Source organism: Coregonus lavaretus (assembly GCF_964263955.1).
Source record: "Coregonus lavaretus genome assembly, chromosome: 15".
NCBI lineage: Eukaryota > Metazoa > Chordata > Actinopteri > Salmoniformes > Salmonidae > Coregonus > Coregonus lavaretus.
Genome location: NC_140002.1, coordinates 43,520,872 through 43,660,600, shown reverse-complemented (window position 1 = coordinate 43,660,600; position 139,729 = coordinate 43,520,872). Strand labels below are relative to the sequence as shown.

Genomic DNA, 139,729 nt, shown 5'->3' with positions numbered 1-139,729 from the left:
TGTTAGATCGGGTTCAATTCCGGGCTCTGGCTGGGCCACTCAAGGACATTCAGAGACTTGTCCCGAAGCCACTCCTGCGTTGTCTTGGCTGTGAGCTTAGGGTCGTTGTGCTGTTGGAAGGTGACCCTTTGCCCCAGTCTGAGGTCCTGAGCTCTCTGGAGCAGGTTTTCATCAAGGATCTCTCTGTACTTTGCTCCATTCATCTTTCCCTCAATCCTGACTAGGCTCCCAGTCCCTGCTGCTGAAAAACATCCCCACAGCATGATGCTGCCACCACCATGCTTCACTGTAGGGATGGTGGCAGGTTTCCTCCAGACATGAAGCTTGACATTCAGGCCAAAGAGTTCAATCTTGGTTTCATCAGACCAGAGAATCTTGTTTCTCATGGTCTGAGAGTCCTTTAAGTGCCTTTTGGCAAACTCCATGTGCCTTTTAATGAGGAGTGGCTTCCGTCTGGCCACTCTACCATAAAGGCCTGATTGGTGGAGTGCTGCAGAGATGTTTGTCCTTCTGGAAGGTTCTCCCATCTCCACAGATGAACTATGGAGCTCTGTCAGAGTGACCATCAGGTTCTTGGTCACCTCCCTGACCAAGGCTATTCTCTCCCGATTGCTCAGTTTGGCCAGGCGGCCAGCTCTAGGAAGAGTCTTGGTGGTTTTTGGGTACCCTTCCCCAGATCTGTGCCTCGACACAATCCTGTCACAGAGCTCTAAGGATAATTTCTTCGACCTCATGGCTTGGTTTTTGCTCTGACCTGCACTGTCAACTGTGGGACCTTATATAGACAGGTGTGTGCCTTTCCAAATCATGTCCAATCAATTGAATTTACCACAGGTGGACTCCAATGAAGTTGTAGAAACATCTCAAGCATTATCAATGGAAACAGGATGCACCTGAGCTCAATTTCGAATCTCGTAGCAAAGGGTATGAATACTTATCTAAAGAAGGTATTTCTGTTTTTTTATTTGTTATATATTTGCAAAAATGTCTAAAAACCTGTTTTCAATTTGTCATTATGGGTTATTGTGTGTAGATTGATGAGGGAAAACAATAATGTAATCCATTTAGAATAAGGCTGTAACATAACAAAATGTGGAAAAAGTAAAGGGGTCTGATTACTTTCCAAATGCACTGTGTATATACATACACACTACATGACCAAAAGTATGTGGACACACGCTCGTCGAACATCTCATTCCAAAATCATAGGCATTAATATGGAGTTGGTCCCCCCTTGCTGCTATAACAGCCTCCACTCACAAAATGCAGGTGTTTCAGTCTAGCTCAGTGCTTTCTGTGGTGGGGCAGCCAGCAGAAAATACGGAGCTTAGGGGTTTGTAATGTTCTCTAGTTGCGCTGTGATTGACTCAGTGTTCTGTCACTATGGGTAGAGCTTGAAAATGCAATCCCCTTGGGTGCTGCCATAGCGTTACATTAGAAGTGCCCATTCAAGAAGGCTCAAGGTCATTGGCCACAGATAAATTGACGTCAAATCACGTAATATCTACAGAAGCTTTGATCGGACTGATCATGTCAACATCATACTTTCAAAATCTTAGCTAGCAAGCTAGCAGTCATCATCATGAATCAAGTAGACTATCTACTAGCAAATCCTTTTAAATCCTTGTCATATGAAGATAAATAATGAAGAGAAATTATAGATAAAACGTATCGGTGCTCATCGGCCATTGAACATAAACATTACACAACAAGTGTGACTTCTGCCACGCTCAAAACAACTGGAAACTGGGAAATCTCAGACTTCAGTGAGTTCACGACAACTGGGAACTCTGAAAAAAACGAGCTCCGACCGGGAAAATAGGTTTTGAACAGTCATCCAACTCGGAATAGCAAGTCGGGAACTCTGGCCTCTTTCTAGAGCTCCGACCTGAAGATCACTGACGTCATCATGATTCAACCTAGTTTTTTTCAGAGTTCCCAGTTGTCTTGAAAGCACCATAAATCCAGAGAATGCCAGACATTGATGGCAAAGTTGATGACAAAAGTTGCCCACGAAGGACCGCCGCGCCACCTTCCTGTTCAAGTTCAAGGTGAGTCCAAAAATGGTATGCTGCTGCATAAATGATGTAATATGCCAGGGAGATATGTAAACTGTAGCTAAGAAAGTAATAGTAAGTGTATGTTGTGTAGTAAGCTGTTAGTAGCCCATGTGCCTCACCCTAATAATTTGGTCCCTTTTCCCCTCTTAATTTAACCTACTGTTCTGACTTGGTGGTGCACATGTAGCCTATAGCCTGTTTTAGAGAAATGTAATCATTGAATACATTTACATATTGTAAGAGCTTTCATTGTCTGCTTATATGCCCCCTTTATTTATCCTACGGTTCTGACTTGGTGAACAGGGAGAATACTGTAAGAACGGCCTATGTTCTGAACTCTGTCACTGTACAATTCAAAAGTGCTAAACAAATAGTTATATTGACTACGTCCGTCCTAGCTCGCTCATTAATGTCTTAATCAAAATTAAGGATTGCCTCTTATCCACTCATCGTCCCCTTATGCCATAGTTTGTACATCTCAATTGTCAGTAGAAACCCCATTTGTTTAAGCAAGTCAGCCATATTAGCTATGTTTTTTTAAAGGCAGTAAATGAGGCTGAATTAACTGTTTCGCTGCCAGACAAGGCTCCGCTGACAGCCAGGTGTAGCAGTGGTAAGGTGTTGGGACTGCTGTTGGGACAGCTTTATGTAGGCCTGTCACACCCTGACCTTTAAATGCCTGTTGCTGTGCGAAAGTGGGCATCCAATCAGGACGGGTTGTGCCAGCTTTACACTCCAGACCTCCAGTACGCCTCCAAGGTCCAGTATATCCTGCTCCGGTTCTACGCACTGTGTCACCAGTGCGCCTCCCCAGTCTGGTACGCCCCGTACCTGCTCCCCGCACCAAACCAGTGGTGCGTGTTCCCAGTCCGGTACGGCCCGTACCTGCTCCCCGCACCAAACCAGTGGTGCGTGTCTCCAGCCTGGTACGGCCCGTACCTGCTCCCCGCACCAAACCAGTGGTGTGTGTTGCCAGCCCGGTACGCCCCATACCTGCTCCCCGCACCAAACCAGTGGTACGTGTCTCCAGTCCGGCACGGCCCGTGCCTGCTCCTCACACCAAACTAGTGGTGCGTGTTCCCAGTCCGGCACAGCCCGTGCCTGCTCCTCGCACCAGACCAGTGGTGCGTGTTCCCAGTCCGGTACGGCCCGTGCCTGCTCCTCGCACCAAACCAGTGGTGCGTGTCTCCAGTCCGGCACGGCCCATGCCTGCTCCTCGCCTCGCACCAGACCAGTGGTGCGTGTCCCCAGCCCGGTACAGCTGGTGCCAGAGCAGTCCGCTCCACCGGTGCCTGGTCTAGCTCCGGTCAGCTGCTCCACTCCTGTGTCAGAGCAGTCTGCTCCACCGGTGCCCAGTCCAGCTCCGGTCAGCTGCTCCACTCCAGTGCCAGAGCAGTCCGCTCCACCGGTGCCCAGTCCAGCTCTGGTCAGCTGCTCCAGTCCAGAGCCAGAGCAGTCCGCTCCACCGGTGCCTAGTCTAGCCCCGGTCAGCTGCTCCAGTCCGGAGCCAGAGCAGTCCGCTCCACCGGGGTCCAGTTCAGCTCCGGTCAGCGGCTCCACTCCAGAACCAGACGTCAACCCCTCTCCAGGGTCGGGACCTCCCACACCAGGGTCCAGACAGGGCTTGGTGCATCGCGGGGGGATTACCGGTCCAGGCCCAGACGTCAGCCCCTCTCCAGGGTCGGGGCTTCCCACACCAGGGTCCAGACAGGGCTTGGTGCATCGTGGGAGGACTGAGAGGGGAAGCATCGCGCCGAGGTCCAGACTGGACCAGGGATGCAACAGGGAGGCAGTAAGGGAGAGGACGTCACGCCCGGAGCCGGAGCCGCCACCGAGGCTAGATGCCCACCCGGACCCTCCCCTGTTAAGTTAGGTTTTGTGGCCGGAGTCCACACCTTTGGGGGGGGGGGGGGTACTGTCACGCCCTGACCTTTAAATGCCTGTTGTTTCTCGTTGGTTTGGTCAGGGTGTGAATTTCTATGTGTATATCTATGTGGTGTATATCTATGTTGGCCGGGTGTGGTTCCCAATCAGAGGCAGCTGTCGATCGTTGTCTCTGATTGGGGATCATACTTAGGCAGCCATTTTGCCTACCTTAGTTGTGGGATCTTGACTCTTGTTTGGCTTGTTTGTGTATAGCCATTGTGAGCTTCACGTTAGGTTGCTTTTGAATAAACAAGTATGCATTCCACGCTGCACCTTGGTCCAATCCTGTACTCAACGAACGTGACAAGGCCCTAACAGTTTGTGGGCACCGTTTGTCACTGTTATAGTGCAATTAATCTATTGTTTTGTATTTTGTTGTGTGGTGGCTTTACTGGCATGCATAAAAATAAAATAAATGGGGAAATTGCCCCACCAAGATTTACATGCTAAAATCGCCACTGTATACAAGGCAGACTTAGTGTGTAAATCTTATGCGGATGTGAGAATGTCTAATTGCTGTTTAATTTCTCCTCCGGTACACCCAGGTACTGTATGTTTTTCCCCAAAACAAACCAAAGACTGGGTTGCTAAGAAAATGTACGAGCCAACAAAACAGAGCTTCCGGTTGGACCTATTAGAGCGTGTGCTGAAAAGACGGAAGGACAAGACAATGGTGTACAAGGAGCCGCACTCCCATGTACAACTACCATGACGACCACCCAAGAACATAGCCAGTGTTCCAAGACCAGACAAGGCTGAGATTGTAGCTGCACACCGGTCCCGATTCTGACTCCTACTCCTTACCACTGTAGCTCGAAAAAGACAAAATGAATGTTCCCACTCTGATGCTGAAACCGCACTGAGAGTTCTTGCTCCCTAATCACAGCCACCACACACATGGTAATCAAAACCAGTTTAGGCCAACCTACATTTACATTGACATTTTCGTCATTTAGCAGACGCTCTTATCCAGAGCGACTTACAAATTGGTGCATTCACCTTATGATAGCCAGTGGGACAACCACTTTACAATGTATCAATTGTTTTTATTTTATTTTATTATTATTTTTTTGGGGGGGGGGGGGGGGGGGGGGGTAGGGGGAGGATAGAAGGATTACTTTTATCCTATCCCAGGTATTCCTTAAAGAGGTGGGGTTTCAAGTGTCTCCGGAAGGTGGTGAGTGACTCCGCTGTCCTGGCGTCGTGAGGGAGCTTTTTCCACCATTGGGGTGCCAGAGCAGCGAACAGTTTTGACTGGGCTGAGCGGGAACTGTGCTTCCGCAGAGGTAGGGGGGCCAGCTTGCCAGAGGTGGATGAACGAAGTTGACGAAGTCATCCACAGAGAGGGAGGAGGTAGGGGGAGGAGGAGGAGGATTCAGCAGGAAGGAGGTGTCAAAAAGCTTCCTAGGGTTAGAGGCAGAGGGTTGAAATTTAGAGTGGTCGAAAGTGGCTTTAGCAGCAGAAACAAAGGAGGAAAATGTAGAGAGGAGGGAGTGAAAAGATGACAGGTCGGCAGGGAGCCTAGTTTTCCTCCATTTCCGCTCGGCTGCCCGGAGCCCTGTTCTGTGAGCTCGCAACGAGTCGTCATGCCACGGAGCAGGAGTGGAGGACCGAGCCGGCCGGGAGGATAGGGGACATAGAGAGTCAAAAGATGCAGAAAGGAAGGAGAGGAGGGTTGAGGAGGCAGAATCAGGAGATTGGAGGGAGAAGGATTGAGCAGAGGGAAGAGATGATAGGATGGAAGAGGAGAGAGTAGCGGGAGAGAGAGAGCAAAGGTCGCGACGGCGCATTACCATCTGAGTAGGGGCAGAGTGAGTAGTGTTGGAGGAGAGCAAGAGAGAAAAGGATACAAAGTAGTGGTTGGAGACTTGGAGGGGAGTTGCAGTGAGATTAGTAGAAGAACAGCATCTAGTAAAGATGAGGTCAAGCGTATTGCCTGCCTTGTGAGTAGGGGGAGGTCAAAAGAGGAGAGGAGTGGAAAGAAGGAGGCAGAGAGAAATGAGTCAAAGGTAGACGTAGGGAGGTTAAAGTCACCCAGAACTGTGAGGGGTGAGCCATCCTCAGGAAAGGAACTTATCAAGGCGTCAAGCTCATTGATGAACTGTCCAAGGGAACCTGGAGGGCGATAAATGATTAGGATGTTAAGCTTGAATGGGCTAGTGACTGTGACAGCATGGAATTCAAATGAGGAGATAGACAGATGGGTCAGGAGAGAAAGAGAGAATGTCCACTTGGGAGAGATGAGGATTCCTGTGCCACCGCCCCGCTGACCAGATGCTCTCGGGTATGCGAGAACACATGGTCAGACGAGGAGAGAGCAGTAGGAGTAGCAGTGTTTTTCTGTGGTAATCCATGTTTCCATCAGCGCCAAGAAGTCGAGGGACTGGAGGGTAGCATAGGCTGGGATGAACTCTGCCTTGTTGGCTGCAGAACGGCAGTTCCAGAGGCTGCCGGAGACCTGGAACTCCACGTGGGTCGTGCGTGCAGGTACCACCAGGTTAGAGAGGCAGCAGCCACACGGTGTGAGGCGTTTGTATGGCCTGTGCGGAGAGGAGAGAATAGGGATAGACAGACACATAGTTGACAGGCTACAGAAAAGGCTACACTAATGCAAAGGAGATCGGAATGAAATTAACTAAACATCTGGGGAAGTGAGGCCTCCCTCACTAGCCTTTCACTGAAACAATCAAATACAACTCTTCCAACTTCCACTTTAGAAATTATAATTGCTGTAATCTACAGTAGTTCAATGTTTCCAGGAATAGACTAACTTAGTTTATTCAGCTAGCTAACTTGGTACAGTATTCTTCTGTGAAAACCGCCCAGGGCACCGTATCCTATGACGCCATAGCTAACTAGCATGCTAGCATCCAATAACACACGGTTTAGCACCAATACTTGGTTACAACAAACTACCAATGGATCATTCATGTCCGTGTCTAGTTCCTTTCATAACGCAGAAGTAATTAAACGTTGGCTAGCTAGCACAAAGTCAGTCATGCTAGCTACACAAGTGGACTACACATCTCGAATGTTCAGAAAATGAAGCTTACGTTGCAAAATTCTCATTGACTAAAATGATACAGTACTGCTAGCTGGTAATGTTGGCTAGCTAGCAGTGGCTGCGGTGTTGACTGTTTGATAATGTAGCTGGCTAACTTGGATGTATTTTTCGATTTACAAAATAGTAGCAAACTACTCAAGTCAATGTGGCACACATCAAGTTTCAAGTTTTTAATGTCACGTGCACGAGTACAGTGAAATGCTTTTCTTGCAAGCTCTTATCCCAACGATGCAGTAATCAATATGAAAGAAGTACTATAAAATAAAGGTAGAACAAAAACACACAAGAAATATAAATAATAACACGAGAAAGTAGGTAAGCTATATACACAGGGTCATTTCCAGTACCATATTTACAATGTGCAGGGATACTGGAGTGATAGTGGTAGATATGTATAGGGGTAAGGTGTCTAGGCATCAGGATATATGATAAACAGAGTAGCAGCAGCGTACATGATGATTGTATGTGAGTGTGCTTGTTATATGTGTGTGAGCAAATGAGTGTGTGTTGGAGTGTCAGTGTGCGTGAGTGTTGCAGGTTGTTCACAGGAGACATGGTAATAAAATATTGCCTTTTGTCAAGATTGAAGCTGTCTTTTTCCATACATCACACACACAACTGTTTCTACTTTCTATGCAACAACAACTACCTCTTACTTTACTTAACTGCAATGTACCCACCCGACCTATTGTAAGCGTTATTACTATATATTTTACTGTTCAAATCAAGTCACTTTATCCTACCAACCACCATCTAGCTAGCCCATGCTACTGTACTACAATGATACTGTAGAGAATCCCCTCTGAGCCCTCTTTGACCCTGGGAGTAAGGGAGTGTTTGTAATCTCTGGAACTCTTCCAGAAGGCTCCCTAGTAACCTCCCTAACAATTCGGGTGTGAATTGCCCTCTACTGCAAGACAATAGTCAGGCTCTGGTTGGGGGGGGGGTGGTAAACTTCTTGATGCAGCCTGATAATCACAAACGTCTCCCTAACTCCCAGGGTCAGAGAGGGTTCAGAGGGGATTTTCTACAGACAATGTCAATACATGTTCTTCATTCCTCATTTGGAAATGGAAAAGTTTACAATGTATTCTTTTCCCCCAGAAAATTGTGATTATACTGTTTTTGGTCTTGTTATACAGTACCAGTCAAAAGTTTGGACACACCTACTCATTACAGGGTTTTTCTTAATTTGTACTATTTTCTACATTGTAGAATAATAGTGAATACATCAAAACTATGAAATAACACATATGGAATCATGTAGTAACCCAAAAAAGGGTTCAACAAATATAATTTTTATATTTGAGATTCTTCAAAGTAGCCACCCTTTGCCTTGATGACAGCTTTGCACACTCTTGGCATTCTCTCAACCAGCTTCATGAGGTAGTCACCTGGAATGCATTTCAATTAACAAGTGTGCCTTCTTAAAAGTTAATTTGTGGAATTTATTTCCCTCTTAATGTGTTTGAGCCAATCAGTTCTGTTGTGACAAGGTAGGGGTGGTATACAGAAGATAGCTATATTTGGTAAAAGACCAAGTCCATATTATGGCAAGAACAGCTCAAATAAGCAAAGCGAAATGACAGTCCATCATTACTTTAAGACATGAAGGTCAGTCAATCTGGAAAATGTCAAGAACTTTTAAAGTTTCTTCAAGTGCAGTCACAAAAACCATCACCACTATGATGAAACTGGCTCTCATGAGGACCGCCACAGGAAAAGAAAACCCAGAGTTACCTATGCTGCAGAGAATAAGTTCAACACTAAGTAGGCCTACTGGTAAACATATGGGTGACTAATTACATATTTGACACAGCCTATGAATACTGTAATGCTGGGAAGTCTATTTATCACACACAAACCACAGGTGTGATGAGATAACTCGATTCGGTGGAATACGACGATACGAGCGCTTATTTCAGAGAGCGCTCCGTAGCCTAGTTATGGTTCTGTGTAGCCTAGTTATGCTAATATATTTGAGACCAGCTTATTGCAGTTAATTTCGTCTTTGACTTAATAAGTAAAGTATATTTGAGTAGTAAACAGGGAAACAACGAGTCCCAGACAGTTCGCTATAGAACATACCAGAGTGGGCATCGTTTACATGGCTACCTACATTATTGGGATCAGTTGGTTACCACAAGTGTTTGGAATACTTTGAGCTCGTTGACAAAACAGACGATGGGACGCCTTTTCACACGAAAGTCCGCGATAGGTCTGTGTAAATTATGCGATTATATTTGAGATAGGTTTATTGCAGTGAATGTCGTCTATTAATTTACTCATATCCTCCTGAGAACCAAGGAAAATATTGTTTTTCCTAATCATATTTTTTGTGATTCAATAACTGTTTAGGGTTTAAAAAAGCATCCTACAATTTCCACATTTTAATTTTATTTTTTCACTGTAGTGGACAACAGGATCATTTGAGTACGAAAAGAGACACATTTGGTAGATACACATTTTTACAGAGTTCTTACAGATTACATAGTTTTTATGAACTAAGAATACATACATTTTGGGCTGTAGATTGATTATTATCCAAGAATACAGACATTTTGATTATACAATACACATTAATCATTCTTGAATCCTTTTCCTTACATTTCGCAAGGATAGCTTTACTATTAAAGCTTAACACTTTGTTATGTCCATATCCTTTGATTGGTCCCCTTGAATCCTTTCAGTGTTATTTGAACAATGAACATATAACTAATGTGTAACAGATTTATTTTGGATTTTTTCCTTCTGTCAAACTGAATCCAATCTAGCTTTTTCCTTCACTCTTCATTTTGTTCTTAGTATTTTCTTTGTTAGTGGTGAAAGTCCTGGAAGCAATTTCTCTTTTTTGTAATGCAGAGGAACATCTTGCATTTGGTACATCTCATGTACGTCTTGCTCTTGCAGCCCTTATTTCTGCATCTTTCTGCATGCTTGGTATCCATCATCTCAGGCATGTGCATGGCTCCTAGTCTGCGCACAGATGGCTCTGGTTGTGGGATCCTCATTTTAGATGGTGGCTCATACTCATCCTCACTCTCTTCACAGCTGTTTTCCAGTTCCGGACTCTCCAACAGCTCCTCAGCTAGGAGTAGTTTGAAGTCCAGGTACTGATGTGTGTTATTGGATGGTCTGTGCAGAGCTTTGCTGTCAGACTGGTATTGTATCCAGTAGTTGGTGATGGCAACATCAAAGAAGTGACTGATCACGCGCGATGTCCACTTTTTGGTCCTGCTTGACATACGATAGAAGCTAAGCATGCGATCACAAAGATCTACGCCACCCATGTTATCATTATACTGCTTAATTACTGCTGGTCTTTTAACCTGGACCAGGTGCTTTTCTTTCTGGGACCATCTGGTACAGATGTCTTCTGGGTCTTTCCCATGTACAGTGGATGCCATGAGCACTGGTTTGTTGTCGAACCATTTTGTGATGGCCAGCTCAGGACTCTTTCTGGCCACTGACACTGATGTTCCTCTCCCCTCTTTTTTCAACTGTTTGTCTACTGGCAGCTGGCACAGCTTTGGGACACGGTTCTTCATTATAGTTCCAGTTGCAGGAAGGCCCTTTGCCAGCAATGCATCCAATAGATCTATGGTTGTGAAGTACCTGTCAAAGAATATGTGGCTTCCTGTTGGAACAGATTCAACCATGCGTAGAACTGCTGCAGCTCCAACTCCTAACCTTTGGACTGTAAAGGTATTCTTCCCTTGGTAGACTTCAAAATCAAGCATCAGATCATTTGGGGATGCAAGGACAAAGACCTTTAGGCCAGTAGGGTTTGGCTTGCCGGGAACATATTGCCTGACTGGACAACGGCCTGTGAATGGGATGATTTGCTCATCAATGCAGACCCTTTCTGGCTTTGCAAGGCTGAGACAGCCTTGGCGCACACGATCGAGTATTGGCCTGACTTTCCAAATAATATCTGCCTTCTTTGTTTCCTCTGTTACAGCCAGGTCATTGACAATCTTGAGGGAATTTCTTATCCTGAAGAATCTATCCCTAGTCATTTTTGCTACTTATGACTGGCACTTTAGTTTTGTTGGCCCAAAACATTTTAATTCTGGGATAGCCAAGGCAGGCCATGTGGACTGAAATGCCCAAGAAGATCTTTATTTCTTGTGGCGTGGTGTTCATGCACACTCCTTTGATTTGCAGCTCTCTTTGATTTGTGTATGTTGCCAAATCTTCAAAGACCTTGTTGTCAATGTACTGTGAAAAGTATTCAATTGGACTCCAGTCTGCACGTGTTGTAGGGTCATCTTGACACACAGGAAGCATAAAATGTGCTTGTTCCATAAAATGTGCTTGTTCCTATGCCATCCATTTTGAAAGGAAAGATAGAGGCGGTTCCCGGCCTCCCAGCCAATCAAATGACATATCACTGAAAAGCCCAGGATGTCCTCTGTACAGTACATCAGGAATTAAGAGGCTTGCACAAAAGATTCCAAGAAGATGGATGAAACTCAAATGTCCACTACAGTGGACATAAGTCAATGGGCTGGGTCTCTTATAGTATTTCTAAGTAGAAGCCATATCAGCCAGGGAAACTAATTGTTCTCACTTTATGATATAACATTCAGATTTGTCTACCTGACTATGGGGCTGTTTACCTGAATTGTCACCCTTTATTGTGTATGTGCGTCCCTTTTGAAAGTTTAATAAAACCTTAATTAAGCCAATAAATCCATATTTTTATTGATGAAATATTCAACTGACTTTACAGTCATGTACCAATGAGATGAATTAGTTGCGTGGCTGTGGTGTGTTGCCATTCAGCCTCATCTAGCACTGGTATGGAATAACTGATAACAAAGTACCTCAGCCTTAGGAAATCATTGGGGAAAGAAGTCACACTTCCAGTTTGTACGAATCTTTATTTGATTTGCTGTAATACAGAGATACAGACAGTATACAAGCATACATTCAATCTAACAATGTCTTCATTGTGTTTCCATTGAAAATGAAAGCATAGTGTTCCTTTATTCACCATTGCAATAAGGAAAGGGCAATACCAGTATTTATGGCCAGCAGGCTCAGACAATATCCATAATGACTATAAAGAAAGTACTCGCACTTCAAGACCCTATGGACAGATGGATTTTCCTTAAGTCACATGGTAAGTAATGAAATACAAGTTTCTGGGTTGTGGGTAGTGGGTCAGTGACTTGAGGGGGAGAAATAACCAGTGGAGGCAGCAACAGGCTGGTAGAGGGGGGCAAGGTGGGATTGGGCCAGGCATGTCCAGGTGTCAGGCCAGGGTGTCCTCAGTCGCGGTCCAAGACCCTCAGAGAGAGAAAAGATGAGGGTTCATGAGAGCATGGCTAAGACCATAGTACACCACATCAATAGTGTTGCTGTGGACACTGGATAATCTGACTAACACACACCTGTTTGACCTCACTGTTACTTTTCGGAGTCAATTCTGGTATCATTTAATGGCCTGCATTTGTGTTAACTATGGCAGCCAGCGTCGTAAATAAAGAGATAATCAGCCTCTGTGTATTTTTATATTTCCCCTTAATGTATTTTTATGTTAGCCTTCTTTTCAAAGAAACATAAATTATTAAAATCTCTAGTTGAGTAAAATAAGTAGTTTTGCTCTGGTCACAAGATAATCCAGAAAATGCAGTAAACAGCGCCACACTAAGGCAGAAAACTGAATGTTCTACTCTCAGACAGGGCCATCTTCTCAAAGAAAACACAATTTAATTATATCTCTATTTGAGCAAAATAAGTACTTTTGTTGTGTTCACAAGAAAATCCGAATAATTCTGGTAAACAGCCCCACAGTCAGGCAGACAAATCTGAATGTTCTATCATAAAATGATAACAATTCGTTTCCCTGGCTGATATGGCTTCTACTTAGAAATACTATACGAGTAAATTAATAGATGACATTCACTGCAATAAACCTATCTCCAATATAATCGCATAATTTACACAGACCCACCGCGGACCTTCGTGTGAAAAGGCGTTCCATGGTCTGTTTTGTCAACGAGCTCAATGTATTCCAAACACTTAATTAACTGCAATACGCAGGGCTCAAATATATTAGCATAACTAGGCTACACAGAACCATTGCGGCCCCCTGTAAAAGTATTATTTTTTAAAAATCATATTAAAACGTGTCCAACATGCGTAGCTCTGCCCACTGGGGCGTGGCTTACGCGGAGCGTTCTCTGAAATAAGCGCTCATAACTCGATCAGCTGGAATACGACGATATCTGATCACACCGGTATTTACTTTATTGATAGCTGGCCATTAGGTCCCTCTGGCTGAGGTCTCTTCTTCCAGTTTATTTTTGGCAAATAGAAAAAAGTTTTTACAACTGCTGGGTTTATGAGATCTGGAAAATCATTTGCAGTGGTTACACAGAGTAGGTTGGGCGCACGGGTCAACGTTGTCTCGTCGCTGGACAATTCTATATCTTCCAAGGCTGGCATAAGCAGATCCCACTCCACACAGCAAAGTCACTGCCCACAGGTACACCACCAGTTCCCAGATGTCCTGGGTCAGTTCTCAGCTGCTGGTTGAATATCTGCCTGAGCCTCTGCCTGCTCCGTTTCTCTGTCATCCTCCATCTGTTGAATCTCCTCGTCTGTTTTCGGTTCAAATACATAAGGCTCGCCTTCAAATTCGAACATTTGCTCCTTGTATTCGTAGTCACACATGTTGGTAACGTAGTAGTTTTAAATAAACAATAATTAGCTAGCTTGGAAGATTAGAGACCGGCAGCTCTGTGTTTACAGTCGACACATTGTTGTGTAGTGGCTACTTTGCTTCTAAAACACGCCTCCCTAATTTACGCGTGCAGTAGCCACTGAGGTACAGACCGGCACAGTGGGCGCGTCATAATACCCATAAAACCTAGCGGTAAAACCCAGAAATGGTTTCAATCGTTTTTTCCCCATTCATTTTTGCATCTGGAATTTTATAACTACTTTATAAAAGGTCTGTGTTTCGCGTAGGCGTACCCCAGCGTGACGTTTTGATAGCCATGTAATTATGTCTCGGACAAGGTGAGTTCTCAATATATTCCCTCAATTTACTCTCAAATATTCGAAATGCTAATTAGCAACTTTGGTGTCTATTTCATACCTTATGGCATTTTTCAAGGAGGAACATAAGAGCATTGAAAGGGGAGAAGACCACTATAAGTCTGGTCATGTGGAGAAGTGCAGCTATATATATATATATATATATATATATATATATATATATATATATATATATATATATATATATATATATATATATATATACCAGTTTGGTCAGGGCCAGCATGAGGGATAAAGTTTATCCTGTGTCAGTGAGTGTAGCTATTAAGTTAAGTTTGAGAATCTTAGCAATACAATGTTTTCTACAGCTGTCAACATTCTACAAGGAAAGAGCCACTTAATCAATTATATAATCATTAAGCAGATTACCCTGGATACCAGACTTCGATGAGTGTTAACTCAGTTCTAGAATGTTATCATTGATGAGAATGAATCTAAAAATGTATTGACGTTCAATATTGACTTTGTTTAGATATCCAGCCTGTATTGTAGTTTCATGACCAGAGACAAATCTTCAAAAGGCACAGTATTTATTTATTCGGAGTGGTACATGCATTCACAGTCTTGATTTATAGAATATTTCCTACTTGATTTGTCAATTGATAAAATCCCAAGTTATCAATAATAAATTTATGGAAAAACTGCACTCATGAAAATTAGTTTATTCAATATTCTACAGCTGTAATGTCATTAATCAAATCAAAGTATGTATATAGCACATTTCTTACAACAAATGCATTTCAAGGTGTTCAGTCGTTGGATGGGGTGTTGTCTGTAAAGTGGGGCACAGATAACAGGGATCAAAATGGCTACAGGGATGGTTGTGCAGGAGTCAGGGCTTTGGGTCACAGGGTCTGGGATCCTGGGTGCCTCACCAGATGGTCTTGTGGGCACCACAGCAGTGGTGGAGGTCAAGTGTCCCTATGGTGCAAGGGACCTTATCATTGAAGAGGCAGTGAAGTCGAAGGATTTCTATATCAAGGAAGGGAGTGTCTTTCAGCCTCTGTGAATACCATCCTTACTGGCACCAGGTCCAAGGTCAACTCCACATCACTGAAAGGGCACCTGCTTCTTCATTGTGTGGACCACCAAAGCTTCCATCACCATCTCCATCCAGCGTTACGACCTCTGGCAGACTTATATTGCTCCTCCTGTCACTACCTATTTTCAGGGAAGCCAATGGTCCAAAAATATACACACACACACACACGCACACACACACACTAGGCTACCAGGATATGTTATATTACATACAGGTTTTGCTCAAAGCAGCCAACTAAATGTAGTTAACGTAAGTTCAATCACAAAGGCTGGTCTGAGTGCATCTCCTCCGTTTCATTCAGTAGTACAACAATTCACATTGCATTTGATCGTGGGCACATTGGGAATTTATTTTTGTGATATTTAAATGATGTCTTACCCCCTGAGTGAGAGAGCGAGTACATCACTTCCAGAAGATCTCCTTGCTGTGGGTGGCACTGTTTCTCGTGGGGTGAAGACCATCCTTATTGGCACAAGGTCCAAGGTCACTGGAAGGGACACTTGCTTCTTCATTGTGTGGACCACCAAAGCCTGCATCACCATCCCCATCTAGCTTGAAGACCTCTGGCAGACTCATATTGCTGGGCTAGAGGAGTTTTTCCAAGGACCACATGCTCCCAAAATTGGCACTGCAACAGAGAACATCTGTAAATAGTTTTTGCACAAATCAGTTTTTGTTCGTACCTTGAGGGTTTATTCCAATCAGTTTGTTTTGCGGGGCAATGGATCAGCATCCTGTCAATACCCGTTTTCATGGAAGCCATTGGTCCAAAAATATTCCACATGGTTCATACACACACTAGGCTCCCAGAATAGGTTATATTACGTACAAGTTGCTCAAAGCAGCCAACTAAAGTAATATAGTTAACTTTACCATGGGCACATTCGGAATTCAAATTATTTCATACCCCCTGTGTCTTACTTGCTGAAGGCTCCAGTCATCCATGCCTGTACCTAAGTTCAATCACAAAGGCTGTTCTGAGTGCATCTCCTCACAGTTTCATTCAGTAGTACAACACAATTCACATTGCATTTTATCATGGGCATAGTAGGAATTTATATATGTGATGTTTCAATTATTTCTTACCCCCTTCGTTGTGTGGTGCTTCCTTTTCTGGTAAATACAGGACCATGTCTCTTTCCCAACGGAAAATGGCAGCTGCAGACCCAAGTGTTGTCACTGTGTTTCCGGTCCGCCCGTCTTAAATACATTTATTTTATTTTAAATGTAATATCTAGCTAGGTTGATTACTAAAATGGTAACATATATATTTAAATACCGTAACCCACAGACTTGACTATAGTAATGGTGAAATAGACTGGGCTTTGGTCTATCTGCACATATCAAATCCTACTTTGTGGATGGGACATTTCTGCTGGGATGGAGGAATTATCTGGAATGCTCAACTAGATGATCAGGACAGTCTAGGGTACTATTTGGGGTGAAGTATTGCGATGAGCTATATGGCTGTACTTATGATTCTAATTCTCAAGAGGAAAGTTAAAACCCTCAGCCTTGAGGTCACTGAGGAGGACCAACAATGATAGGGGGATCGTCTGAAAGGGACTGACATGCAGGGATGTAACATAAGGATTTTGGGCACTGGCTAGCAGACCACAATTTCTACATTCAGGTCCTAAATCTGTGGCATGCGATGTTTGCTGTGTCAGGCTAGTTTTGTGGAAATTTGGCACATTATTTACTAGCCCAGTCTGAAAAGTACTAAACTCGGGCAAGCTTAATTTCTATCCCTGCTGACATGTACAACTGACTTCATAGGTCATTTGATTAGTCATTTACAACAGATGCATTCATGGAACAAACCTGTTCGTGTTTTGTAAGGGAAAACATTGAGCCCACAAGTCCTTTGTGAGCTTGCTAGCCAGCTAGGAATATTTAGCTAATGTTTAGCTACCTAGTTATGCTAGTCAGACTTTTCCCCAGACCCCACGGGTGGTGCAATGCTATGCTAACTAGTCCACGAGGGCAGGGATATTACCACTAATCGCTAACATTAGGCACATTCGCTAGCATGTCACCGGCTGTCAGGAAAGTCTGACTACAACTATCTGTGGTGCAACGTTAGTCACCTTGGTTGGCTACATTAGCTAACTAACTAGCCCACCAGGCAATATTTAGCTAGCTAGCTATACCCTTTCCCTGGTGGGATAACATCAGCTACAGTGAGGGGAAAAAAGTATTTGATCTCCTGCTGATTTTGTACGTTTGCCCACTGACAAAGAAATGATCAGTCTATAATTTTAATGGTAGGTTTATTTGAACAGTGAGAGACAGAATAACAACAAAAAAATCGAGAAAAACGCATGTCAAAAATGTTATAAATTAATTTGCATTTTAATGAGGGAAATAAGTATTTGACCCCCTCTCAATCAGAAAGATTTCTGGCTCCCAGGTGTCTTTTATACAGGTAACAAACTGAGATTAGGAGCACACTCTTAAAGGGAGTGCTCCTAATCTCAGTTTATTACCTGTATAAAAGACACCTGGCCACAGAAGCAATCAATCAATCAGATTCCAAACTCTCCACCATGGCCAAGACCAAAGAGCTCTCCAAGGATGTCAGGGACAAGATTGTAGACCTACACAAGGCTGGAATGGGCTACAAGACCATCGCCAAGCAGCTTGGTGAGAAGGTGACAACAGTTGGTGCGATTATTCGCAAATGGAAGAAACACAAAATAACTGTCAATCTCCCTCGGCCTGGAGCTCCATGCAAGCTCTCACCTCGTGGAGTTGCAATGATCATGAGAACGGTGAGGAATCAGCCCAGAACTACACGGGAGGATCTTGTCAATGATCTCAAGGCAGCTGGGACCATAGTCACCAAGAAAACAATTGGTAACACACTACGCCGTGAAGGACTGAAATCCTGCAGCACCCGCAAGGTCCCCCTGCTCAAAAAAGCACATATACAGGGCCGTCTGAAGTTTGCCAATGAACATCTGAATGATTCAGAGGAGAACTGGGTGAAAGTGTTGTGGTCAGAGGAGACCAAAATCGAGCTCTTTGGCATCAACTCAACTCGTCGTGTTTGGAGGAGGAGGAATGCTGCCTATGACCCCAAGAACACCATCCCCACCATCAAACATGGAGGTGGAAACATTATGCTTTGGGGGTGTTTTTCTGCTAAGGGGACAGGACAACTTCACCGCATCAAAGGGACGATGGACGGGGCCATGTACCGTCAAATCTTGGGTGAGAACCTCCTTCCCTCAGCCAGGGCATTGAAAATGGGTCGTGGATGGGTATTCCAGCATGACAATGACCCAAAACACACGGCCAAGGCAACAAAGGAGTGGCTCAAGAAGAAGCACATTAAGGTCCTGGAGTGGCCTAGCCAGTCTCCAGACCTTAATCCCATAGAAAATATGTGGAGGGAGCTGAAGGTTTGGGTTGCCAAACGTCAGGCACGAAACCTTAATGACTTGGAGAAGATCTGCAAATAGGAGTGGGACAAAATCCCTCCTGAGATGTGTGCAAACCTGGTGGCCAACTACAAGAATCGTTTGACCTCTGTGATTGCCAACAAGGGTTTTGCCACCAAGTACTAAGTCATGTTTTGCAGAGGGGTCAAATACTTATTTCACTCATTAAAATGCAAATCAATTTATAACATTTTTGACATGCGTTTTTCTGGATTTTTTTGTTGTTATTCTGTCTCTCACTGTTCAAATAAACCTACCATTAAAATTATAGACTGATCATGTCTTTGTCAGTGGGCAAACGAACAAAATCAGCATGGGATCAAATACTTTTTTCCCTCACTGTAGCTAGTCACCACGTGAAAAATCAAATTATATTTGTCACATGCGCCGAATACAACAGGTGTAGACCTTACAGTGAAATTCTTACTTACAAGCCCTTAACCAACAATGCATTTTTAAGAAAGAATAACAAAAGAAATCACAAAAAAATACAATATAAAATAATACGAAATAAAATTAACAAATAATTAAAGAGCAGCAGTAAAAATAATAATAGCGAGGCTATATACAGGGGGTACTGGTACCAAGTCAATGTGTGGGGGCACCGGTTAGTCAAGGTAATTGGGGTAATATGTACATGTAGGTAGAGTTATTAAAGTGACTATGCATAGATAATAAACAGAGAGTAGCAGCAGCGTAAAAGAGGGGTGGGGGGGCAATGCAAATAGTCTGGGTAGCCATTTGATTAGATGTTCAGGAGTCTTATGGCTTGGGGGTAGAAGCTGTTTAGAAGCCTCTTGGACCTAGACTTGGCGCTCCGGTACCGCTTGCCGTGCGGTAGCAGAGAGAACAGTCTGACTAGGGTGGCTGTGACAATTTTTAGGGCCTTCCTCTGACAACGCCTGGTATAGAGGTCCTGGATGGCAGGAAGCTTGGCCCCAGTGATGTACTGGGCCGTACGCACTACCCTCTGTAGTGCCTTGCGGTCGGAGGCCGAGCAGTTGCCATACCAGGCAGTGATGCAACCAGTCAGGATGCTCTCGATGGTGCAGCTGTAGAACCTTTTGAGGATCTGAGGGCCTATGCCAAATCTTTTCAGTCACCTTAGGGGGAATAGGTTTTGTCGTGCCCTCTTCACGACTGTCTTGGTGTGCTTGGACCATGTTAGTTTGTTGGTGATGTGGACACCAAGGAACTTGAAGCTCTCAACCTGCTCCACTACAGCCCTGTCGATGAGAATGGGGTGTGCTTGGTCCTCTTCTTTTTCCTGTAGTCCACAATCATCTCCTTTGTCTTGATCACGTTGAGGGAGAGGTTGTTGTCCTGGCACCACACGGCCAGGTCTCTGACCTCCTCCCTATAGGCTGTCTCGCCGTTGTTGGTGATCAGGCCTACCCCTGAGGGGCCCCCGTGTTGAGGATCAGCGTGGCGGATGTGTTGTTGGACCCTTACCACCTGGGGGCGGCCCGTCAGGAAGTCCAGGATCCAGTTGTAGAGGGAGGTGTTTAGTCCCAGGGTCCTTAGCTTAGTGATGAGCTTTGAGGGCACTATGGTGTTGAACACTGAGCTGTAGTCAATGAACAGCATTCTCACATAGGCGTTCCTTTTGTCCAGGTGTGAAAGGGCAATGTGGAGCGCAATAGAGATTGACTCATCTGTGGATCTGTTGGGGCGATATGCAAATTAGAGTGGGTCTAGGGTTTCTGGGATAATGGTGTTGCTGTGAGCCATGACCAGCCTTTCAAAGCACTTCCTGGCTACAGACGTGAGTGCTACGGGTCAGTAGTCATTTAGGCAGATTACCTTTTGTGTTCTTGGGCACAGGGACTATGGTGGTCTGCTTGAAACATGTTGGTATTACAGACTCAGGATGATGACCGCCTCTGGATGAGCGTTTTCCTGTTTGCTTATGGCCGTATACAGTTCATTGAGTGCGGTCTTAGTGCCAGCATCGGTTTGTGGTGGTAAATAGACAGCTACGAAGAATATAGATGAAAACTCACTTGGTAGATAGTGTGGTCTACAGCTTATCATGAGATACTCTACCTCAGGCGAGCAAAACCTCAAGACTTCCTTAGATATCGTGCACCAGCTGTTGTTTACAAATGTACATAGACCGCCACCCCTTGTCTTACCAGAGGCTGCTGTTCTATCCTGCCAATACAGTGTATAACCCGCCAGCTGTATCTTATTCATGTCATCGTTCAGCCACGACTCTGTGAAACATAAGATATTACAGTTTTTAATGTCCCATTGGTAGGATATTCGTGCCTGTATTTCGTCAATTTTATTATCAAGTAAATTGGCCAATAGTATCGATGGCAAAGGCAGATTAGCCACTCGTCGCCGGCCCCTCACCAAGCACCCCGATCTCCTTCCGCGATATCTCCTTTTCTTTCTACTGCGAATGACGGGGATGAGGGCCCTGTCGGGTGTCTGGAGCAAATCCCTCTCGTCCGACTCATAAAATACAAATTATTTGTCCAGTTCAAGGTGAGTAATTGCTGTTCTGATGTCCAGAAGCTCTTTTCGGTCATAAGAGACGGTAGCAGCAACATTATGTACAAAATAAGTTACAAACAATGCGAAAAAACACACAAAATAGCACGGTTGGTTAAGAGTCCATAAAACAGCAGCCATCCTCTCTGGCTCCATCTCACATACCCTGAGATAACGTTAACTAGCTGGCTAGCTCACCAATGACTTGTAAATAAGGTGACAACAGAACATTATGCTGGTTTTCATGTTACTTGTAAGGACGGTAACGTGTGTTCTACACGTAACTACAGTCGGTGGTTATCTAGCTAGCTAATTTCCAGAAGCACCTAGCTAACCACAGATCTTTGACCTAACCAAAATAGCTTGTTACCAGCTAGCAAACAGGGCTTACCTTATCACACGGCTCCAGCAACGCCTCCCGATTACAGAGGTCGGAAAACGATAAAATGCACGTGTGCTTATCGGAGTAGTGGTTACAATTTTTTATTTTATTTTTTATTTTACCTTTATTTAACCAGGTAAGCCAGTTGAGAACAAGTTCTCATTTACAACTGCGACCTGGCCAAGATAAAGCAAAGCAGTGCGATAAAAACAACAACACAGAGTTACATATGGGGTAAAATAAAACATAAAGTCAAAAATACAACAGAATATATATATACAGTGTGTGCAAATGTAGCAAGTTATGAAGGTAAGGCAATAAATAGGCTATAGTGCAAAATAATTACAATTAGTATTAACACTGGAATGATAGATGTGCAAGAGATGATGTGCAAATAGAGATACTGGGGTGCAAATGAGCAAAATAATAACAATATGGGGATGAGGTAGTTGGGTGGGCTAATTTCAGATGGGCTGTGTACAGGTGCAGTGATCGGTAAGGTGCTCTGACAACTGATGCTTAAAGTTAGTGAGGGAGATAAGTGTCTCCAGCTTCAGAGATTTTTGCAATTCGTTCCAGTCATTGGCAGCAGAGAACTGGAAGGAATGGCGGCCAAAGGAGGTGTTGGCTTTGGGGATGACCAGTGAGATATACCTGCTGGAGCGCATACTACGGGTGGGTGTTGCTATGGTGACCAATGAGCTAAGATATGGCGGGGATTTGCCTAGCAGTGATTTATAGATGGCCTGGAGCCAGTGGGTTTGGCGACGAATATGTAGTGAGGACCAGCCAACAAGAGCGTACAGGTCACAGTGGTGGGTAGTAACTGGGGCTTTGGTGACAAAACGGATGGCACTGTGATAGACTACATCCAATTTGCTGAGTAGAGTGTTGGAGGCTATATTGTAAATGACATCACCGAAGTCAAGGATTGGTAGGATAGTCAGTTTTACGCGGGCATGTTTGGCAGCATGAGTGAAGGAGGCTTTGTTGCGAAATAGGAAGCCAATTCTAGATTGAACTTTGGATTGGAGATTCTTAATGTGAGTCTGGAAGGAGAGTTTACAGTCTAACCAGACACCTAGGTATTTGTAGTTGTCCACATACTCTAGGTCAGACCCGACGAGAGTACGTGGGATTCGAAATGGTCGGGGATCTGTTTGTTAACTTTGCTTTCAAAAACTTTTGAAAGGCAGGGCAGGATGTTTATAAGTCTGTAACAGTTTGGATCTAGAGTGTCACCCCTTTTGAAGAGGGGGATGACCGCAGCAGCTTTCCAATCTCTGGGGATCTCAGACGTTACGAAAGAGAGGTTGAACAGGCTAGTAATAGGGGTTGCGACAATTTCGGCGGCTAGTTTTAGAAAGAAAGGGTCCAGATTGTCTAGCCCAGATGATTTGTAGGGGTCCAGATTTTGCAGCTCTTTCAGAACATCAGCTGTCTGAATTTGTGTGAAGGAGAAGCGGGGGGGGGGCATGGGCAAGTTTCAGCGGAGGGTGCAGAGCTGGTGGCCGGGGTAGTGGTAGCCAGGTGGAAAGCATGGCCAGCTGTAGCAAAATGCTTGTTGAAATCCTAGATTATTGTAGATTTATTGGTGGTGATAGTGTTTCCTAGCCTCAGTGCAGTGGGCAGCTGGGAGGAGGTGCTCTTATTCTCCATGGACTTTACAGTGTCCCAAAACTTTTTGGAGTTAGTGCTACAGGATGCACATTTCTGTTTGAAAAAGCTAGCCTTTGCTTTCCTAACTGCTTGTGTATATTGGTTCCTAACTTCCCTGAAAAGTTGCATATCGCGGGGGCTATTTGATGCTAATGCAGTACGCCACAGGATGTTTTTGTGCTGGTCAAGGGCAGTCAAGTCTGAGGAGAACCAGGGGCTATATCTGTTCTTAGTTCTTAATTTTTTGAATGGGGCATGTTTATTAAAGATTGAGAGGAAATTACTTTTAAAGAGCAACCAGGCATCCTCTACTGACGGAATGAGATCGATATCCATCCAGGATACCTGGGCCAGGTCAATTAGGAAGGCCTGCTCGCTAAAGTGTTTTAGGGAGCGTTTGACAGTGATGAGGGGTAGTCGTTTGACCGCGGACCCGTTACGGACACAGGCAATAAGGCAGTGATCGCTGAGATCCTGGTTGAAGACAGCGGAGGTGTATTTAGAGGGTAAGTTAGTCAGGATGATGTCTATGAGGGTACCCATGTTTACGGATTTAGGGTTGTACCTGGTAGGTTCGTTGATAATTTGTGTGAGATTGAGGGCATCTAGTTTGGATTGTAGGATGGCCGGGGTGTTAAGCATGTCCCAATTTAGGTCACCAAGCAGTACGAACTCTGAGGATAAATAGGGGGCAATCAATTCACATATGGTGTCCAGGGCACAGCTGGGGGCTGAGGGGGGTCTGTAGCAAGCAGCAACAGTGAGAGACTTATTTCTGGAAAGGTGGATTTTTAGAAGTAGAAGCTCAAACTGTTTGGGCACAGACCTGGATAGTATGATAGAGCTCTGCATGCTATCTCTACAGTAGATTGCAACTCCACCCCCTTTTGCAGTTCTAGACGGAAAATGTTGTAGTTGGGGATGGACATTTCTGAATGTTTGGTGGCCTTCCTAAGCCAGGATTCAGATACTGCTAGAACATCAGGGTTGGCGGAGTGTGCTAACGCAGTGATGTTAACAGGCAGAAAACCAATGCTTTTACGGTTACAGAAGTCACCAAATGATAGCTCCTGGGGAGTAGGAGTAATACTGGGGGCTAAAGAATTGGTGCTTCAGCACAGCGAGCAGGAAGCACGGTTGTTGTTTGCGTGAGCTAGCGGGCCGGGGCTAGCAGATGGATCTTCGTGGTCGTCGCAACGGGAAGCCTGTTGAAACCACAGACTATTACGTCGGCAGACCAGTCGTGATGGATCGGCAGGGCTCCGTGTTGACTCGAGGAGGTCCCGTCTGGTTGACAGAGAGGTAGATAGCCGGGAGATGTGCCTGACTCAAGGCTAGCTCAAGGCTGATTAGCCAACAACAACGTTCATTTGGTTTCAGCTAGCTAGTTGCAATTATCCAGTGTTAAAGGTCCAGTGATTCAGTGATTCCGGCAGAAAATTCGATAGGTTCTGGGTCGATAACGCGCTGTGCAGACAGTGCAGACTGGCCGATAATAGTCCAGGCTAGAGCTGGCTGGTAGGTAGTGCAGGCCACGGACAATAGAGAAAAGCCGCTAACGGTGGCTAATAGCAAGTAGCTAGTTAGCTGGTTAGCTGGCTACTTCCGTCTGGTAGACAGAGTGGCAGATAGCTGGGGCTAGCTCAAGGCTCAAGGCTAACTGGCGCTTCGGGGGCAGTGGTGATTAGCCTACAGCGACATCCATTCGGTTGCGGCTAGCTAGATCCGGTGTTAAGGTCCAGTGATTCAGTTATTCCGGCAGAAAATCCGATGTGCTGGGTGAAAACAATCCGGTACATAGCACAGAACCATCCTTGCTTCAGATCGACAGATAGACTTAAGATGAGCTAGTTCGCTACAAAAGCGAGGGATGACGTCAAAGCTTGTGACAGGATGTGGAATTCTGCATAATGGCTAATTAGCGTTTCATTTTTGGGGGGTAATTACAGGCAAATATATTGATAAAAGTTACCTTGGCCGAAAGAGATTTGCGCGGTTATCAAATCGTCACGCCAGGGTAAGCCTACACGAAACACAGACCTTATATGAAGTAGTTCTAAAATCCCAGACGGAAAACGTGAATGAGTAAAAAACGATTGGAACTATTTCCTGGTTTTACCGCTAGGTTTGATGGATATTATGACTCATGCTGTGGTACTCAATTAGAAGAACAAGGAAGTACATGCATGCACGCCAATATGCGCGCGCCGGAAGTTATCGCTTGAGTTCAACAAAATTGATTATAACATTGCAGATAAAGCAGATAAAGTTTGTGGGGGCTGTATGGAAGAGAGGTGGGAATGTGAAATATGTGATGAGGAAGATGCAAGAATCTTTGGGAGTTGTGGAAGATTGGTCTCTAACATGGGGGTTTAGGATGTCTGTGGCCAAGTCCTGCTTTATGGTGTTTTCTCGGAGGAAGGTTAAAGATGTTAGGTTACAAATATACGGTCAGGATATAGGTAGGGTGTCTGAGTTTAAGTATTTAGGTATGTGGTTTGATGAGAGGCTTACATGGAAGAGACATGTTGAGTATATTGAAATTAAGTGTAGGAAGGTGCGGAAACTCACGAGGGCAGTGGCAGGATATGATTGGGGGTTGGATAGACAAACACTGTTGGATATGTATCAGGCATTGATCAGGTCATCTTTGGATTATGGGTGCTTTGTATATGGATCGGCAGCCAAAATTGTACTACATCGCCTGGACAGGATGTGGGTGCCTTCAGGACAACACCTGTTGAGATATTGCAGGTGGATGGTAGGAAACTGCCACTGAGGATAAGGCGGGACAAACTTGCATTAGTGTACTGGGCGAGGTTAAAAGGGAGTTCACAAGGACATCCTGTGGTCACGGCAACTGGGGAATTCTGGGAGCAAGGATTGGATAAGCAGAGGGCGTATGGATGGACAATTGGGAAGAAAGTGGTATAATATGTACTGGGGGAGAGAGAGAGGGCCGGAAATTGCATTGGGGAACGTTCCTCCGTGGCTGCAAAAAAACGTAAATAAATTGTTGCCAGCAGCACAATTACAGTCACTAACGCTCTAGATAACATGAGAACAGCCTAACCATCTCTACTAGGGTGAGTAAAAGGGTCTGAGTGAAGTGTTCTCTCATTTGTGTCTGCAAGTAGCAAGCTGACTGCCATTGTGAGGTCAGAATGCTCGGATCAACCCTACGCTCTGAACGCCCCGAGAGTGAAACGCTCTGAATTTACGAACGACCCAGAGCGCACTCTGACACACTAGAGGCAATTTACGAACGCACTCTAATTGGAATTAATGGCAGTAGAGGCATAGCTGATGCATTTCCTGCAGGAAAATAAAAGTAAGGCATGTGATGTATCAGAAATGTAGAATTCTAGTCAATTATAAATAGTTTATATGGGATTCTTACCAATGTTCTGTATAAATAGCCTCCTAAAACATATGTAAACAGACCATAAATGTCTCAGATTTGTTATTTTTAGAAAGCTGTGAGTGCTATTAAATGATACAATATCAGTACTTGTTGCATTTACTACTTGTCAAAGTCCTATCATCGACTGTTTTGAGCCAGTGGTATGGCTGTGGATTGACTGCATTGTTTGAATGGAATGTTGGCATATTGGCAGTTAATTAACATTCCTCTAAAACTGTCTGGCTAGCTAGCTAACACACATAGTGCAGATCAATGATTCACATTAATTGTTTTACAATATCTTATCACAGCACTGGCAAACCATGTTTGACCAACATGGTTGACCTTTGGACCATCATAAGAAGGTTAATGTCCATTCTAGCATTCTATCCTAAGTCTATCATAAAATAGCTTTACATCATAATCACCTACACAAATTATGTGATCACCGTGTCTCACCACTGTTTTATTGGAAATGAGTGCCAATAGTTGGATAGTCTGCTGATGATTTCTTCACACAAAATGGGCAGCTGTACAGTCCTGTGTTTTGCAGTGGAGGCTCCTCAGAGGAGAAAGGGGAGGACCATCATCCTCAGTGAATTTCATAAAAATAGAAAACATTAAAAAAGTTATCAGTTTTAGATAAAACTATACTAAATATATTCACGTTACCAAATAATTGATTAAAACACACTGTTTTGCAATGAAGGTCTATAGTAGCCTCGTACAGCACTCTGTGGGGTAGCACCATGGTGTAGCCGGAGGAAAGCTAGCTTCCGTCCTCCTCTGGGTACATTGACTTCAATACAAAACCTAGGAGGCTCATGGTTCTCACCCCCTTCCATAGACTTACACAACCTATCAGAGCTCTTGCAACGTGAACTGACATGTTGTCCACCCAATCAAAGGATCAGTGAATGAATCTAGTACTGAAATCATAAGCTACAGCTAGCTAGCATTGCAGTGCAGTGCATAAAATGTGGTGAGTAGTTGACTCAAAGAGAGAGAAAGACAATAGTTGAACAGTTTTGAACAAATTCATTTCTTCAAAAATTAAGGAGAAGCAAGAGAGAGAGAGAGTGAGAGAGAGCTATATATATATTCTTTTTTTTTTTCACTTCCACTTTCACTTACTTAGTTAGCAAATCCAGCCAACTAGCTAGTTTAGCCTACTCAAACACCCAGCTCAAACAGAGGGATGCTATGTTAGCTAGCTGGCTATGACTATCCAACACAACACTGGAACTCTTCCAAGTCAAGGTAAGCTTTTTAAAAAACTAATTTATTGCCACCGGGCATGCCGGTGTAACTGCTAAACTGCTTACTGAACTGCTTACTGACTGTACACTAACATTACTGCATGATTGTAGCGGGTTTACTAAGGACTTAGTTCTATTAGCTATGTTGACTATGATGTTACTTTAGCTAATATGCTGACAAAGATGTAGACTATGTGTAGCGGTTATGATATGGTTTGGCTTGGAAAGGTTTTTTCGCCTGGTCACATACAGTTGAAGTTGGAAGTTTACATACAGTTAGGTTGGAGTCATTAAAACTTGTTTTTCAACCAATCCACAAATGTCTTGTTAACAAACGATAGTTTTGGCAAGTCGGTTAGGACATCTACTTTGTGCATGACACAAGTAATTATAATTCACTGTATCACAATTCTAGTGGGTCAGAAGTTTACATACACTAAGTTGACTGTGCCTTTAAACAGCTTGGAAAATTCCAGAAAATGATGTCATGGCTTTAGAAGCTTCTGATAGGCTAATTGACATAATTTGAGTCAATTCGAGGTGTACCTGTGGATGTGTTTCAAAGCCTACCTTCAAACTCAGTGCCTCTTTGCTTGACATCATGGAAAAATCAAAAGAAATCAGCCAAGACCTCAGCAAAAATGTTTGTAGACCTCCACAAGTCTGGTTCATCCTTGGGAGCAATTTCCAAACGCCTGAATGTACCACGTTCATCTGTACAAACAATAGTATGCAAGTATAAACACCATGGGACCACGCAGCCGTCATACCACTCAGGAAGGAGACGCGTTCTATCTCCTAGAGATTAACGTACTTTGGTGCGAAAAGTGCAAATCAATCCCAGAACAACAGCAAAGGACCTTGTGAAGATGCTGGAGGAAACAGTTGCAAAAGTATCTATATCCACAGCAAAACGAGTCCTATATCGACATAACCTGAAAGGCCGCTCAGCAAGGAAGAAGTCACTGCTCCAAAAGCTCCATAAAAAAGACAGACTACGGTTTACAACTGCACATGGGGACAAAGATCATACTTTCTGGAGAAATGTCCTCTGGTCTGATGAAACAAAAATAGAACTGTTTGGCCATAATGACCATCGTTATGTTTGGAGGAAAAAGGGGGTAGATTGCAAGCCGAAGAACACCATCCCAACCGTGAAGCGCGAGTGTGGCAGCATCATGCTGTGGGGGTGCTTTGCTGCGGGAGGGACTGGTGCACTTCACAAAATAGATGGCATCATGAGGAAATAATGTGTATATATTAAAGCAACATCTCAAGACATCAGTCAGGAAGTTAAAGCTTGGTCGCAAATGGGTCTTCCAAATGGACAATGACCCCGAGCATACTTCCAAAGTTGTGGCAAAGTGGCTTAAGGACAACAAAGTCAAGGTATTGGAATAGCCATCACAAAGCCCTGACCTCAATCCTATAGAACATTTGTGGGCAGAACTTAAAAAACGTGTGCGAGCAAGGAGGCCTACAAAACCTGACCCAGTTACACCAGCTCTGTCAGGAGGAATGGGCCAAAATTCACCCAACTTACTGTGGGAAGCTTGTGGAAGGATACCCGAAACGTTTGACCCAAGGTAAAGAATTTAAAGGCAATGCTACCAAATACTAATTGAGTGTATGTAAACTTTTGACCCACTGGGAATGTGGTGAAATAAATAAAAGCTGAAATAAATCATTCTCTCTACTATTATTCTGACATTTCACATTCTTAAAATAAAGTGGTGATCCTAACTGACCTAAAACAATGATTTTTTACTAGGATTAAATGTCAGGAATTGTGAAAAACAGAGTTTAAATCTATTTGGCTAAGGTGTATGTAAACTTCCGACTTCAACTGTACAGCTGATGTGTTGTGCATTGAAGTTCACAAACGAAGGGAAAAAGTAAGAGGAGGAGAGCGCATAGATGTGAGAAGGAATACAACATGGCTGCTATGAAAGTGAACTGTGTTTAGGAGTGATCAGGGGTGTATTCATTCCGCCGATTCTGTTGAAACGTCTTAAACGGAAGCAAACGGAACGAAACAGGGATAAACATACCTGAATGTCCAACAGAAACTCTTGTTTGCAACTGTTGAACTAATGATTACACCCTAGATCAGCTAGATGCAGGCAATAGTGTGCAAGGCGGTATTGAATGTGTCACTGTCATTTTTCTCTCGACCTGTGCACCTAACTTGTAAACATTCCTTCATAGGCTAGGTTGTAGCAACCTCATGATGGGTATAGGGAAAATGTGAGTATCATGTAGTAGCCTAAACCTATTCATGTTAAATTGAACTGGGTGAATGGAATATGAATGACAGTCATCCAATATGCTTTAATAGAAAAGGCCATCCTCATGAAAAAATTAATCGTCCTCCCTTATCTTAAACAGCACCGACCGCCACTGGTGTTTTGGCACTGCACAACTTCAGGATCTGTGCCGGACTTTAGTACCATAATATGCTGCAGAGTAAGGGATGTAAACATTATCACTAGCCTATATGCACATATCAAAGCACTTTCAGAAATATGCATACAACAAATGCCATATTATTCCATAAATGTAACAAAAATACAAAATACAGAAGGCACAAAACGCTGATAACAGTGTACAACTTCATCAAATTAGCTACAGTTGAAACCATTTTAAAAGTTATAGCTTACATCAGCTGACTGACTGGAGCTGGCTACTAACTACTACAGCCTCATGCCGTGGGAAGTTGTTATGCTAGCTTGAAAACGTGTGACTTGTACTCTTCAGGGACGTTAAATGTCAATTAGCTAGCTATCTTCTAACATAACAGCTTCCCAGTTATCTGTAGCTATCCGATTATGCAGCAAGATGTCTAGTTTTTGGCAAAGTGTCTTATTATAAATACATTTTACATTTTTGCCTGAATTTTGTACATTTTCCCTCCAAATTTGCGTTCTTATTAAATTCTCGGGTCATTTAATACATTTTTACTTTAACAAAAACCTAACTTATTTGAATAAAACACTATGTTGCTGTAGTTTTTTCATAAATCATAAAAATTGTATAGAAGTTGAAGTTTACATTAAACTAGAATATTTATTACATATAAACACTGTCGGTGGACTGTTTCATTACCACAACACTTTTTCAAGTTCCTGTAAAAACTAAAATCAGTTTTTAAATAAAGTTTTAGTCACCCATGATGCATCATCTAGAGTAGTAGAAGGTAAGTTGATTTATTCACTGATATACCTTCAGAATGAGGTTCTTATTCTCAAACACCCCCTTTACCCCACTTGGCCTTCTCCATACCGAAATGGCTGAAAAGCTTGATTTGGGAAAAAGTCAGATTTAATTATATAATAATTGTGTGTATATATATATATATATATATATATATATATATATATATATATATATATATATATATATATATATATATATATATATATATATATATATATATATATATATATATATATATATATATATATATATATATATATTATTTTTTTATGATCATTGTTATGTTTAACCCAGGACTTTTCATTAGGGCAACAATGTAAAAAAATATTAGAAATTGATTTGTTTATTACTTTTTTTGGACTGATAATTTTGTGGAAATGGTGGTAAAATGCATAATATATTTTACTTAAAAAACCCCACATAATTATGAAATGGATAAATACAGATTTTAATCTCAGTGATCCAAGAGGATTTTTTTTTTTTTAATGACACGATAATTTTTGGGTCAAATGTCAGTTTCGTGAGAATGACCCAGTTGGGTTGCTAGGAGTGGGAGCCGGCTTTTGGGAACAGATCATTTGGCGCGTTGTAGCGTGTTCTTGGGCATGTGTAATGGGTTGAAAACAAAGTCAGTAAAAACAGACACCCCTTTTATTATTATTTTTTTAAACCAATTTGTTTATGTATTTGTCTTAATTAATCTAAATTGTATACTCTACAAGCTTTAGCATTATTAGTCCAACAGGTTGCGCTGTGGTAGTAGGAGAAATGGCAAGTTCTGGCCAAGTGTGCGCACCATTCTTCAGAATAAAGAAAGCGGCAGAGCTTTGCAGACAAACTTGTGTCCGTTCTTTTTACTATTGCAGGTATGTAACAGAACTTCCAAACGTTCTAATATCGAAATAATATGTAATAACATGCTATTTAACAACTTTGTCAAGGTATTATCACGTTAGGAAAGGTTTGGTGTTTTTGTGTCGAACTGAGTGGGAGAAGAACGTGATTCACAGTAAGTGAGAGTATATGTTAGCTTGATGCTAGCTGAGGTAAAAACGATTTACAAATCACAGAGACTATGTTTACTGAGTAGCTTACTTGTACTGGATTTTGTCTAGGAGATTTTATAAAGACTCCAGTTGTTAGGGATTTCTGAGTTTGTTTTACATGTTATTGGTTTTGTGTAAAATTGTGCTCACGAGCTGGTAAATTCGCCGCGCACGCTCAGTCTGGAGTGTGGACTTTTAGTGCAGACAGTGCGGGTGCATGAGAGAGAGACGATTTTACGGAGGTGTTACTATCTTAAAGCTGAATGTATTGTTGTCAGTTTTCTATATTGGTAGCGGTATATAGAAAAACATTCCGTTATTTTTGTCTTCATATATAAGTGTTTCTATTGTATGAATGTGAAATACATTTTGGTTTTCATGTGAAATCATACAGTAAGACAAAGTTATTTGTGGAACATTTTTGAATTCTGCTTTAGTTAAAGTGCATTTATGTTGTGTAATTTAAAGTGTGCACTTGTTTGATGTGAATGTTTTAAAAGTACGAACAAGAAAAGACAATTGAACAAGGGAAAAAAATCATTCTTCAGAATAAAGAAAGCGCCAAAACTTGAGGCCGGTAACACATGCAAATTCATTAGCTAAGGTTTAACAGTGTTTGTAAACAGAGTGCGCTGCGAGTGTAGTGCCCTCCTCTATTCTATGTAATTAATCAGGCTAAAACCTACAACGATTAACCTCTAAAACCTACGACGATTAACCTGAATCCGAGTATAGCCTAATTGTTGTTCCTGTCCACTTTGTAGCCTGTTCAGTGCACCTTCCACTGCCGGTGGTGCACACATCCAGAAGGTAGGCAATTAAGGTCAAAGTTATGAAAACTTAGGACACTAAAGAGGCCTTTCTACTGACTCTGAAAAACACCAAAAGAAAGATACCCAGGGTCCCTGCTCATCTGCGTGAATGTGCCTTAGGCATGCTGCAAGGAGGCATGAGGACTGCAGATGTGGCCAGGGCAATAAATTGCAATGTCCATACTGTGAGATGCCTAAGACAGCGCTACAGGGAGACAGGACGGACAGCTGATCGTCCTCACAGTGGCAGACCACGTTTAACAACACCTGCACAGGATCGGTACATCCAAACATCACACCTGCGGAACAGGTACAGGATGGCAACAACAACTGCCCGAGTTACACCAGGAACGCACAATCACTCCATCAGTGCTCAGACTGTCCGCAATAGGCTGAGAGAGGCTGGACTGAGGGCTTGTAGGCCTGTTGTAAGGCAGGTCCTCACCAGACATCACCAGCAACAACGTCGCCTATGGCCAAAAACCCACCGTCGCTGGACCAGACAGGACTGGCAAAAAGTGCTCTTTCACTGACGAGTCGTGGTTTTGTCTCACCAGGGGTGATGGTTGGATTCGTGTTTATCGTCGAAGGAATGAGCGTTACACCAAGGCCTGTACTTTGGAGCGGGATCGATTTGGAGGTGGAGGGTCCGTCATGGTCTGGGGCAGTGTGTCACAGCGTCATCGGACTGAGCTTCTTGTCATTGCAGGCAATCTCAACGCTGTGCCTTACAGGGAAGACATCCCCCTCCCTCATGTGGTACCCTTCCTGCAGGCTCATCCTGACAAGACCCTCCAGCATGACAATGCCACCAGCCATACTGCTCGTTCTGTGCATGATTTCCTGCAAGACAGGAATGTCAGTGTTCTGCCATGGCCAGTGAAGAGCCCGGATCTCAATCCCATTGAGCACGTCTGGGACCTGTTGGATCGGAGGGTGAGGGCTAGGGCCATTCCCCCCAGAAATGTCTGGGATCTTGCAGGTGCCTTGGTGGAAGAGTGGGGTAACATCTCACAGCAAGAACTGGCAAATCTGGTGCAGTCCATGAGGAGGAGATGCACTGCAGTACTTAATGCAGATGGTGGCCACACCAGATACTGACTGTTACTTTTGACTTTGACCCTCCCTTTGTTCAGGGACACATTATTCAATTTATGTTAGTCACATGTCTGTGGATCTTGTTCAGTTTATGTCTCAGTTGTTGAATCTTGTTATGTTCATACAAATATTTACACATGTTAAGTTTGCTTAAAATAAACGCAGTTGACAGTGAGAGGACGTTTCTTTTTTTTCCTGAGTTTATATTTTGATAATCATTATCAGTATCACCGCTAGCATAGCTAGCTACTTTTGATGATCTATGCTAGTAATGGTAATGGCAACATTGCCATCTCTCTAATGTAAATTTGACCATAATATGGCAAAGTTGTTTCCTACTAATTATACTGAACAAAAATGTAAATGCAACATATAAAGTGTTGGTCCCATGTTTCATGAGCTGAAATAAGATCCCAGAAATGTTCCACTAAAAGCGTATTTCCCTCAAATTGTGTGCACAAATATATTTACATCCCTGTTAGTGAGCATTTCTCCTTTGCCAAGATAATCCATCCACCTGACAGATGTGGCAGATCAAGAAGCTGATAAAACAGCATGATCATTACACAGATGCACCTTGTACTGGGGACAATAAAAGGCCACTCTAAAATGTGCCGTTTTGTCACACAACACAATGTCACAGATGTCTCAACTTTTGAGGGAGCGTGCAATTGACATGCTGGCTGCAGGAATGTTCACCAGAGCTTTTGCCAGAGAATTGAATGTTCATTTCTCTACCATACGTCGTTTTAGAGAATTTGGCAGTATGTCCAAACGGCCTCACAACCGCAGACCATATGTAACCACACCAGCCCAGGACCTCCACATCCGTCTTCTTCACCTGTGGGACCGTCTGAGACCAGCCACCCGGACAGCTGATGAAACTGGGTTTGCACAACCAAAGAATTTCTGCACAAACTGTCAGAAACAGTCTCAGGGAAGCTCATCTGCGTGCTCGTCGTCCTCACCAGGGTCTTGACCTGACTGCAGTTCGGCTTCATAACCGACTTCAGTGGGCAAATGCTCACCTATAATGGCCACTGGCATGTTGGAGAAGTGTGCTCTTCAAGGATGAATCCCGGTTTTGACTGTACCGGGCAGATGGCAGACAGCGTGTATGGCGTCGTTTGGGACGAGCGGTTTGCTAATGTCAACGTTGTGAACAGAGTGCCCCATGGTGGCGGTGGCATAAGCTACAGACAACGAACAAAATTGTGTTTTATCGATGGCAATTTGAATGTACAGAGATACCGTGACGAGATCCTGAGGCCCATTGTTGTGCCATTCATCCGCCGCCATCACCTCATGTTTCAGCATGATAATGCACAGCCCCATGTCGAAAGGATCTGTACAAAATTCCTGGAACCTAAAAATGTCCCAGTTCTTCCATGTCCTGCATACTCAGACACGTCACCCATTGAGCATGTTTAGGATGCTCTGGATCGACGTGTACAACAACGTGTTCCAGTTCCCGCCAATATCCAGCAACTTCGCACAGCCATTGAAGATGAGTGGGAAAGCATTCCACATGCCACAATCAACAGCCTGACCAACTCTATGCAAAGGAGTTGTGTCGCGCTGCATGAGGCAAATGGTAGTCACACCAGATACTGACTGATTTTCTGATCCACGCCCCTACCTTTTTTTAAAGGTACATTATATATACAAAAGTATTTGGACACCCCTTCAAATTAGTGGATTCGGCTATTTCAGCCACACCCGTTGCTGACAGGGGTATACAATCGAGCACACAGCCATGCGATCTCCATAGACAAACATTGGCAGTAGAATGGCCTTAATGAAGAGCACAGTGACTTTCAACGTGGCACCGTCATAGGATGCCACCTTTCCAACAAGTCATTTCGTCAAATTTCTGCCCTGCTAGAGCTGCCGCGATCAACTGTAAGTGCTGTTATTGGGAAGTGGAAACGTCTAGGAGCAACAACGGCTCAGCCGCGAAGTGGTAGGCCACACAAGCTCACAGAACGGGACCGCCGAGTGCTGAAGCCCGTAGCACGTAAAAATCGTCTGTCCTCGGTTGCAACACTCACTACCGAGTTCCAAACTGCCTCTGGAAGCAATGTCAGCACAAGAACTGTTCGTCAGGAGCTTCATGAAATGGGTTTCCATGGCCGAACAGCTCACACAAGCCTAAGATCACCATGCGCAACGCCAAGCGTCAGCTGGAGTGGTGTAAAGCTTGCCGCCATTGGACTCTGGAGCAGTGGAAATGCATTCTCTGGAGTGATGTTTCACGCTTCACCATCTGGCAGTCCATCGGACGAATCTGGGTTTGGCGGATGCCAGGAGAACGCTACCTGCCCCAATGCATAGTGCCAACTATAAAGTTTGGTGCAGGAGGAATAATGGTCTAGGGCTGTTTTTCAAGGTTTGGGCTAGGCCCTTAGTTCCAGTGAAGGGAAATCTTAAAGCTACAGCATACAATGACATTCTAGAAGATTCCGTGCTTCTAACTTTGTGGCAACAGTTTGGGGAAGGCCCTTTCCTGTTTCAGCATCACAATGCCCCGGTACACAAAGCGAGGTCCCTACAGAAATTGTTTGTCGAGATCGGTGTAGAAGAACTTGACTGGCCTGCACAGAGCCCTGACCTCAATCCCATCGAACACCTTTAGGATTAATTGGAATGCCGACTGCCAGTGGTGGAAAAAATACCCAATTTACATACTTGAGTTAAAGTAAAGATGCCTTAACAGAAAATTACTCAAGTAAAAGTGAGTCACCCAGTAAAATACTACTTGAGTAAAGGTATTTGTTTTAAATATACTTAAGTATCGAAAGTAAAAGTGTAAATCATTTCAAATTCCTTTATATTAAGCAAACTAGACGGCACCGTTTTCTTTATTTTGTATTTTATTTACAGATTGCCAGGGGCACACTCCAGCACTTAGACATAATTTACAAATGCAGCATTTGTGTTTAGTGAGTTCACCAGATCAGAGGTAGTAGGGATGGGCAGGGATGTTTTCTTGATAAGTGTGTGAATTGGACCATTTTCTTGTCCTGCTAAGCATTCAAAATGTAATGAGTACTTTTGGGTTTCAGGGAAAATGTATGGAGTAAGAAGTACATTATTTTCTTTAGGAATGTAGTGAAGTGAAAATTGTCAAATATAAATTAGTGAAGTACAGATACCCCAAAAAAACTACTTAAGTAGTACTTTAAAACATTTTTACTTAAGTACTTTACACCACTGTCGACTGCAAGCCAGGCCTAATCGCCCAACATCAGTGCCCAACCTCACTAATGCTCTTGTGGCTGAATGGAAGCAAGTCCCCGCAGCAATGTTCCAACATCTAGTGGAAAGCCTTCCCAGAAGAGTGGAGGCTGTTATAGCAGCAAAGGGGGGACCAACTCCATATTAATGCCCATGATTTTGGAATGAGATGTTCGACGAGCAAGTGTCCACATACTTTTGGTCATGTAGTGTATCTGTGACCGACAGATGCATATCTGTATTCCCAGTCATGTGAAATCCATAGATTAGGGCCTAATGAATTCATTTCAATTGACTGATTTTGTTATATGAACTGTAACTCAGTAAAATCTTTGAAATCGTTGCATGTTGCATTTATTTTTGTTCAGTGTATTTGCCTACTTTAGCACTGTCATCATATTTCTATGCCACTATAAGTTAGTGTAATTTAGACTAAACAGTCACATTAGCCTCTGATGTGCAACCCATGTCTAGGGTACAAATAAATATAGTGGTACTAGCTAACTCATGTCTGACTACAACAGTGTACTAACAGCAGCAACAAATCCAAACCAACCCAGGGCCATAGCAAAACATTTCAGTTGGTTACATAGTGTAACAGCGTCACTGGCTTGGAAACCATGTGTTTGATGTATTTGATGCCATTCCACCTATTCACGTCCTCCCCAATTAAGGTGCCACCAATCTCCTGTGGCTGAAATGTAACAAAATGTGGAGAAAGTGAAGGGGTCTGAATACTTTCAGAATGTGCTGTAAGTTAAGCAATTATATTGCACTCATACAGTGCCTTCAGAAAGTTTCAATACCCCCCATCCACAGACATACATGCAAGGTATATCTAAAGCATTCCTTTAAAAGGAGTGCTTTTTAAACTGTAAATGGAGAAGTCTCCTCGATAAAACAGCACGACCTGACCAATGGCAGGCACCAGTGGGCGTTTCCTGATATCACGGCCCACATCAAGAAACGCCCTGAATTGAAATTACACCATATTGGAGCAAGGTGGCAAAAGCAGAAGGGTGCAATTGCGGCCTGCAATTTGGGGCGTTCCTGCATGTGGGCATTTCTTTATCTGCAGGAACCCTTCTTTACTTTATACTTGGTCTATTTTTAAGCTAGGACTCCCTGTACACAGCAGACGCAGGAATGCCCACTTGAAGGAACGCCCCGAATTGCGGCTCGCAATCACACACCATTGGAGAGAAAGCAGTGACGCAAGTGTCTCTGTACAGTATTCGGCTCCTCCCAACTGGTGAGCGCTAATAACTTTTGCTGCATTCATGTGCTAGTCGGATCAAGGAAACTCCGAAATGTTCGACTTGCTAACAGTTTGAACGCGGCACGTGTAGAACTACAACTAGTTAGCAAGTCGGACATTTCCGAGTTCCCACTAGCACATGAACGCGGCATAAAGCCAGCCAGCCAGCCACATCAACGTAGGTCTGACAACAAGTCGTCGACTGCTTGCACTTTTGTAGTGTATTTTTTACTTGCTTAATCCACAGATGAATAGCCTGTCGTAACAGCTAAGACATTGTTTTACAACTATAAATTAATGTAAAAACATCAAGATCGATGTCATGGAATAGTCAGTCGCCTTTTGTTTTGAAGTAGCTAGCCTAGCGTTAAGGCTGGGTGTGTAATGTTAGCTAGCTACGACGACTTTAGCAGTTAGCTACGTTTTTCAAAGGAAAAGAGGTTGTTACCGTTAACTAGCGAATAATAAACCGCAAACTGGGTTGCCTGACGTTAGTTCGTTAGTCTAGTTATCTAAAACGATTAACGTTAGTTCATTGGTTGGTTTTCTGTTATTCCTTTGGATGCGGAAGATGGCCCAGTCACCGGTTGCGGTGCAAGTGCCTGGGATGCAGGTAAGTGGAGGCCTCCCAACTTTTTCAACAACAACCACTTAGATAGCTTTCTTGCATTTAGTTGTGTAACGGTTGTTAGCTAGCTTGCAAAGCGTTGTTAGTTAGCTAGCTAGGTGTAAAGTGACACACTAACGTTAGCTAAGTAACTACAGACGCTAACTTAGCTAGCCTCTACGGGATCGGTGTCCCGTATACGGGACGGTTGAGCTAATGTGATTAGCATGACTGTTGTAAGTAACAGCAAACTTTCCAGGACATATACATGTAAAATAATAAATAAATGTCTTATATGGGCAGAAAGCTTACATTCTTGTTAATCTAAATGCACTGTCCAATTTACAGTAGCTATTACAGTGAAAAAATACCATGCTGTTGTTTGAGGAGAATGCACAACAACAAAAAACGCATCACTTCAACTGGTTTGATACATTTACCTCTGAAGGTAAATAATGTACTTACAATCCTAAGGTTCCCAGAAATAAAATGTAGCATAGTTTTGTTTGATAAAATCCCATTTTTATATTCAAATGTAGTAACTGGGTTCTACAGTTTGAACCCCTGCTGTCTCTGGCTCCACACCCGCCCAGCCATCTAGATGTGTGAAAGTTAGTGTATAAGCTAATGATCATGTATGACATTCCTGGGAGTGTGTAAACTTACATTACATTTTATATTTTAGTCATTTAGCAGACGATTTTATCCAGAGCGACTTACAGTTAGTGAGTGCATACATTTATTTTTTTATACTTCATACTGGCCCCCCGTGAGAATCGAACCCACAACCCTGGCGTTGCAAACGCCATGCTCTACCAACTGAGCTACATCCCTGCCGGCCATTCCCTCCCCTACACTGGACGACGCTGGGCCAATTGTGCGCAGCCCCATTTTGTATTACCATATCATTTTTGTATGTTCTCTATAGTTATGTACTTGGAAATGTATCAATTGACCAATTCGGCACATTTGGGCAAACTTGATACAAAATAGTCCAGTATTGCAATGCTTCACTGGATCAATCTGAAACTTTGCACAAACCCTGCTGCCATCTCGTGGCCAAAATCTAAATTGCGCCTGAACTGCAATATTATATTGTGGCCTTTCTCTTGCATTTCAAAGATGATGATGAAGAAAAACAAACATCAAAGTGTTTCCTTTTGAAATGGTATCAAGAATATGCATATCCTTGCTTCAGGTCCTAAGCTACAGGCAGTTCGATTTTTAGGCGAAAATTGAAAAAAGGGTCTGATCCTTAAGAGGCTAGTTTTGTATCCAGTTGGTGGATTGCTAGACCGTTTTTGGAGGGCATGACACAAATCAGTTAGCTAACCAGCTTTATTAGCACTCAGGTATATAACGGCAGTTCACAGGAAGGAATGACAAATGTCTGACAATGAGTATGTTTAGCTACATGTACACTAATAATTAGATATTAAACTGATTATGGTAGTACTAGGCAGAGTATGGCAATATTTATGTACACACTTTACTCTGCTGATCTTAATCGGTTTAAGCTCAAAATCAAAGTAAGCTTACGCCAATTAAAACACCTGGTTTTCTGAGCAATCTTTAGAATTATTAGGACCTGTAGCTAAACTAGAGTTTAATCGGCGGTCCAGCGGTGTATTTGATCTGCACATGTACCAGCACCGGTAGCGCAAGCCTCCATAACCTATGCGCCCCAGTCTAAACAGTTCGCATACATTATGTCGACATTTTGTGACATTTGTGTTCATTTTGATGTTCGGCAGGGTTCAAGCAAAACATTTTTTCTTGAGGCTTGTCGAAGTTGGGGTAGCCGAATTCGACTCCCCTTCGTCGGTGATTGGTCGAGAGTAGGGATTCTTCAATGAAGTGTTTGTAATTCAATGACAGATGACTCTTCATTCACATTGTATCACGTGAGAAATACTGCACCAAACATTAGTTAGATGTAAAATTGCACATGCGAAAATAAGATGATGAACAATATAACTTGTTATCTGGGACATTGCCACTGACATGCCTCCAATGGCAGGTCTGGGTTCATTGTGTGAATTATTGGCAGTTTTTTATGTTAGCAATGCATCAGTGCAGCAAGGTATCAATTTAGCTAATGTGATCATATCACACCAGAGCTAGGCTACACGTCGCTCTCGCCACTCAAACTTCCCCTCCAGTTCATTTCCAATTTATAGTACAATATTTACACGTGTGTTGGGGGAAAATGTATTCATCACCCCCATTGCTTCACTAAAATTGATTAACCGATGATCATGAAGCTATGGACAGGTTGCGTGCATGTGTTTCTATTTTCTAATAGGTGTCAATTTCATCTTCATGCCTGTCACAGCTGTCTCTATATATCCTCGTCAGTGGCGTAAAGTACTTAAGTAGAAATACTTTAAAGTACTACTTAAGTCGTTTTTTGGGGTATCTGTACTTTACTATTCATATTTTTGCCTACTTTTACTTCACTACATTCTTAAAGAATTTTTTTTACTTTTTACTCCCTACATTTTCCTTGACACCCAAAAGTACTCGTTACATTTTTAATGCTTAGCAGGACAGGAAAATCGTCCAATTCACACACTTATCAAGAGAATACGTGGTCATCCCTACTGCCTCTGAACTGGCGGACTAACTAAACACAAATGCATCGTTTGTAAATTATGTCTGAGTGTTGGAGTGTGCCCCTGGTTATCTGTAATTTTAAAACAAGAAAATGGTGCCATCTGCTTTGCTTAATATAAGGAATTTGAAATGATTTTTATTAGAACCAAATACTTTGACTTTTACCTTAATAGAAAGTTACTCAAGTATCTACAGTGCATTCGGAAAGTATTCAGACCCCTTGACTTTTTCCACATTTTGTTACATTACAGCCTGATTCTAAAATAGATGAGATTCTTATATTTTTAATCCATCTACACACAATACCCCATAATGACGAAGCGAAAACAGGCTTTTAGAATTGTTTCCAAATGTATTACAAATAAAAAAAATTGAAATACTAATTTACATAAGTATTCAGACCCTTTGCTATGAGACTCGAAATTGAGCTCAGGTGCATCCTGTTTCCATTTATCATCCTTGAGATGTTTCTATAACTTGATTGGAGTCCACCTGTGGTAAATTCAATTGATTGGACATTATTTAGAAAGGCACACACCTGTCTATATAAGGTCCCACAGTTGACAGTGCATGTCAGAGCATGAGCCATGAGCTCGGGCTCCCGAGTGGCGCAGCGGTCTAAGGCACTGCATCTCAGTGCTTGAGGCGTCACTACAGACCCCCTGGTTCAATTCCAGGCTGTATCACAACTGGCCGTGATTGGGAGTCCCATAGGGCAGCGCACATTTGGCCCAGCGTCGTCCGGGTTTGGCTGGTGTAGGCCGTCATTGTAAATAAGAATTTGTTCTTAACTGACTTGCCTAGTTAAATAAAAAAATGAGGTCAAAGGAATTGTCCGTAGAGCTCCGAGACAGGATTGTGTCGAGGCACAGAAGGGTACCAAAACATTTCTGCAGCATTGAAGGTCCCCAAGAATACAGTGTCCTCCATCATTCTTAAATGGAAGATGTTTGGAACCACCAAGACTGTTCCTAGAGCTGGCCGCCCGGCCAAACTGAGCAATTGGGGGAGAAGGGCCTTGGTCAGGGAGGTGACCAAGAATCCGATGGTCACTCTGACAGAGCTCCAGAGTTCCTCTGTGGAGATAGGAGAACCTTCCAGATAGACAACCATCTCTGCAGCATGCCACCAATCAGGCCTTTATGGTAGAGTGGCCAGAAGGAAGCCACTCCTCAGTAAAAGGCACATGACAGCCCGCTTGGAGTTTTCCAAAAGGCATCTAAAGGACTCTCAGACCATGAGAAACAAGATTCTTTGTTCTGATAGACCAAGGTTGACCTCAAGTGTCACGTCTGGAGGAAACCTGGCACCATCCCTACGTTTAAGCATGGTGGTGGCAGCATCATGCTGTGGGGATGTTTTTCAGAGGCAGGGACTGGGAGATTAGTTAGTATCGAGGGGAAAGATGAATGGAGCAAAGTACAGAGAGATCCTTGATGAAAACCTGCTCCAGAGCGCTCAGGACCTCAGACTGGGGCGAAGGTTCACCTTCCAACAGGACAATGACCCTAAGCACACAGCCAAGACAGCGCAGGAGTGGCTTCGGGACAAGTCTCTAAATGTCCTTGAGTGGCCCAGCCAGAGCCCGGACTTGAACCCGATCAAACATCTCTGGAGAGACCTGAAAATAGCTGTGCAGCGACGCTCCCCATCCAACCTGACAGAGCTTGAGAGGATCTGCAGAGAAGAATGGGAGAAACTCCCCAAATACAGGTGTACCAAGCTTGTAGTGTCATACCCAAGAAGACTCAAGGCTGTAATCGCTGCCAAAGGTGCTTCAACAAAGTACTGAGTAAAGGGTCTGAATACTTATGTAGATGTTATATTTCAGTTGTTTATTTTTAATACATTTGCACACAAAAAAATACAGTTTTTGCTTTGTCATTATGGGGTGTTGTGTGTAGATTGAGGGGTGGGGGGGACGACAATTGAATCAATTTTAGAATAAGGCTGTAACGTAACAAAATGTGGAAAATGTCAAGGGGTCTGAATACTTTCGGAATGCACTGTATACTTTTACTCAAGTATGACAATTGGGTACTTTTTCCACCACTGATTCTCGTAAATGTCTATGATAGGCTACATTGATTTAGCATTATCCTATAATTTATTTGATATTCTACAGAATGGATTTGAAGGCAAGGTTTTTAATACGTTTTTGGGAAAGGGCAAATGTGATTTGCCGATGCGTCTGAGTGAGATGCGCTGCAGGCGGCTTTGATGGATGGGTCCGTGTAGGAGTTCGCTATGTCCATTCATACAGTTTCCTAAAATAGGCCTAGCCTGTCTGGACTTCTTCTCTTTAATCAGAGAGAGAAAAAAAAAAAACGGTTTCTTGTTGCAGGATCAGCATATGTGTGAGGAATGACGACAGGTGCCAGTTTTGCGTTTCTTATCTTATTAAATGGGGTGCAACTGAATGAAACGTAGCCAAGCTCTTCATGATTTATCCTATAAGATGCATAACCTATATTCTAATATTTTAAGTAGCGTATTATTTTTTCCAGTAATATATGATTTTTCTCTCATTACTGCGTCCTCTAGCCACTTGGAACAACATATTGCCACAGAGAATGACCACAGCAGCGTTGGTGACGTAATGCGAATAGATCGGAAAAGTGGAGGGAAAAACTCGTCAGACTTGGTGTGTTTAGTGCGTCAAAATCGCAATCTGTATTTTTTTCAGAATTTCTCTCCAATCTGACATTTCTTAATTTGTATACTAGACTAATATTTAGAGATAATAACTTGAATAATAATAATGAAATGCTACTGGTAATAACAGTGTAATAGTGAAGTTGCAGAGAAAAGCCTCCCCATGGGTATGCCCCCATAGGATGACAAAGCCCCCATCCACAGGGCACGAGTTGTCACTGAATGGTTTGATGAGCATGAAAACGATGTAAACCATATGCCATGGCCGTCTCAGTCCCCGGATCTCAACCCAATTGAACAATTATGGGAGATTTTGGAGCGGCGCCTGAGACAGTGTTTTCCACCACCATCAACAAAACACCAAATGATGGAATTTCTCATGGAAGAATGGTGTCGCATCCAACCAATAGAGTTCCAGACACTTGTAGAATCTATGCCAAAGTGCATTGAAGCTGTTCTGGCTCACCCTATTAAAGAGATTTCCAAAGCCCTATTTAAAGAGCATCTGTACTTTTGTAAACTTTTTAGCCAGTAGTGCTCATGAGCCAAAAGTGGTCCCAGAAAGTTGCGTACTACATCACATGCAGATATGTGCACCATGTCATTGCTCTCACTCTGCTGTGTGCATCTTGCTAGCTGTCACTCAAATGGCGAGGGGCTGAAGCTCATTGGCTAGAACTCAAATTGCTAGGGGTCTGGCCCACGTGGGGGAAAATCTAGGGAAAATGGCTAATTTTAGATAAGACAGTAATTCTGCTCATAGATTATGCATGTATGAACTACACATTGACACATCCAGCCCAAAGCGGGAGGTTTTAAAAATACTTAGTAGTTTCCAGGTTCAGGAGCATGTCTTTAAGACACTTTATGTTGGTGTTTCCTTTATTTTGGCAGTTAGCATTCAGAAAGTATTCAGACCCTTTGACTTTTTCCAAATTTTTTACTTTACAGCCTTATTCTAAAATCGATTAAATAGTTTTTCCCCCTCATCAATCTACACACAATAACCCATAATGACAAAGCAAAAACAGGTTTTTAGAAATTGTAGCAATTTTATTATAAATAAAAAACGGAAATATAACATTTACATAGGTATTCAGACCCTTTACTCAGTACTTTGTTGAAGCACCTTTGGCAGCGATTACAGCCTTGAGTCTTCTTGGGTATGATGCTACAAGCTTGGCACACCTGTATTTGGGGAGTTTCTCCCATCCTTCTCTGCAGATCCTCTTAAGCTCTGTCAGGTTGGATGGGGAGCGTCGCTGCACAGCTATTTTCAGGTCTCTTCAGAGATGTTCAATCAGTTTCAAGTCCCGGCTCTGGCTGGGCCACTCAAGGACATTCAGAGACTTGTCCCGAAGCCACTCCTGCGTTGTCTTGGCTGTTTGCTTAGGGTCGTTGTCCTGTTGGAAGGTGACCCTTCTCCCCAGTCTGAAGTCCTGAGCGCTCTGGAGCAGGTTTTCATCAAGGATCTCTCTGTACTTTGCTCTGTTCAACTTTCCCTCAATCCTGACTACTCTACCAGTCCCTGACGCTGTAAAACATCCCCACAGCATGATGCTGCCACCACCATGCTTCACCGTAGGGTTGGTGCCAGGTTTTCTCCAGATGGGACGCTTGGCATTCAGGCCAAAGAGTTCAATCTTGGTTTCATCAGACCAGAGAATCGTGTTTCTCATGGTCTGAGAGTCCTTTAGGTGCCTTTTGGCAAAGTCCAAGTGGGCTATCATGTGCCTTTTACTGAGGGAGTGGCTTCCGTCTGGCCACTCTACCGTATAGGCCCGATTGGTGGAGTGCTGCAGAGATGGTTGTCCATCTGGAAGGTTCTCCCATCTCCACAGAGGAACTCTGGAGCTCTGTCAGAGTGACAATAGGGTTCTTGGTCACCTCCCTGACCAAGGCCCTTCTCCCCCGATTGCTCAGTTTGGCCGGGCGGCCAGCTCTAGGAATAGTCTTGGTGGTTCTAAACTTCTTCCATTTAAGACTGATGGAGGCCACTGTGTTCTTGGGGACCTTCAATGCTGCAGAAATGTTTTTGTACCCTTCCCCAGATCTGTGCCTCGACACAATCCTGTCTCTGAGCTCTACGGACAATTCCTTTGACCTCATGGCTTGGTTTCTGCTCTGACATGCACTGCCAACTGTGGGACCTTTTTATATAGACAGGTGTGTTCCTTTCCAAATCATGTCCAATCAATTTAATTTACCACAGGTGGACTACAATAAAGTTGTAGAAGCATCTCAAGGATGATCAATGGAGACAGGATGCACCTGATCTCAATTTCGAGTCTCCTAGCAAAGGGTCTGAATACTTATGTAAATTAGGTATTTCTGTTTATTTTTAATACATTTCCAAAAATGTCTAAACCAGTTTTCACTTTGCATTATAGGATATTTTGTGTAGATTGATGAGATTCTTATTTTTTAAAATCCATTTTAGAATAAGGCTGTAATGTAACAAAATGTGGAAGAAGTCAAGGGGTCTGAATACTTTCCGAATGCACTGTGTGTGTATATAGAAAGGCACAGGTGTTTGCCTTTGGTCTACTGAAAGTCTCTCTTGTGTATCCCTTGCCTTGGCAAATTATACATTGTTTAGGCTGCCATATGGTCACCGTTCACTAGATTTGGGACATGAAATAGGCCTAAGCCACTAGCTACAACTGCTGCTCTCCATTTACAGTCTGTAATCTGACATGGCTGAGAACCTTTCAGTGCAATAACGTTACATCATTAGGGCTCATCTCTGTCATTGATGATTTGACCATCAGAGGGAAGATTGCTCCATGAGAACAGTTGTGGGTGGAACTATGAAATTACTTTACCAAAGTGAGATGTTGAAAGCTTCCATGCTTTTTCAGTTATATTTTGTACACCAACTTATTCATTAGTGGTTTAGACCTTAAGGTGTTTTCTGTTTCAGTTTAGCCACACTGTCTAACACGTCTGAAATGTGACATATAAGGCAAGGAAAGTCAATTGTGACAAATATTAACATTCTCTCATTGAGTCTGAGGAAGTAGCTCATTGTCCTTTCTGCAGATGATTCTCTCCCTGCCATATTCTAGAATGCTCATTACAAAACATGGGCATTAAGGCTACTTTGCAGAACTCCAGTATTCCAGCTGCCTTGTGCGACAGCAGGAAGGCTGCATTGATAAGAGGTGGTTGATATTAGGAATTTCCCTGGGGCTTTATGACGTTTGTTCACCCTGCTTCTGGCAAATGAATTCCTAACTGCAGGATATCCACCTGTCTCTCTCCAGGGAGATCAGTAACTCCCTTTATGATTTCATCTGTTGTTTTCTCGTATAGGCATTAGACCTACCTGGAGTCCAAAGTCTGATGCTAAATCAGGCTTACTGTTTTGTGATACTGGTATGATACTGCCAACAATAACCAGTAGCATTGGCCACGTTCAAGTGTTGTTCTGTCAGCTTGAAGAGGGTGTGGCCTGAGAGGAAGGATTCCTTACTCTTTTCTTCACTCTTGTTTGCTGTGGGTAACACCTGAGTCTGAGCTAGGTTAGTTGTCAACAGTGCAGGGAAATTGGAAACGGTCCATGCACATGACGTGTGTATGTTAAATGTTGAGCATGCTGCCTGCATATTCTCTCCACAATATGCATAGAGGCCAATTCTCTTCAGCTTTTAGTTTTGAATCAGAATAGGCCTAATGAATTTAGATAGCTAGCTTCCTCCCAGGAAATTCGGCTGACTGAAGTTATTTCTAGCCAAACATGTTCTGCCATGGATGTGGTAACAAACTGATTAAGGTCCTGGGCTGGGCAGTCTCCAGATTAGCCTAGTGCTGACAGCTTTATATGAGGCAGAATGGTCTAGATGCGTGAGACATGGGGCAGGATACAGCCTCCTATAGCTGCTCTGGCCCTCTGACGCCATGAGCCAGGCTCTGCCCAGACACTAAAGCTGCTGCCATTCTAGGCAGTCCTGTCACACTGGAGCACCACACGCCCAAAGGTGACCAAAGACAAGGAAGTCATCTATTCCTTCCTCTGTGCCAACCTGCCTGACAGGGATATTAATAGTCAGGGCAGGGAGAGATCAAGGCTGGTGCCACTGACTTCCACCACTCTCTGTACAGAATAATAAATCAGTGTTTCCCCTAGTATTTCTTTCAGCAGCGGTGGTTACCAGTTAGCTGTTTTAAAGCTAATTTCCTGTAATTCTACAAATTCTTCCATGATTTATGCTGTGTTCTTATGCCATCTGAGTGACTCAAACATTATAACCATATCAATGGGGGCCCCATGCCATGACATTTAAAAAAAAAGTTTAGATTCTCCCTGACTGTCTAGTTTTTATTTAGGTAGTTGTTAGTTCTCAACGATTCTTATTTAAGAAATATATAGCTCTATTATCTTTTCTACATACTTTGTTTTTTTGGATTGGAGGCCATGATTTAGCAGCAGCGGACTACCGCTGCTAAATTAATATAGCGGAAACACTGATCAATGCACTAGGGCATAAGTCTGTCTGTGGAACCTCATTTGCCCTGTGTCAGGTCAAAACACATCTACTTCCAAGTGTTCTCAAGGCTACACCCTTCACCTTTGCTGAATTTATTTGCATCCAACAGGCTCTCTTTGCAAACATGCTTGTGGTTATCTAGGGATAGACTACATTGCAGCAACAGTGCAGATTAGGCTATATGGATTTTTCAAATTGGGTAGGCTAATCTTTTATAAAACAGTTGATCATCAGTTTTATATAGCCGGCCAATCAATAAACTATGCAGCCACACCGTTCAACGTTTAATGCAAGAAATGGCAACTTCCTGTTTTCAACTCATTCAACAGTATAAACTAGCCACATAAAATAAGGCTGTTATGAAGGAGATTTCGCCGAAACGTAAATCTCTTTGTAGGTCTCGTGAATAAATGATCAGGTCTCTGCTGAAACAGTGCTCCTTCTTTTTTATTTTCCTGGATCGTCACCTGTTGTAGTGTCCTGGGGTAAGGGATGTTGTTTTAGCCACATAACTGCTATGTCTCTGAACCTGCAGAACAGCCGGACGGACCCTGAGGAGCTGTTCACCAAGCTGGAGCGTATTGGGAAGGGCTCCTTCGGCGAGGTGTTCAAGGGCATAGACAACCGCACCCAGAATGTGGTGGCCATCAAGACCATTGACCTGGAGGAGGCTGAGGATGAGATCGAGGACATCCAGCAGGAGATCACCGTGCTCAGCCAGTGTGACAGCCCCTACGTAACCAAGTACTACGGCTCCTACCTCAAGGTAACACACACTGCAGTCGTTCCACCTCAAAAAGCACAAGAAAGAGGATTGACACCCACCATCTCAGATTGTTCTGAAATCGTTTCTGTAGTTAGAAACAAGATGAGCATTCCTGAAAGATTTGGTTGAAATATAATCTGAGAAATTAAGCAAATAGATTGCACCCAAATTGGCCATTTCTAAATATAGTACCTTACATCCGATTTGGATCATAATTTTTCCTAACAATGAGTAAGACATGATGAATCCAATAAAATGATCAAAAGCCACCCACAGACCCCCAACACCCCATGCCAATCCCACCACAACAACCAGTATAAAGTATCAGTTCTTTGTCTGACAAGTAGTATGGAGCTGTGGCTTGGAGTATTACTTTTTTATTCTATGTGTTTTCTGTAAGTATATGGAGTATCCAGCCAAAAAATAGCCGAAATACACAGCTAAATTATTGAATACTTTAATGACTTTACATCCTAGATTGGTAAAATGAGTTGTGGTATTGAGTAGAAAACATGACTTTACAATTAAAATGACTGAAAATGTATGAATTCAGTGTGTTAGTTGTTTTGGATATCGTGTGGGCCTAGGCCTATATGATCAGGACTATCTTCTAAGTAAGAGAATATTAAACCTTTTGTTTTACATTTAACCTGTCTTCTCTTGAGATTAAAGTCATATTTACAGTTTTACCTCAAGATATGAATTGCCACAATGATGTTTGTTCTTCAAATTATGTATTTTATTTGCTCTGCTGCTGTGGACACTTAGGGTAAGGAAACCAATGTCATTTTGTAATTTGGGTGAACTATCCCTTTAACAGTTTGGCCTATCAATCAATGTGGGTGGGATTGTCAGGGGAGGGGGCAGGATGTTTTAGTCACAGAGTTGGTAGGGTTTCAGACCTGTCAATCAATCACTGTGAGTGGGACTTTGAGGGAAGGCAGTAGATTAGTAATCTACTCAGAAAAAGGAGTCTAGTCTTTAAATATACTTTGTGGCAAAAACATAAGAAAAAAAGGTTGTGTTCTGTCAAGTAAACATGGATTCCCTGTTGAGAATCAATATAGAATAGCATATTGTAGCACAACATTTCAGGGGGAGGGAGTAGGGCTGTGGCGGTCATGACATTTTGTCAGCTGGTGATTGTCAAGCAAAAAACTGCCGGTCTCACGGTAATTGACCGTTAATTAACATAAACACATTTAGCATCTCCTGGCTTCCACACATAGCCTACAAGCAACTGATGCAGACCTTTGGAACATCTACAATTAAATCCATGTAATATAGCCTACACCATCACAATAAATCCATTATTTATTTTAGACAGGGCTAAAGAAACATGATATGAAGAAAATGTAGTCTATTTCAGAAGAACAGAATAGCATACTCTGAGTTGTCCTTATGTTAGGCCCTGATCTGGCTATGCCATATGGCTGTGGGCTACAGTAGATTATTTAACAGACAAGATTTGCTTAGAATTCCATGGCATTATTTTATAGTATGAAGAATACAATTGAACATAGCTGAATAAAATAGAAATGCTATTTTCTCCAAACAATTTGAGGGAGTGTGCACATGTAGCTATTCTGTGTTGAGCGTTTAACAAAGAAACAGGTACTCCTATATGCTTAATTTAGAGTTATTTATGTAACTTTAGTTGTGATACAAATGTTGGGCTATATGTTTAGATTTTTAATACATTCTAAGGCTGCATGATGCGACTAATGATGATTTGAAAAAAGTCGCATGAAAGGCATGAGCTCTGCTTTGTTTTTTGCGCCGGTTGTACACACTTCATCAGTCTCTCATTCACAATTTGACAAGCACTTGCTAATGCCTCAAAATTCCCGGCGGCATCCCATTTGTGTAGCCGTAATGCCCCCTAATAAAATCCATGCCCTTCCCCCGGCTGTGTGCTCCGAAGCACCTCTCACTCACATGGCTCTCTGTCACGTGATCGGGTCTTTCTCACAGAGACATGGGGAACGCAACTGTGCGTGTCCTTATCCAATTCCGTGGCGCATATTTAAGATATGGGAAGAACTGTCCACATTTTACTTTTCGTCAGCCAACAAGATGAGTAGGGCTAACGAACAGCAAAAACCTAGCCTATGTCCATATACAATCCCCCATAGTACAAAAGTTGACCTATTCTGTGCAATAAATAAATATTCCAAACATAGTCTGGGACAGTTGTGGGATGCGATACATCCCAAATTAATACAACCACTAGCATCAAAAAACATTTTTTAAGCAATGAGGCTGACGCAACAAATCAGAACGTTTTGCTTAAAATGTTGATAAACTATTAGGCTATTTCTTCACATTATTATAAGCGCAGCAATACACACGGCAGTAGGCTATAAGCGCGAATATTCCATTAGCGGGAAAACAGCATTCTCAAAAGTGACCGCAAATGCGATTATGCATGTAATGAAGTTCATAATAAAGGTGCATTTATTATGGTGAAAATGATCTTCCCCAAACTGAAACTCACGCGCTGCATATGTCTGCCAGTTAGCCTCTACATCTGTTGTAAAGCAGATTAATGTGCTTAATTTTAAGAAGTAATTTGGCCACTTTAGTTGTGATACAAACCTCATCAAAGCATATACAGTTGAAGTCGGAAGTTTAAATACACTTAGGTTGGAGTCATTAAAACTAGTTTTTCAACCACTCCACACATTTCTTGTTAACAAACTATAGTTTTGGCAAGTCGGTTAGGACATCTACTTTGTAATTTTTCCAACAATTGTTTACAGACAGATTATTTCACTTATAATTCACTGTATCACAATTCGAGGGTCAGATGTTTCCATACACTAAGTTGACTGTGCCTTTAAACAGCTTGGAAAATTCCAGAAAATGATGTCATGGCTTTAGAAGCTTCTGATAAGCTAATTTACATAATTTGAGTCAATTGGAGGTGTACCTGTGGATGTATTTCAAGGCCTACGTTCAAACTCAGTGCCTCTTTGCTTGACATCATGGGAAAATCAAAAGAAACAACCAAGACCTCAGGGGAAAAAAAATGTAGACCTCCACAAGTCTGGTTCATCCTTGGGAGCAATTTTCAAACGCCTGAAGGTACCACGTTCATCTGTACAAACAATAGTACGCAAGTATAAACACCATGGGACCACGCAGCCGTCATACCGCTCAGGAGTGAGATGCGTTCTGTCTCCTAGAGATGAACGTACTTTGGTGCGAAAAGTGCAAATCAATCCCAGAACAACAGCAAAGGACCTTGTGAAGATGCTGGAGGAAACAGGTAGAAAAGTATCTATATCCACAGTAAAACGAGTCCTATATCGACATAACCTGAAAGGCCGCTCAGCAAGGAAGAAGCCTCTGCTCCAAAACCACCTTAAAAAAGCCAGACTACGGTTTGTAACTACACATGGGGACAAAGATTGTACTTTCTGGATAAATGTCCTCTGGTCTGATGAAACAAAAATAGAACTGTTTGGCCACAATGACCATCGTTATGTTTGGAGGAAAAAGGGGGATGCTTGCAAGCCGAAGAACACCATCCCAACCGTGAAGCACGGGGGTGGCAGCATCATGCTGTGGGGGTGCTCTGCTGCATGAGGGACTGGTGCACTTCACAAAATAGATGGCATCATGAGGAAGGAAAATTATGTGGATATATTGAAGCAACATCTCAAGAAATCAGTCATGAAGTTCAAGTTTGGTCGCAAGTGGGTCTTCCAAATAGACAATGACCCCAAGCATACTTCAAAAGTTGTGGCAAAATGGCTTAAGGACAACGAAGTCAAGGTATTGGAGTGGACATCACAAAGCCCTGACCTCAATCCTATAGAACATTTGTTGGCAGAACTGAAAAAGCGTGTGCGAGCAAGGAGGCCAACGAACCTGACTCAGTTACACCAGCTCTGTCAGGAGGAATGGGCCAAAATTCACCCAGCTTATTGTGGGAAGCTTGTGGAAGGCTACCCGAAACGTTTGACCGAAGTTAAACAATTTTAAAGGCAATGCTACCAAATACTAATTGAGTGTATGTAAACTTCTGACCCACTGGGAATGTGATGAAAGAAATAAAAGCTGAAATAAATCATTCGCTCTACTATTATTCTGACATTTCACGTTCTTAAAATAAAGTGGTGATCCTAACTGACCTAAGACAGGGAATTTTTACTAGGATTAAATGTCAGGAATTGTGAAAAACTGAGTTTAAATGTATTTGGCTAAGGTGTATGTAAACTTCCGACTTCAACTGTAGGCCTATGGGCTAGGCTACATTAGGTGTGGGACTCTGATTTTGAAAAAGTCGCAAAAAAGGCATGCACTGTTTCTTGCCTTACCGCACACAAGCTGGGCATCATTCACAAGTGATAATATACAGTGCATTCGGAAAGTATTCAGACCCCTTGACCTTTTCCACATTTTGTTACGTTACAGCCTTATTCTAAAATGGATTAAATACCTTTTCCCCCTCATCAATCTACACACACTACCCCATAATGACAAAGCGAAAACTGTTTTTTAGACATTTTTGCAAAAAATAAATACAGAAATGCCTTATTTACATAAGTATTCAGACCCTTTGCTATGAGACTCGAAATTGAGCTCAGGTGCATCCTGTTTCCATTGATCATCCTTGAGATGTTTCTGCAACTTGATTGGAGTCAAATTCAATTGATTGGACATGATTTGGAAAGGCACACACCTGTCTATATAAGGTCCCACAGTTGACCGTGCCTGTCAGAGCAAAAACCAAGCCATCAGTTTGACGGAATTGTCTGTAGAGCTCCGAGACAGGATTGCTTCGAGGCACAGATCTGGGGAAGGGTACCAAATAATGTCTGCAGCATTGAAGGTCCCCAAGAACACAGTGGCCTCCATCATTCTTAAATAGAAGAAGTTTGGAACCACCAAGACTCCTCCTAGAGCTGGCCGCCCGGCCAAACTGAGCAATCGGGGGAGAAGGGCCTTGGTCAGGGAGGTGACCAAGAACCCGATGGTCACTCTGACAGAGCTCCAGAGTTCCACTGTGGCGATGGGAGAACCTTCCAGAAGGACAACCATCTCTGCAGCACTCCACTAATCAGGCCTTTATGGTAGAGTGGCCAGACGGAAGCCACTCCCTCAGTAAAAGGCACATGACAGCCGGTTTGGTGTTTGCCAAAAGGCACCTAAAGGACTCTGACCTTGAGAAACAAGATTCTCTGGTCTGATGAAACCAAGATTGAACATTTTGGCCTGAATGCTACATCAGCAGCATCAGAGCTTGGAGAAGCCTAATTACCGTGACTAAACTTTCACGTGGAATTTGACTGCTGTCATGACTCGTGACCGCCGGTGTGGCAGTAATACGGTTACCGTAACAGCCCTAGGAGGGAGTCTAGTCTACTCTTTCAATTTAATTTATTGTGGCAAAAACCTAAGAAAAACTGTTGTTTTCTGTGAAGTAAACATGGGTTCCCTGTTGAGAATCAATATAGAATAGCATATTGACTCACAAATATCATATTGGGGGGGGGGGATCACCAGATTCACAGGGAATACGTTACATAGGATAAAGAAGCAATACTCCAAGCCCAACTCCATACTACTTGTCAGTCATAGAGAACTGATACTGTATACTGGTTGTTGGGGTGGGTGGCTTAGACCATTGTATTGCATTCCTCATATCTTACTCATTGGTGGGAAGAATTTTGGTTTAGATCAGATGTTGGGTACTATATTTATTGAATATTATGTGAACCCTAAAAATTCAAATGGCCAATTTGGGTGCAATCAATTAACTTAATTTCTCAGCGATCAAATTACTACATTACTAAAGCTTTGTTTCAAGTTGTGAGTGTATACAGCTACAATTCAAAAGGAGGTGTTAATGTCTGTTCCTTAAACGGTAACGGCTCTGTCCGTACCATAGAAATACACAGTGTCACTTAACAGAAGAACCCTCTTTGTTACAATACCTGTATTTCTAGAAGAGAGGGAGCTGTGACTCACCCCTGGTTTGCCAGGGCCTTGAAATGTTTGCTGAGAGCGGTGTGGCGTGATGAACGTCAGCTTTTCCATCTTTCGCTCTGAGTATGCTCTTGTTCTGCAGCCCACCTTCTCCATCATGCCTCAGTCTGGAGCATAGTGTGAATATATGGGTCAGTTTGGGAGTCTTATTGGATGATATCCAATATGTTAGTGAAGTGGAAAACTCCCAGGCTTCACACGTTGGTACTTGGCAGGGACTTTGTGTATCTGGGCTTGGGTAGAGGGCATTGGTGAGGTTGCCACATACAGTAGGTTCTTTCTATTTGCACATAAAATACATTCTGCATGGAAAACATGTTCACAGCCATGTGTAGCTCCTAGATGAGGTTTAAATTAAAATCATCGGAGTGGCTGCGGATCTGACTTTTCTGGACCCCTATTCCCGGAAGCTGAAGGTCCCGAAGCTTCTGCGCATGTGTGGAATTCTCTACTTATACACACAGTCTCTGCTTTACTCGTAGAGAACAGGCTACTCTGGCGAATGGTGCTCATTTAATAAAGTTAAATCAAATGTTTGCAAGATCATATAACGATAGTATTGTACATAAGAGAACCAAATATAATAGCATAGTATAACGTTACTGTAAGACAAAAAACACCACCTCCATGTATTATGAGATTTTAGGGTGATTGTGCAAATGGTCTTATTTTTCTCTCATGTGGCCACAACTGAACAGCTTAACTAAGAAGATCTAAATGCATATCCCCATGAAACTGATTGGGATCAAATGGTTGGCATGCAGATGCTGCATGGACATTTCACCGGTAAAACTTTAAGAATGATAATGAATGATTGACAGTGAGAAATATGAAGGGTGGGTGACCACAAAAACGTGTACTTAAGAAGGCTAGAGGTAAAGAAACACGTGCAGAACATGATACAGATCTTTCCGGGGGTGGTTACCTACGGCTCCACAGCCTCGGCCTAAAATAATTTCTAATGGTTCCCTCTTTTCTACCTATCTGTGTACAGGGCAGTAAGCTATGGATCATTATGGAGTACCTTGGTGGTGGCTCAGCTCTGGACCTGGTAAGAGTTAGAATACGATATGTGAATGTTTCTTACAATGTCTGTTGGTGGGTTTGCGTATGTGTGTTCACTGTATATGTCTTGTGTCTAGCTGCGAGCAGGGCCATTTGATGAGTTTCAGATTGCGACCATGTTGAAGGAGATCTTGAAGGGCCTGGACTACCTCCACTCCGAGAGGAAGATTCACAGGGACATCAAAGGTGTGTGTAGAATATCTTTCACAGAGACGAGCTGCAGTATTACAGGGTTAATATATCAGGTAGTCAGAGACGAGCTGCAGTATTACAGGGTTAATATATCAGGTAGTCAGAGACGAGCTGCAGTATTACAGGGTTAATATATCAGGTAGTCAGAGACGAGCTGCAGTATTACAGGGTTAATATATCAGGTAGTCAGAGACGAGCTGCAGTATTACAGGGTTAATATATCAGGTAGTCAGAGACGAGCTGCAGTATTACAGGGTTAATATATCAGGTAGTCAGAGACGAGCTGCAGTATTACAGGGTTAATATATCAGGTAGTCAGAGACGAGCTGCAGTATTACAGGGTTTATATATCAGGTAGTCAGAGACGAGCTGCAGTATTACAGGGTTAATATATCAGGTAGTCAGAGACGAGCTGCAGTATTACAGGGTTAATATATCAGGTAGTCAGAGACGAGCTGCAGTATTACAGGGTTAATATATCAGGTAGTCAGAGACGAGCTGCAGTATTACAGGGTTAATATATCAGGTAGTCAGAGACGAGCTGCAGTATTACAGGGTTAATATATCAGGTAGTCAGAGACGAGCTGCAGTATTACAGGGTTAATATATCAGGTAGTCAGAGACGAGCTGCAGTATTACAGGGTTAATATATCAGGTAGTCAGAGACGAGCAGCAGTATTACAGGGTTAATATATCAGGTAGTCAGAGACGAGCTGCAGTATTACAGGGTTAATATATCAGGTAGTCAGAGACGAGCAGCAGTATTACAGGGTTTATATATCAGGTAGTCTAGCTCTTGTGCCAGTAGTGTGTCATGTATTGATTTCACTCATTGATGTTGTCATCATGGTTGTGTGTTTGGTTTGGCAGCGGCCAACGTGCTCCTGTCAGAGTGTGGCGAAGTGAAGCTGGCAGACTTTGGCGTGGCGGGCCAGCTGACAGACACCCAGATCAAACGGGAGACGTTCGTGGGCACGCCCTTCTGGATGGCCCCTGAGGTTATCCAACAGTCTGCCTACGACTCCAAGGTTACCAGCTTTCTGTTCTCTTCTGTGTTTAGTGGAGGGCACTTGAGTTGAAGGCTTTTCCTCTTTTTATGACATAAACATGCTGTCAAATCCCACAAACTTACTTCACATAATCCCAGTCCCTCCCTAACACACACTCACCCTCCTCCAGGCTGATATCTGGTCTCTGGGCATCACTGCCATTGAGCTGGCCAAGGGTGAGCCTCCCAACTCAGACATGCACCCCATGCGGGTCCTGTTCCTCATACCAAAGAACACCCCACCCACCCTCAGCGGAGACTTCTCCAAGACCTTCAAAGAGTTTATAGACTCCTGCCTCAACAAAGACCCTTCATTTGTAAGTACAATGCCTGAGGACTTTGTCTTTATTTCTCGTTCCATTACTTGACTATCTTGCATTATTTAATGGTAGTCCATATAGTCGTTGTTGGTTAGCCTGCCTTTAATTGTGGGCCAATTTCCCCCTTTTATAGAGGCCAACAGCTAAGGAGCTTCTGAAGCACAAGTTCATAGTGAAGAATGCCAAGAAGACGTCCTTCCTCACTGAGCTGATAGACAGGTTGAAACGCTGGAAGGCTGAGGGACACAGTGACGGAGACTCCAGCTCTGACGACTCTGACTCGTGAGTAGTGAAGGCTCTAAACATTGTACCCCTTACTGACAGTTGGTAAAGATCTGAGACCCTGTCTGAACTACAGTAACATTAAACCTGTGGATAATCCTATCTGTTGTCTGACTCCAGGGAGTCCAGCAACAAGGAGAATGACTCGTCCCAGCCAGGCTGGTCCTTTACTACTGTTCGCAAGAAGAAAGACCCTAAGGTGTCCAATGGAATGGTGAGTTGGCCTGAGTGGGAGGACCAGGAAGAGAATGTAACTACAATGTTAGTTGTGTGATTAGTGGGCTAATACAAACAGTTGTGTCTAATGTTCTCCTCTGCTCTCCATTTGATGACAGGACCAAGACCTCCTGAAGAAGTCTGCCAGCTTGACCACACTGATCGCCCCGGTATTCACTGAGGTAGGGACTCTACATCAGCGCTCTTTTATAACAGTTGTAAAAAGTAGTTAAGTAATCTATATTGTTTTGTCTTTCTGTCTATCCATTTCCACCGCTCTTAGCTGAAGCTGCAGCGCAGGGATGGAGAGATAAAGGGAGTGATAGAGGAGCTGGAGAAAAGCCTCCACCTGGCTGAGGACATCTGCCCTGGAGTCACAGACAAGATGGTCAACCGGATCATCGACAAGTTCCAGAGGTGAGTTCGGGAACAGCAGGGGAGTACGAGGGGAGGGGGGGGGAACTAGAGGTAGTGATGTAGACTAGAGGATTGGCTGGGTGGTTGGTAGAAGTAGTGATGTAGACTAGAGGATTGGCTGGGTGGTTGGTAGAAGTAGTGATGTAGTGATGTAGACTAGAGGATTGGCTGGGTGGTTGGTAGAAATAGTGATGTAGACTAGAGGATTGGCTGGGTGGTTGGTAGAGGTAGTGATGTAGACTAGAGGATTGGCTGGGTGGTTGGTAGAAGTAGTGACGTAGACTAGAGGATTGGCTGGGTGGTTGGTAGAGGTAGTGATGTAGACTAGAGGATTGGCTGGGTGGTTGGTAGAAGTAGTGACGTAGACTAGAGGATTGGCTGGGTGGTTGGTAGAAGTAGTGATGTAGACTAGAGGATTGGCTGGGTGGTTGGTAGAAGTAGTGATGTAGACTAGAGGATTGGCTGGGTGGTTGGTAGAAGTAGTGATGTAGACTAGAGGATTGGCTGGGTGGTTGGTAGAAGTAGTGATGTAGACTAGAGGATTGGCTGGGTGGTTGGTAGAAGTAGTGACGTAGACTAGAGGATTGGCTGGGTGGTTGGTAGAAGTAGTGATGTAGACTAGAGGATTGGCTGGGTGGTTGGTAGAAGTAGTGACGTAGACTAGAGGATTGGCTGGGTGGTTGGTAGAAGTAGTGATGTAGACTAGAGGATTGGCTGGTAGAAGTAGTGACGTAGACTAGAGGATTGGCTGGGTGGTTGGTAGAAGTAGTGATGTAGACTAGAGGATTGGCTGGGTGGTTGGTAGAAGTAGTGATGTAGACTAGAGGATTGGCTGGGTGGTTGGTAGAAGTAGTGATGTAGACTAGAGGATTGGCTGGGTGGTTGGTAGAAGTAGTGATGTAGACTAGAAGATTGGCTGGGTGGTTGGTAGAAGTGGATTACATGTTACAATTTGGATCAGGTGGCCTTCAACTGTGTTTTTCCTGTGGACTTTCCCATCAGATTTTCTGTGAGTTAGTGGCATGTGGAGGGCAGGTTTAGACGCTTGATGAGGACCACGCCTCCAGAGTGCATCATCAGCCTCTATGCCTTTTCCATCATCCCCCCATTCCTTTTCCCATCATCCTCCATGCCTCTCCTCTGATCAGCTCCCCCAGGACCATTGGATGCAGGGAAAGAGGGAGGACTCCTGCTGTGCACACTCACTGATCTTATAACCAAAAAAGGATTTTTTTAAAAATGTATATTTGTTGAAATATGTTTATGCTATTTTATTTAACCCCTTTTAAAAGTAGGCTCAAGCTGGTGCCCAAAGCAGAGCGTGTTACTGTTATAGTAGCCAATAGTATTTTAGTTTAGTAATATTTTAAGTTTTTTTTATTTTCTTTTTTTTTATATAAGGATGTAACATCAATCTTCTGCTGAGCATAAGACATCTACTTAAGTCGGATATTAAGGATAGTTTACTGCTACTAAAAATGTTGAAGTAGCTATATTTTAGATGTTCAGTGTACTGCACTTGTTTCTGATGTCTAGCTTACCATCTTCATAATGTCACTTGTAGCATTTAGAAACCTGCTGTTTGGAGAACTGCATATCTAGTCAAACCACAGGAGTTCAATACCTCTGCTGAGAGCAGTCCGTGGGTGGGGAAAGGCTCAGACCAGTGAATGTCCATAGAATGGAAACTTCTGTTCGGTGATAATTGGAAAGGGGTCGCTTGTTTGGGCATTAGGAAAGATTGTACAGGAAATGGGAGGACTTTGCTGCGCAAAAGATGTATCATGCTCTCTCATTCCAAAAGATACAAATCATATCTATCTTATGGGATCTTAGCTCTATAAGGGCAATCCCATTGGAGCCTTTGGAGATCCACTTCTGAAGGAAATATGCACTGCACACACTTTGACGGGGGTGGAGCTTTTTCTAAATATGCTTGCTAGTTATTTCCCTACTTAGACTAGATCTCAAGGGAGATGGGGTACTTTTCTGTCTTAAAGACACTATGCTCTCCCTCTACCAAAAATACTTGACAAATGCGCAAGTGAAATGGCAATGTCGGTATTGTGGACGTGTAATGTTTGAAACATTGGTCTGAGTCCTTGAGGACTCTACGTGGAGTCACGTCTCTTTGAACAAATCCCAAATAAAGATTTTCTTGAATTTTATCAGCCAAGCTCAGACACATACAAAAGGGTGCCATCTTTGGTGTGGTGGTGACAGAGCCCCTTTTGGAAGGGAGGAAGTATGCCAACTAAACATCCAATGGTGCCTAAAACTTAATTGTAGTGATATTCTCTATTTAATTGTGGTCATGTATCATCGAATGCATTAAATATTAATAATACATTTTGCCAGAGTGTTTCAAGTTTGTGAAGGCAATAAGGCATTTGATCATTGCATATTTTTGTATTTCCTCATAAATGACATGCAGATGGAAAACAAGATTTTTTTTATATTTCTGTATCTGAACTTTATAAAATAAACTGTTGACTTAGCTTTACAGGAAGCTGTCAAATGTATATATTGGATATTCTTTGCTTCAATCGTTACAAAATTCATTTTGGTTTGGTCTTGAAAATAAATATTTAAATTATGAATTCCTGTGTTTCTTTTATTGAATTTGTCAGTCCATAAAAATACATGTAATTGCATCAGTATCTTTCAACGGCAGTATGGTGGACAAATCTACAGTATTACTATTTGTTTCTGTAGTCGGTCCACTTTTCCTGTTGTGTGCAGCTAAGCAGTTCACAGAAATAAGTCCTTATTCTTTCCACAATCCTTGCAGTCTTTGGAACCAATGTCTATGTGCAGAAACCCCATTTTCAAAAGACTGTTTCATTAGGAACATTCCAATAACAGTTGGACTGTTGACAGTGAGGTGACACCAGTACAGTAGCCTATAGGATCCATCCAAATCCATCTGAGATATTAAGACTCAGGGAAGCGGGGCTATTTGTCTTTCATCCGTGTACTCCTCATCTTATGTGCTGCAACAAGGAATTGTTGCAAGTAATTCAATTTGTTAATGTAAAGTCTATTCCCAAAAATGTTATTTGTCTGACAGGGCTTCTTCAAGGCATACTTATAATGAAGTCTGGTCCATCAGTTTGGCGTGTCTTTCATGCCTTCATCTTCAAATATGACCAGTGACCGGAACCATCAGGGCCTGTGGGAATGACTCTGAAGACTTGGGGTGTGGTCACAAAAGCCCTTTTTAGAGATTTATTGGGTCAGGATGACTTCCCATTGTGGCCACAGGCCCACCAAAGAGAATGCGCTTTGTTTGGCTAGGGATAGCAATGGGGTTGTCCCAGTAAGAGTACTAACGCTCTGATTGGCTCATGACCGCTTTGTTGCTGCAGTGCCTTCAGGGTCACTTAAGTTAAAGGAGTCTTCCTCCCCCTCGTCCAGCTGCAGACTACCAGATGAAATGCGCATTCGAGCCAGGGGGCCAGAGCGCACCAGTTTCCCTAGCCCTGGGCAGTAGTATGGGAACATGACGTCTGAGTCACTGAGGCTGATCTCTCCACTCCCTGTCCTGCTCCCGGCCCCCAGCACGCACACAGAGGCGGGCTGTTCAGACATAAGGGACAGGTTAAGAGGGAGGTGTGTTGGGCGTGCAGGCGAGTGTCGTCGTGATAGGTGAGGGTAGTGACCTAGAGGGCGGAACTCTGCTGCTGGGGCGGAGGGCCGGAGGACCTTCATATCAGACTGGCTCCAGGAGCGCTTGGGCAGGCCTGCCTGGTAGCTGGAGTCATCACTGAAGTGGCCTGCCGTCTCTTCTCTGCCAAACTCCCTCCGACCAGCCCCACATCCAGCCAAAGTGGCAGCATACAGCCCCGGAGCAATGGCCATGCCTGGAGGCCCGTTGTAGCGATGACGCTGGCGCCGCAGACAGGGAGACAATGAGGAGGGGCTGGAGAAACTGGAGGAGCGGATGAAGTCGTCTAGCAGGGCGGCCTGGGGAGCGGGCCGGGGTGCGTAGTGGGACAGAGGCAGTGGGGCTGGAGCGTGGTCCAAGGAGAAAGAGGAGCAGCCAGACATATAGGCCTGAGCAGAGAGGGGCAGGACGGGGTGCAGCTCCAGGCAGGGGTAGGGGTAAAGGTGGGCGTGAGGGCTGGGGTAGAGCAGGACCAGCTGCTGTGTATTGGCCAGCAGTCGGCCCCTCTGAGGCCCCTCAGCCACTCTGCTGCTGCGGTTGAAGCTCTGTCTGGCTCTGAGGGTGGCCCCCTCACTGTGGCCCCGCAGCCCCTTGGGCCCCTGTAGCGCTGTGGGCCCTGGCTCAGCCCCAGAGAAGGAAGAGGAGCGGGACTGGGCGAATGCAGAGGTGTGGGCAGAGTGGGGCTGGAGGCCCTCCAGATCCATAGTGGTGAACAGCACCTCCACAGCAGACTGACTGCGCTTCCCACCCGGGGCACAGCCGGCATGGGGGAACCCACAGGTCTGCTCATACACCTGGAACACACACACCCTGATATCACTGACAGCAGGGGTGCAACTTTCACCATTGTACATGACCCCCCACCCCACACACATTCTGAAATAGCATTTTTGTTTTATCATTGCTCTCTGATACAAAATGCGACACCGGTGTGCTTTAGGACCATGCAGACGCCTTAGAGCGTTGGGTAGGCTATTTTCCGGTTTCAGCCGGCTGCTCTGTGGACAGGCTGTGTGAAGGCAAAGCTTCTGAAAGGCTGCCGTATAGGACCAGCACGGAGAGATAACAGAGGCAGCTGCTGTCTGTTGCGCTTTTTCTCAGAGTTTTATAAGCAAGCAGAACAGAAACTGGCTACTCTTTAGTTGACTGATCTAGCTGGCAAGGTATTTATTCCCAGTGCTGAGCTAGTGCTGTAACTGACATGTTACGTTAGCTAATGTTTCATCCCCTCTCGACTGAAGTTAATGAATTACTATTATTATTATATTATTATTATTATTAATTACTAGCAGCTAGTTAGCTAGCTAGTAGCTACCACAGCCAGTTCAGCTCTAGCTAGCCTCTAACTATCTGTCAGGTAGCAGTATTTAACAGCTGTTGTGTGTATGGAAATGTTTTGTAGCCTTTGTTTTGTCCCGTTTCAACAGAAGTCAATTTGATGATGTACCATTAGCTACAGCTAGCCAAAAGTTGGCTAACGTTAGCTAGCTTGCTAGCACACTAACTTTTACTATTATTTTTGCCTCAATCACATTACACCTGAATCAAATGATGAAACCAGCCAAATGATTGAAGACCAATATTCTGATGTTTTTTCAGCGCAATATGAGTTTTTATTAGTCAGTATAGCAATGTAACGTTGTTGATCTGTCAGTGTCCCTAGCTAATTCCCTACTTTTCACACTGACACGGTATAAACAGCTCTACAGGCTTCACTGTCATGGTGCACAGTCAGTACACAACACTATGGTGACAAGTGTCCCTGCAGGGTCAGACAGCCAGGGAAGACCAGTCTACGGAGCTCAAATGAATTTTGCAGTATATTATAACAATCAGGGAATGGATACAAAGTTCCATCTTGAGTTGATGGGTAGGCTACAGTCTGAGATCTGGAAATAATGGTTATTTCAATGATTGAACCATTGATTATTTTAATGGATAATATAATGTATAAATGTACACCAAGGTAATTCTTTGTCATGCCTCATCTGAGCAGGATCAGATGGTGATGGTCTCATCAGGGTCAGGCAGCCAGGGAAGACAGTTGACTTTATTATCACTTTATTCTCTCTGTGCAGCAAACACTGGACAAGCAAAAAGCTTCAAAGATTGAAACTATTTTAAGGCAGTCTGACAAACCTCTAAAGTTGATTTCCAAACTGTATCAAGGGTTGATAGAGGCTTTTCCCAATGACACACAACATGTAAAACAATGTGAGGAAGACCTGGGAGATGATGATGAATGGATACAGATATGTTAGAATGCCAAGTCATGTTCATATAATCTCAGACATAAATTACTGCAGTTTAAGACCATCCATAGAATGCACTATATGCCAGTGAAACTGAATATCATGCACTCAGAAATGTAATTATTCTGCTGGAGGTGTAAAACACAAAAGGGGACATATTTGCATATGTTATGGTCTTCTGAATTCTGGCAAAGAGCATGACTTTTATCTCAGCATGTCTACAGATTCTGCCTTCTCCCTGTTTTTGTTTGCTTGGAAATGTTGATACTGGAGACTGTTATCAGAAGAAACTGTGTAACCCAGCATTTATAGCGGCTAAGAAATGCGTTGCCATTAATTGGAAGGATAATTATCCTCCCTCAATGGATGGAAAAAATGTCACGTTATGTATCACTAGATTTGATTTATTACAAGATTAAGGGTATACTGTGCAACTTTCATATGGTCTGAATGCCTTTTATGGAATACTGTATGACAAAAGGAGTCTGTATTGAAAACATGCCCACGTCAGAGGAGATACCTATTTAGGCAATCTCTAGCTGCTGGGCTGCTCAGTCCTGGCCCTGGGGGTCTGACATGTTGGTTGTCACTCTGGCCTTGGCCTAACACACCTGAAACCAGTGTAGTGTTCGAGACCACCTAAAGCGAGACCGATTCAAGACCAAGACCGGAGCAAATTGAGTCCGAGTCAAGACCAAGACTGTAGAGGGAGTGAGACCGAGTCAAGACCGAGACCGGGAGGTGGACAAGGGATCCAAGACTGAGTCAAGACCGAGACCAGAAAAATGTGAATCCAATTCAAGACCATGATTGTAATTTTGTCAAATCACCACCAAAATAAGAGTTTGAAATGTCCTGTATTTCTGTGTTCATATTTCAGAACAACATGGATTCTTTAGACATTTAGAATAGTGAAAAAATGCATAATGAGGCAAAATAGAGCCACTCTACAAATGATCACTAACCCAAACACAGTGGGGAACAATGGGCCTTCTACGCCTTCAGAGAAGGGCTAAGGATTTATAAAATAATGATTATAATAATAATGTTAATTATATTATTATTTTCAATGATGTTCTGATTTAATCTCTTAGTTTTTTGTTGGAAAGGAAAGGGTTGACGCTGAAGAGAAAACAAATATTTTCATATACACCCCCAGGAAGAATATGACATTTAAAAAAACAAATCTGACAAGCGACCACTTAGATATGGTCATTTTCACATTTTCATACATTCTTAGAATGTTTGGGAATTAAATATACTAAGGCATTTGGGGAAATTCTATAGCAAAATAGAGTGGGAAAGCGGCTGTGCATTTGGACAATTAATAGACACTGCAGTAAATAAAACAGAATAAAAACATCTGTCTTGTCCAGGACCGTAGTCTATGCAGACCGGTGCGCTACAGCCAATCAGAGCTACAGTAGGTCTTTATACAAACAAGCCATTTGCCACACGGGCCTGCCACCATTCACTTTGAACTGGACTGTGTTTACAGGCAGTTGCAACAGCGCGACTTTATATTATTAGAAAGCATTCGCCAAAAGCCACAAAATACACCTGAATGGATTTTTGAAAATATGTAAACACCATGGGAGTCCTCTTACATTTGGGAACTTTACAGTCCTATTGATCAAACAACCATGAAAAGGTAGGCTCTCTCTCCCTCAGTTATGCACATCAACAACAACAAGATCAACAACTAATGCTAGCCAGAGCAAGATGAGCTAAAATCTAACAAAGGAACATTAGGGTGTTCTCTCATGTGTCTGGAAGTAGCTTGCTAGTATGCTAGCCAACTTTAGCCAGTTAGCTTGGGTGCTTGGTTGGGACAAGCATGCATTGGCAGGCAAGCTGCAGAAGGACGAGGAGGCTACAATTCCCCATTGTTTATCAGTGCAATTTTGACAGCCAACTAGCTGAAAATGTTTGAGAGGGTTTATGTTCACTCTGACCATTTTACCTGCCGTAGCAGTGCTGGTTAGGCTGTTTATCAAATCAAATTGTATTTGTCACATGCACGTGTTTAGCAGATGTTATTGCGGGTGTAGCAAAATGCTTGTGCTTCTAGCTCCGACAGTGCAGTAATATCTAACAAGTAATATCTACAATTTCACAACATATACAGTGGGGGGAAAAAGTATTTAGTCAGCCACCAATTGTGCAAGTTCTCCCACTTAAAAAGATGAGAGAGGCCTGTAATTTTCATCATAGGTACACGTCAACTATGACAGACAAAATGAGATTTTTTTTCTCCAGAAGATCACATTGTAGGATTTTTAATGAATTTATTTGCAAATGATGGTGGAAAATAAGTATTTGGTCAATAACAAAAGTTTCTCAATACTTTGTTATATACCCTTTGTTGGCAATGACACAGGTCAAACGTTTTCTGTAAGTCTTCACAAGGTTTTCACACACTGTTGCTGGTATTTTGGCCCATTCCTCCATGCAGATCTCCTCTAGAGCAGTGATGTTTTGGGGCTGTCGCTGGGCAACACGGACTTTCAACACCCTCCAAAGATTTTCTATGGGGTTGAGATCTGGAGACTGTTTAGGCCACTCCAGGACCTTGAAATGCTTCTTACGAAGCCACTCCTTCGTTGCCCGGGCGGTGTGTTTGGGATCATTGTCATGCTGAAAGACCCAGCCACGTTTCATCTTCAATGCCCTTGCTGATGGAAGGAGGTTTTCACTCAAAATCTCACAATACATGGCCCCATTCATTCTTTCCTTTACACGGATCAGTCGTCCTGGTCCCTTTGCAGAAAAACAGCCCCAAAGCATGATGTTTCCACCCCCATGCTTCACAGTAGGTATGGTGTTCTTTGGATGCAACTCAGCATTCTTTGTCCTCCAAACATGACGAGTTGAGTTTTTACCAAAAAGTTATATTTTGGTTTCATCTGACCATATGACATTATCCCAATCCTCTTCTGGATCATCCAAATGCACTCTAGCAAACTTCAGACGGGCCTGGACATGTACTGACTTAAGCAGGGGGACACGTCTGGCACTGCAGGATTTGAGTCCCTGGCGGCGTAGTGTGTTACTGATGGTAGGCTTTGTTACTTTGGTACCAGCTCTCTGCAGGTCATTCACTAGGTCCCCCCGTGTGGTTCTGGGATTTTTGCTCACCGTTCTTGTGATAATTTTGACCCCACGGGGTGAGATCTTGCGTGGAGCCCCAGATCGAGGGAGATTATCAGTGGTCTTGTATGTCTTCCATTTCCTAATAATTGTTCCCACAGTTGATTTCTTTAAACCAAGCTGCTTACCTATTGCAGATTCAGTCTTCCCAGCCTGGTGCAGGTCTACAATTTTGTTTCTGGTGTCCTTTGACAGCTCTTTGGTCTTGGCCATAGTGGAGTTTGGAGTGTGACTGTTTGAGGTTGTGGACAGGTGTCTTTTATACTGATAACAAGTTCAAACAGGTGCCATTAATACAGGTTGCACAATTGGTGGCTGACTAAATACTTTTTTCCCCCACTGTACCCAATACACACAAATCTAAGTAAGGAATGGAATTTAAGAATACATACAGTGGGGAGAACAAGTATTTGATACACTGCCGAATTTGCAGGTTTTCCTACTTACAAAGCATGTAGAGGTCTGTAATTTTTATCAACCGTGAGAGACGGATCAACCAGAAAATCACATTGTATGATTTTTAAGTAATTAATTTGCATTTTATTGCATGACATAAGTATTTGATCACCTACCAACCAGTAAGTGGTCTAAGGCACTGCATCGCAGTGCTAGCTGTGCCACTAGAGATCCTGGTTCGAATCCAGGCTCTGTCGTAGCCGGCCGCGACCGGGAGACCCATGGGGCGGCGTGCAATTGGCCCAGCGTCGTCCAGGGTAGGGGAGGGAATGGCCGGCAGGGATGTAGCTCAGTTGATAGAGCATGGCGTTTGCAATGCCAGGGTTGTGGGTTCGATTCCCACAGGGGGTATGAAAAAATAAATAATGTATGCACTAACTGTAAGTCGCTCTGGATAAGAGCGTCTGCTAAATGACTAAAATGTTAAATGTTAAAATGTTAAGAATTCCGGCTCTCACAGACCTGTTAGTTTTTCTTTAAGAAGCCCTCCTGTTCTCCACTCATTACCTGTATTAACTGCACCTGTTTGAACTCGTTACCTGTATAAAAGACACCTGTCCACACACTCAATCAAACAGACTCCAACCTCTCCACAATGGCCAAGACCAGAGAGCTGTGTAAGGACATCAGGGATAAAACTGTAGACCTGCACAAGGCTGGGATGGGCTACAGGACAATAGGCAAGCAGCTTGGTGAGAAGGCAACAATTGTTGGCGCAATAATTAGAAAATGGAAGAAGTTCAAGATGACGGTCAATCACCCTCGGTATGGGGCTCCATGCAAGTCTCACCTGTGGGGCATCAATGATCATGAGGAAGGTGAGGGATCAGCCCAGAACTACACGGCAGGACTTGGTCAATGACCTGAAGAGAGCTGGGACCACAGTCTCAAAGAAAACCATTAGTAACACACTACGCCGTCATGGATTAAAATCCTGCAGCGCACGCAAGGTCCCCCTGCTCAAGCCAGCGCATGTCCAGGCTCGTCTGAAGTTTGCCAATGACCATCTGGATGATCCAGAGGAGGAATGGGAGAAGGTCATGTGGTCTGATGAGACAAAAATATAGCTTTTTGGTCTAAACTCCACTCACCGTGTTTGGAGGAAGAAGAAGGATGAGTACAACCCCAAGAACACCATCCCAACCGTGAAGCATGGAGGTGGAAACATCATTCTTTGGGGATGCTTTTCTGCAAAGGGGACAGGACGACTGTACCGTATTGAGGGGAGGATGGATGGGGCCATGTATCGCGAGATCTTGGCCAACAACCTCCTTCCCTCAGTAAGAGCATTAAAGATGGGTCGTGGCTGGGTCTTCCAGCATGACAACGACCCGAAACACACAGCCAGGGCAACTAAGGAGTGGCTCCGTAAGAAGCATCTCAAGGTCCTGGAGTGGCCTAGCCAGTCTCCAGACCTGAACCCAATAGAAAATCTTTGGAGGGAGCTGAAAGTCCGTATTGCCCAGCGACAGCCCCGAAACCTGAAGGATCTGGAGAAGGTCTGTATGGAGGAGTGGGCCAAAATCCCTGCTGCAGTGTGTGCAAACCTGGTCAAGACCTACAGGAAACGTATGATCTCTGTAATTGCAAACAAAGGTTTCTGTACCAAATATTAAGTTCTGCTTTTCTGATGTATCAAATACTTATGTCATGCAATAAAATGCAAATTAATTACTTAAAAATCATACAATGTGATTTTCTGGATTTTTGTTTTAGATTCCGTCTCTCACAGTTGAAGTGTACCTATGATAAAAAATTACAGACCTCTACATGCTTTGTAAGTAGGAAAACCTGCAAAATCGGCAGTGTATCAAATACTTGTTCTCCCCACTGTATATGGACAAGCAATGACAGAGCGGCATGGACTAAGATACAGTAGAATATTATAGAATACAGTATATACATATGAGATGAGTAATGCAAGATATGTAAACGTTATTAAAGCGACTAGTGTTCCATTTCTTAAAGTGGCCAGTGATTTCAATAGGCAGCAGCAGCCACTCATTTGCTAGTGATGGCTATTTAACAGTCTGATGGCCTTGAGATCGAAGCTGTTTTTCATTCTCTCTGTCCCAGCTTTGATGCACCTGTACTGACCTCGCCTTCTGGATGATAGCGGGGTGAACAGGCAGTGGCTCGGGTGGTTGATGTGCTTGATTATCTTTTTGGCCTTCCTGTGACATCGGGTGCTGTAGGTGTCCTGGAGGGCGGGTCGTTTTCCCCCGGTAATGCGTTCGGCCGTCCGTACCACCCTCTGGAGAGCCCTGCGGTTGTGGGTGGTGCAGTTGCTGTACCAGGCGGTGATACAGCCCGACAGGGTGCTCTCAATTGTGCATCTGTAAAGGTTTGTGAATGTTTTAGGTGCCAAGCCAAATTTCTTCAGCCTCCTGAGGTTGAAGAGGCTCTGTTGCGCCTTCTTCACCACACTGTCTGCGTGGGTGGACCATTTCAGTTTGTCAGTGATGTGTACGCCAAGGAACTTGAAGCTCTCCACCTTCTCTACTGCGGTCCCGTCGAGTCCACGTTCAGCTCCTTTGTTTTGCTGATGTTGAGTGAGAGGTTATTTTCCTGGCACCACACTCCCAGAGCTGTTTATATGCTATCTAGAGCATTCTTGACTAACTATTAGTTTTTTTGCCTACGTTTACTGACACCATTCATATTAAGTAGGTGTTGCGCGTTCGTAAATTCATCAGTTGTTCAGCGCTCTGGCACACTCAGACGAGAGTGCTCTGAAGTCGGAATAGATAGCTAGAGATAGCTAGAGTGAATTTGCGAATGCAAGAGATATGCTAACTGTATAACAGTCATTCAAGTTATTGCTAGCTAACCAAATGACACCTGCATCTCTAGCTGTGTATTGCCACCGAAAAATGGGTCTCTCAGTCGCGGCCGGCTGCGACACAGCCAGGGATCGAACCCGGGTCTGTAGTGATGCCTCAAGCACTGCGATGCAGTGCCTTAGACCGCTGCACCACTCAGGAGGCCCGTAACTGGTGTATTTTAACACCAATAAACCCATCCGTTTGAAAATAAATTTAGTATACAGTTGAAGTCAGAAGTTTACATACACTTAGGTTGGAGTCATTAAAACTCGTTTTTCAACCACTCCACACATTTCGTGTTAACAAACTATAGTTTTGGCAAGTCGGTTAGGACATCTACTTTGTAATTTTTCCAACAATTGTTTCCAGACAGATTATTTCACTTATAATTCACTGTATCACAATTCCAGTGGGTCAGAAGTTTACATACACTAAGTTGACTGTGCCGTTAAACAGCTTGGAAAATTCCAGAAAATGATGTCATGGCTTTAGAAGCTTCTGATAGGCTAATTGACATCATTTTAGTCAATTGGAGGTGTATCTGTGGATGGATTTCAAGGCCTACCTTCAGTGCCTCTTTGCTTGACATCATGGGAAAATCAAAAGAAATTAGCCAAGACCTCAGAATTTTTTTTGTAGACCTCCACAAATCTGGTTCATCCTTGAGAGCAATTTCCAAATGCCTGAAGGTACCACGTTCATCTGTACAAACAATAGTACGCAAGTATAAACACCATGGTACCCCGCAGCCGTCATACTGCTCAGGAAGGAGACACGTTCTGTCTCCTAGAGATGAACGAACTTTGGTGCGAAAAGTGCAAATCAATCCCAGAACAACAGCAAAGGACCTTGTGAAGATGCTGGAGGAAACAGGTAGAAAAGTATCTATATCCACAGTAAAACGAGTCCTATATCGACATAACCTGAAAGGCCGCTCAGCAAGGAAGAAGCCACTGCTCCAAAACCGCCTTAAAAAAGCCAGACTACGGTTTGCACCTGCACATGGGGACAAAGATCGTACTTTTTGGAGAAATGTCCTCTGGTCTGATGAAACAAAACTAGAACTGTTTGGCCATAATGACCATCGTTATGTTTGGAGGAAAAAGGGGGACGCTTGCAAGCCGAAAAACACCATCCCAACCGTGAAGCATGGGGGTGGCAGCATCATGCTGTGGGGGTGCTTTGCTGCAGGAGGGACTGGTGCACTTCACAAAATAGATGGCATCATGAGGAAGGAAAATTGTGTGGATATATTGAAGCAAAATCTCAAGACATCAGTCAGGAAGTTAAAGCTTGGTCGCAAATGATTCTTCCAAATGGACAATGACCCCAAGCATACTTCCAAAGTTGTGGCAAAATGGCTTAAGGACAACAAAGTCAAGGTATTGGAGTGGCCATCACAAAGCCCTGACCTCAACCCTATAGAAAAGTTGTGGGCAGAACTGAAAAAGCGTGTGCGATCAAGGAGGCCTACAAACCTGACTCAGTTACACCAGCTCTGTCAGGAGGAATGGGCCAAAATTCATCCAACTTATTGTGGGAAGCTTGTGGAAGGCTACCCGAAACGTTTGACCCAAGTTAAACAATTTAAAGGCAATGCTATCAAATACTAATTGAGTGTATGTAAACTTCTGACCCACTGGGAATGTGAAAAGCTGAAATAAATCATTCTCTCTACTATTATTCTGACATTTCACGTTCTTAAAATAAAGTGGTGAGCCTAACTGACCTAAGACAGGGAATTTTTACTAAGATTAAATGTCAGGAATTGTGAAAAACTGAGTTTAAATGTATTTGGCTAAGGTGTATGTAAACTTCCGACTTCAACTGTACAAATGACCTCAATTACCTCGACTAACCCGTACCTCCGCGCATTTCACGGTAAGGTCTACACCTGTTGTATTTGGCTCATGTGACAAATACAATTTGATTTGATTTATTAAATATGTTTAAGTGATTGATAATACTGAACTAGATCAATGATAATTCAATAATCAATATTATGTCGCAACTTTAAGCAATAGACTAACAAATGAACAACTCTTACAAATAAAGTATAAAGGGAAAGGTTTGGAAAACAAAAGTTTAATAAAAACACATAAACACCTACGCATTAACACACAGAAACAGTACACCCTCCATATAATTCAGATCATAGGCTTAGTAGTACTGTAGAGCTCTTTTTACTTGCACACAATATAGCCGACTTCAACTGTACATGTAGGTAGGGATAAAGTCACTATGCATAGATAATAAACAGCGAGTAGCTGCAGGGTAAAAAAGGGGGTCAATGCAAATAGTCCAGGTAGCCATTTGACTAACTGTTTAGCAGTCTTATGGCTTGAGTAGAAGCTGTTAAGGAGCCTTTTGAACTTAGACTTGGAGCTCCGGTACCGCTTGCCGTGCGGTAGCAGAGAGAACAGTCTATGACTTGGGTGGCTGGAGTCTTTAACAATTTTTAGGGCCTTCCTCTGACACCGCCTGGTATAGAGGTCCTGGATGGCAGGAAGCTTGGCTCCAGTGATGTACTGGGCCGTACGCACTACCCTCTGTAGCGCCTTGCGATCCGATGCCGAGCAGTTGCCATACTAGGCGGGGATGCAACCAGTCAGGATGAACTTTTTGAGGATCTGAGGACCCATGCAAATCTTTTCAGTTTCCTGAGCGGGAATAGGCATTGTCGTGCCCTCTTCACGACTGTTCTGGTGTGTTTGGACTATGATAGTTTGTTGGTGATGTGGACACCAAGGAACTTGAAGCTTGAAGCTCTCGACCCGCTCCACTACAGCCCCGTCGATGTGAATGGGGGCATGCTCGGCCCTCCTTTTCCTGTAGTCCATGATCAGCTCCTTTGTCTTGCTCACGTTGAGGGAGAGGTTTTTGTCCTGGCACCACACTGCCAGGTCTCTGACCTCCTCCCTATAGGCTGTCTCATCGTTGTCGGTGATCAGGCCTCCCACCGTCGGCAAACTTAATGATGGTGTTGGAGTCGTGCCTGGCCACGCAGTTGTGGGTGAATAGGGAGTACAGGAGGGGACTAAGCACGCACCCCTGAGCGGCCCCCGTGTTGAGGATCAGCATGGCAGATGTGTTGTTGCAGATGTGTTGTTGGTCCTCTGTAGCTCAGCTGGTAGAGCACGGCGCTTGTAACGCCAAGGTAGTGGGTTCGATCCCCGGGACCACCCATACACAAAAATGTATGCACGCATGACTGTAAGTCGCTTTGGATAAAAGTGTCTGCTAAATGGCATATTATTATTATTACCACCTGGGGGCGGCCCATCAGGAAGCCCAGGGTTTCTGGGATAATGGTGTTGATGTGAGCCATGACCAGCCTTTCAAAGCACTTCATGGCTACAGACGTGAGAGCTACGGGTCGGTAGTCATTTAGGCAGGTTACCTTAGTGTTCTTCGGCACAGGGACTATGGTGGTCTGCTTGAAACATGTTGGTATTACAGACTCGGTCAGGGAGAGGTTGAAAATGTCAGTGAAGACACTTGCCAGTTGGTCAGCGCATGCTCTGTCTGGCCCTGCGGCCTTGTGAATGTTGACCTGTTTAAAGGTCTTACTCACATCGCCTACAGAGAGCGTGATCACACAGTCATCCGGAACAGCTGGTGCTCTCATGCATGCGTCAGTGTTGCTTGCCTCGAAGTGCACATAGAAGTAATTTAGCTCGTCTGGTAGGCTTGTGTCACTGGGCAGCTCATGGCTGGGCTTTCCTTTGTAATCCGTAATAGTTTGCAAGCCCTGCTACATCCGATGAGTGTCAGAGCCGTTGTAGTATGATTCAATCTTAGTCCTGTATTGACGCGTTGCTTGTTTGATGGTTCGTCGGAGGGCATAGCGGGATTTCTTATAAGCGTCCGGATTAGTGTCCCGCTCCTTAAAAGCGGCAGCTCTAGACTTCAGCTCAGTGCGGATGTTGCCTGTTATCCATGGCTTCTGGTTGGGATATGTACGTACGGTCACTGTGGGGACGACATCATCGATGCACTTATTGATGAAGCTTGGGACTGATGTGGTATACTCCTCAATGCCATTGGATGAATCCCGGAACATATTCCAGTCTGTGCTAGCAAAACAGTCCTGTAGCTTAGCATCTGTGTCATCTGACCACTTCTGTATTGAGCGTGTCACTGGTACTTCCGGCTTTGTTTTTGCTTGTAAGGAGGTATCAGGTGGATAGAATTATGGTCAGATTTGCCAAATGGAGGGCGAGGGAGAGATTTGTACGCGTCTCTGTGTGTGGAGTAAAGGTGGTCTAGAGTTTTTTCTCTGGTTGCACATGTGACATTCTGGTAGAAATTAGGTAAAATGAATTTAAATTTTCCTGCATTAAAGTCCCCGGCCACTAGGAGCGCCGTTTCTGGATGAGTATTTTCTTGTTTGTTTATGGCCTTATACAGCTCATTGAGTGCGGTCTTAGTGCCAGCATCGGTTTGTGGTGGTAAATAGACAGCTACAAAAAATATAGATGAAAACTCTCTTGGTAAATTGTTTGGTCTACAACTTATCTCGAGGTACTCTACCTCAGGCGAGCAAATCCTCGAGACTTCCTTAATATTAGAGATCACGCACCAGCTGTTATTGACAAATAGACACAGACCACCACCCCTTGTCTTACCGGAGGTAGCTGTTCTGTCTTGGCAATGCTAGGAAAACCCAGCCAACTGTATATTATCCATGTCGTCGTTCAGCCACGCCTCGGTGAAATATAAGATATTACCGTTTTTAATGTCCCATTGGTAGGATAGTCTCGAATGGAGCTCATCCAGTTTATTCTCCAATGATTGTATGTTGGCCAATAGGAAGGATGCTAGAGGCGGGTTACCCACTCGCCGACGAATTCTCACAAGGCACCCGGATCTGCGCCCCCTGTATCGGCGTCTTCTCTTCATGTGAATGACAGGGATTTGGGCCAGGCCGCGAGCAGCAGTAAATCCTTCGCATCCAACTCATTAAATAAAAAATATTTGTCTGGTTCGAGGTGAGTAATCGCTGTACTGATATCTAGAAGCTCTTTTCGGTCATAAGAGACGGTGGCAGAAACAGTATGTTCAAAATAAGTTACAAACAACGCGAAAAAACACACAAAGTATCACAATTGGTTAGGAACCCATAAAATGGCAGCCATCCCCTCCGGCACCATTAGCCAACACGACCAGCTAACTGTACTGTAGTAGCTAAATACAATATACTTATGCTAGCTAGCCAACGTTTAATTATTGCTGCGTTATGAAAGGAACTAGACACGGACACGAATGATCTGTTTAGTGTGTTAACACACTATTGGTAGTCTGTTGTAACCAAGTATTGGTGCTAAACTGTGTGTTATTGGATGCTAGCATGCTAGTTAGCTATGGTGTCATAGTTAGGCATCGTGGGCTATTGTGGGTAGTTACTGTAGGTTGGCATTGTCTTCGGTGTAGCACGAAGCTAGCTAGCTAGCCGTTTTTTCGAACAGAGTCAACACAGTAGCCATTGTGTGCTGTACTGTGGCAGCTAAATACAATATTTTTTTTTTTTTTTTTTTTTTTTTTATACAATATATTTGTGCTAAGCTAGCCAACGTTTAATTATTGCTGCGTTATGAAAGGAACTAGACACGGACACGAATTATCTGCTTAGTGTGTTAACACACTATTGGTGGTTTGTTGTGACCAAGTGTTGGTGCTAAACTGTGTGTTATTGGATGCTAGCATGCTAGTTAGCTATGGTGTCATAGTTAGCTAGCTGAATAAAGTGGGTTGAGTCTACTCCTTTAAACATTGAACCGCTGTGGTTCACAACAATTCTGATTTCTAAAGGTGGAAGTTGGGAGAGTTTTTTGCTCGGGTGGTTCAGTGAAACAATTATAGTTTCTGAGGTGGAAGTTTTGGTGAGGGAGGCCCTGCTCTCTCCTCTTCCAGATGTTTAGTTCATTTCATTCCGATCTCCTCTGCATTATTGTAGCCATTTGCTACAGCCTGTCAACTATGCCTCTGCCTATCCCTGTTCTCTCCTCTCTGCACAGGCTACACAAACGCCTCACACCGCGTGGCTGCTGCCTCTCTAACCTGGTGGTCCCTGCACGCACCCCACACCTGGAGTTCCAGGTCTCAGGCAGCCTCTGGAACTGCCGTTCTGCTGCCAACAAAGCTGACTTCATCCCAGCCTATGCTAACCTCCAGTCCCTCGACTTCCTGGCGCTGACGGAAACATGGATTACCACTGAAAACACTGCTACTCCTACTGCTCTCTCCTCGTCTGACCATGTGTTCTCGCATACCCCGAGAGCATCTGGTCAGAGGGGTGGTGGCACAGGAATCCTCATCTCTCCCAAGTGGACATTCTCAAATTTTCCCCTAACCCACCTGTCTATCTCCTCATTTGAATTCCATGCTGTCACAGTCACTAGCCCATTTAAGCTTAATATCCTTGTCATCTATCGCCCTCCAGGTTCCCTTGGAGAGTTCATCAATGAGCTTGACGCCTTGATAAGTTCCTTTCCTGAGGATGGCTCACCCCTCACAGTTTTGGGGGATTTCAACCTCCCTATGTCCACATTTGACTCATTTCTCTCTGCCTCCTTCTTTCCACTCCTCTCCTCTTTTGACCTCACCCTCTCACCGTCCCCCCCTACTCACAAGGCAGGCAATACGCTTGACCTCATCTTTACTAGATGCTGCTCTTCTACTAATCTCACTGCAACTCCCCTCCATGTCTCCGACCACTACTTTGTTTCCTTTTCTCTCTCGCTCTCCTCCAACACTACTCACTCTGCCCCTACACAGATGGTAATGCGCCGCCGCAACCTTCGCTCTCTCTCTCCCACTACTCTCTCCTCTTCCATCCTATCATCTCTTCCCTCTGCTCAATCCTTCTCCCTCCAATCTCCTGATTCTGCCTCCTCAACCCTCCTCTCCTCCCTTTCTGCATCCTTTGACTCTCTGTGTCCCCTATCCTCCCGGCCGGCTCGGTCCTCCCCTCCAGCTCCGTGGCTCGATGACTCATTGCGAGCTCATAGAACAGAGCTCCGGGCAGCGGAGCGGAAATGGAAGAAAACTAAACTCCCTGCCGACCTGGCATCTTTTCACTCCCTCCTCTCTACATTCTCTTCATCTGTTTCTGCTGCTAAGGCCACTTTCTACCACTCTAAATTCCAAGCATCTGCCTCTAACCCTAGGAAGCTCTTTGCCACATTTTCCTCCCTCCTGAATCCTCCCCCCCCCCCCCCCCCCCCCCTCCTCTCTCTCTGTGGATGACTTCGTCAACCACTTTGAAAAGAAGGTTGACGACATCCGATCCTCGTTTGTTAAGTCTAATGACACTGCTGGTCCTACTCACACTGCCCTACCCTATGCTTTGACTTCTTTCTCCCCTCTCTCTCCAGATAAAATCCTGCGACTTGTGACTGCAGGCCGCCCAACAACCTGCCCGCTTGACCCCATCCCCTCCTCTCTTCTCCAGACCATCTCCGGTGACCTTCTCCCCTACCTCACCTCGCTGATCAACTCATCCTTGACCGCTGGCCATGTCCCTTCCGTCTTCAAGAGAGCGAGAGTTGCTCCCCTTCTCAAAAAACCACCAACACTCGATCCCACTGATGTCAACAACTACAGACCAGTATCCCTTCTTTCTTTTCTTTCCAAAACTATTGAGCGTGCCGTCTTTAGCCAACTCTCTTGCTATCTCTCTCAGAATGACCTTCTTGATCCAAACCAGTCAGGTTTCAGGACTGGTCATTCAACTGAGACTGCTCTTCTCTGTGTCACGGAGGCTCTCCGCACTGCTAAAGCTAACTCTCTCTCCTCTGCTCTTGTCCTTCTAGACCTGTCTGCTGCCTTTGATACTGTGAACCATCAGATCCTCCTCTCCACCCTCTCCGAGCTGGGCATCTCCGGCGCGGCTCACTCCTGGATTGCGTCCTACCTGACCGGTCGCTCCTACCAAGTGGTGTGGCGAGAAGCTGTCTCCGCACCACGTGCTCTCACCACTGGTGTCCCCCAGGGCTCAGTTCTAGGCCCTCTCCTTTTCTCCCTATACACCAAGTCACTTGGCTCTGTCATATCCTCACATGGCCTCTCCTATCATTGCTACGCTGACGATACACAACTAATCTTCTCCTTTCCCCCTTCTGATAACCAGGTGGCGAATCGCATCTCTGCATGTCTGGCAGACATATCAGTATGGATGACGGATCACCACCTCAAGCTGAACCCTGGCAAGACGGAGCTGCTCTTCCTCCCGGGGAAGGACTGCCCGTTCCATGATCTCGCCATCACGGTTGACAACTCCGTTGTGTCCTCCTCCCAGAGTGCGAAGAGCCTTGGCGTGACCCTGGACAACACCCTGTCGTTCTCCGCTAACATCAAGGCGGTGACCCGCTCCTGCAGGTTCATGCTCTACAACATTCGGAGAGTACGACCCTGCCTTACACAGGAAGCGGCACAGGTCCTAATCCAGGCACTTGTCATCTCCCGTCTGGATTACTGCAACTCGCTGTTGGCTGGCCTCCCTGCCTGTGCCATTAAACCCCTACAACTCATCCAGAACGCCGCAGCCCGTCTGGTGTTCAACCTTCCCAAGTTCTCTCACGTCACCCCCCTCCTCCGCACACTCCACTGGCTTCCAGTTGAAGCTCGCATCCGTTACAAGACCATGGTGCTTGCCTATGGAGCAGTGAGCTCTGATCAGTCCCTACACCCAAACGAGGGCATTGCGTTCATCCACCTCTGGCCTGCTGGCTCCCCTTCCTCTGCGGAAGCATAGTTCCCGCTCAGCCCAGTCAAAGCTGTTCGCTGCTCTGGCACCCCAATGGTGGAACAAGCTCCCTCACGACGCCAGGACAGCGGAGTCACTCACCACCTTCCGGAGACATTTGAAACCCCACCTCTTTAAGGAATACCTGGGATAGGATAAAGTAATCCTTCTACCCCCCCCCCCCCCAAAATTGTAAAGTGGTTATCCCACTGGCTATAGGGTGAATGCACCAATTTGTGAGTCGCTCTGGATAAGAGCGTCTGCTAAATGACGTAAATGTGCCCTTGAGCAAGGCACTTAACCCTAATTGCTCCTGTAAGTCGCTCTGGATAAGAGCGTCTGCTAAATGACTAAAATGTAAAATGTAAATGTAAAATCTCTTACCTAGCTTGATGACTGTGGGCATTATTGCTTACTTTTTGTTGTTCTAAAGGGAGATGGCTAGAAGGTCCATGGACCATATTAGATTGTGTAGAAATGCAGGAAATTAGCTTTAGATGCCCCCAAAAATGGGAGGACCCCCCGCCAAGTTATGTCCCCCCCACTTCTAAAACCAAAATTGCACCCCTGACTGACAGAATAATGTTTACAGAAGCAGAGATGAGGAGTCCTAGGTACACAGTAGGTGTGTGTATTCACTGCACATCAAACGTTAGAGGACAGAATACAGTAGGTTCTGTACTAGCATTACTGTTTAGGCTACGGTAGGCTATGTTTGACAGTCTCAACAATGATTTGGCTCACTTATACTTGGCAGAAGAAGATTGCATTGGCAAGATGGAGAATGCCATTCAGAAGTACAGTACACAGTCAAAGTGCTGTTTGCTTGATGGTACATATAATCATAAATGATTTATTTGGCTGTAGAGTTTGAGGCATGCGGGCCAATTTAAGAGAATGGAGGTGGCGTGTAGTATAACACGATGCAAGAAAATTCAGCTTCAGCAAGAACAGGAGTCCATTTGCATCTTGAGACACAGGAATGCATTTAGAACAGACTGGCACTGAGCCAGAGGTTTAAAACACATACAGGAGAAACTGAACTGTGTGACACCTATTTCTGTAATCTCCATAGAGCATGCCTAAGGATATGTGGTCATATTGCAACCTTACCTCATACTACAAACTTGCCTTGTCAAAACAAACTGACCAAAAAAATGCAGAAGGGAGCCATTGGAATTGACTCACAGGAAATCTCCTATTGCACTTGTGCATCTACAAGTTTGGTTTTGAGAACATGCAAATATGCTAATTGTTTTTTTCACCAGGTCTCAACACCCTTAAAAAAATATATAAACAACAGAAATCAACATACAACAAAGAAATCCATATAACAGAAGGCACTGTACCTGTTTGGAGACATCAGTGAGGAGGTCAGGTGAGGACCTGCACTGCCTGTTGTCATAGTGAGCCTTGTAGAACTTCCTGGAAGGTAGAGGTTTAGAAAGACAAGGGTTTATTGCTTTGCTTAACCATATTCAAGCAATGCAAACCTTTCTTTCACAGTAAGTCTAAGGATATATATATATATTTTTTTTATGTCTCTCTGTGCAAAGACAAGACACAAAGGGGCGGTTTTCCGTACACAGATTAAGCCTAATCCTGGATTTAAAAGCATCTTCAATGGAGATTCTCCATTAAGATTGCTTTTCAGTCCAGAACTAGGCTTAGTCTGTGTTCGGGAAACCTACCCAATAAGTGTCGTCACCTTTCAAAAGGCAGGTTCTTCCTCTCCCCTCTCCTGACACAGTCCAATAGTTGTTTCTGGGTCCTACCACTAGAGAGAGGGGTAGCACAGTTTTATCAAACCCAGTAAACGGTAAAGGCTTTTGACAAATTAATCAATTCCCTGTTCCGTATTTCCTGGTCTGACCTGTATCTGAAGCAGGAGCCTTTACTGTAGAGGAGGGATTTGTGTCGGGACTTGGGCTCCTCAGAGAGACGGAAGAAGGCATGGTACTCTACACACGTCTTCCAGAAGGCCTTACATACATCACGGCTGGCCATGGTTAGCTCTACCGTGTCCTTACGAGAGGGCTGACCACACACACGTACACAAACACACACATTACACACACACACACACACACACACACACAGACACAAACATACAGACACACACACAGATGTAACAGGGGTCATTTCTATGGAAATAATGCAGCATGTTGTTTGAATAAAACCACATGTAACCAACAACAAACAAACACCTGGTAACTGATACAATCCTATTTGACCACTCAGTCACACTTAATGTCTCAAACTAAAACACTCACCATAATCTTAGCGTGGAGTTTTATCAAAAAATGTTTTCTTTTAAAGCTCAGTTTGCGGATTGAGGCCCAGCTGAAAGTGTTTATCTTAGTGTTGCCCTGGGAGAAGAGAGGAACACAGTTAAAGAGTACAAACTGACAAACAGTCCAAATATATACCTCTGTAATAAATACTTCTCTCTTGGTTATGTTGTGTTCTTGGCATATCCGTTTCCAGTGTTTGTCACTCTAAATGAGACATAGTCCACACTGTACAATCCACTGTAATAGCATGTAATAACGTAGTATATTATTCATGCTCTATGCACAAATCCTGTACATCTCATTAAGAGGTCTTTATGATGAGCCCAGCCATTACCTGGAAGACCAACACTCCAGAGTGTGTGATGGCCAGGTTGATCTTGGTGCCCTCTCCATCACTGGCAGCCTGTGGGCGGATCCCATACATATCCAGCTTCCGAGCCACCTCCAGCAGCAGGCTGTCTGCCTCGCCTGGAGTCTGGCCCCTGGAACACGCACAGCACCAGCAACAGCCTACAGTCAACCTAACCATCAACCCCCTGTCACCTCAACACGATGCGACAGTCACCTCACCACCAGAACCATCAGACCTTCACACCTGGTATGCCTGAGTCACTAACTACTTCAGTGAGCAATTTAGGCCCTATTCTGCCCCCACCCAGCTACCAGAGAGCCCCTGGCTTCTGAACCCCGAGCCCGGGAGGTACCTACCTGTGCCTCTTGTGGAAGCGCAGGATCTTCTTGTGGAGGCACTCCTGGTTGGGTACGTACTTCTTGCTCTCTAGATGCTGCAAGTCAAGTTCCTCCTCGTAGTCACCTATCTCTGCTACAAGTGTACGGAAACAGTGGAGACATCACCACAAACACAAGCCACTATTATGATCAACCGTAGTTCAATTGTAATCATGATCATCTACTTACACTGCAGTAAATGTGAGACGAGGAGAGCAGCGCTGTTATCATTGCACGTAAGACTCCCATTGGACAAATCCTGTTTAATCTGCAATGCAAACAGGTACCTGCAAGAGGGAACTTGAATAAGCTTGAATGTGTCTTGAATAAGCATCATGTCTCCGTGTACCAAATAAGTTCCCTTAGTCAAGAGGTCCAAACCATTTGTATAGCTGGGGCAAATGTCAATTGGCACAACCTTTTTCAACAGAAGAACAAGAGAGAGTGACCTACCTGGTCAGTTCTTTCTGCAGCTGCCCTGGGTCTGGGGGGAAGAACTTCACTATGAAGCGGAACATTGGATCTCTGTTGTCTGTAGGAGCGGAACAACATCCTTGATGCTCAGTACGACAGATGACTCAATCCACATAGCAGAATTCACAAGCCTTTGCATGAATGAGCTGCAACTTACTTTTTACTTGCTTGGCCAAGGGCTTTAACAGTTCCAACCACATCTGGGATTAGAAATAAAGATCAGATTAGCATCTACAGCTTGGAGTGACATAATTTAGGGTACCTTCTTTGGTCACACTTTATTTGAAAAGTCCATCTGTAGATGCTCTACAGATGGGGTCATAATATCAACAAATTATCTGTTGATAAGCAACTGCTTGCTAGCGTTAGCGCAGTGACTGGAAGTCTATGGATATCTGCTAGCATGCTAGTTAGCATTGGCTTGCAAAACTACCTCGAACTTCCTTCATACTGGACACCGAGACATAAAAATGGTATCCACATGTTCCTCTGACTCTGGGGAAGTACATAAAGGGCCTCATTGCCAAAACCCTGAAGTATCCCTTTAAGTTTAGGGTTAGGATAAGGTTTAAGGTTAGGGTTAGATTTAGTAGATAGTTAGTTGAAATGTTACTGATAGTCTGTAGACTAGAGCATCTACAGATGGTCTATCCAAATAATGTGTAACCAACTCTTCTTTTCCTCCCTTCGTCAAACCTACATTTGAGTTACAGTACAGTATGTGTTCTAATGAATGACTTACATAACTGCCACACTGGTGACGGAATTCAAGGCCAAAATACTCTTTTTCCAACAGCTTCAGGTGCCCACAAACTTTGTTGTAGAAATCATTTCCAAGGATCCTTTGCTGTAAAGCAATACAAACAGGAAATACTAAAAGTTATACTTTGAAGTGTTTATTTTGCATTTTCTTTACAAAAATAAAAGCGTAGAGTAATTCAGTTTACACAGATCACAACCAGATCTTAATCATGATTTATTTCCCAAACAGTGTGAAGATGAGGAGCTTTGACATGACCTGACCATGCATTTGACTGCAGAATAAAGAAAGAGCCAAATGTTGAGATGTAGGCTGGAACAAATGAAAGCGCTTTATGTTCAATATCCAAAGGGGATGAAGAAATCGGGCCACCTTAGACACTTTAAAACCCTTCCAACTCAAAGCTGCCCTGCAGTCATTCTCATCCCTCTGTACAGAACCACTCAGCAACCTCTTTTTTTTATTAACTTATTGTCCCTTCACTCATGACATAGATGCACAAAATGCCCCACGGTTTGGAAGTAAAAATACTGTATGCGGTCAACAGGGATAATGGGGTTTTAAAAGGAAGGGAGATGCATTGCCAACAGAATACAATTGGAGGAAGAAGAATCCATTTATTTAACTGTAATAATAAAAATGATAACATCTGAATATACTTCTGTTTACAATAAGCGGAGGTATTTGCGTTTACAAATACATAAGGCACCAGTGACTGTCGTTTGACCTGTGTGTAAATTGATGGATACTTGTGACTTCTGGTAAATTGACTGGAATATAGTTATGAAAAATACACTTCTCACCTCAACCTCAAATATCCTCTCACTGTCATCCAAGAAGATGACCCGCAGTTTGAACGTGCCCTCTCTTTGTTTCTTGCGAACAATGACAGCTCTCAGCTCTGGGGTCCGATTCAGCTCGTGTCCACCTTGGCTCTCGGTCATCCTCACCCACTCGTCACGAGCAAACACACTGATACAAAACAGCAGAACTGATGAAATTTAGTCAGGCCCATCTTCCAAACTCTTTCTCAAGGAGTATATATGCTAAAAGCGTTTATGAGTTGTGTCAAAATATGACTGAATAACTCAAATGTAAGTTGGATGGAATCATGGAAACTATTTTGACTCCACTAAAGGTATTCAACAAAATGTTATACCTACCCTTTTCTCTTCTGTGGGTTTCATTATCCCCTCAATAATACATCCTCACCAAAGTCCAAGCAACATCGCGCAAAACCCACTGTGAAGCGGGGTACCATCCTCTCCATCCTTTACACACTAACATCCAGAGGCACAGCTCCAAATAGATGGCTGCACTTTGGAAAAGGTCACGCACGCATTAAATGTGTGTGTGTGTGTGTGTGTGAGTACTGCGGCGATGCAAGGTCATGTGGTCACTGGTAGCATCATCAGGTTCTCTCTGGAAAAAGAAAGATACAGTACCATGCATGGATCGCCACTAGATGTCAGCAAGTGCATGCAACATGACTGCCATGTTCACTCAGGACAGTGAGCTAGCTGGACAGGCCTTTAAAAAAAAATCATCTATTCTACACAATATTTTATTGGAGAGTAACATTTTAAAGAACCTGTTGTATTTTCCATAGGCAGAATGGCTAATGATTGTTTCATAATTCAAATGAGACCATTCACTCGATTGGACCATGTAGGGAGGGACAATGCAAATAAACAAGTTTAGAATGTGAAAATTTTTCTTATGCAAGTCATTGAGACAGAATTCATTACTGTACAGGGCTTTTATACAGTAATTTCACTGATTTCTGTGTTCACCAATGACCATGTTTGAAACAAGTTTAGAATGTTTGAATTCCTAGGGAACTCATACAGCATTCCACAGAAAAGGACATCTGATGTAAATTAGATCATCTCTGAAGAAATCTACAGAAAGCATTTCTTGTAACAAAAATAAGAGCACATTCTCTGCAGTCTGTGTGAGTCTGCCCCCCACAGAGTGATTGAAATCTGCCCCGCTAGGTGTCTAGCCTGTGGCTCTCTTTACCCTTTTGCATTTTAATGTCACGACTCTCCATGCAGAAAATTGATTCCCAATGATACCATTGAGAGGCTGGGTCACTAAGTGGAGAAAAACAAGAACAATGATTCAACAAACACTAAATGGTGACACTAAATTAGAAAAATATCCTAGAAATACAAGCGATATTAAATGGGAAGTATGTTTGAATGAGGATATGCCAGTTTGATTTGATGTCCTGTTCTAAAAGGTATTTGACTGCCCAAAACAGATGAGGGTGACATTGCAGTGTTTGTTGATGTTACTGACGAGACAGTGAGTCCTGCTCCTCTCTATAGACTTCAGGCCCAGATATCCAGCACAAAAGCCATAAATAGTCTCCAGGAATAGTCAGATATGTAACACTAAACAACAGAACATATACCATAAGAAAAATACTACTACTATAATACTACTCTACATGTAGCTTGATACACCTCCCCTCCACAAGGTTGTTTTTAGTTTTATCCTCCAATAAGAGCATATTTGCCAGTTCTTAATGACCCAGCCATGTGTTTTACAGTAATTCATCTCCCTTGAATCTGTAAATACTCTCAACAGAGCGGAGATCAAATTACGGCAAAACAAAGCCCCGTGAGCGGAGCGGAGAGACTGTGCATTCACAGGCGTAATGAGCCATCTGTTCTGTCACGCCACCGCAAAACAAATGTCATCAAATCCTTCGCTCTCTCCTTCCCCTTTTCCCCTCCTCTCTCTCACCTCCCTTTCTTTCCAGGTAAACTGTGAGCTTTGTTTGTTCTGGAAGCAGGAACACCTTGCTAATGTGAGACTGTCGTGCTCCGTCGACAGCTGCAGCCACATCACACATTGTTACAGTTGTATCAGATTTTCCGAATGGAAATTGGCTCACACCTGTCGAAGCCAGAGCTGGAGCGTGTCATTGGAGCTTTCCTTCTGCTGTTGTTACCTCTGTTCTGTTACTTATCGTCTTCCAATTCAGTTGGAAACTGATCTCCAACTTCACTGTAAATTACATTGTAAACTGAGATATTGTGAAATGGAGAAAAAAAAAACACAGGAGCAGTTTTTCAGTAGCACTTTAATGTTGTCAACCTTTTAAAATGATAGTGACAGCAACAATAATGAGAGAATGGAGTTTAAATATTTAAGCACATTAAACAGACCATGGGGTAGAGGACAATTTGATGGCACAGCAGAGTGTGTGAAAACATGCAAGTTGAGTTGCGAGGCTATCCCTCCCAGTGTTTTTGTGAGGGGTTCTTATTGAGGATGAGGTTTCTCATATTTCCTGTAAGCAAGTACTGTAGGCCTTAAACACCCAGAAAACCATTCCAGACACACACAAGAGGTGGGAAACAAAACAGCATCAGGCACTCTGGCTGAGCAAAACTAACTAAACAAACATCCATGAGTGCAAAAAGGCAACCATTTCTTTGGGCTCTTACACCAGAGACCCTGATTAAAAACACACATTCATCACAATGGAATGGCTTTTAGAAAGAACAGGCTGCTGCAAAATATTTCATTAGCAGCAGATGGAGAAAAAAATGGGACAAATATAAATAATCAAGAAAATGGGGTTAACCCATTAAATCCAATCATATCCCCAAACCAGACCTGAAACAGCATTCCCCCACTCTGAAGAACCTTTACACCAGGTGAGAGGAAAGATACAGTGAGTAGGCTTCTATATAGTGCCCAGTAAAGTAATGGCTCCATTAATATACTGGGCATGTCAATGTAAATACTGTAAATATATATATATAATGTCTCTGCAGGTGACCACATCAAAGATGGTGGAGATGATCCTCTAAGGCTTTCTGGGGATGGGAACGCTATCTGGTCACCAAGACCACAGAGTCCAGCCATGAGGCCTTCAGAGGAGTGCTGACTGACTGCTGTACATGCCAGGACTCTGAGACAGATGGCAGCAGTCTGTCTGTACACGGAAGGGTGCGTGGGGTTATTCCTCACTGGTGGGGCTTGGCTCATCCCCAGCCCCCTGTGTCACTGCGTCTCCCGTCCCCTCTGTTTCTTCCACTGCTTCCTTTCCCTCCTGTCTCTCAGCGCTCTCTCCTCCTTGGGCACCAGCACCCTCTGCTGGGGCAGCCTCCTCAAAGCCCGGGCCCTCCCCCTGGGGCCCGTCCCCATCGTAGATGATGTCCTCAGGGTTGGGGGCCGGGGGACAGAACTCCTCGTCAGGGAGAATCTGGCGAAACACTGCCTCGGCCTGGAGAGAGACAAGAGACAACACGAACACACACAGAGAGGGGTGAGGATAACTCAATCTACACCATCAGCCTCATTAGACATTCCACTTCCAGGCTAGTGACGCAAGTCATCTTTAGCCAATTATTTGTTCGATTTTAAGAATTATATAAACGTTAAAGAGCGCAATTCTTACGAGTTTAGCGTGACTATAAAAAAATATATATCTCCGGGACTTTGCCACTTACCAGTTTGATTGAGTGGTCACTGCCCAGGGCGGTATCAGGGCTGGTACACACATGTACGTTACTGGGCAGGTCATAGCTGCTCCTGTCCACAGCAGAGGTGTCCCTCATGTTGAAGTACAGGGCCCAGAGCACCGTCGGCCCCCTGCTCTCCTCCTCTCCTGGATGGGGAGGGACGCACGTCATGAATGTAATGTACTGTTCTGATTTCTATGGAGAGCCGTGCATGGACATCATGATTTCTCATATAGTTTTGTCTGTGACAATGGAAGAGCAATACGGCTCACACTACCCCCTTCTTGACCTGAACCAACCTGTCCCAAGTCCCATGGAATATTGCTCCCTTCAGATGCTTGTCAGGACCAGGAAATCTCCCAGTTATGAAGTCGTAAGTCCTGTTTTAGAAGTCAGAGCAATTCTTCAACCAATGAGATTTCATCTAGCAAGATGAGCTAGCTAACATTGCTAATGATAAAGTTGGCTAGCTTGCTTAACTTTGACAATATGGTCAAACTAGCTATTATCCACATTGATAAGTTTGACAGCGTCAAACGTTTATTTGCTTTATCATCTTATGGTTGAAAAGATGAAAGGTCAGTGATGAAACATCACAACTCTAAAATTGGGTATCTTCTCTGTCTCCGACTTGGGAGGGTCGTTCAAGTGCTTATTTCCCAGTCGGAACCTCGTATTTCCCACTTTTGAGTAGCATTTGAAGGCAGTATATTGCTCTTTTGATTTCATGTTTCAGAAATCATCAAACTAGCTAGTTAGGCACTTTTTTATTATTATTTAAGTTACATTTAATATGAAGAATTTGTAAGTCGCTCTGGATAAGAGCGTCTGCTAAATGACATAAACGTAAACATCAGAACGTAAAGCCCAAATGAGACACTTTCTCTCTAGCTGATCCAAAATAAGTCGCATTGAAGATCAATGGAGGAATCATTTGATATAGTTGAAATGTTTCGGAAAATATTATATATTACTGCTATACGGATGCAGCTCATGTCTGCCATTGAAACAAAATCCTGGAGTATGAGATAACAGGGTATTAGTAACAGTAAGCTACCAAACAATTGAATCATTAATGCAATTCATATTTTCGTGTAGAAATACTCAGCCATAATTGTGCCAATTTAGTCTTGTAGGAATATTTTATTCAGTGTGTGAGAAGAGAAAGGAACTTAACAGGCTCCTTTCAACACAGCTTATCTGTGAGGAAGCATGATTTCTGTTAATGGGGTGACATTTGGTTTGCCGACAAGGCACATGGAAAGTGTTTCTTGACACTCTTTGATCGGTCCGTGAGTGAGACTTAAAGCGGTCAAACAAAACGAGAGAGGATGATTTGGAGCTGCGAGAAGGCTCCGGGTTTTCAAAGCGTAAAACCGTCATTCTGTATCATTACCCTTTAAAATGCAAGGGACCAAAAAAGGTACCCAAAGAAAGAGAGAGAAAAAGGTGTCAGTCTGAAATGTCAGTGTGGTCATTACCAAAATGTCACACAATTATAATATGTGTTACTTTTCCTGCCTTGGGTAGCGGAGTGATTTAGTTAATTTGGAGATCAGCAGAGGTGTGGCACCATCAACGTGACGTCGTTTCAAAAGGCCACCCAACCTCAAAATACACCCCTGTCCGCCCATGCATCTTCTCCATACACCTACACACACCTCACCAAATACACACCCAACACAAACAACAACGACGCCTTATTAGACATCATTGTCTAGTTTTTCCACACACACACACAAACGCGCAGCCCCGTCACAGACAGATGTGAGAAATGTCAGATTAGCATAGAGCTGTGCTCCTGACGGGGCCTTCTACACGCCTGGAGCTTAACACCCTCAAATATCAGCCACCTCTAACACACAGTGGCTCTCTGCCTGGGCGGCCTGCCACCACACATCAACACACAGTCTCTTCTAGCATGCATTCATTCTTAAAAACACAGGATTTCACAACGCTGCATTGGTTCAAACTGTCATTTTCAAATGAAGCGGCTAGAGTAGGATCATCTAGAGTAGGATCATCTAGAGTAGGAGCCAGGCTACTCCATCCTGTCCTCATCTTGCTCATAGATGTGCACCTGCCCCCGACTGCTCCAGCCCTACCTCTAACCTTCTGCCCTCTCCACCCCCAGAGCCTCTGCTGAGCACCCCTCCCCTCCTTGTCCCTCTCCAATCCCCCCCCCCCCCCCCCCCACCCCCACCACCACACCTCCTACCCAGTGGATGAATGAGAAGCCGGCAACCAGCCAGCCAGGTGACTTTGTCTCTTTGACCTGTTCTGGCCCACTGCTCTCCTTATCTAGTGATTCATCCTCAATAACTCTCACAGTATTTGTTCTGACATTTTAATTAAAATACTACTACCTCATTCCTGTGATAAAAAGGGTGGCGTCACAGAGCACAGCCCCACACTGCACAGCGCTGGCCTACCACCTGAGAGCCTCGCGTATATATACGTACACACACAGGCAGGGAGAAAGTGAAATGAAGGAACAGAGACGGAGACGGGGTGAAAGGGAGAAATATCTCTATTTTTTAAGGGGAGCAGAGGGACATTGAGAGAAAGCGATATGAAAGCTAGAGAGGTGATGATGAGTCAGAAAAGAGATGTGGCGGAAAAGGGAATGAGGATGTCAGAGAAAGAGAAGGAAAAAAGGGTTCTCAATCACGCCCGTCACTTGCATGATGACCTTGTCTCACAGCCGTCGAGAAGCACTAATAAAACAACGAATGGCTTCAAGAGGCGATTGTGGATCTCTGTGTTGGTTTCGGTCAGAATGGAGCTGTCATTTTTACTGACCTGCACCAGGTTTGAGAAAAGCCATAACCTACCACGGACAAAAAGATCCCTGCCTCAGTAAAAACACTGACTACTCCAATATATTAGATATAGTTATAAGGGGTTTCAAATCCAAAATAGCAAACAAATTCTATAATGCAAAAGTGATGGGTTCTAGAGGCAAATTTGTTCCCCGTGAGGAGATGGACTCATAAATTGTGAGTGCAGTCCAAATGGGATGCTGGAGCTAATTAAACATTATATTTCTGTTGAAATCCTTGCTAAGGAAATACTGTGCCTAATTGGATTCCCAATTCTGTTCTGTAGGCAGAAAGCCAGTATGAGGGTTTGCGCTCAGGCTAGAATGAATGGTGGCCGGTGTGTGAGAGAATAAATATCTGTAGAGTTCCAAAGGTAGCCTACTCACACCCAAAGCACCCAAAGAGGCCGAGATAAAAAATGATATACTTAATTTAATCCATGCTCAAAAGATACATGCTCATGTTCTGTACGTTAAATGAAATGAAACTGGTCCAAAACCTAGAAAAGAAATGTCAGACGTGAAAGAATTAATGTTGACCAACACAATGCAGCTTCATGATAAGTAAGAACCCCAAGGATATAGCTAGGTCTAGAAAACATCCCTAGAGAGACATGTTGAAACAGTATTTCTATAATTTGGTGTAATAAGGAGGTTCCAGCCGAGGTCGTGCTAATTTACTATCAAGGAACCAAGCCGAGCCTGACAGAAGGTAATGGGAATCAATGGGACAACAGCCTAACGCCAGTTTGGCACGCAGCCATCAATATCAATCATCGTTATTACTGATAATGTCTCCATGCAACCCCGACAAATGTCAGTGCATTCTCACCCAACTACAAACTAGCCTGATCTTTCTTCTTTAGGAAAGGATATCATGAGGTACTTCGAACATTTGAGCACATTATTTTGTATTGAGTAGTGACAGTGATGTGTGATGGTATGTAAATCAATCAGGAGAGAGGTTAGATGGATATTTGACGGTAAAAAGGGGTCAGGTGAGAGTTTCCTAGTGTACCTTCTATAGGTTCCGCTCCAGGACTAGCTGGTGTGTAGAGGAGCCTGGACACCACCGGAGCCAGGTCTTCTTGGGCAGTGCCAGAGGAGGAGGAACATGTCAGGTGCACCAGATCTGTGTTAGGGAGGTAGATGAAGAACACACATACAACCCAGTATTATTAGCCAAGTAGAATATCCTTGTTGCTTCATTAGCAGATGTTGTTCTCCAAGTCCACATCAGCCCATTTTCCATCTATCCTGTAGCATGTGAGAGGGACCTTCCCTAAAGAGATGGAACATTGTCAAATTACCCTCCGGAGTCAGTTCCCTAACAACCTGTTTCTTAACACACTGCACAGCTAGGCCATATCCGCATCTCCTCCACAGCATGGCAAGGAATGTTTCATGAAAAGTGCCCAGAGAGGATGGGGTTGGAAGGAGCTGGGCTTTGGATGCATGGTGTTGGACCTCAGAGGTGGTTGCATCTTCAAAGCATTCAGCCCCACTACTGCAGGGGAGTATTGGTGGCAGTGCTGGGATCCAGAGAGTAGGGTCCCAAGAGCTCAGACAACTGTAGGGCTCCTTCTCCTTTTAGTTCTCTCTCTCAGGTTGACAGGTTTGGGGGTTCGAAGGGAGCAACTCCAGCACTGGGAACCAGATAGCTCCTGACTGTGCCATGCTGGCGGGCGGGGGGGGGGGAGAGTAGAGTGTGGATGGATGATACAGGCCTCCCCAGTTGGATGAGAGGTGAATCATTGGCCAGAGGGTCCATGGAGATGCAGCTCAGAGGACATATGTGACACTCTACTCACACTGGGACTCTAGAGGCACTCCACTCTCTGTCAGCTCAGGGCCCAAACAAAGAGGAACGGGAGTGTTGGGAGGATAGACAGCAGGGCTGTCCACTGAGACACTTGAAGCTCATTCTGTGGAAAACTAACCTGGCAGATGTAGAATCGGGTGCATATCGGCTGTCTTCAGGTCTTTAAGTTTTAAATTACCCAGGGAGCCCAGACTTTACCGTTAAGACAGCTCATTTCGTGGCCAATATTCCATTTGAAATGGCAAAACACCATTGTTCCCATAGGGTTGCTAGTTCAAATCCCAGGAAGCCATGTTGCCCTTGAGAAAGACACTCAGATCAAATTGGTCTGGTACATATTCATCAGTATAAATGGATATTCTGTAGACTGTAAACTCTGCAAGTATCATTCAATGCAGATTAATGGTTTACCGTGTGTGTGTGTGTGTGTGTGTGTGTCGCAGGCCTGTCAAGCTCATCATCATCTTATGATTGCAACTGATCCACTCAGGTAGAACTACATTACTTAAGGGGCGCTACAGCTATCCATCTCCATCCTCTCTCGTACACTCACAGTAGGAGCAATGGCTCCACTTCACAATTCCATCATTCCAGACTCAATTCCCAGACTGAGGGAGTGGACTTCCACTGATCACTCCTCTCTCTCACCCCCCCTCCCCCCCACAGAGATGGAGATGGTCACTGGGCGGCTGTCTCCATTGCTCCTCTATCTAAGTATGATGACTGACTGGGAAATAATACCAGGATTGCTAAAAACAATAACACTCATAAATAACACTACAGTTAACGATGGAATCATCATCATTGTTGCCACTGGAGCCACAATTCAAAGGGAAAACCGGGTCATATTTCCAGCTGTCTGAGAGACTGATTCAGTGACCCAGTAAGCAGCAGCAGTTTGACCCAAAGCCTTATACACACACTGGAGATGGAACGTTCAGAGACACTATCATTCACTCACCCCACTTCCCTCAATCTTGGTTTTCGGTCTCATTTCCTCCATTAATTCTAGTCTACCTTACAACCCTGATGTCACCTAGTCCGCCAGAACAACTGCCTTCTCTAAGCATCATGGAATTACCTTTCTAAAACAACGGCCCTCTATGTAGATGGCTCTGCCTAATACGACTTCCCCCCTCCCCCTTATCCCCTGTCCCGGGCAGTGGGTGGGTGAGTGGGTGGGTGGGTGAGTGGGTGGGTGGGTGGGTGCAGCTGGACTCACAGGTGTCTGGCATGCAGGTCATGGTGGAAGGGCAGAGCTCTATGATACGGACCACTGGACCACCAGGCTCCACAGGAGGCACAGTGACCAGGGAGATCTACAGTGCATAGAGACAGAGACAGACAGGTAGTTAGACAGACAGGCAGGCAGAGAGTTGAACCACTCAAAGTGCAGTACTTCCGTAAGGCACTCACACACATAGCCCTAATGAAGTGTGCAAGACAATCCTAAAGCCTATTACCAAACTGCGGATTTAAGTAATGGGATCCCTGTAATCCTTTTATATGAATCCCCTGGATATTTTTTATAATGTTCTTCTGGCTGGAGCAGAAGTGAAATCACTCCTTTTTAATCAAGTGGACAAATTTAAGGAAGGAAAGTGAGTGTCTCCCATGAGGGGGAAAGCAGGGGACAGAGAGAGCCAGGGCCAATCTCCCCTTGTCTCTGCCTGGGTCCACACTGTCATTCAACAGGACCATCCAACAGCTAATTACAAAGAGACTGAATATTTAATTACGTTTTGTCACACAGTCATGTAATATTCCATTTCCACACTGTGTCAAGACACAGAAATTAATTTCATATTCTCCCTCCTACCTAATGAACAGAAATTACACACGGTTTTCCCTCTATTCTCTGTGAGTGATATTCGAAGCCGGATTTCAGCCGGAAAAAACTAACTTGTGTCATGAAAGAAGGGATGAAAATTCAATGGATATATTCTCTTCATGCAGGCACATTAGGGAATTGGATTTATCAGATTTCATTCAGCATGTTCTCTGCCATTATTCCATGTTTTTCATATCCATATTGAAGACTGGCACTCAAATTAGCGTACCTAATGCTAGCATGTCAATTCCCATTCTCCAGCCGGTAGGATTATTTTATCAAATTCCCAACCAGTCACAACAAACAGCATTAGGGGGCTTTCATTGAACTGGTTACTTTTTTCGCAATTTATTTGGAGATCTTAATGGTAGACAGCTGCACGTCAGAACTATTGTAATAATCTCCCAAATTAGCTTTGATGTTTTGTTGTTTCTTTGCTGAGAACTTGGATGCGGACCAAGAATCTATACAAATGTGATAGAGGGCATAAAATACAATGTAGTGCAAAACAATGACTAGCAAAAGTGCAGGCTCGGCAGGAATACCGCTAAGCCACACTGGATATCTGAATAGCATTTAAATGTATATTGTGCTTGTAAGGGGGAAATGTGTGTTCCCTTTGAATATGTCAAAACATCTCTTTGTATGGGACACAGAATAGGGGATGAGCCATATGGAGAAGAACACTGTACTACCTGCTGTTCAGAATCTGACGGCAGAATTGACCGGTCTGTGATGAGAACCGCTCTGGATATCTGCCTGTGAAAAGAGAGAGGATGGATGAAAGAGAGAGGGGGGGGGGGGGGGCAGAACAGTAAAGAAAGAGAAAAAACAGCAGCACCAATATTATTCGATTACCACTGCACTGTTTTCCTTTCTCACTTTTTTTGTTGCGGTAGATTTTGGCTGTGAGACAGTCCAGTCTGGGCCATGCTACTGGGTTGGTTCTGGCCGGCCAGGCCAGTCATTCTGCGCTGCTGTCTTTAAGAGCATTAGTCATGCTCTAATTGGGGTCAGTGGTGTAAATGTCAAGGTGTCCATTGACAGAGGCAGGCAGGCAGTCAGCGGTGTGGCGAGTAGAGCAAAGCAGAGCAGAGCCCAGTCACCTGCAGCCAGGTCTGTGGAGTGTGTCTGGGATAAATCAGCCCTTTCACCATGACACCACTGAAACTGTCCTACCACACAAAGACCTGAGGAAAGATCCCCCTTATCGGCACTGAGACCCTCCTCCCAAGTTGACTCCACGAGAAATGTCACCTCTATGTTCTCACTAAATTAATGTGCCGCCTGAAACTGTCAGTGAGACCAGTATCAGTGGCTATGTAGAGAAGGTGCTGAGGAGGAGTACTGGGAGCCACTCTCACCTGGAATCTGTGTTCTTCCTCTGGTCTGCCCCGATGTAGCCATCCTCCACCACAAAGTGACTGCAGCTGATTCTCTGACCATGAGTGTCAATCACAGCTTTGCACCTTGAACAAGGAAAAAAACAGATTAAAGTACCTGTCCAGTGTTTCCAGATTTTTATGAAATATGACCTATAATTAATTACAATATGAGTGAAATAGTTTTACATTTTCAAAATTAATTAATTACTTTTTTCATTAAGTATGTCACCCACACCTGCTAATAACCCATCCACAACCGCCCTACTATACACGGAGTGTACAAACTCTTTCCATGATAGACTGACCAGGTGAAAGTTATGATCCCTTATTGATGTCACTTGTAAAATTCACTTCAATCAGTGTAGATGAAGGGGAGAAGACAGGATAAAGAAGGATTTTTAAGCCTTGAGACAATTGAGACATGGATTGTGTATCTGTGCCATTCAGAGGGTGAATGGGCAAGACAAAATATTGAAGTGCCTTTGAACGGGGTATGATGGTAACAGGTGCCAGGCGCAACGGTTTGAGTGTCAAGAACTGCAACGCTGCTGAGTTTTTCATGCTCAACAGTTTCCCGTGTGTATCAAGAATGGTCCACCACCCAAAGGACATCCAGCCAATTTGACACAACTGTGGGATGCATTGGAGTCAACATGGGCCATCAAATTGAGGCTGTTCTGATGGCAAAAAGGGGGTGCAACTCAATATTAGGAAGGTGTTCCTAATGTTTTGTACGCTCAGTGTATGCGAGTGAAAAGCTGAGGCTTGCACCCGATTCTAACCCGCAAATATAGAAAATGTACAGTTCCCTTTTTTGTCCCATTTGCCTCAGTGGGTCGACGTTAACTTGTTCTGCCCAAGTTCCCAAAAGCATTTGGTGATTGGCGTTTTTTTGGCACGCATACAGTTAGGCCCTAAAGCTTAGGCAAAAAAAAGCCTCAATGTAGCCCATAGATATGAAATACACTAGAACTATACATTCTAGTTTTTTAATGCATTGTTTTCTCTTTATTCAACCCGCCCGCCCTTCATCCAAACAATATTTCATGACCCTAAACCCGCCCCACGGATATAACAGCGGGGACTACGGCTATGAGTCAACCCGCGGATCACTAGTGTGGGCGTACCCCAACAACAGAATGGTGTGGGCGTATACTGGTCCTCCTCAGGAGTATGACATAACGGTCTGTTTGAGATACAAGTTTGTTTTGTCTCCAATTTATGCTTTGGCAACAAATACAAATATAGGATGAGTCAACAACATTATTTGGTTCTGTGTTAACTGAATATTACCTTTTAAAATTGAGATTTTCACTGGACAGTTACTTTAAAATAGGTCTCGTGAAAATATGTTGCTTTAGTCTGCGGATGCGGTTTTGATTTGCATACATTGAGTTGCTGCGGATCGGACTTTTCCCTAACCTTTTTTTCCTTGGACTAACGGGCCAAAAGCTTCTGCACCAGTTCGGATCAAGTTCTGTGCATGCGTTTCTTTACCTATACATTAAAACACACATTTCTTTGGTTTCCTTCCCTTCACATATCTCACGGTCAATCATGAATGATAATTCTTCAAGTTTTACCGGTGAAACGTGCATGCAGCATCTGCATTGCTGTTTTGAATGATGTACAGTGAGCACATGTTTTAGCATATGGTGTTAAAGGGACATCTCCAGCACCACAACATCAACATATGTGAAAATGACACGTTTCTATGTTTTGTGGGAAAAAAAGATGGAAACACCAATGATATCATCGGTGTGCGTCATGACTTTAACCAATTATTAGTAGGCATTGCCTGCTAATTGGTTGATGATGTCATTGGAAACAATTATCTTCCAATGATGCAAAATAATTGTTTTTGTGAAACAAACAAGAAATAAGACAAAGAAACAGAACACTTGAGCGTGCATAACTATTCACCACCCCCAAAGTCAATACTTTGTAGAGCCAACTTTTGCAGCAATTACAGCTGCAAGTCTCTTAGGGTATGTCTCTATAAGCTTGGCACATCTAGCCACTGGGATTTTTGGCCATTCTTCAAGGCAAAACTGCTCCAGGTCCTTCAAGTTGGATGGGTTCCGCTGGTGTAAAGCAATCTTTAAGTCGTACCACAGATTCTCAATTGGATTGAGGTCTGGGCTTTGACTATGCCATTCCAAGACATTTAAATGTTTCCCCTTAAACCACTTGAGTGTTGCTTTAGCAGTATGCTTAGGGTCATTGTCCTGCTGGAAGGTGAACCTCCGTCCCAGTCTCAAATCTCTGGAAGACTGAAACTTGTTTCCCTCAAGAATTTTCCTGTATTTAGCGCCATCCATCATTCCTTTAATTCCAGTTTTCCAGTCCCTGCCGATGAAAAACATCCCCACAGCATGATGCTGCCACCACCCACCATCCTGGTGTTCTCGGGGTGATGAGAGGTGTTGGGTTTGCACCAGACATAGCGTTTTCCTTGATGGCCAAAAAGCTCAATTTTAGTCTCATCTGACCAGAGTACCTTCTTCCATATGTCTGGGGAGTCTCCCACATGGCTTTTGGTAAATACCAAACGTGTTTGCTTATTTTTTTCTTTAAGCAATGGCTTTTTTCTGGCCACTCTTCTGTAAAGCCCAACTCTGTGGAGTGTACGGCTTAAAAGTGGTCCTATGGACAGATCCTCCAATCTCCGCTGTGGAGCTTTGCAGCTCCTTCAGGGTCATCTTTGGTCTCTTTGTTGCCTCTCTGATTAATGCCCTCCTTGCCTGGTCCGTGAGTTTTGGTGGGCGGCCCTCTCTTGGCAGGTTTGTTGTGGTGCTCCGTGGGATGTTCAAAGTTTCTGATATTTTTTTTATAACCCAACCCTGATCTGTACTTCTCCACAACTTTGTCCCTGACCTGTTTGGAGAGCTCCTTAGTCTTCATGGTGCCGCTTGCTTGGTGGTGCACCTTGCTTAGTGGTGTTGCAGACTCTGGGGCCTTTCAGAACAGGTGTATATATACACACTGAGATCATGTGACAGATCATGTGACACTTAGATTGCACACAGGTGGACTTTATTTAACTAATTATGTGACTTCTGAAGGTAATTGGTTGCACCAGATCTTATTTAGGGGCTTCATAGCAAAGGGGGTGAATACATATGCACGCACCACTTTTCCATTATTTACTTTTTATACTTTTTTGAAACAAGTTATTTTTTACATTTCACTTCACCAATTTGGACTATTTTGTGTATGTCCATTACATGAAATCCAAATAAAAACCATTTAAATTACAGGTTGTAATGCAACAAAATAGGAAAAACACCAAAGGGGATGAATACTTTTGCAAGGCACTGTACCTGTGTATTTTGCGTAGTGGTGCACACTGTTGAGTTTTGGCCACATTAAAGAAACATTGTGGTGTTTTTGTATTACAGTAACGTTATACTATGCTATTATATTCAGTTCTCTTATGTAGAATACTATAATTATGTGATCTTGCAGACATTGATTCAGCTTTGATCTAACTTTATTGAACAATCACCATTCGCCACAGTAGGCTGTTCTCTACGAGTAGAGCAGAGCCTGTGGGTAAGCAGAGAATAAACAGATAAACACATGACCAGAAGGGACCTTTAGTTGGATCTGCGGCCACGGCATAATTTTTTTGGCCCAACACAAAAATAAACACATCAATGTTATACCAAACAACTTTACCGACCTGAGCTGTATGCTTCATGAGATGGCATTAATTAATGCCCTTTGTCAAGAAAGGGAAAACAGTAGGCATTACAGCCTATAGTCCAGCACAAAAGCGAAGGATTGTTTTGGCAGCTTCTCAATGCACCACCGTCGAAACAAATACAAATGGCCTGGGCTGATTCATTAATCTTTGTAAGAAAAGCCAGAGTTGAATGCGTTCTCATTTTTTGACCAAACAATGCCAGCACAAAACAGAACCGAAAACATTGGCCAGATTGGTGCAATCTGTGAGTTAGCCAGCGTGAGTGAGGTGAGACTAGGAGAGGCAGGGTGAGGGGAGGAGAGGCTCCCTCAGCCCCCCAGTCCTGGGCAGCAGCAGTGTGACCTTCCTGCGTTGCTCCTCTCAGACAGAGGGGGAACGGTGGGGAATCTGTCTGCTTGTTATGTCAAGAGTTATAAATGTGCTTTATAGGGCTCATTATCCAGACTAATGTGCTAGGGGTGACATCCTTGAAATGGACTTTCACAATAAAGGAGAAGGCAAGTGGCACTCCAAAACGCTCGCTCCCACCCCTCTCCAAACCGCACCCCTCCGAATAATCCTCACCTAGGAGAGATTGACTGCAGGATGGACTGTTTATGTAAATGAAGATTTATTTACTAGGAGGGGGCTTGGCAGTGGGAGCTGGCAGTTCAAATCAATCCTAAGCCAATGGAGTGGGATATGGGATATAGGAGACGTGATACAGGCCACAACCTTCACTTCCCTGAGAGAACACCCGCTGGTTTTTAAGCAAAAATACTGCACATCCTGGAAAGTACCTACACTAGTGCTATATATCTAAATAAATAAGTTAATATTTTAATCTTAAATAGGATGATAAAGTAAATGATGTGCTTCAACACTAATGTATATCCTCTGTCATCCACACGCCTGCAGACATAACCTGACCCTAGACATAAAAGGTAAGGTCCAGCTTGTCAGTGGGCATAAACCTCGAACTAACCACTAATAGTAGCTCTAATGATTACCGTCCCCCTACCCACAAGGCCACGGCAGGATTTATTTATCATAACTGTAGTTCATAAACAGTGTTCATAAAGCATGCAGGGCCTATCCATAGCAATCATGGTCACAGCCTTACACACAGCCATGCATAGTTATGACTTTGATAAACATCTCAACTGGAAGGAACTCTCTACTTTGGCCAAGTGAAACAAACTACCTCCCCCCATGACTTACTGTACATTACTGTCACAGTCAAGTTCTCCTCTGTTGGAAGTGACTATGATCAAAGCGCATTAAGACTAAGGGATGGATAGTGACAGGAGTGAAGTGGCTGGTCAGTTGAGTCAGGATAGACAGACAGGCAGACAGACAGGCGGTGCAGGTGACTGCTGTAATAGTATAGAGGAGCAGGTCCAGGACAGGACAGAGGAGTGGCAGCTGGGATGTTAGGTCACATAATCCACTGCTGGTGCTGCATTATTAATCTCCCTCTACCCTTTTCAGCTTTATGTACGTAATAAGAGGAGACATACGGAGGTAATTTATGACGCCAGGGAAATTAAAATCATTGTTCAGCCTGGCAGACACCTTGCCAGTTTTTTCACCTTCTCAAAACTTTTTTCCACCGATGATGTATTAGGCTTGCCTTGAAAAAGGAGCCGAGTGGACACCTGTACGGTGCATGTGGAGAGCAGAGCGGCCCTCTCGGCCATGCCTCACTGCTTGTTTATGGACTTCTCTCTAGTGCTGACTGACATGGTCTTGGATCATCTCCAACCTCACCTTAAACCCTAAGCCTTTCACACAGAAAACTAGGAGAGACCACTGCTGGTTCTGATTTAGGTCTGTGCTTTAGCGCTTGCCATTGACTTTGCACATATCAATGTCTTAAATGGTGCTTCTAATTAGAGAGGACCAGTCAGTGTGTGGCACATTAGGCTTCACAGAGCACTAGGTAATAAGTAGATAAAAACCTGAACCATGAGCACTCTAGGAAATCCCAACCGGCTGCACGTGGATACGTTAAATGAAAAAAGAGAGCCGTAACCAAAGTCTTGAGTACCATTAGCATTTTGCACAAAGAGGGACACATTATCAAAGGAACTGCACTTTCCAGTCTGAGGTCCCAGAAGGCAGTATTTCCCCAATGGCCAACATCAGAGACCGGCTGTAGAGACAGGGGCTGGGAGTTTTAGTCTTTGGGCCGAGTATTAGAGAGAGAGAGAGAGCATCCAGTATTACTCCTCACTACACTGCTCCACCACAAGATTCCTGGCCCCCAGGGTCACCCACCACCAAGATGAAAGAATCTCAATATCGAGCCCTCCAAAAAAAAACTAATCTAACCTAGTTTATGACAACAATCTACCTTTGAAACTCATTAAAGAGCTTTCTAGTATGGCCTGACGCACATTATCAGCGCAGATTAATCAAGGGAGACTGGAGATGAACTCTCATTTTTTAAGAGGCAGTAACAGAGGGCTTTTTTGTCTTCAGATGAAAATCAATTAGTGGAGGTAAGGCCACGAGGAAAAACCAGCATCACTCATCGCCAGCCCAAGTGGCAGGGCCTGTGATTTGTCTTCCGAGCTTGGCTGCTTCAGGTGGGTGGGGGGGGTGGGGTGGGGGGGGGGAGTTGGTTCTCCCGTCTCCCAGAGAATTAATTTTGTATCTATATTCCGGACCCCCTCTTCTTTCCTTGTTTTGGAGGACCACATACACAAATTACTTCTAATCGAGGTTTCTCCCTGATTGGAGGGCAGGAACAAAGGGGCTTGAAGAGAACAGGGCAGCTTTTTGTTATCTCAGCCCTGAACACAAATCCATCTCTCTTTTACTGCTTTGTTCTCACACTTTTTTTGTTCTCACACTTCTTTATTGTGGAGGGGGGAGGGGAGGGGGGGGACTGGCGTGTGTATGTGTTGTGGTGGATTGGCGATGGAATACTCACTTGCCGGACTCCTTGTCCAGAACCAGACACTGAACTGAGTGGCGAAGACAGTAGATCCCTCCAAACACAGCACACATCCTGAGAAAAATACACAAAGAGACAAGTCCTTTAAGACAGTGGCCAGTCAGTGAAGACAAACATACAGATATTCACTGCAATACACTATAAAGTATTCCAAAATGTCTATTTGACAAATAAATGTTACTTTTTTCAAATCCCCTCATACGACTTAATGTGGTTACAATCACTATAAAAACTGTGGATGATCCTTGCTTTAAACCAAGTATACTTGGGTTTAATTACCTTTAAGTAAAACAGTGGCGAACACAGTGCAGACTGTGTGCTTTGGCCAGGTTAATGTGCGCTCAGACACAGCTGCATACGGACAGCACAGGTCTATGAGCCTGGCACTGGCTCTTTCAACACACTGGGAATAACGGATAGAGATGGCTGGGGTTTAAGGGAGCGCTGCCAGCTGTGAGGGACTGGGGAGAGCAGGTCTAGAGAAACAGAGGGAGGAATGGAGTGAAGGGACCAAGTCATGCCTACCTCACAGACTACCACCACCGGTGCTCCTAAAAAGATTTGTACCTGCCCCATAGATGAATTACCAGACATGGCATCTTAATAAAGCATCAAGAGGATAAAGAAAATGTGAAAAAAAAACTCACAGGCAATCATCCAGGCCCATCGCATGCCCTCTACAGAACCCCATTCAGACGCCAGGGAACCCCTTTTGATGTCATTAACCCTAACTGACAGACGTTTAAGCTGATATTACTCTAATTAACTAGCCTCTGTCTGTCCCAATGATGCCATCCCCCGGCTGAAAAGGCGCCGCTGGAGCGCGGCCGGCCCTGACTCGCCCCCCTTTGGCTCCTGCGACATCACTCTGCATCGCTGCTAAATTAACAGTTGTGAAAATCTGGGACCCCTCTGAGCCCCCGGTCTTTATAGCCTCTAAATGGCATTTCAGTTCCTATCAAGGCGGGAATCAGGGGACGTGATTTTTTAATACGGTGGCAAAACAATAGGGGCCATTAATAGCCGAACTCCGTGACAGTGCGCTCGGCAATGATTTATGAGTTTGTGTATAATTTGATTATGCTATTAATTCCACTGATTACAGCTGCAGCTAGTGTGGAGAAGGTCACATCCAAAATAAATCTTCGACAACCCTCCTCTCCCCTCTTATACAAAACAACTGCCTCCAACTAGTTATTTCTGTAATTAAAAGGTAATGTAACAAGAAGCAAAAATAAGCTTGAGGCTCTAGCGGCAGCATCTCAAGCAAGGCAGAAATAAATAGAACAGCCTTAAAGGGTGGCAGTCCTAATTTTCCTGACAACTCAATCCCATGCCTTAGATGATGGCAGAGATTGTATTTAGAAGTTTACTCTGGACGTGTCCACCTCCAGGTCTTGAATGCTGCAGTGTTTGCTAGACTTCTCATCTTTCAGTGATGACAGTGACGTCTGGGATGTTTCTCCCAACCTTTGACAAACCTGTAGGGCCAGCAAGTGTTGTGCATACCTCATCCTCAGACGGGAGAAACACTAGAAATGATCCATTCAGTTCCTTTACAGTTCAGAGATAAATCTAAAGTGTATGAGTGAGTGGGTGTATTGAGGAGCACTTCTTAGCAATCCCATGTGCTTTAAGCTCACTTTGGGTCTCCTGAAACTCTGTAGATGTTCCAGTGTTGAACTAAGCCCTGACTCAACCCTTAGAAGGCCCGGTGGAAGAGAAGCTGCAGGTTCTGTAGATGCATGCATTCTTCTAGCACGGCCAAGCAGGAGAAAAGGGTGGGAGGTTTTAAAGGGTCCTGGGAGGATTTCAGATGGCTTTCAGAAGGTTTTGCCGGCAGTCACAGATGTGGACAATAAATCCTCAATGTCCAGGACACGCTAAACAAACAAAATGACGGTGCGTACACAGAGCACTTACCTGTCAAGATCATTGCTGGAAAATTCTGCTGTAATCTGGGGAGCTGGGAGGCAGAGTGGGGGGCTAATGGTTGGCCAATAATTAAAAGAAAACAAAGCGCCATGCCGCCTGGCGAGGCCTTCTGCACAAAATTAAATCCTGTTGGATCCGAATAAATTAGATGTTTATTGCTCCATGAGTAGAAAAAAAAAAGATGAGAGGAAATATGATCTGTGACTGAACGTTCCACAGACAATCATCTGCACTAATTAATGCATTTCCCCATCCTCTCAATCTGTTTCATTCTGACTGCTGTCTGATTGGAGCGTGGCAATACGGCATGCAAATCAAAGCGTGTCACGGCCAAATTCTTTTTCAGGTTAAATGAATGGAGGTCTACCACCCCACCCCACCCCACCGCGGTCATGCGCCATAGAACGGTGCGAGGGACAGAGGCAGAAGACTGACTACTGCAGTCAAAGTGCCAAAGGTTATTTAGAAATTAAAAAGAGTCTTCCCTGTCAAAACTTGAGGAATAATCCAGGCAAGGACACAAAAGCATTTCATCACTTTATTAGCAGTGCTGCTCGCTGATCTGTGAATAACCTGAGAGAGTGAGCATTATTGAGTTTGCACAGCCATCTATCCATCCATCACCTGCAAGCAGGTATCACATTGATGGATGATCCCGCCTCCCTACCACCCCTCACTCACACTGCTCTCTAAGACTTTTTCTCCCGCTTCCTGACTCCCTGCACCACTTCTTTTGTTTCATCCCTTTCAAACTCTACCTTACCCATCAGACATTTTCTACTCTTTCCTCTTGTTCTCTCCATCCATTTCTTTACTGTACTAACACTCCAAAACACAACCATTGTAACCTTAGCTACCTACACTATTTGGGAGGAGACACTGAGAACAAAATTACCTCGACTACAGACCAACAGAGTCAGGGTTTGAGCACAAGGTGAGACATTCTGTTTTGATTCCAAAATAGAAAACTAGGAAGATTAAAGTAACAGCTCAATTCCAACGCTTATCACCCGTAGAACAAAAATAAAAGACATGGCAATTCAGTATGGATGAACAACAGATATTCACTGCCACTAAGAGAGAGAGAGAGTTGTGTGGTGACAGACAGGTGTGATCATGTGTCGGCTCTTTACCTTGCTTATCTGAACGTCAGAGGAGTAGATTAGGGGGAAGGAGTGGGAATCAAATATGCAAATGACTGAGCCTCGAGCAAAGGAGCTTTATTAAAATTCAAAATGTCAGGTAGAAGATTAATCCAAACTCCATCTCCTACATGTTGGAGTTATGTCTCTACATGTACCCTGACAGGTAAAGGTAGAAGAGTAAGACTATGTATTAATAATTGTCTATGAATTACTAGAACATTATAGAAACAATTATCTCTGGATAGTTTATTATAATATAATAAGCAACAACAATTCTGCAATAATTGCTTCAACCAAAACCAGTTTCTTACGGAATAATGCATTTCACAGCTCAAGCACATATTGCCCTCATTTCCAATATGTTTCATTTAAGGTTAAAACCTGGTCTGTGTTATTACGTCTCTGAACCGTGAGGTGTGCAGCCAATCTCTATGATGGATTTAGTAGGATGCAAATTGATTGCATCCCAGATAGATCGGTGGCATGGCACTGACTTTGACAGCACTGCATGTGCAACAGAACATTACCTTCCATCTCCAGGGTCAAGGCAGCTCCACTCGGGATGTTTGCACCCATGCATTCAGCTCAACACACCTCCATGGTGTGGATATATCCCATTCAGAGGATGGAAACACATGCAGGCAAGCAGAGTCATATGCACAACCCCGAGGCAAGTGTTCAAGGCTAGGCTATATCCAGCGGCATCCAGCCTTTGGGGAGCTGTTCTCCCATTGCCTGGCTGTGAGCCATCATGGCCCCTGCAGCAGTATGAACAGCAGCCGTCGGGGACACATCCTGAAGCTCACTCGGCTCTAAGTGCTACAGTTTCACAGGAGAGCTCCCTGAAGACCTACAGTGTTAAAAGCTGCCATCCAGAGCCCAGCGGAGCAGAGCAGAGAGCCTCGGAGTCAGAGCACAGACCCAGGCCTCATCCCCATTCCCCTAATCACAAAGGTCACAGAGGTCACCTACCATCTCTAGTACCATGTAAATGTAGGTCTGGCCCCCAATACAAACACATAGTTGGAATTCAGTGACTTTACAGTCGTGAGTACATTCTGTTATGTACAGTAGGATAGACTTATGATAGACTCATCATCATGTACCTGTGGTGTGAGGCAAGCACAGACACGAGGAGCCACTGACCTGCAGAAGCACTGAGGGATCTCCCCCAGGCCGTAGAGGGGGAACAGGAAGGGCGTGTTGCCGTAGCGCCCCAGACAACGCAGGAAGTGCTGAGTGGCTCTCAGGCCTTCCACCGTGCACACCTCCGGGATCACCATGGCAATGGAGTGCAGGATGAAATGCTGCAGGTTCGCTGTCAGCTTCTTGGTCTGCAGAAAGTCCCAGAAGGAATGCTCAGAGAAGTCTGGAGAGGAGAGGAGAGCAGGGAATATCACCGGAGAGAAGGTAGGAGTGAGGGACAGAGGCCTAAAATGGAGAGGGATCAAATAACTTCATCGATCCACATTTCATTTGTCACATGCTTCGTAAACAACAGGTGTAGACTAAGTGAAATGCTTACTTACAGGCCCTTCCCAACAATGCAGAGAAAGAAACTATAAAAATAATACACTGAACAAAAATATAAAATGCAACGTGTAAAGTGTTTGTCCCATGTTTCATGAGCTGAAATAGAAGATCCCAGAAATTGTCCATACACACAAAAAGCTCTAAAATGTTGTGATCAAATTTGTTTACATCCCTGTTAGTGAGCATTTCTCCTTTGTCAAGATAATCCATCCACCTGACAGGTGTGGCATAACAAGAAGCTGATTAAACAGCATGATCATTACACAGGTGCACCTTGTGTTGGGGACAATAAAAGGCCACTTTAAAATGTGCAGTTTTGTCACAACACAATGCCACAGATGTCTCAAGATTTGAGGGAGCATGCAATTGGCATGCTGACTGCAGGAATGTCCACCAGAGCTGTTGCCAGATAACGGAATGTTCATTTCTCTACCATAAGCAGTGTCCAATGTCGTTTTAGAGAATTTGGCAGTACGTCCAACCGGCCTCACAACTGCAGACCATATGTAACCGCGCCAGCCCAGGACCTCCACATCCAGCTTCTTCACCTGTGGGATCCTCTGAGACCAGCCACCCGGACAGCTGATGAAACTGGGTTTGCACAACCAAAGAATTTCTGCACAAACTGTCAGAAACCGTCTCAGGGAAGCTCATCTGCGTGCTCGTCGTCCTCACCAGGGTCTTGACCTGACTGCAGTTCGGCGTCGTAACCGACTTCAGTGGGCAAATGCTCACCTCCGATGGCCACTGGCACGCTGGAGAAGTGTGCTCTTCACGGATGAATCCCGGTTTCAACTGTACCGGGCAGATGGCAGACAGTGTATGAAGTCCGGTGGACGAGCGGTTTGCTGATGTCAACGTTTTGAACAGAGTGCCCCATGGTGGTGGTGGGGTTATGGTATGGGCAGGCATAAGCTACGGACAACAAACACAATTGCATTTTAAAGATCTTACTCACATCGGCTACGGAGAGCGTGATCATACAGTTGTCCGGAACAGCTGGTACTCTCATGCATGGTTCAGTGTTGCTTGCCTCGAAGCGAGCATGGAAGGCATTTAGCTCCTCTGGTAGGCTCGCGTCACTGGGCAGCTCGCGGCTGGGTTTCCCTTTGTAATCCGTGATAGTTTGCAAGCCCTGCCACATCCAACGAGCGTCAGAGCCGGTGTAGTAGGATTCGATCCTAGTCCTGTATTGATGCTTTGCCTGTTTGATGGTTCGTCGAAGGGCGTAACAAGATATCTTATAAGCGTCCGGATTAGTGTCCCGCTCCTTGAAAGATGCAGCTCTAGCTCAGTTTGGATGTTGCCTATAATATATGGCTTCTGGTTGGGATATGTACGTACGTTCACTGTGGGGATGACATTGTCGATGCACTTATTAATGAAGCCGATGACTGATGTGGTAAACTACTCAATGCCATCGGATGAATCCTGGAACATATTCCAGTCTGTGCTAGTGAAACAGTCCTGTAGCTTAGCATCCGATTCATCGGACCGCTTCCGTATTGAGCGCATCACTGGTACTTCCTGTTTGAGTTTTTGCTTGTAAGCAGGAATCAGGAGGATAGCATTATGGTCAGATTTGCCAAATGGAGGGCGAGGGAGAGCTTTGTATGCGTTTCTGTGTGTGGCGTAAAGGTGATCTAGAGTTTTTTCGCCTCAGGTGACATGTTGGTAGAAATTAGGTATGACGGATTTCAGTTTTCCTGCAGTAAAATCACAGGCCACTAGGAGTGCCGCATCTGGAGGAGCATTTTCTTGTTTGCTTATGGCCCTCGTTCAGTGCGGTCTTTGTGCCAGCATCGGTTTGTGGTGGTAAATAGCAAAGAGACACACACCTCTCCCCTTGAGCTTACCCGACACTGCCGTTCTGTCCTGCAGATTAATAGAAAAAAATCTGCTAGATGCATATGATCCATGTCCTTGTTCAGCCACCACACGGAGAAACATAGGATATTAAGGTTCTTCAGGTCCCGTTGATATGATCATCTCGATCGACGCTCGTCCAGTTTGTTCTCCAGTGATTGTACGTTCGCCAAAAGAACGGAGGGTAGAGGCGGTTTATGTACTCGCCGACTTAGTTTCGTCAGGGTGCCCGTATGTCGGCCTCTCTAATGCCACCATTTTATTTTTCAAGTCTCTGTGATTATGGCATGGTCCAGGGTGAGCAGTATGTGCTACGCCTCTGACTCTTTGAAGTAGAAATCTTCATCCAAATCGAGGTTAGTGATCACTGTTCTGATGTCCAGAAGCTACTTTCGGTCATAGGAAACAATGGCGGAAACATTATGTACAAAAAAGTTAAGATCAGCGCAAAAACCCCCACAAAATAGCAGAATTGGTCAGGAGCCCGTAAAATGGCTACTATCCATCGCAGCGCCATTCTGAGAAAGTAGAGGAGTGAGGGATAGAGGTTTGAGATGGGGAGAGAGAGCACTGAAAAGAGAGCACCAGGGGTAGAGGACTGGGATAGGTAGAGAGAGAGCACCGGGGGTAGATGACTGGGATAGGGAGAGAGAGCACCGGGGGTAGATGACTGGAGAGAGAGCACCGGGGGTAGATGAATGGAGAGAGAGCACCGGGGGTAGAGGTCTGGAGAGAGAGCACCGGGGGTAGAGGACTGGAGAGAGAGCACCGGGGGTAGAGGACTGGAGAGAGAGCACCGGGGGTAGAGGACTGGAGAGAGAGCACCGGGGGTAGAGGACTGGAGAGAGAGCACCGGGGGTAGAGGACTGGAGAGAGAGCACTGGGGGTAGAGGACTGGAGAGAGAGCACCGGGGGTAGAGGACTGGAGAGAGAGCACCGGGGGTAGATGACTGGAGAGAGAGCACCGGGGGTAGATGACTGGAGAGAGAGCACCGGGGGTAGAGGACTGGAGAGAGAGCACCGGGGGTAGAGGACTGGAGAGAGAGCACCGGGGGTAGAGGACTGGAGAGAGAGCACCGGGGGTAGAGGACTGGAGAGAGAGCACCGGGGGTAGAAGACTGGAGAGAGAGCACCGGGGGTAGAGGACTGGAGAGAGAGCACCGGGGGTAGAGGACTGGAGAGAGAGCACCGGGGGTAGAGGACTGGAGAGAGAGTACCGGGGGTAGAGTACTGGGATGGATGGATGGATGGATGGATAGATGGATAGATGGATAGATAGATATATATAGAGAGAGTTCCTACCCTGGTACTCCTCTGGGTGCTGCTCAAAGTCCAGGCAAAAGGTGAGGAACTTCATCAGCATCCTCTTCTCCACCACTGTCAGCTGCTTGCTGCCAAAAACATCAGCCCGGGAACAGGGCACCTGCAGACAGCCAGGGAGAGGGAGAGAGAGAAAGAGAGAATGTAATGGTGAGGTTGTGTGAGGGAGGTGTAAAAATAAAAAGGCAGGGGGGAGGGGAGAAGTGAGAGAGTGAGTGGGGTCAAATATGGGACAGCTATCTTGAGCAGAGTGATTGAAGTACTCAAATTAAAAACCCATGGTCATAACCACCACTCAGTAAATCAAACGTAAACACATTGCTGAACAACATTTTATATTATCTTCACAGAGATTAAATAGCTGTTTGCGCCACAGCATTAATCTGATATTAATCGGAAAGTCACTTAAATCTGACAGATCTTACATGGCAGTTCAGCATCTGTGTGTGTATGTGTGGTGCTCTACCTGTTCCACCTTCCCGTTGCGGTAGGTAAGGATGCGGGTGATGTTTTTAAACTCTGCGTATCGGCTGACGTTGGACTTGATGAGGAGGTCCACCAGTGAGCCACGAGAGAACATGAGCTGGGGACGGTCACAATTTAACGAATAAGCAACAGAAGGACCTGCATCAAATATATTTACAGTGAGGGAAAAAAGTATTTGATCCCCTGCTGATTTTGTACGTTTGCCCACTGACAAAGACATGATCAGTCTATAATTTTAATGGTAGTTTTATTTGAACAGTGAGAGACAGAATAACAATGAAAAAATCCAGAAAAACACATGTCAAAAATGTTATAAATTGATTTGCATTTTAATGAGGGAAATAAGTATTTGACCCCTCTGCAAAACATGACTTAGTACTTGGTGGCAATCACAGAGGTCAGACATTTCTTGTAGTTGGCCACAAGGTTTGCACACATCTCAGGAGGGATTTTGTTCGACTCCTCTTTGCAGATCTTCTCCAAGTCATTAAGGTTTCGAGGCTGACGTTTGGCAACTCGAACCTTCAGCTCCCTCCACAGATTTTCTATGGGATTAAGGTCTGGAGACTGGCTAGGCCACTCCAGGACCTTAATGTGCTGCTTCTTGAGCCACTCCTTTGTTGCCTTGGCCGTGTGTATTGGGTCATTGTCATGCTGGAATACCCATCCACGACCCATTTTCAATGCCCTGGCTGAGGGAAGGAGGTTCTCACCCAAGATTTGACGGTAAAGTTGTCCTGTCCCCTCCATGTTTGACGGTGGGGATGGTGTTCTTGGGGTCATAGGCAGCATTCCTCCTCTTCCAAACACGGCGAGTTGAGTTGATGCCAAAGAGCTCGATTTTGGTCTCATCTGACCACAACACTTTCACACAGTTCTCCTCTGAATCATTCAGATGTTCATTGGCAAACTTCAGACGGCCCTTTCTTGAGCAGGGGGACCTTGCGGGCGCTGCAGAATTTCAGTCCTTCACGGCGTAGTATGTTACCAATTGTTTTCTTGGTGACTATGGTCCCAGCTGCCTTGAGATCATTAACAAGATCCTCCCGTGTAGTTCTGGGCTGATTCCTCACCGTTCTCAACTCCACGAGGTGAGATCTTGCATGGAGCCCCAGGCCGAGGGAGATTGACAGTTATTTTGTGTTTCTTCCATTTGCGAATAATCGCACCAACTGTTGTCACCTTCTCACCAAGCTGCTTGGCGATGGTCTTGTAGCCCATTCCAGCCTTGTGTAGGTCTACAATCTTGTCCCTGACATCCTTGGAGAGCTCTTTGGTCTTGGCCATGGTGGAGAGTTTGGAATCTGATCGATTGATTGCTTCTGTGGACAGGTGTCTTTTATACAGGTAACAAACTGAGATTAGGAGCACTCCCTTTAAGAGTGTGCTCCTAATATCAGCTCGTTACCTGTATAAAAGACACCTGGGAGCCAGAAATCTTTCTGATTGAGAGGGGGTCAAATACTTATTTCCCTCATTAAAATTGTAATCTATTTCTAACATTTTTGACATGCGTTTTTCTTGATTTTTTTTTGTTTGTTATTCTGTCTCTCACTGTTCAAATAAACCTACCATTAAAATTATAGACTGATCATTTCTTTGTCAGTGGGCAAACGTACAAAATCAGCAGGGGATCAAATACTTTTTTCCCTCACTGTAGCTGCATCATTTAAATGGTCTAGCCTTAAAGTTCAATCAAACATTAGGTTACAGGGAAAAATATGTTAATTTGGAGCATTGCAGCACACAAGTCACAAAGTCATCGAATCCTAAACTTGAATCTGCCCCTCAATGTTTTAACACCTCCATATACTGTACCAACCTTGGACACAAGGTCAATGTTGAACCTCCGTCCCTCCTTAACAATCTTGGTATAGGTGATCTTTTTCTTGGGCTCTGGTTGGCTCTCAGCTGGAGAGGGGCTGGCCTGCTGCTGCTCCTCCCCCTGGGTCTCCTCTGCCTGGCTGGGCATCTCTCCCTCCTGCCGGGTCTGCTCTGCCCCAGCATCAGGTCCAGAGGCTGGAGACGACTCATCACTGGCCACCACTGGCTCTTCCTCCTCCACAGAACTGCTCTCTACCAGACACCTCTCTACCTCCCCCTCAGAATCTGGTGTTTGAGGGACAGACCAGGCTGCAGCCGTAGCATCCTTCACCTCCTCCTCAGGCTCCTCACTGCCAACAACACAAAGCAGGTTAGGAGGACATTAAACAGGTTTGTGGGTGTGGAAACAATACTATATTGGCCATTGGCAGTGCTGTGTAAGCTAATTCCCGTAGGAAGAGTTTTCTGTAGTCCTCTATTCTAAATGAAGCCCTCATCAAGAAGACTGTTTGAAAATGAGAATAATGGAGAGGTAGAGCAGAGGTTTGTCCCATGTGTGTGTGTGTGTGTGTGTGTGTGTGGACCTGTATTCAGTGGTACCTCGCATAGCAGAACACTTCTAGGTTGGAGATGGACGTGTCAATAGAGCTGAGCGCCAGGGCCTCCTCTCCCTCCTCCAGCTTCTCCTTCCAGTCCTCCTGTACAGCCTCCTCACTCTGGCCAGCCTGCTGACACAGGAGACAGGCTACAGCTACAGAAAATGTGTGACATCCAAATGGACACACAGTATTTTGCACACGCACACAAACACGCACGCATTGTAGGACATCGTGAAGCCATTACCCAGGCCTCTCACAAGAACCCTGAGGACAATCACAGTTAACACATTATTTTCTAAAAAGGTCAAAGCTGGCGGACCATTTTATATTCACACCTCCAGTTAGTCACATTGGTTAAATCAGTTAATGTCATGCTTTGTGATAATGTGCTACATTTAAAAGATAATAGCAAACACAGCTAAACTCACTTTGTACTCCTCGATCCAGGACAGCAGTCCATTGAATGTGAAACTGGCCCAGTTTCCAGCATAGTAGTTTCTCCTGTAGGATTGAGCATACAGTATATGTAAGAATTGGGATCATGTCGTTGTTCAGAACTTATACACAATCATGCACCAGTAACTTTTCAATGAATCAATTTTACTGAACAAGTGTACAAAATATTCACCCCAGTACACTTGGTGTGAAAATGTACTTTTAAAATAGGCTGTGTGGAATTTGTATCTAAAATAATTATCACACAAAATGAACGCCTAACCAGAGCACCATCTCTCCCCAGTGCAATCCACCATACCATTACCCACCCACCTCACCCCCTCAGACTCACCTGTCAACATGCAAGACCCTCTGTCCAACACGGGAGCATGCCGCTGCAATGACAGACTCAGACAGGCCTGAAAATGAACAGAGACAGGAGACACATTGTCAGGCCCAAGAGGAAGCCATTCAACCCATTATTTCCGCGTGGCTTTTGTCTGAATGGAATAGTTTACATTTAATTTGAGACATTTTTATTCAACCTGAACCTATTGGCAAGCAATTCACTGCATTGACGGCGCCTGCTGAATCGGGAAGTGATGAGTATTTCTTTGAGTGTATTGCTTATTCTATTGTCAATGGGAAAGAAATGTCTAGAATGAGACTCTTATGGCATTTAGAGTCCTAGTGGAGTTGGCAGTTGAACAAGGTTCATGAACAATAGGCATCAAATAAAATGACGAGTTCCATTTGAATAGCACTACGTTTTCAACAGCACAAATGTCTCCTGCCCCGAGGGGGAGAAAGCGGTATCCTCTGACATGAAGAGCACATCAAGGAAAAATCCACCTGGTATTCATTTAGCCAAGAGAAAGATCCTAATTCATTCCGGAGGTTTCCGTTTCCTAGAGAAGACAAAAGGTAAAATGGCCAGGCGGAGGAGTCAGACCACAGAGATAGGGGTTAGGTAAGCGAGATTGAGAGGCAGTGCCACAGATAGAGCCCAGAAAACAACTCCATTAAGCCACCAAGGCATCCTGGTCTCTCCATCGCTCTTCTTTCTCATCTGGCCTTGCACTGTCCCATCTCACACACACAATGGGAAAGTGATTTATTCTCATGTACATGCCGCCACTTCCAAACCTCTCACTGTGTCATTTAACAGAGAGCATCTCTCAGTCACAACAGAAAGCCAGAGGCTTACACTGTTTCACCTTGCATTGTATGCTCTCATTCCACATAGGCTACTCAGTCCAATTGTGTCATCACCATTTCAACATTAGGCGTATAGGCTACCAAAGATTTAGACAGCTGTAGGCTATGGTTGCATCACCAAAGATAATGCAAGCACATGGAGTAAAGCTATCCAGTGTTCACTCGTATCAACGTTAAGACAGCACAAAGAAAGATTAAAGTGGGCACTTAGGTATAAAATACACTCTCTCAATTAACTACCCCATGTAAAAAAAATAATTAAAAAAAACAGTTGTATCTCTACCCACTAGGCCATTCTTGAGATGTTTTTAAAAAGTGTAAATAACCTCCGATGCCATCTTTTAATGCCATTTATCGTGTCCGGTATTGATTTTCCACATCATGTTTGCTAAAGACAAACATTACCTGCCATAAAGCACTGATGCCACACAGACAGGCCTCACGATAAATAATAGATCGGGGCCGGCAGGACTTTGATGACCGAGCAAAGCCCGAAATGCTTTCAGCAGGAATTGTATGAAATCATAAATCACTCTTCATTTCAGAGAACATTCCAAAATGGATTCTCTCTCTCCACCTTGAAAGTCATTTGACGTGTTATTTATAGTCTGGCTGAGAGCGCTTGGGAAGGCAAAAGAGACTAGCAGGCCTTCAGCAGACAGAGCAGAATGGGAAGGCACTTCAGTCAACACCACCCCGTTCCATCCTCTTCTCTGTCACTCGTATATGCACACACGCGCACTGTTAAAATAGGATTCAAATGAAATTCGGCCATTCTATTTAGTCTAACTGTGAAGTCTTCATAGTTGATAGACTTTCTTACCTTATGTGGTAGGCCCATCTTGTTTTAATATCCAGCTTACAATACAAGAAGATGATGACCCAGTGACTTGAATCGCCATTGTGTTTTGTGTTTGAGTCGTTCCATGTCATTTGAGCAAGCCATGACACTCACCATCTTATTTTGTTGAAATATCATTTGAGCTCTGAGAAATTAAGATAATTGATTGCACCCAAATTGGCCATTTTAATTTATAGGATTCATATAATATTAAATAATTATAGTACCTAACATCCGATTTGGGCCAAACTTTTTTCTAACAATGAGTAAGACATGAGGAATCCAAAGAAATTGTCAAAAATTCCCCCACAGATCCCCCACACACTTTGTCAATCCCACCCAAACAACGAGTATACAGTTTCAGTTTTCTATGTCTGACAAGTAGTATGGAGCTGTGGCTCTGAGTATTGTTTCTTCATCCTATGCAATGTATTCTCAGTGAATTGTATAGGTTTTTTCCCCTGTTCAGAGAAATCATTGAAGTTGTTGGGTTTATGTCCCATTCTACATCCTGATATTACCAGGTTCTGACCACTAGATGGTGCTGTTTCTGCTATTAGGTGATTACTTTTTAAATAATTCCTCCCCCCCACCCCCCCTTTGCTAGGTGGAATTGAGCTACAGTGGTAGTACAGGTGCAATGCTGAAAGGGAGGCACCGTGACACCCAACCCATTGCTGGCAGCAGTGCGATAAGAGACGGAGTGAGAAAAATCACATCGCTGATTACAGAAATGATTGCAGTTGATATGCAGCCATTGTCAATGGTGAAGGATGTCGGCTTCAATACCCTAATGGCATATCTAGAATCAGACTACAAGATGTCATGTGGAAAAACTGTGACGGCCCTGATGGAGAAATTGTACAATGATTACTCTGCAAGTACAAAGCACGAGCACTCAAACACCATATAAATAAAATCAAATGTTATTTGCCACATGTAGTGCCTTGCGGTTGGAGGCCGAGCAGTTGCCATAAAAGGCAGTGATGCAACCAGTTGGGATGCTCTCGATGGTGCAGCTGTATAACTTTTTGAGCATCTGAGGACCCATGCCAAATCTTTTCAGTCTCCTGAGGGGGAATAGGCGTTGTCGTGCCCTCTTCACGACTGTCTTAGTGTGTTTGGACCATGATAGTTTGTTGGTGATGTGGACACCAAGGAACTTAAAGCTCTCAACCTGTTCCACTACAGCCCCGTCGATGAGAATGGGGGCGTGCTTAGTCCACAATCATCTCCTCTGTCTTGATCACGTTGAGGGAGAGGTTGGGGGCGGCCCATCAGAAAGTCCAGGATTCAGTTGCAGAGGGAGTTGTTTAGTCCCAGGGTCCTTAGCTTAGTGATGAGCTTTGAGGGCACTATGGTGTTGAACGCTGAGCTGTAGTCAATGAATAGCATTCTCACGTAGGTGTGCCTCTTGTCCAGTTGGGAAAGGGCAGTGTGGAGTGCAATAGAGATTGCATCATCTGTGGATCTGTTGGGGCGGTATGCAAATTGGAGTGGGTCTAGGGTTTCTGGGATAATGGTGTTGATGTGAGCCATGACCAGCCTTTCAAAGCACTTCATGGCTACAGACGTGAGTGATACAGGTCGGTAGTCATTTAGGCAGATTATCTTAGTGTTCTTGGGCAATGGGACTATGGTGGTCTGCTTGAAACATGTTGGTATTACAGACTCAGTCAGGGACATGTTGAAAATGTCAGTGAAGACACTTGCCAGTTGGTCAGCGCATGCTCAGAGTACACGTCCTGGTAATCCGTCTGGCCCTGCGGCCTTGTGAATGTTGACCTGCTTAAAAGTCTTACTCACATCGGCTACGGAAAGCGTGATCACATAGTCATCCGGAACAGCTGATGCTCTCAAGCATGCTTGTGTTGCTTGCCTCGAAGCGAGCATAGAAGTGATTTAGCTCACCTGGTAGGCTTGTGCCACCGAGCAGCTTGCGGCTGTGCTTCTCTTTGTAGTCTGTAATAGTTTGCAAGCCCTGCCACATCCGACGAGCGTCGGAGCCGGTGTAGTATGATTCAATCTTAGTCCTGTATTGACTCTTTGCCTGTTTGATGGTTCGTCTGAGGGCATAGTGGGATTTCTTATAAGCGTCCAGGTTAGAGTCCCGCTCCTTGAAAGCGGCAGCTCTACCCTTTAGCTCAGTGCGGATGTTGCCTGTAATCCATGGCTTCTGGTTGGGGTATGTATGTACGGTCACTGTGGGGATGACGTCATCGATGCACTTATTGATGAAGCCAGTGACTGATGTGGTGTACTCCTCAATGCCATCGGAAGAATCCCGGAACATATTCCAGTCTGTGCTAGCAAAACAGTCCTGTAGCTTAGCATCTGCGTCATCTGACCACTTCCTTATTAACCGAGTCACTGGTGCTTCCTGCTTTAGTTTTTGCTTAAAAGCAGGAATCAGGAGGATAGAATTATGGTCAGATTTGCCAAATGGAGGGCGAGGGGGAGCTTTGTACGCTTCTCTGTGTGTGGAGTAAAGGTGGTCTAGAGGTTTTTTTCCTCTGGTTGCACATTTAACATGCTGGTAGAAATGAGGTAGAATGGATTGTAGTTTCCCTGCATTAAAGTCCCCGGCCACTAGCAGCGCTGCCTCTGGATGAGCGTTTTCCTGTTTGCTTATAGCCTTATTCAGCTCATTGAGTGCAGTCTTAGTGCCAGCATCGGTTTGTGGTGGTAAATAGACAGCTACGAAAAATATAGATGAAAACTCTCTTGGTAAATAGTGTGGTCTACAGCTTATCATGAGATACTCTACCTCAGGCGAGCAAAACCTCGAGACTTCCTTAATATTAGATTTTGTGCACCAGCTGTTGTTTACAAATATACACAGACCGCCACCCCTTGTCAGCCGTTCTATCCTGCCAATGTAGCGTATATCCCGCCAGCTGTATGTTATTCATGTCGTCGTTCAGCCACGCCTCGGTGAAACATAAGATGTTACAGTTTTTAATGTCCCGTTGGTAGGATATCCGTGATCGTAGGTCGTCTATTTTGTTTTCCAATGATTGTATGTTGGCTAATAGGACTGATGGTAGAGGCAGATTACTTGCTTGCCGTCGGATCCTTACAAGGCACCCCGACCTACGTCCACGATATCGCTGTCTCTTTCTCATGCGAATGATGGGGATTTGGGCCTTGTCGGGTGTCTGTAGAATATCCTTCGCGTCCGACTCATTGAAGAAAAAAATCTTTGTCCAATACGAGGTGAGTAATCGCTGTCCTGATATTCAGAAGCTCTTTTTGGTCATAAGAGACGGTGGCAGAAACATTATGTACAGAATAAATTACAAATCACGCGAAAAGAACACACATAATAGCACAATTGGTTAGGGGGCCGTAAAATACATCTTGCATTGGATACATGGCATTAACAACAGATTGTTGGACGTCTATGAACACGCTGTCATACATCACTGCAACGAGCCATCACATGGATGAGAAGTGGGACATGTCCCATGTACTGACAACCAACTGAGAACATGGAGGAGAGGGACACAACAGAGAACTGCATTAATACCATCGTTGTTGAGTGGGAGGGGGACAGCAATAAGGTGAGTGCCGTCTGGTAGGTAGCCAGGAGTGCGGTAGATTGAACTCAATTGCCCCCTAGCGGTCATACGCAGGACCATATCTGAATTGTGAATTCACTTCATTTTTTTTCTCTCACACCCCTAGTTTCAAATGCTAACGTTTTTGCATTTGTGCCACAAATGCAAAAATGAAGGCATAACTGCGGAAACACATTAGCCTGCCCGGCCGAAAAATAAAAAGGTGAAATGAGGTGATGTCTTTTTGTAAAAAATAAAATAAAAACATGTTGGAGTGCCGGCATTTCCCAATGTTCTTGAACTTGGGATTTCATTTGAAGTCATTGCCACATATGGCAGGGCACCCAGCTAATAAAGCTAGACAGCGCACTTCTTACCCACTCCTCAATGGTGCCTATATTAGCATTTTCGCACTCATATCCAAATCATCTATAAGTAACATAATTGAGTTACACAATACATGTTTATATACTTTAAGATGATTTGGCGTAAAAATGCTAATATAGGTACCATTGACTTGCATTGGATTTGTGACACAAATGCTAAAAAATTAGCATTTGAAACAGTGCCCAACAAAACCAAAGCATGGATTGCTGTCATATCTCAAACTGGAAACCAATATGTGCATTTTGTATTTTGGGTGAACTATCCCTTTAACATTGAGGAGGGGGGGGATTCTTCAAACTCTTACCATCTAGTGGTCAGAACCTGGTACTATCAGGATGTAATGTCTATGAACAGGGGGAAAAACATCACAAAATTCACTGAGAATACATTACATAGGATAAACAATACTTCGAGCCGCAGCTCCATACTACTTGTCAGACACAGAGAACTGATACTATATACTCCTTGTTGGGGTGGGATTGGTGTAGGGGGTCCGTGGGTGTCGTTTGACCATTTCTTTGGATTCCTCATGTCTTACTCATTGTGAGAAAAAAGTTTGGTCCAAATCGGAAGTTAGGTACTATATTTATTGAATATTATATGAATCCTATAAATTAAAAATGGCCAATTTGGGTGCAATCAAAATCAGCTTAATTTCTCAGAGATCAAATTACATTTAAACAAAATAATGCTGCAGGAATGCTAATCTTATCTGTTTCTAACAAGAAACGATTTCAGAACAATCAGATGGTGGGTGTCGAAATCCTCTTGTGCTTTTTGAGGTGGAACGACCTGTTTGTTATTTTACTAGACCATTTGTTGTTGCTTTAAACCTGATGAATAAGCAAGAAGTCTAAGTGCAAGTCAGAGATGTGTCAACTAGTAAAGCTGGTGATTGTTGGCTCTGTTCCATAATCACATGTCCTGCTAATGGAGGCCCTTCATGGCAATGACTGGAGGTCCCACCAAGATGGATAGTTACATTAACACAACAGCAGGGAACGGCTCAGCAAGATGCCGGCTCCGTTTGCTTTATTGCCTCTCTATTAAGACTCTGCACAAGACCAGTTCCACTATGAGATCGGGAATAATTGTGAATCTCTGTCACTGCCGTCCCGGGAACGGGAACACAATCGATTTGCCGTGATAACATTCCACTTAGGCTAGCTAGTAGAAAGTCCATGTAGGTTTTGCCTGTGCTGACTGCTACCTCCCATCCTGCTGACTTGGCTGTAGTCGAAAGGGTCAAAATAAAAGGTCCCGTGTGGCTCAGTAGGTAGAGCATGGCCCTTGCAACGCCAGACTTGTGGGTTCGATTCCCACGGAGGACCAGTGCGAAAAAGTCAGAAAACGTATGCACCCACTACTGTGGATACACTCACTAGACTAAAATGTAAAACGTAGGCTATTTCTGAGGGATATTAATCCAACAACTGGACAAAAGAGCTGCAGGGGTGCAATGCTGATGAACATTCTTTCAAGGTCAAATTCTTTCGATTACAAAAATAAATGGACAACGTATCTGTAAAGCATACAATTGGCTAGACCCCCTTTAAGAGACTTTCATACACCAAACTCACAGATGTCCAACAGAGAATTATCCACGCAGACCCGAGGTCCCCAGTGCCACCCCCTGGTGAGCGTCAGGTGTGTGTGAACAGGGGACTGACGGGGTGCAACCAACAGGAACACCCTGCCTCACACAGGTGAAGGTCCAGCAGATGGAAAAAAGGTGTCATTAGGGGGCCACTATATTCATAAACAACTGTTCCTTGTCCACAGCCACTGATTGCACACAGACCCAATACAAAGACAGAGGCTGGGGAACCTGGAAAAAATGCTTGTCTGACCAACCTTGACACAGAACACTGCCTGCACAGAAATAGACTGGGTCATCAGTGCAGTGTTGTCACCCACAGTCTGGGGACCAGCTGGCTTCAAGTTTTGCACCAGCAAAACCAGAAGTGGGCCAGAGATATTCAATTTGCACACCATCAATCATAGTGTTGAATTATAGCAATAGGCATCTGAGCTGTCATTTTTAATATTTATTTTCCTCCTCCATTGCATAGTGAATCCAAGCACTGGTGAGCTCCTACAGTGCATCCCCTGCTGGGATCTGTTCTGTGCTTTGTACCAGGTCTGTGCATGGACTGATTTCTGAACATAATGAATCAGAGCACCTGTATCCTTTCCTGTGCTATTACTGGGGTAGACTCTGGACTCTTATTGGTAAGCCCAGGTCATCATCCTGAATGAAGACAAACCATTGCATTGTCTGCCAGAACATTGAATGAAACCAGTGCCGGGGATTCATCAAAGAGTAGGCCAACTAGCCTATAGTGAATTACAGTGGAGGCTGCTGAGGGGAGGACAGCTCATATTAATGGCTGGAATGGAATGGAGTGTTATCAAGTCAACCACATGGAAAACACGTCTTTGATGTGTTTGACACCATTCCATTTACTCCATTCCAGCCATTATTATGAGCCGTCCTCCCCTCAGCAGCCTCCACTGGTGAATTAAAATGTATCCTAAGCCTACGATCAACCCAGTGATGTGAGTCTGAGTTCATACTATTACTAAAACGGTTGGGGAGTAACTGTTTACATGTAATCAGTGACATGTAATCTGATTACAAAAAGCTAACTAATCAGTTACGTTACCAGCACAAATATTGTAATCGGATTACAGATACTTCTGAAAAACGAGATGATTACTTTTCGGATAATTTGTAATTTTTAGAAAGGATGTGAGAAAAATACACTATGACACCTTTCTCTTTTCTCAATGACATTCAATTCGGCATTAAAACAAGGTGCAAGTTTAAGTTTGTTCCACCTGAGTGAGTCTGTCCACAAGTCAGAGACCATTATGACACAACAAATGTGTTTGTTAGATAATTTTTGTCTTCTTCTAATGCCCTTTAAAAAGGCGTCTGCATACTAGGTTGGGTTTGCTCCTAGCAGAACTCCGCTAGGCGATGTGAACGTATGTGCCTCGCATACTCCCTTAAAAGACCTGCGCTTGAAAAACGAGAAAAAAACAGCAATAGTTTGTCCCTCTTGAGATGCCTTAGCCAGTATACACTTCCTCAAAATAGTACGAATTAATCTAAGATAACTATGATGTTTGGTGTAGTATTTCTCAAGTGAAAAAATTTGCAGGAAAATGAGTTGTTTCTCATTGAATGACAACAAACACTTAATTGAATAATTCATACTATTGACCAATCACAGAAGAAGGGGTATAGACTTCTACTACTGAACTTTGGCTTGCCTCAAGAAAAAAATGTGTGTGCATGAACAGAGGAAAAAGCCCTTGCTGAAGACCAAAACAGTCACAAAATGTCATCATAATATACACATGAACTGTTTCTAATGGGAAGCATGCAGAAGTCTTATGAGGAAAGTAATCCTAAAGTAACGAGTTTGGGTAATCAAAGTTACGTTACTGATTACAATTTTGGACAGGTAACTAGTAACTCTAGGACTAACAGATTACATTTAGAAAGTAACCTACCCAACCCTGAAACAGCCATGCGTGTGTTAGGGGTTTGAGAAATTAGAAGTTTTAGTTCCAAAATAATTATGTAGAATTACAATTAGCTAGGTGCAATATTTGTGTAAAATGGCATCACATTAGACTCATCTGTGACTGCACATTTGTTCAAGCAATTTCTATTCTGAAGAACCTGATAATGACATCTTACATTTCTTATCCTGTATGTCTAGCTAGCATTTATAACAGGTAGATAGGAAAATCTACTGTATGTGTGGGTTGGACACAGACAGTTCTACATTTCACTGGCTAAATATAGGTTTAGCGTTCGCTACCCAACAGTTGCCCAGGCTAGTCACAATGACAGTGCATGCTTCTCTCAGCTGAGAGCAGTAAGTTAGAGAGATGCCTTTACTAATGCTAGCTACCTAGCTGTTTAGCTGTGTTTACCTTTTGTACCATATGCAAACGTTGGTTGTTTGAGTGTAAAGTCAGTTAGCTAGCTCTTCATATCAAATAGGGACACGATAGAAATAATTCAGATAGCTAACTTCACACAGATGTTGACATCAAGGAAGCTGATGACGTTGTCAAAGTTAGCTAGCTATCGATGTTGAAATGGTGATCTTATAACACACATATACACACACAACAACAACAAAAATGACACGAATTGCTAAGTCGTTAGCTATAGCTAGCTAGCCGTTTTATATTCAAATGTTACAGATATACATGTTACATACGCCCTGCTCCTAATTAGCAAGCTAGCTAGATGCTAACGTCAACAACAAGCTGCTAGCGTTAGCAACCAATGCTATCAGCCATTTCACAGTTTTGGATGAAACCTTTAGACAATATTATTGCACCCTCCCCAATTTCAGAGGCACAGTTATCAAGAAACATATTGAAAGTACACACGCTGGCAAACCAACAATAGTTTCTTACCTGTCCCGAGTATGATAACATCAAATTCGGATGGTAGGTTGTCTGCAGCCATGTTGAGCAATAGGCGCACTGTATCATGTGACACATTAGCTGTGACGTCACATGTACACACACATATATACACACACACTGATTAAATAAAAAAAGTATCCCTTGTATTTTCTCTTAAAACATAAACATGAGTAATATCATATTAGTAAAGATGTAACTATAAGTAAACTAAAATATAAACACCATACCTTCAACATCCAATAGTCTATAATATAGTAGGCAATGGGAGATTTAGGTGATAACATAAATTACAACAAGATACACTGCATCAGCACTGATGAACACCTCACTTGGCATCAGCACTGATGAACCATCCAGTGGTCATAACAACTTGCCATCAATCCCTAATATCTCAGGCATTCTTCTAGGGTAAGAGGTATCTTAGTTTTGGTCCATGTTTCCCAGGGGACACTAATTGGTGGGGAACATGTACAACATATAAAAGCACCCCAGACCCACCTGCCCAGATGAGAGCTTGATGGAGTTCAATTAAGATGAACTGCGGTGCACCGGTCTATGGCCCGGCCCGTGACATGAACGAGCAAAAGCGGTGAGGGAGGAGGCGCCCTTCTCAAATAGAATAGTAATCTACGCCGCTCGGTCATGTTGTCAACAATCGTTCAGAAACGTACAACATCTCTTTTCCATAAAATATACAGTATGTTCAAATTCTCTAACTAGTTTTCATTGGGAAGGCAGATGAAGCATTTTTATAAAAACAATCCATTTTGCATGTGAAAACACAGAATCCTGTTAATTACTCCACATGCTTAATCTATGTCACTTTTGTTTTGAGCCGACTTCGCCGTCGGTCACGAGCGGGGCACCTGGCTCACGCCCGGGAGGCAGCCCGGTTCCAAAACGAATGCAATCACTTTTCACCCGGTGCAAACCCCTCCCACCGGGGCAACCCGGGCCAGATAATCGAATCCCCTCCTTTTGTCCCTGAAGGTGGTGTGTGTGTTTTGTGCTGTGATGTTACTGTGCAAGTCTACTTCTGAGCCAGGGCAACCATTTTGTGACCATGCTGTTTTGAAGAAATGTTTTGGGTGTGGTTGGAGTTTTCTGAGAAGGTAGGCTATTTGTATCAGTTCTGATCGACACAATCAACACTGGTCGAAACAATCCAATTGTTTATTGCTTTGTAAGTTAGGGCAATGACACTGCAGTAATGTCCTTTTGTTTTTCAGTTTGCTTCATGTGTTTGAACACCTTTGTGGTCCAAGCAGTCTTAAGGTGATTGTCTTTTAAATTAAGTTGTATTTCTGTTTACTGTTTCTTTTTAAATGCTGTGGGGAACTGTTTTCTCTTTTTTTCTTTCATCCTGAAATTGTTTGTCACTATTTTTGGTAAGTTGTAAAGCAACTAGTAAAGTCTGTGAAAGCATGGTAACACTTTAGTCGCAAGTCAGTTGTATTGTGGAAGGTAAGAACTAAGAATCCCTTTGTGTATCTTCTTTACTGTTATCCTGTTTTAAACAAGCAACTCTGAACTATACTTGTTTTTTCATATTTGCCTCCTGACTGTTTCCCTATAAATGGGCCTAGATCCTGTGATACTAATAGATGTTAGTAACATAATCTTGCCATGTAATTCATATATTCAACAAAAAAAACTAGATGTATTCCTAAACAAAATGATCAAACTGAGACATAGGCTTCTGAGTGGTGTGCAATTAGGATGAGAATAAAAAGGCAACATTCTGAAATGGTCAGAATATGATGATGCATATGATCATCTTCGTGCTCTGGTGGCTGCTGTTGTTTACTGCATGACCCACTGGCTCTTCTTCTTCTTCTTCTTCTTCTTCATAATGGCGGTCTGCAAAGAAAAGTTAAAGGTGCATGCCGCCACCTACTGTGCCGGAGTGTGTGGTCAATCACGGTTTATATTACACAAATCTAAATTATCCTGCCTAATTCTTTATTTCTAAGAAAATAAAAAAGAGCCATACTAACTTCCAAAAAACCTCCCCCATTCCAAAAACCCCCTCCAAACCTCCCCAATCCTGTCCAGCCACGCTCAAGGTCCTAAACGATATTATAACCGAGATCGATAAAATACAGTACTGTGCAGCCGTCTTCATCGACCTGGCCAAGGCTTTTGACTCTGTCAATCACCGCATTCTTATTGGCAGACTAAATAGCCTTGGTTTCTCAAATGACTGCCTCGCCTGGTTCACCAACTACTTCTCAGATAGAGTTCAATGTGTCAAATCGGAGGGCCTGTTGTCTGGACCTCTGGCAGTCTCTATGGGGGTGCCACGGGGTTCAATTCTCGGGCCGACTCTATTCTCTGTGTATATCAATGATGTCACTCTTGCTGCTGGTGACTCTCAGATCCACCTCTACGCAGATGACACCATTTTGTATACATCTGGCCCTTCATTGGACACTGTGTTAACAAACCTCCAAACGAGCTTCAATGCCATACAACACTCCTTCCATAGCCTCCAATTGCTCTTAAACGCTAGTAAAACTAAATGCATGCTCTTCAATCGAACGCTGCTTGCACCCGCCCGACTAGAATCACTGTTCTCAGCGGGTCTGACTTGGAATATGTGGACAACTACAAATACCTAAGTGTCTGGTTAGACCGTAAACTCTCCTTCCAGACTCACATTAAGCATCTCCAATCCAAAGTTACATCTAGAATCGGCTTCTTATTTCGCAACAAAGCCTCCTTCACTCATGCTGCCAAACATGCCCTCGTAAAACTGACTATCCTACCGATCCTTGACTTCGGCGATGTCATTTACAAAATAGCCTCCAACACTCTACTCAGCAAATTGGATGTAGTCTATCACAGTGCCATCCGTTTTGTCACCAAAGCCCCATATACTACCCACCATTGTGACCTGTACGCTCTCGTTGGCTGGCCCTCACTACATATTCGTCGCCAAACCCACTGGCTCCAGGCCATCTATAAATCACTGCTAGGCAAATCCCTGCCTTATCTTAGCTCATTGGTCACCATAGCAACACCCACCCGTAGTATGCGCTCCAGCAGGTATATCTCACTGGTCATCCCCAAAGCCAACACCTCCTTTGGCCGCCATTCCTTCCAGTTCTCTGCTGCCAATTACTGGAATGAACTGCAAAAATCTCTGAAGCTGGAGACTCTTATCTCCCTCACTAACTTTAAGCATCAGTTGTCAGAGCAGCTTACTGATCACTGCACCTGTACACAGCCCATCTGTAATTAACCCACCCAACTACCTCATCCCCATATTGTTATTTATTTTTGCTCATTTGCACCCCAGTATCTCTATTTGCACATCATCTTCTGCACATCTATCATTCCAGTGTTAATACTAAATTGTCATTATTTTTGTACTATGGCCTATTTATTGCCTTACCTCCATAACTTACTACATTTGCACACACTGTATATAGATTTTCTATTGTGTTATTGACTGTACGTTTTTGTTTATCCCATTTGTAACTCTGTGTTGTTGTTGTTTTTATCGCACTACTTTGCTTTATCTTGGCCAGGTCGCAGTTGTAAATGAGAACTTGTTCTCAACTGGCTTACCTGGTTAAATAAAGGTGGGGGGAAAAACAACAACAAAAAACACTCAATTAACCATACACATCAATCTTTCCCTCTCTTCACATACTTACAACAACACATGCTCCACCGTTTCATCAAGCCATTCACATCATTGCCAACCAAATATAATGACAAATTCAGTTAAGAGTAACCTAGGCTCAACCGGGCAAACTTCTCCTGGTTGACTGCTGTAAATGGTATAGCCCACTAGCCACATTTGCCAACAGCTGACATCATTACTGTTGATGGCAGAACATGGCTGTGACCCGATTCTGCATTTAAGAACTGTTTCAGCCAACAAACAAAAGTTGACTGGACTCAGGTAAAGTATATATTGGTGAAGATTGTCATCATTGTCTTTCTTTCCTTAGCCTTTTCGCCAGAATGAGGGAAGCTTCACAAACGTCCAGTGCTTGACTGCTGCTTAGCCTGCAGTGCTGTTAATGTATGCTGTAAAAATCAGTGGCTTGGGCTGATTGCTTGTTGAGTGATGTGCTGGTTGTAAAGGTAATGATGGATTGAGTGTTGTTTCGAAAACGAACATGCATTTAAAAGAGTTATGATGAGGGTTGTAATATCCCTTTAAATGCAGTTTAAATGAGGGCACACCGTGTCTATTTCCTTGTTCAGTACATTGAAAGGACAAGAGGCCAAAATAACTTGATGATATAAGCTGCACCTGGCATTCAGTTAGTTAGGAGCTGTACACAATAGTACACATCACCCACGGCACAGGCGTCAATTCAAGGTCTATTCCATCTTGATTCAACGTAATTTAATTGAAATGACATGGAAAAAACATTGATTTAACCAGTGTGTGCCCAGTGGGTAGTTTGACCCTTTGGATTCATTATCATTGGTTGCCTTTTATGCTTTCTAAAAGCCCTGCAGTTAAAAAATAACCAGACTCGAGGGTACTTCTAAAAGCACTGTTTAATTCTACACGAGTAGAGGTCATCTCTATGTTCATTATTTCATTCAAGTGAGGCATTGTTTTAGATTATTGACATTTTTTATTACACTGAGAGAGGACACTTGTTTTATCACAAAAGCATGAGATGCATCATGCATTCCAGACCCAGAAAACATACTTGTCTCAAGTACTGTTCAACATTTTGGGCAGCAGCTATTTGTTTGTGCTGAGTAGGCATGGTGCTGTCGAAACTTCACTAACTTTTGTTCCCATCCCATATAAGGTTTTGGGCAGTAGCCTACTATGTCACCAAGCAGAGAGGGGTCCTAGAGAACACTGGGACTTGCTCATTAGGTAGTGTTTTCAGCTATCCATGTTGTTTGCTGGGCCAGGCTATGCAGACAGGTGTTTATTGGTTTAGAGGAATCATCAATTGATCATCACCCGTCTCCTTTTCAAAAATCTCATATAACTTAAAACAGCCCTGACAGATGGCTGAAAACAAGCATGTTTTTTCCTCTTTTCCCTATTAAATGTTGAAGCTTTTAACAGGAGTGTTTGTCTCAAGTTTTGTGATGCAGGGGTGTCTTGGTGTCACTTGCTTACTCTCACGGGATATGCTTCTTTTTTAATCCAAGTAAAATGAAAAGGAAAACCTGTGTGGATTGAAATGGTTGGAGCAGTTTCATCCTGTGCCATTTAGGGGTATGTTCAGAGGCGGTTTTTCTGGCTGTCTTACAAAAGACCATCAATGCAGCAAGCACTGCCTTGCTTTCTGAGAAAATCAACAACTCTTTATCTTCCAAGTACCCACACCTTTCGCTGTTCACTTCTATGTGTTCCGCTTCCTTTGATTGTTGCTTCAGAGAACCGTTAGAGATGTAACTAACTCTTTATCATGGCTCATGCATTTTAAAGAGTCTCTGATTGGCTCTGTTTCATTCTAGCAGTGGATTATTTGGAAGGGAGGGGGTATGAAGGTTTCTTAGGCCATTTGTCCTCCTGTTCCTTCTACTTGAAGGGATATGATATGGAGAACCATGAAGTTAACCAGAGCAGTGCAACGTGACAGGTGTTGAGGGTGCTGTGAATAGTGGTATAGTCAATGAAAGAGACTTGGATTTCAAGTTCTCTCAGAACTGGACAGACAACCAAGTGGAATCATATGATTAAGGGTTGTGGTTATATGTAAATACTGAAAATGCAACCAGTATTCCAGGGGCTTATTCAAAGATTTGGCTTGAATTCTATCAGCTCTATTATAGCTGAACTTTCTTTTTTATATCTTCAGCTTAGGGAAAACATGGGGGAACAACTTGCAATTAACACATCAAATGAACACATAGAAAAATATAAATAAATGTAATTACAATGTGATGACAAATATGGCAAAATGTCTTTCAAGATGCCAAAGTGGTAGTGACAAGTATTCCGGCTCAATAATTCAGCTTTATAGACCAAACCACATCCCAAGGCAGAGAATAGACAGTCCTACTTCAGGGATCAGTCACCCTTCATTTGGCAGCAAGCATAGCGTAAGTGTCATTATATCATCAATGTGGGCCTTCTTGAAAAAATTAAGCATGGCAACCACACTCAAGTAACAAGCTTGTCCTTTTAAATAGAATTAAGGAGTGATATTTTATTTAAATTAAGAGTCCATCAAGTTTTTGGCACATGTCACAGCCCAAATGGATTACTTGACTCCTGTAACATTCAATCCAGCAAGAGACAAGAAAGTCTAATGAATTTAAAACGTTGTAATGGGCATGAATATCTATCACAAGTGACAGTAAAATTAGGAAAACATTCAATTACAATCACCAGTAATTTATTGTTGTTATTGATTTGTGTTATGCTTGCATTAATAAAAACATTTCATTATTCTGAAGGGAGATGGTGTTCTGCATCTGGCCTCACTGCAATATTTCACATTACAATAACTCTAAAGGGAAGGATGCAAAATTGAGATGAGGCAGTCAATCTCTCTCTCTCTCTCTCTCTCTCTCTCTCTCTCTCTCTCGCACTCTCGCACTCTCGCACTCTCTCTCTCTCTCTCTCTCTCGCACTCTCTCTCGCACTCTCTCTCGCACTCTCTCTCGCACTCTCTCTCGCACTCTCTCTCTCTCTCTCTCTCTCTCTCTCTCTCTCTCTCTCTCTCTCTCTCTCTCTCTCTCTCTCTCTCTCTCTCTCTCTCCCCTTTTCTCTGTCTCTTGTCTTTCACACAACCGCTTTGTCTATAGTCTGCATGGTGCATAGACGATAATGGCAAGCATACAGGAATGGTTATATTCTTCAAGTAAAATTGTCATCCACTGAAGGAACTTTATAGGGATTTATGATTTGTCCACATTAATTACAGTGTATTCTAAGTGTAGTTACAGTACATTTAGCAATATTAATCTTTGGTTCCTATGTCGTTTTTGTTATGTCAAAAAATGCACAACGAAATATGTCTGAATGCAAAATGATTCTGAGAAAGAATGTCAGTGACATTATTTGGATCAATAATTGAAGAGCAATATTAAGGTTATGGGATTAAAGTGGTGCCACTTTTTAAGCACAAAATATTCAAACAAATTATTATTAATATCCTAATGTCCACCCTCTTTTTGTTGTTGTCACAAAAATGCTAAACTATATATTTTTGTATCATACAAATTCCAAAAAGGGTAAATGTTTAGGATTAAACGTGTTGGCAGAATGACAATTGATATGAGAATAGATTTTCTCACAATTGACATCACCAGGCTGTTCAGTGTAGGAACAACTCAAAATCGGAAAAACTGGGAAATAACTGCTCTTTAACCAGTTTGAGAGCCTGCCCTTAAAAGAGGAGATTACTCTGTACAATATTCCAATGCAGCAGTCCATCACTGTGTGCTGAGAGGGTGGGAGGGCATCGTTATATACATGTACTCTATGAGGAATGAGTTGTCACTTTGCATAGAGGGGGAGACATTAAGCTGCTGCTGGGGGAGTGGGTTGAGGCTGGAGCTGGTAACTTTGCTAGCTGGCTGGCTATGCTAATCAGGCAATCATTAAGATTAAATAGAAGATGAAGGAGCAAGGTGCAATTGAAACCCAGGTAAAATATGTTTCTAATTTCCAGATTGCCACCTAGCTTTTTAATTTAACCAGGTACTTGCAAAAAATTTGCATGGCATTTAAGCACTCATTACAATATTAATCTTCCCTACTGGAATGGAAGAGCCCAAAGGTTAAGTATTATTCCTGTATTCATTTTTCAGACTTTTTTTTAACCAACATGAAGATTTTCATTTGAAATAGTGCCATCTGCCTGAGAATAGGTCCAGGTGTGCAAGTGCCTTAGTTGGGCGGCAGGTAGCTTAGTGGTTAAGAGCGTTGTGGCAGCAACCGAAAGGTTGCTGGTTCTAATCCCTGAGCCGACTAGGTGAAAAATATGTTGATGTGCCCTTGAGCAAGGCACTTAACCCTAATTGCTCCTGTAAGTCGCTCTGGATAAGAGCATCTGCTAAATGACTTAAATGTTATTTGTAACATGTTCTGTATTAGTGAGGTCAAACAAAAAAATGTGTCCAGTAGCCTAACGCAAAACCAACAAGTCTGAATGGTCTCTGGTGATGATTATTGAGGTGAGGTGTAGCCTAAAAGAAATGCAATATGTGGCAGAGTCATTCACCTAATAGATAGCCAAATGTTGGCTCTGACTGTCTGCAAAACTACCAAGTTAACTTTGACGCTTTTGTAGAAGAGATTTAAATGACCCCTTTTCTTTTAGCAAGGACATATTTTTCCTACCACATGTAGCCTGTTTTGGGTCAAAAAACAAATGTAATGTAATGGTCAATCCGGCTCTATTAAATAACTATTTTTTTTCTTTAACTCACAACAATCTGAACAATAGTTTTGACCAGGGCCATACCACTCACTATAAACGAATATATAGTTTTACCTTATGCAATGTAACTCTGTGGTTACTTTGTGGCAGTTGTGTCGATAACCTGTGTAGTTAATTCGGCCCAGGCAGGACTGCAGGGAGTGCCTCTGGCCTCTGGAGAGGCGCCTGTGCTACTGTATCAGAATGTATCCACTGAAACCACACTGGGGCTCAACAGGCAAAGGCACATGCATGGATTAAAGTGACAGCATATAATGCACTACTGGTGATAAAGTTACCACCGCCCAGGTGAAAGGTCAGACAACTAGTAAATAATAGGTTATTGATATGTGGGCAAATTGTTTGAAAGCAAATCAATTATCAAAGATGTATTTTGAGTTTTGTACCACAGATTTGTTACCTTTAAACTTTTTTGTGATCAAGTATTATCCGCAAGTTGTTTTTTTGTTTCTTTTTGTTCAACAGATAAGCAGTCACACACAAATATGTCCTCTTATCCTTGATTGAGGAAGCAAGCATCCATGTGAATTGTGTGCTCATAAATGTCACAGATGACAACACCAGCGCAACTACTAACTAACTCTGCAGTAATTGTGAGTAACCAGAATAGGTCTTCAACCAGAGCCACATGTAAATATATGTTTCTGTCTTCAACCAGTAGGCAATCCCAAACATTCTACCTCCTATGTTCCATTAAGGTTCAGACCTCTCGGTGTTTGGCCTTGGTATGGTATTACAGTAGCAGGGCTAGCCTACAATAAAAATAGCATTTACTATTATTACAATAATCGTAATCATTATGGCTCTAAGGTTAATCCTAATAATAATCATAATAATCATATTTTATTATATACAATAGGTCTACATGTAGGACATTATTATAATACAATAGCAATGTAATTAATTACAATAACATTTGCTTATCAAACTTAACATGTTTTATTATGTGTACCAATAAGAGTCAAACTTTTGAATTCAGGTCTTAATTATATCAAATGAACCCCAAAAGTCTGTAAAAAGTTATTCTCGAGTAACTGAGTAGCTGTCAACAGAAACCAGACCCTCCAACTAGGAGACCTGCCAATCATGCTCAAAGGACCAATAGGATGCTCGCGCGTAAGCTGGTGTGCTCCTCGTTGGTGGTTGGAGCTGCCACTTGAGTTTTCAGTGGGCTGGCTAATTGAAACAGTGAATCCGATGGTTCTCATTCTAGCCACAGCACTTGTGAGATAGGTAGTTAGTTGCCCATTGCCGACTATCCGACGGGAGCGAGAGTGCATGTGAAACAGCAAGAGAAAAGAGTGAGCGAGAAGTAGAAACAAAACGTAAAGGGTGAGACAGAGAGTGAGGAAAGGAAGAAACTTAAGAAACTATGGCCGTATCAGCTACTCCGCCGGTGCTTTCCCCAACATCTACTCCGGGGTCTGGCAGTTTATTCCGCTCTGATCCGCTGTATACAAGCCCAGCCGAGTCCCCGAGACTGACAAGCAGCTTGATCAACTCTTTCATCAGCAGCGGAGGAGGCGGTGGAGGAGGAAATGGAAACGGCACAAGCGGCAATAACGAGTGCAAAATGGTTGAGGTACACGGGGTCAAGGTAGCCTCGTTCAACGTGGACGGTCAAGAACTCATCTGCCTGCCGCAGGTCTTCGACCTCTTCCTGAAACATCTGGTCGGGGGTCTGCACACCGTCTACACCAAGCTGAAGCGGCTGGATATATGCCCCGTCGTGTGCACAGTGGAGCAGGTCCGGATTCTGCGGGGGCTTGGGGCTATTCAGCCTGGGGTGAATCGCTGCAAACTCATCACCCGCAAGGACTTCGAAGCGCTCTACAACGACTGCACCAATGCCAGGTTAGTTGCATGTGTTTTGGTCTCTTCATTTCTCAAATGCCCGCCTCACTGTTGAATGTTTTCAACTAACTTTTTTGTAGATGTACCAATTGAAGTTCCTCAAAATGTGTAGTAAATGTTGCATTAGGCTGCTGCGTATTTCAGCACTGTTACATGTGCTGAAAGACAAAACAATCATGAGAAAAATGATAGTTAGGATGCTATATTATTACTAAACATCAAAGTATTGTGCAAAGTTAGTTCAGTCATTGACAACTTCTGTACCACATCACTCTCTCTCTCTCAAAGACACACACACACACACATACACACACACACACACACACACACACACACACACACACACACACTGAACTATCTAAGTATAAGCTACAATTGTTCCATATCCATTTTATAGACAGAGAAGTATGAGCAAAGTAGTTTAGTTGTTCATAACTTCTACCTCCCCCCACACACACCTATAAGCCATCTCCCTAAAACCAAACACGTTTAACCCCCATAGCACCAGCTCATTGATTAATAATCTATGCAAAGCACTAGATCATGTATTTTCCACATTATTTTGCAAAGAGGAAAATAACTTTGAATTCTATAGCCCCTCTTCTAATTCTGTAGAACTCAATATGATTATTTTTCAGAATAAGAATACGTGGCAAAGTGTTTAGCCTACATTAGGAATATGTTCCTTTCACTGTCCCATAAATAATATTCTGCTGTCAAACTGGTGTAGCCTACTTTTGTCACCTTCAATGTGCTGCAACATACTTTTCCTATAAAGCTTAATTTGTAGTCAGATCACAACAAGAACACAAACATGACAACACTAAGCCTATTGCGTGATTGTTAATTTAGAATATTTATTGGGAATTTCAGTAAGAAGAATTGTATTCTTGTAGTTTGTTAAAGAACGTCTCACTATTCTTGATGACCATAAGGATAGGCTATGCCATTCCAGCGTCTTTCAGGAGCAGTAGAGTAAAGGTTGTCGTATCTGAAATCCAGCTCCTTCAGTTAAATTCCTCAAATCTAACTGACTGTAAGTTGATTTGAATACCTTACATATCACTGCCATAAGCACGCAAACATTTGTGTCTGCTTCTCCGTTGCTAAATGAACATAAATTAAACGGACCTTTGTGTCTCTCCATTAGGCCCATAACCAGTGAGATAATAGAAATAAAAGTAAGGATGATGAGAGAAGTTAAAGATGTGGATTTGACCTAATGAGGCGGGCTACACTGGGCATTTAACATTTACATTTTAGTAATTTAGCAGACGCTCTTATCCAGAGCGACTTACAGGAGCAATTAGGGTTAAGTGCCTTGCTTAAGGGCACATCGACAGATTTTTCACCTAGTCGGCTCGGGGATTAGAACCAGCGACCTTTCGGTGACTGGCACAACGCTCTTACCCACTAAGCTACTTGGCGCCCATAATCATGAATATTGACTTACAGCATGGTGACGCACGGTTTTATATTTTATTTCTGTCTCTGAATAATAAATATATATATCTGTGTCAGTTAAAGCAGGACAAACTACGCTAAAAATATATTTTTTAGGCATCTCTCCTCTCACTTTCCCCTCGAATTGATCTTCAAACCGCGCACCGTGCTGGCTGCGGCTGCAGATGTTGCTTGTGTGTTTAATAAATCAATGGGACAGATCTGAATGAATCACCTCGGATGGATTCTCTGCTTGGTTTGATGTCTAGATGTTATTCTTAGCTTGTTATCATGACAGATGCATTAGTGTTCCCATACAATGTCAGTGGAGGAAAATAACTAAAAAGGGACCAGTGCTCTCTTTCCCTAAGACCTTTAGCATTCCGAACCTCAGGGGTTTTTGCCTCATTGTCTAGTTGTACATAATTGCAACTTTTTTTCTCCAGCGCAGCTCCCCCGGCTACAGCGACAATAGGCCATGTTGATTATGCACAACAAAAGAGGAGGCTGACAATTCAATACAAAGACAGGATTTTCACATGTGAAAATAAACATGACAAAAAGTTATCTTGAATAGAAACTGGACCCTCCAATGCGCATCAGGGTTTCTGTAAGACAAGGCACAACTGATGTTTGGAATTAAATAACGATAGGATAATAATTATATAGGCTAATAATAATAGCCTAATAATTATAATTTGTGAAAGCAAAAGATTAATACATTTGTAGAAAAGTTGTAATATTGTTTGTCCCGCTGTCACAACACACACGGAAGTTATTCACTCGGAAAATCTCAGCAAAAATACCTTATAATATTATTTTCCAACCATATGATTGAATTTTCTCTTAATTAATTTTTCGTCTAAAATGTTAAACGCTGTTGCACAATTTATTTGCTCAGAGAACAACACTTTTTGGATTGTTTTCTATTTCGCAATTTGTCAACAAATCGTCATATGGCATCTTGACCATGACAATGTGAAATCAAATATGATTCCATTTCTGACGCATTTGAGGCTCAATCGAGTGAGACTTGTCAGTTATGCCAAGTCTGACATATTTTGATGGGAGCGGTATTGATTACAGATAAAGTGGACAATTGTCCAGTAGGAGTAAGCCTATAGGGCAGGCTATTGACTTCTATTTTTTTTTGCAGAGAATTATAAGACATTTTAAGGGTTTCAGAGGCAGTCTCTCACTTTAAGACTGCATCCAAGTTAACACAAATCAGTATTTGCAAGAGGCTATTTGTCTACTTTATTTAACATATCTTACCCATATCTGATACTTTTCAATTAAACATCCAGTTGTCAAGAAAGGGGTTTAAGATTATTGTATCTCCCGGTGGTGAGTTTGGTGCGTAATTGGCAATGGAGAGCATGGAGAGGATAAAACGATCTTTAAAATATGTCCTCAACACGAGCTAGGCTACGCACACACACACACACACACACACACACACACACACACACACACACTCACTCACTCACTCACTTTCAATTGGAGATCATCTCAGTCGGTGTTATGTTTGGTGAGGAATATTGATGATATTTTACAGAGGGATCACTGAGAGATGGGGAGAGGCAGAGGGATGGTGGGAGAGGGGGAGGCGGGAAGATGTTACTATTTCCAGATGGTCAGTTTGGGCAAGATTCGGTAATTAACGTTTTAGCACCCCCCTCCCCATACAATCCCCTGGATCTATTATTAGGTTCGACTTTGAGCTAAATCAATCTGTCGCACTCGTCAAATCAACCCACGAGAGAGAGATAATGGAAGACGGAGAGATATATGTAAATATTAGCCTATTAAATAGCGTTATTTTTTATTTTGGGATTCGAATTTTACTAGTTAGTAATACACTGCAGTGTGGAAGGTTATAGCGTACGCTATGTATCCCTACCACTCACTTCACAAAGATTGCAGCCTCTGACTGGTAATGAAATTGCCTCAGCAATGGGCTGCAAGAGAATTGAATTTGCACCTCGGACTCGGTGCTTTACAGCTAACCTGCCTGCGCGCGCCCATCGGAACGCTGTTTTTATAGTCAGATTTAAACATCATCCACTGTCCCATCACCAGATGGTTGTAACTAACGTGTGCAAACAGGCCTATCCCGCCTCTTTCCCCCTTTTATTTGGCGAAGTGAGGGGAAAGGGAGGGAAAGAGAACGTGTGCATATCCTTGTATTACCCCACCGGTGGACGCAGGAAGCCTGTGAACGGGAATAGGGGATAGAGTCATTGGGAGATATCAGGATAGTCATCAAAACTTCTCGACAGAACCTTTAGCACTGACACGGCCAATTTCAAAACGGGAAAAATGTTCAAATCAGCAAAGGCAGCACTTAGTGGGCTCCTTTTATGATATCTCAGCTGCAATTGATCTCCGGGTTTTTATTGCATTCATTATTTATTAAAAATAATTTGCAAGCTAAACATAACGCTAAACTAGTTTGCACTTGGGGACTGCACTTAGGAAATTGAATGGAAATTACATTAGAGATGAACATCTGTGCTGTTTTTCCACTCTCTGTTTATGGGCGAGTGTTTCTTCTCTTTAAATGCAGATGACTGTGAGGGACAGGAGATAGCTGCTGAGGAGGGCAGAGAGGTCTTTAAACATTACTCCTCTAAATGAGATGAAATAGGTTCCTCAAGGCTCAATGAGGCATCAACCCATCACCCCTAATCATACATTTTGGTTAGAAATCAATGAAAAGTTAACTTTAATCATAATTAATGATAAGCTTATCAGTTTTTAGAAAGCCAAACAGAATTAGCTTCTTCTTTCCTTATTTTAAGTCATTCATCTAGAAAGTATTGCTTTAATTCCGTGGGATGCCTGGAGGTCTAATCTTACATCACATAACAAGACAAACTAATGCAGTTTAAACATTACACATCCCAGCTGCACATTGTAACACCACTTAAGGTTTCCTAA

At 43.6% G+C, this 139,729-nt stretch overlaps 4 protein-coding genes across 5 annotated transcripts in view; 2 read left to right on the top strand and 2 right to left on the bottom strand.

Moving 5' to 3' along the window:
* Positions 1-38,647: 38,647 nt before the first annotated feature.
* On the top strand, positions 38,648-61,749 carry LOC311143014 (serine/threonine-protein kinase 26-like). Its single transcript, XM_084178808.1, has 11 exons — positions 38,648-39,091; positions 49,382-49,612; positions 56,604-56,660; positions 56,752-56,860; positions 57,737-57,894; positions 58,046-58,231; positions 58,368-58,516; positions 58,637-58,730; positions 58,852-58,914; positions 59,016-59,149; positions 60,152-61,749. Exons 1-11 carry the CDS (start codon positions 39,041-39,043, stop codon positions 60,165-60,167), a joined length of 1,248 nt encoding a protein of 415 aa, XP_084034934.1. The 5' UTR covers positions 38,648-39,040; the 3' UTR covers positions 60,168-61,749.
* Positions 61,750-62,494: 745 nt separating this feature from the next.
* On the bottom strand, positions 62,495-85,446 carry frmd7 (FERM domain containing 7; the record flags this gene model as incomplete). The annotated part of the gene is made up of 12 exons (XM_084178803.1): positions 62,495-63,610; positions 81,595-81,670; positions 81,954-82,022; positions 82,119-82,282; positions 82,519-82,614; positions 82,874-83,021; positions 83,248-83,362; positions 83,458-83,555; positions 83,722-83,800; positions 83,900-83,942; positions 84,485-84,589; positions 85,306-85,446. 12 exons carry the CDS (start codon positions 85,444-85,446, stop codon positions 62,495-62,497), a joined length of 2,250 nt encoding a protein of 749 aa, XP_084034929.1.
* Positions 85,447-87,578: 2,132 nt separating this feature from the next.
* chm (CHM Rab escort protein) lies at positions 87,579-125,164 on the bottom strand. Of its 2 annotated transcripts, none has more exons than XM_084178804.1 (15): positions 125,091-125,164; positions 114,991-115,057; positions 114,632-114,704; positions 114,205-114,332; positions 113,603-113,954; positions 111,761-111,877; positions 111,277-111,397; positions 107,722-107,944; positions 103,472-103,549; positions 96,825-96,929; positions 96,156-96,219; positions 94,852-94,948; positions 92,826-92,939; positions 88,975-89,132; positions 87,579-88,748 (listed from the first exon to the last, which is right to left on the bottom strand). In XM_084178804.1, the coding sequence occupies exons 1-15, from the start codon at positions 125,140-125,142 to the stop codon at positions 88,482-88,484; spliced, it is 2,016 nt and encodes a 671-aa protein (XP_084034930.1). In that variant the 5' UTR covers positions 125,143-125,164; the 3' UTR covers positions 87,579-88,481. The 2 variants fall into 2 exon arrangements, with proteins under 2 accessions (XP_084034930.1, XP_084034931.1); XM_084178805.1 differs by having other exon boundaries at positions 114,205-114,329; positions 125,091-125,151.
* Positions 125,165-134,738: 9,574 nt separating this feature from the next.
* Positions 134,739-139,729, top strand: part of dacha (dachshund a) — a 76,361-nt gene continuing 71,370 nt past the window's right edge. Inside the window, exon 1 of the mRNA XM_084178949.1 lies at positions 134,739-135,343. Within this exon, the coding sequence (XP_084035075.1) occupies positions 134,862-135,343 (482 nt within the window). The 5' untranslated portion in view covers positions 134,739-134,861. The remainder of the gene's footprint in view (positions 135,344-139,729) is intronic.

Excerpts from the sequence above, each read along its gene's own strand:
- chm (XM_084178804.1), bottom strand. The coding sequence starts at position 125,142 with ATGGCTGCAGACAACCTACCATCCGAATTTGATGTTATCATACTCGGG. Across the intron at positions 115,058-125,090 it reads TGTTATCATACTCGGGACAG|GCCTGTCTGAGTCTGTCATT; the intron begins GTAAGAAACTAT and ends GTTCATTTTCAG. Across the intron at positions 113,955-114,204 it reads GAAGTGTTCTGCTATGCGAG|TGAGGAGCCTGAGGAGGAGG; the intron begins GTACCACTGAAT and ends TGTTGTTGGCAG.
- LOC311143014 (XM_084178808.1), top strand. The coding sequence starts at position 39,041 with ATGCGGAAGATGGCCCAGTCACCGGTTGCGGTGCAAGTGCCTGGGATG. Across the intron at positions 49,613-56,603 it reads ACTACGGCTCCTACCTCAAG|GGCAGTAAGCTATGGATCAT; the intron begins GTAACACACACT and ends ATCTGTGTACAG. Across the intron at positions 56,661-56,751 it reads GTGGCTCAGCTCTGGACCTG|CTGCGAGCAGGGCCATTTGA; the intron begins GTAAGAGTTAGA and ends TCTTGTGTCTAG.